Genomic DNA, 144179 nt, shown 5'->3' on the forward strand with positions numbered 1-144179 from the left:
AATAATGCGGTCTAAATGGGTTAAAACGCCTGTGGTTCTCAGGTTAGGATTCAAACCCAAATCCCTTTCACTCCCTTTTGCACAAAACGGCAACTGACGCCGTTAATGCTTTGACATCCAATTTAAAGGACCACTTCACTTTAAACCGTATCTTCAAAATTGGTTCTCACTCGCGACCATTTCTGTCCACTCACCCTGTGTCTCAGAGGAAAGATGTGGACAGTCCAGAAACCTGCCCATCATCGGAAAGGCATGATTGGTAATTTCAAACATTATTATCGTTTGGAATATATATATTTTTTGTAATAATAAAGCAAGAACAATGGCTTCTATTTCAGCACGCCAACGTTCCAGGAACATCAAGGTTGTAGTTTCTATTGGCTTAGAATCCCCATTGATGAGGTCACTGGTAGACAGGTTTCTGAGCTGTCCACAGCCACACCAATGAGACGCAGAGTGAGTAGACCGACCTGTCTTGTAAGTCATTACATGTTATACATTATTGAGAACCAACCATATGAGGATATGGTTTAAACTACAACTTTCGTTTTTTTTACAACAAGGGTTCTTATTTTAGATTGTAATTAGAGAAAAGAGAAGATGAGTGTTAAAATGTTTTCGTTTACTGCTTTCTATCGTTTGAGCCATTTTAGTATTTTGATTTCAGTGGTTGGGGGCATGCGTGGCTGTCTGACACAATAACTGCCAATTTCTTTGTTACTATTTACACCTGCCCCCATAAGTCACATCTGCCCATGAAAGATTGTGGTGCATCTTGAGAATGGGCTTATTGTGTCTAAAAATACATATTTATCCACTTGCAATGCATGCCCCCAACCTGGGGGCACGATAGAAAGAAGTAAATGAAAACATTTTAACACTCATCTTGTCTTTTCTCTAATGGCTATCTAAAATATGAACCCTTTAAAAAACTGGGTGAAGTGCTCCTTCAACGTACAACGATCAATCAAAGTCCTATCCGCCACCCGAACTCCCTCCACCAACCCATCACCAAACCAAACCAATCAATTGCTCAGATCGATGATGAGGTGCTCGTAGATCTGCGTCTTCCCCTTGAAGCTGGAGGCGAGCAGGAACTGCCGGTTGTCTATGGAGACCGGGGAGAAGGCCCGCGGCGCCTGGATGTTGAGCTCCTGGAAGTGGACGAACTGGCCCTTCTTGGCGTCCCAGCGGTACACCTGCGTGAAGGAGTAGTCGCTGCCCAGGATGGCGTACTGCCAGCTGCCCACCGTGAAGGGCTGGAAGACCATGGAGCCCCGCGACGGCATGGTCTGCAGCTCGCGGAAGAGCGCGCCGTCCCAGCGCATCACCTTGGAGTCGCCGATGAAGCGCGTCATGCAGATGTAGAGCTCGCCCTTGGCCTGGAAGTGCTTGACGGCGTACACGTCCTCCATCTCGGGGATGTCGGTGCGCCGGTCGAACAGCTTGGTGCCTGGGGGAATGACCCGTAAGTACTGTAGTTAGGGTGACACGCCGATATATATTGTAGGGCATTCACCAAATATTTGAATATTCGAATGTCAAAGTCACTATTCGACGTTGTTCACCGAAGTCGAATGTATATATTTTTTTATTGTTTTCTCTTTAAAAAATATATAGTTTATAAAGCTTGGCTAGATAGGAAGTCATAAGAATGAGTTGTCAATGCCCCTAATGGATGAATTTGTTAATGCTCTATACCAGGGGTTCTCAAACCTTTTTAGGCTGTGACCCCCAAAATAAACATATTTTAACTGGGGACCCCCACCCTGACAAGCACTTGGAATTGTAGGTATTACATTTAATGTGACTCGTTTCCGCAGATAAATATTGTGAAAATAGCAGATCTACATGCTCACAACGCCTCGCAACGCGAGGCGTTGTGAGCATGTAGATCGGCTATTTTCAAATGTTCGACTCTTGCTTACTTAATATTTCACAGTTTGGCCAGTCCTGTCGAATATTCGAATACTTTGAGGTCGAATAATTCGAATACTAAAAATCACTATTCGTGAATGCCCTAATATATTGCGGCCCCATGTCGGTATCGGACGATAATTTGCCAGTATGGGTAAATATTAGGGGTGTAACGAAACATTTTAACAGCGATGCGATACACATCACGATACATGGTTAACGATACGATACTGGTTCATTCATGGCGATACGATATGATTCGATTCAATGATTTAAAATCGATACAGTAACTATTTAGCAAAGAAATTAAATCTGTGTGAAACGTGTAAAAAATCTATTATTATGGAAGTAAACGCTGTGATTATCTAGCAAATACATGGACATTATATTTCAACACATATGGACAAACTCGCACCTTGACATGAACACAGAGATTACACACATGTATCGATAGACCAAGAGTTGCTATATGGAATGGAAAGGTAATTAGACCCCTCGTTTTCATTTTCCATCTTAAAATTGCCAAATACAAGGCACAAATACTTAGTGTAGTTTCCATACAATCAATTATTTGCATTGCAAAACGATTCAATACCGATTAACGCATTTTAAAAACGATATGATACAAAGCCAAAACGGTACGTTATTTTGCTTTTGCAAACGATATACTGTAGAACTGTAGATCATTGCAAATTAAAAATCGATTTTTCGATTCAGTTATTATATCGTTAAACCCCTAGTAAATATATCGGTATCGGCAAATAAAGTTGGCAATCACCAATGGCGGTAGCCGATATGTATCTGTTGTTGTTGGTATGTATACATTTTGGTGTGTTGGTTATCTGCAGCCTACCAACTGCAGATTCTGAGCAGTTATCCTTTTAGAATGAAGATTTATTTGTTTCCCTGTCACAAAAGTGGGAAATAATAACAACAAAGAAGCCGATATCTGTATCGATATCGGCTAAATTGATCAGTATCGGCCAAGTGTATCCATATCAGTGCATCCCTTATCGATGATCGATTTGAGCGAAAGCAATCGACTTTGGGGGAAATAATATGATTTCTTGCTTTCAAAGATTTCTTGAATACCGAAAATAAGCTGATCTACTAGCTCACGATGCGTTGTGAGCTTGTAGATCTGCTATTTACGTGTGGAAAAAAGAAACCTTCTCCAAACTAATAATAAAAAAGAAATAAAAGTGCTTCTCGATTAATCCAAAACGTAATGGATAGAATAGACCGTGGGTCTTCAACTGGGGGTCCAGGACCCCTAGGGGGTCCTCAGAGTTACTACAGGGGGTCCTTCAAATATTTGTGTGATAGAAACCTTTTTTCTCCTTTTTTTTTTAATTAACCACTTGAACCCTAACGTCCATATTCTGAGAACTTTAGCCAAAAATAGCAGATCTACAAGCTCACAACGCCTCGCAGAAAAGAGCTTTGGTGTAGAGGGGGAAAAAGAGCAGACTAAGTACAGAGTGAAAGGTCGACTTTATTAAGTGTTGACGGTTCAATAAGTGGTTAAATATCTGAAAACACAAATTGACATGAATCCAAAACACTCTGATGATTGTGCTGTCAAACGATGAAACTATATGGAATCTATGAAAAGTTTGTGGGGGCCCCTGCTGAGGGACAGCGAATACAATTCCCGGCACCGGCGGGTGCCGCGACGCTGCCGCGCCAGGTACCGGCCGTTACCTAACCCTAACCCTATCCCTAACCCTAATCCTAACCTTAACCTCAGTAAAACTATGCGCCGACGGTCCTACCTGCCGGTCTGTGCGGCAGCCGCCGATCCTATCCGCCGGTCCTACCTGCCGGTGCGTACATTCGAAATGCCGGTCCTGTTCTGTGCCTGTCGCGGCAATTCCGCGGCAGACGCCGGTGCCGGGAAGTGTATTCGCTCTTTCTGCCCCTGCTTCATCTCTCTCTCAACTAAGGGGTCCTTGGCCTGAAAACGTTGAAGACCCCTGGAACAGACTGAATGGTTGCAGCAGCCCTACCTTTGTTCCACTGGTAGATGACGGGCCGCTGGGAGCTGCTGGACAGGATGAGGTGAGGTTTGGAGGAGATCTCCATGTACTCCACGTCCGTGTCTCGGTACCACGGGTGCAGAGACTGGTGGGAGTAGAAACCGTTGCCGTTCCACTTGTAGATGGTGGACGAGCCGGCCTGGCAAGCAGGAATCAGAATCGGAATCAATTTTATTGTCACAGACATCACAGGTTTTACAGGTGTAAAGAAGTGTTTGTTTATATTTTCATTTTGTATTAAGAAAGTAAAGATGTTAGGTTTGTACCTCTCATATTTTATGATCAATGCAACATAATACTGTTGTTTAAGGAGACAGAGGGAATAAGGGGAGAGGGCACGATGTGTGCTGGGAGGGTATGAGGGCAAGTCTGTTCTTTTTCTTTATTTTATTTTTTACAGTTTTGCTGTTATATATTTTTATTTGAACTCATCCGGAACATTTACAAGTGATCTGTTATTGTATTTTCTTGTTTTATATTTCATAGTTTGTTATACTCTGATTGTCTTATTACAAAAAATCCAATAAAAAAAAGCTCCGTCTGCAATGCCCTTCGCTACAAAATAATAGTATTTTCAGGTCTTATACTATTATACTGAGGCCAATCTGAGTTCCCAGAGGTTCTTTTTTTCGCCACTAGGGGGGCGAGAAGAACCTCTGGGCCAAAACTATGATATTCCTGGGCAGGAAGTTGTCCCAGGCTCAGAATCTGAGCTGGGACAATACAGGAAGTAGAGCCCTGTGCAAACCTTCAAAACATTCAGAAACGAAACCAACCAAAAACACTACAACAATATGCAGCCCATGTTTCAAGGTGAATCCTACCAGACTATACTGAGGCTAACTAATTAATTGTGCCTGTTTAAATCATGGTTAGCAGTGAAACCGGTTCATAGTCCCATCCAGGGACGTGCAGAGATTGTTAGAGAGGGGGGGGGGGATGAGTTACTGGGGCCCAAGGTGGAGGGGCCTTCGTTATTTTATACTTTAGCTATGGAAAAATAGCAGATATACAAGCTCACAGCGCGGCACTCGGTGCCGCGCTGCAAGCTTGTAGATCTGCCATTTTTTTAAAGTCATGAAAATGTGTGCAAATCTTTTAATATATGTATTTTTGAAGCAAACATTGGTAACTCAAATTTTGCTTCTGGGGGGTCCCTGGAACTAAATATTTTGAGATGGGGGTCCGTAGCCAAATACATATTTAATTTTGGGGGTCCTTCACATGAAAAGGTTTGAGCACCACTAACATAGAAACATTATCAAAAAACCTTAGAAGGATTTTAAATTTTCAAGATTTTTCAAAAATAGCAGATCTACAAGCTCGCAGCTCGGCACTCGGTGCCACGCTGTGAGCTTGTAGATCTGCTATTTTTCAATAGTTAAAGCACAAAATAGCCTGGTCCCATCCCTACCTTTGAGCTGTCGGCGATGACGAAGAAGGTCTCTCCGTCGATGCGGAAGGTCTCCACGTCGTTGGGCTTGCGTATCTTGAGCACATCAATGTCCTGGATCTTGATGAACTTGTTGGCGGAGACGTCGCGCTTGTAGATGTGCGAGCCTCCGAACAGCTGCGCCACGATGACGAACAGCAGGTTGTCAATGACCAGCGGCTTGCACACCACCGTGGACGTGCCTAGAGAGAGAGAGAGAGGAGAGAGAGAGAGAGAGAGAGAGAGAGAGAGAGAGAGAGAGAGAGAGAGAGACGCGATCAGTCACAATTATTACATCTCTGCTGTCGGGCCGAAACTCCAAAATGTTCATTTTCGGGAAAACAACTGACAATTTTCACTGTATTTTGGGGTCCGTTTTTAGCCCAAGGAATGTTTTTCAATGTTTTTGCAATGGATTCAGAATACCGTATTTTCCGGACCATAAGGCGCACCGGACTATAAGGCACAATGTCAATGAATGGTCTATTTTCGAACTGTTTTCATATACGTATAAGGCGCACCAGACTATAAGGCGCACATAATAGACGCTACCGTTGAGTTATGCATCCAACAGATAGAGCTGTGCTAAAGCGAATGTCAATGTCAATGAATGATCCATATATAAGGTGCACTGGACTATAAGGCACACTGTAGTTTTTATCTGGTGTAAACCAGATCTTTAAAGAGATCATTTTCTGGCGAGACATTCAGGCGACCTATTTGCCGATTGGCTGTCCAATGTCACATGGTAACCAAGCTAGTTTCATGATTGGGAGCGGCCCTCCAAACGATGGGATGGGGGGTACTGCATTAGGGCCAATAGCAGGGGACTTTACTGCTCCTCCAGGCTATGGAATCCTAGACTGGTGTAATGAAATATTTTGTCCAGCAGGGAGCACCATTCCTTCACACTTCACAGGTCAGGCCCTATAACTCTATGGTCAGGCCCTGTGGTCACACATTTCTGGACACCAATATCTGTGTAACATCCATGCATTTATACAACTGCGAGTCTGCCGCTGCGTGCTTGATTTGGCTGTACACGCTGACTTGTTCATCAGGAAACATGCTCCCTCGTCGATTGGATTTTACAAAACAGACCCGCGTCGTCACATTGAATCCTGTTTAAGAAGAGCTTAAAACACAACTTTCTAATGTTACATTGATGACGTGAGGAACGCTAAAGTCGTGTTGGTTACATAGTAGGCTATGCGAAAATAACAAAGCTCAGAGTCGCAAATTCAATGATCGCTGCATCAGCACACACAAAACACGGGCGTGAGAGAAGTAAATGAATGAAATGGACATCACGTTTAGCCGATTCAACGATTCCAAAAGTCATACGATTGGAAGTTATTGCTACATGCGGCTACATGCGTCTCATGCTGGTTTTGTTAGGCAATAGCCAGGGTCCAGGGAGTGCACAGAATTTTAGAGAGGCATGGGCTGACATTTCTAAAAGGGCCTTTTCATACGGATAAAAGTTAAGGGCTCAAGCCCCTTTTGCTGTATGTGCGCACGTGCCTGGCGACCAGCGCGTCACATTACAGACTTATCATTTCAATCCGTTTCTTTGCAAAAACACATTTCTTTTAGAAAACATTTGTATTCTTGTTTCTCCCAGTGTTATGGTTTTTAATGTGTAAATATAGCACTTTATTATGGGGAAGGCCTATTTTCCTTTTTTAAATTGCTAAAATAGCGCATTTTTGAACACATTTCCTTAACGGTTAACGGTTAATTAACTGATAAGGCCTGACGGTTATCGGTTAAGACAAAATCTCCATTTGGCCATCCCTAGACATATAGCCTACAGTAAGTTAGAATATTATGAAATATACATGAGAAAGAACACCAACACTAACTTCAACACACCAATCCACCAGATTTTAAATTGACTGTGTGTCGATTCTTGTTTGAGAAAATTAAAGGCTTTTAAGTGCGCCTTATAGTCCGGAAAATACGGGTAATTAAAAACCCCTAGTTTGACCCCTCACATGCTACTTAAAGCAGATTTTTTGGGAGTCGTTTTTTCCTTTATAGTGTAGTGTATAGTAAGTGAATGGGACTGAACATTACCCTAGCTGTCAAACATTTTGCCCGCCATTTTAAAAAATACACCCCGGCCAAATTTGTTTAATAACCCTCCTAGATGACAAAGAGAAAGAGAAACAGACCTTTGCTCTCGTGGTCACGGAAGTATCGGATTCGCCCCAACTAGTTTGCAACGCTGTGAAGGTGTGTGCTTACTGTCGATTTCATCGTAGCTTCTGAAGACCATCTCCACGTGATCCCACTCCAGGAAACTGCACTTCCCGATGAAGGGCTGAGCAAACACCACGTACTGGTCGTTGCCGAAGGCGAAGGACTCCACCGAGATGGACTTGAAGATCAGAGACTGGTATGACGCAAACTCTGATGGAAAGACACATACTCCTGGGTTACTTTAGGAAAACAAAGATGAAGTCAGAAAAGACACCAAATCTCTCGCCAAAAGCAACCGATCTACAAGCTGCACGACGTGTCGCAACATGACGTGTTGTGAGCGTGTAGATCGGCTATTTTTGCCAATAGTCAGGAACCCACAAGCCCAAAAGCTGTGATGTCATGCCGTACTTTTTATTTCAGTTGTATCTATTAGTTTGGTCATTAAGGTCCACAGAATGCGAGGCCTGCTCTGCTGGAAACATCGCAAAAAAAGTTATGGCCATTTTGTATATTCACTGTCCCATCGACTTCACTATACAGGAAAAGAAAAATATTAAAAAAAGAAAGAAATCTGCTTTAAGTAGTATGCGAGGGGTCAAACTAGGGGTTCTTCATGATTTTGAATTCATTGCAAGCATTTGTTTTGCATGAAAACATTCCTTGGGCTAAATTTCGGCATCACAAAACTGTGAAAAGTGATGAGTTATCACTTTTTTTGATGACTCATCACTTTTCACAGTTTTGTGAAACTAATAGATATAAAGAAATAAAAAGTACGGCATGACATCATAGGTCATCTCACATTCTGGGTGGCTGGGTCCCTGGCTACAGACGTTCGCCCCCAGAATAGGGACATTGGGTTTCAAGTGTGACACTGTCGTTGAGTGTGGATTAAGATATAAATGTGTGAGTGTGGTTTATAAATTAAACCCGTGCCAGGTTAAGCCCCTAACTTAGTTATGACAAAGAAAAAATACTGGTTGGTATTCTTTTTTCCTTCATCGCAGCCGAGAGTGATCTACAAGCTCACAGCGGTTGCATCTGCGACGCGACGTGAGCTTGTATGTCTGCTGCTCTCCGGATGTGTCCACACATAATTCTACAGTAAATTCTCGCGGAAACAGGTGGATAGAAAGCAGTTAATGAAAAGATTAAAAAGCTGTCCTTTAAGTAAAAGAATTGTAGTACTTGTTTCCACCACTGGGGGTCACCTGTAGTGATGCAGTCGAAGGACTGAGGCAGCAGGTCGTTGATCTTCTTGTCCAGGTGGGAGGCGGGGCCCTTGCAGTAGATCTGGTCCACGGTGGCGTTGGTCAGGTACATCCACTCCACCAGCCACTTCAGCTTACAGTCACACGTCAGCTGGTTCCCCCGCAAGTCTCTGGAGAGGAACACAAGCTTTATTCACCGTGAGCCAGGGGCACTTCCTTCAACAGGGGGTCCGGGACCCCTAGGCAGGGGCTTCACAAGGGGTAGGAAAGTGGGACTGAGTTACTGGGGCCCAAGGTGGAGGGGCCCTAATAACTTTATCTATTGAAAAATAGCAGATATACAAGCTCACAGCGCGGCACCGAGTGCCGCGCTGTGAGCTTGTAGATCTGCTATTTTTGAAAAGTTGAAAATGTGTGAAAATCTTTGAATATATGTATTTTTTAAGCGAACATTTCTAACTCAAATTTTGCTTCTGGGGGTCCCTGGAACTAAATATTTTGAGATCGGGGTCCGTGGCCAAATACATATCATCTTGGGGGTCCTTGACATAGGTTTCTTGCACACATTTTCACGATTTTTCAAAAATAGCAGATCTACAAGCTCACAGCGCGGCACTCGGTGCCACGCTGTGAGCTTGTATATCTGCTATTTTTCAATAGTTAACATTCATGGGGGGCCCGCAGTGAATCCTTGTACCCAGGGCCCAGAATTTGGTGTGACGCCCCTGCCCCTAGGGCAGTGGTTCTCAAACGCTGGTTTCGGGATCCATTTGTGGGTCGCGGACACATTTTTGTGGGTCCCTTAAAGTTTTCATTTCCTACCATTTGTTTTTAGTTATTATTATTTAAAAAAAAATCACGAATAAAAAATACAATTCTATGAGTTTTTTTTATTATAATTTTTTTCAATAATTTCATGAAGAAATCAAAGAAAAATCGAAGAAATTCCATAAAACAGAACACAAACGTTCAAAGAATTGGTGAAAATAGACGATCAAGCTTGTAGATCTGCTGTTTTCACTAGTTTGGGTTGTCTAATCTCTCTTTTCTGGAAACAACACATTTAACATGAATCCAATATGTAGTGGGTGGGTCCCTGCTTTATCTCTCTCTCTCACGTCTCACCTAAGGGGTCCTTGGACTGAAAAACGTTTATGACCCCTGATTTATGCATTGAGACAAAGCCTCTTTCATAAGTATGCACTGGCCAAGAGGCAGAATATTACACAGGTTCACATGTATCGATGCAGGACACGTACTGACTGCCCACAGACTTTACTACAGTGAGTGAATGAAGTTTAAAAGTCTTAAGAAGCTAACAAAATAAATGCAATAAAAACGACAATAAAACAGGAACAGCTTCTAGCAAGGACTTCCACCATAATCCTTTTAGAAACTCCTTAGCGAAATTAAAGAAGGCAATTTTGCGTCTGGTCTGAAGGTCATTCCAAGCTCAGGGGCCAAAATAAAAATGGAATAATACAAATAAAAGTAAATATAAATTCTGAGAAGGAAGATCACAGCCATTATGTAAATCCTGCACTGTATACTGTAGACCAGTGGTTCTCAAAGTGGAGTCCGCGGTCCCCCAGGAGTCCATGAGGGGATCCAGGGGTCCCCAGATAAATTGATTCTTAGGAACCATATGGACCCTTACCGGTCTGTAACAGAACTTATGGGTCCATTTGATTTAAACATAAAAAGCATGCATGCTCTCATCTCCTCCTACTCACGTATAGCAGTATTTAGCCCATCCTACTGTTCCACCTGCTTCTTTAACATGTTTTCTGTTACTAACCAGAACCAAACTCACACCCATAACCAACACTGCTGCCAGGATAACAGGCCTCCCCATATGTAGGCTATAATTATGCATGGGTTTGTGATCAGTCTCAGAGGACAATTTCACAGCTTTCGTTGTTAAAACAGGGTAAAAATAATGCATTGCAAAAAAAAAAAGCATTGCGGAACCCAAAGCATAGATATAAAAAGCTAGACGCCTCATTGGCTGCTGCAGTCTATTGGAGCAACGAGCAACAACTGGAGAGCAGACGTCCGCTATTGCCGGAGACCACGCTACCAGTCATGTGACTCCTGGCCAATCACAACGTGTCTTTTCCGTGACTTTCAATCCATCCATTTCCTGATGTTGCACGGCTACGCGGCTCAGCCGTTCTTACGGGAGTGCTTCGCTGTTTCTACATGTCATCTTTTCGACACCCAACTCTAACCCTTACCCTAACCCTAACCTCCGTGGGGGGAGTCGCTAACCCTCCGGTCGAAATGTTGGTAGTTCGAAAGAGCGAGATATTTTACCTGTTCTTACAGGCTGTGTACGTTAAGGGCAGCCCCCACCTGCCTCTGACTGGCCTAGCAACTTCCGGTTTCTGTAACGCACATGGAAGTGGGAACGACCGGAAACAACTGGTCGCCGAGTCCCGCGATCTCACGCCTCAGAGCCGAAGGAGGCGTCTACCTTTAAGGCATTCCTTCATATTCGGACGAGTAACTGTACATGATTGGTTTCAAGCAGTGGCCGTTGGTTTGTTAATGGCTATTCTTGCCGCTGTTCTAGCAGCTACTGTACTGCAGTGAACCTTGCATTTACAGTAGAAGTCGACTTACAGATTGGAAAGCAGAGATCTCGCAATCGTCTTGCAACGCAACACCGACCCGGCCGTATCCAACCTCACTCACTGCACTGAACAATAAAGCTATTGTATGCAGAACAGGACGTTCTCCCATGCACCCACTCAATCAGCACCTTACCCTATACTGCCCCCATGGGTGCAGGTACGCAACACTGAGGTGTAAAAGTGCTTGTTTTGGGAAAAAGCTGATACCTTCATCATCCATACTGTGTCGTAACCAACCCTACTGACCCCCCCCCCCCCAGTGGTCTATACTTTTATAATCACCCTACACCAAATGTCTTTGCCAAAAAATAGCCGATCTACAACTTCACAGCTTGTACTGTACATTGACTATTTTCAGTGTTTTTCACAAATATTCCCCTCTTATCTTACATGCCCAGAACAGGGACACTATGGTTCATCTGGTTAAAGACAGGGCAAACGGATAATGTTCAATCCTGGACATTCAAATGATGATTATAATTTGTCATTATCATGTCAACTTTGAAAATCTGACTTACGGCTAATATTAGCATGGGATTCAGTGTGCTATACGCTACGTTCAGTGGATTTTCTTTTTCTCACTTCGCTTTTTAAGTGAGAAAAATCCAACGAACGCAGCGTAGCACACTGGATCCCCGGCTAGCTAAATCTGCCCCACCCCCGGCCCCATCTTTTCCTATGGAAGAGGGTTGCAGAGCATAGCTTTGAAATACCCAATAGAGGGTATGTGCATGCATAAAATGAACGGCATATCGAGTGGAAAATCTAGTGGCAAAGTGAGTTTAACGTTGTTTTACGTTGTTTGATGCAATCAGATAGGACTTTTCTTTTTGGATGTATGGGCTGAAAGTAGTTTTCTGCCACTCAGTAGGCGTTCCCACATAACTTCTGGATATGATGATGATGTCACATGCATACACTCTATTTATAGGCCCATATTGTTCAAAGCACAGTCAGTACAGTACTACTGTATACATGCACTGTACAACTAGCCACTTCCTCCAATCGCCACGTCATGATTACGTCACCTTTTCAGAACTTTTCATCTCACTTACACTTATATACACTGTACAAAAAAGCAACTGATATTGCTGTCTAGATAATGGTGTAGTATTTAACACTAACAGTCGTGTAAAGTAACTAAGTACATTTACTTAACTACTGTACTTAATTACAATTTTGAAGTATTTGTACTTTACTTGAGTATTTCCAATTTCCAATACTTTTACTTCTACTCCACTACATCTCGGATCCAAATATTGTACTTTTACTCCACTACATTTATTTGAAAACATTAGTTATTAGTTAGTTTGCAGATATAAATTATAGTATCACCTAGGCTGTTTTAAAATAGTCGATCTACAAGCTCTCAACGTGCCGCATGGCGACACATTGAGATCTTGTAGATCTGCCATTTTCAAACATTTTGTACTTTTGGTACTTTAAATATTTTGAATTCCAGACTTTTACTTGCAACGGAGTATTTCTACATTGCAGTATTGATACTTTTACCCAAGTAATAAATGTGGGTACTCTTTCGACCGCTGGTCTGACGTTAGCTGCATGGTGCCCTACTTCTAAACAACAGTCCTCGCTGAACAGACCTCAGTGTCTACAGTTGTCTTGTCTGTCATCATGGTGGTGTGTTGGTATTGTGTGGCGGCGTACAGTATGTGCTGTTTTCTCATCATGTACAGTACAGTGCTGTCCAGAGGAATTTCCCCCCCGGGGGGAAAGTAGCGTCGCTCTGACGTCGGTCTGTCAGCAGGGGTGTCGCACCAAATTCTGGGCCCTGGGTGCTTCAACTATTGAAAAATAGCAGATATACAAGCTCACAGCGCGGCACCGAGTGCCGCGCTGCGAGCTTGTAGATCTGCTATTTTTGAAAAATCTTGAAAATTGGTGTTTTTTTTTTATCTTTGTGTGTTTTTTTGAAGTCTTTGAATATTTCAAATCCTTCTAAGGTTTTTTTTGAAAAACATATGTTTCTATGTCAGTGGTGGTCAAATATTTTTATGTGAAGGACCCCAAAAATAGTATGTATTTGGCCACAGACCCCCACCTCAAAATATTTAGTTCCAGGGACCCCCCAGAAGCAAAATTGGAGTTCAAGTGTTCACTTAAAAAACACATATATTCAAAGATTTGCACACATTAAAAATAGCAGATCTACAAGCTCACAACGCGGCACCGAGTGCCGCGCTGCGAGCTTGTAGATCTGCTATTTTTGAAAAATCGTGAACGTTTGTCTTTGAATATTTCAAATCCTTCTAAGGTTTTTTTTGAAAAACCTATGTTTCTATGTCAGTGGTGCTCAAACTTTTTCATGTGAAGGACACCCAAAATTATATGTAATTGGCCACGGACCCCCATCTCAAAATATTTCGTTCCAGGGACCCCCCAGAAGCAACATGTGAGTTACAAATGTTCGCTTAAAAAAGATAGATATATTCAAAGATTTGCACACATTTTCACGACTTTTCAAAAAATAGCAGATCTACAAGCTCGCAGCGCGGCACTCGGTGCCGCGCTGTGAGCTTGTATATCTGCTATTTTTCAATAGCTAAAGTATAAAATAATTAAGGCCTCTCTCTAAGGCTGAGTTACCAGGCCCCTCCACCTTGGGCCCTGGTAACTCAGCCCCACTCCCCCCCAACCCCGTGTGACGCCCCTGCTCTGACGTCTTTCAGGCCTCAGTGTGGTTATTATGATAGCGTCCGGATATGCACTCATTCAGCAGGACTGCTTCTATTGATTTCTGCCTCTCTCTCAGTTTCCAGTATGAATAGAAAAGCACCATGATGCTCTCCGTACATTTAGCATACTGTCGCTGTCTCACGGAACTTTTCATGATTTCTCTTTTCTTTTTAGGGGGGTAAATTTGTGCCCTGGTCCGTTGTACAGGAGTGTCATGCAAAAGTAGATTTAGATTTACTTTTTCTTTAAGTAGACAAATCTTTTTTTTCCCTACCAATTTAGTCTCGCAATGCAAGTGACCTTGTAGATCAGCTGTTTTTGCTATTTTTAAAACTCTCAATCAATCAATCAATCAATCAATCAATCAAGTTTGATTTATATAGCACAAAGCAGACAACTGGTGTAGTTCAATGTGCTTCACAGGAAGAAAGATCTTTGGGAAGTGAAAGTGATGATTAATGGTGCTGTGTGTGTGTGTGTGTGTGTGTGTGTGTGTGTGTGTGTGTGTGTGTGGGCGTGGGCGCGGGCGCGGGCGTGGGCGTGTGACGTGTGTGCGTGTGTACGTGCGTGCTGGGGCACATATCGTCGCTGTCGGGCAGAAACCTATCTCCGAAGTTTCAAATGTGTGTCTGTTTTTTCGTAAAGCCCTGCTTCAACATACAAGACTGTCGCACACTGTGTGCTTGTAGCTCGGCTATTTCCACTATTTCAAATCATTTTTAAAAATGATGAATACGAAACGGTTTTGGACATACAAGGTTTCCACCCAACAATGACAGCATATTCTCGTCCACACTACTTCAATATCACGTCTAATAGTAATGCTTTTAAATGCATGAGCAGCTCAGCCACACATCATTCACCATGGAGCTGCAGTGGTGCTATAATGACTAGCTGCTCCATATATAGAACACACTGCTCTGCCCCATGCATTATGCAACGCCGTCATGCACTTCATCACCATCACAGAGTAGTTCCAGGAACTACCGGAGCATGGCTGTTAGTGCAGTGGGTCTCATAAAAGTCAAGAGAAGGCCGCGCGGGCACTCGTAGCGGCGACGGAGGATTTATTTCAATGGAAACACCAACATACTTTCGTCCCGGAAAGGTCTTCTTCAGGCAACAAACCATTCCCTGAACAGGCCTGAGGAAGACGTCTCCAGGTCGAAACGTTGGTTTCCTTTTAAATAAATCCTGTATCGTGGCTACGAGTGCAACCGTAGGTCGCAGTTTACTACTCAGCAGGGAATGCTTAACCCATTTAGGCTTAGAATTATTGAATACTTAAGCTATTGAAAAATAGCAGATATACAAGCTCACAGCGCGGCACGCCGGCACCGAGTGCCACGCTGCAATCTTGTAGATCTGCTATTTTTTAAAAGCGAGCATTTGTAACTAGAATTTTGCTTTTGGGGGGGTCCCTGAAACAAAATATTTTGAGATGGGGGTCAGTGGCCAAATACATATCATGTTGGGGATCCTTCACATGAAAAGGTTTGAGCACCACTGACATAGAAACAGGTTTAAAAAAAAAAAAAAGAAGACTTTTCAAGATTTTTCAAAAATAGCAGATCTACAAGCTCACATGAGCTTGTATATCTGCTATTTTTTAATAGTTAAAGCATTAAATAATTCTAGGCCTAAATGGATAACGGGAGGAGTAGAACGGAGGTGCTACATCCTCCTGATGGGGGCTCCTCACTGCCAGGTGAGCCAGTAGGGTGCATCAGCATGTGGCATGCAGTGGGAGGAATTAATTGGTATAAAAATATATATATATATACTGTCTATATATTATTCCAAATGTTTCACAATGCTGCAAGATCTTGAAGAAAATGTGTAAGAAAATAGCTGATCTCCAATCTCTCACAGACCCCTGGGAGTCCCCGGGCCCCACTTTGAGAACCACTGTGGCAGTGGTCAGGTAGAAGAGGATACAAAACTCATACTCACACTTTGGTCAAAGCCTCAAGTCCCTTGAACACATCTCTGGGCAGAGTCTCCAGATTGTTGTAGGCCAGACTCCTGCCAATGACGAGGAACAGAAATGATAAGGATACTGTAACACAACTCATAAGTCATAACACAAGCAGGGACTGAAGAACTGCAGTTATTGAGACTAGATATCTTATTGTGATATAGCATAAGTGTTGGATTGTCCTGTTTTTAAAGGCTACATTCCAGTAAAGACATGAAGGGATGTCATTTTCTGGACGTACCTAATCTAGCTGTCCAGGCATTAGTGACTCAGACATATTTGGTAAAAGAAAAAATATAAATAAAACAGGGGCTCCGGTGCTGGAGCATACTGGAATTCTGCCACATTTTCCCCCAAGTTAGGAAGCAGAATATTGGTAGTTACGGTTGGAATTCATATATTTTTTAAGCACTTGAGTGATCAATAATCACTAAGGTATTATGTCATGAAAGGGAGCCCAAAAGAAATTAAATAAAAAGAAATGTCAAAGTCATATTGCCATTTAAGTTGTGCTGATTCATCCATGGTGTCAACATGCAAGAACATTTCCCACCTTAAAAGTTAGCTGCTGGTAGCCTTTAAGCCTCTATCATAGTCCAAGGTGAAGAGCTATCACCTCACCGCGGTGTAGTTTTCTAGCTATCACCAAAAAATGTATAACAAAGCCTAGGTGATAGCTAGAAAACTACACTGTGGTGAGGTAAATAGCTCTTCACCTTGGACTATGATAGAGGCTTAACTTGGAATCAGGCTTTGTCAAGGTGCACAGTTACCGATCGTGTTTGAATGTGTCAGTGTGTTCATATTGTCACTGTTCACTGTCACCAGTAATATTTATTTGTCAAGGTGTGCTGTCCCCCAAAAATGTTTTCATCTTTATCACATTCATGAAACCATTCACAAAGTCAGTCTAGCATTTCATGGTGTGATCCGTTATAGTCAATGGCAAAACAGTTGACTTTGTACACTGTAGCACCCTTCTATCACTTTAGTGTGGCATCCTAACAAAGTGATGTTTCGAGCACACTGCTCTTCTTAAGGAAAAGAAGCAAGAGCAGTGTGCTTGAAATGTCACTTTGTTTGGAAGCCACAAGAAGGGAGCTAACGGTGTGCCAACTGTTTAACTTGTGAATCAGTTATACATGTAGTAGTAGAATAATGTACTGGACCAGGCACGTGCACACATACTGTAGACATCAAAGGGGGCTTGAGCCCCTGCCCTTTTATCCTTCTGTAAAAAGGTGCCCTCTCCAGACCATGAATGCAAATTTTTACTATGGTGAAAGAAATGCAAATGCCCTCTTTCCATGCCATACCTGAAGGCAGCATTACCTTGTCCAAACTCTCCTGAACTTAATGCAGCTTCTTATGTTGAAAGAATTATTGAAAATAGCCGACCTCCAAGCTCGGAGGTCTGCTATTTTCAACATTTTCACCAAAAGGCCCTTTTAGAAATGTCAGCCCCTGCCTCTCTAACATTCTCTGCATATCCTGTCCCTGTACATAAACATGCCACCACTAGAACAGTACTTAACCTTTAACATGAGCTATAACATGTCTCAAGCATCTTAGTTGCGCTCCAATACTCCGACAAATTGTGTGCATGTCACCCAGCAATACACTTGCCTACCCTCAATGACCATACATGTAATTTAGATATTTTTTTTATATTTGTTGATATTTATATAGTTGTTACTGAATAGGTGCTTGGTCTGCTTGAGTTTTTCTTAGATTACCAGTAAGACACCCACGGGCGAAAAGCACGAGGTCGCGCCATCTGTCTTGGCCATCTGTCATACATACACTCCCTTTTATGCCCATACAGTATGGAGATCCCTTTTATGCCCATATATGGAGATCCCTGCTCTGAGGATCTGACATCACTGTGAAGTCACGTGTGATGTCACAGTGATGTGTCAGGGGAACCACAGTGTCAGGCGTTATAGACAGAGATACGGTCAAGCTCTGACCGTTCGTATACTAAACTGCGACCTATATGGTCGCAACTATTTCTATGCATTTGATGTATTAATGTTGATGTATTTAACTTGCTTATTGTAAATCGCTCTGGATTAAGCTGCTAAATGCCTAAATTGTAAACTGTACAATCTTCATTGTTATTTGTATCAGCACTGCTATTCACACGTACATTAATTGCACAGTTTGTCATTTAAACGCACTGCTGCAAACACGTCAGCTATTAAACCAGAGGAATTGAATGTGACGTTTTAAATCTTTGCACAGTTTACTTTGAAACGTGGAATTGTCAAACTGCAGAGTCCCTGTAGTACAGTCAATAACAGCAGTGTGTTTGTGGAGCCTGGAGCTCATATTGTTGTCACCCTGGAGATTGGAGGCCGGGAAATTGCTTTATTGCGAGTTTGAGGAAACGGCGTGGTTTATTCTTAGCTCTTGTCTACCTCAGCCATGCTACAGCTTGCTCTGCCACAGTACAGGGTACACAGCAGAGTTTATGCCTGGAAAGAAAGCCAACACATGCTCTGGAATACGTTTCGGATGAGAGCATTATCGTCACTGTCGGGCAGAAACCTTGTATCCCCAAGTTTCAAATGTGTATGTCAGGGGTCTTCAGAGTTACTACAGGGGGTCCTCCAAATCTTTGTGTGATAGAAGCTTTTTTTTCTCCTTTTCTATATTGACCACTTGAGCCTTAGCCTCCATATTCTGAGAACTTTAGCCAAAAATAGCAGTTCTACAAGCTCACAATGCCTCGCAGAAAGAGGTTTGGTGTAGAGGGGGAAAGGAGCAGACTAAGAACAGAGTGAAAGGTATTGACGGTTCAAGTAGTTAAATATCTGGAAATACAAATTTAGATGAACCCAAAATACTCTGATGATTGTGCTGTCAAACGATGACTATATGGTATCTATGGGTTGTGGGGGTCCCTGCTTCATCTCTCTCTCGACCAAGGGGTCCTTGGCCTGAAAACGCTGAAGACCCCTGGTGTATGTTGTTTCGTTAAGTAAAGCCCTGCTTCATCATACAAGAGCTGTCGCACAAAACTAGTGACAATAGCAGATCTACAAGCACACAACGCCTCACGGTGCAAGGCGTTGTGTGCGTTGTACTGTAGATCAACTATTTTCACTGTTTTAAATCATTTTTTAAATGATAAATAGAAAACGAACGGTTTTGGACCTACAAGGTTTCCACCCGACAGCGGCGATATACGAACAATCCTTTGCGTTAATTAAACTCTGAGAGTACTTAATGGAGCCATGAAGGCATGCGTGAGAGTAGGCTTCCTCATGCATTATGTAATTTGAACATGAAATGTATGTTCCCTTGAAATATTCATACCGTAAAGTCGCCAGTGGACCCAGGGTTTGCTCTGACAGGTCATTTGTTAATGTAACTTTTATAGAACATGTCTAGAACTTTTCAGTGGGATTGTGCCTCAAGGTGTGCCTGCACACGAAGACTCTTCAGTGTCATTTGACTCTGGAGAGTGAATAATTGTTCATTCACGATTTCAGTGTGGAGGGCCCGTTTGCAAACAAAGAAAACTCAATTAATATTATGAAGTAAATTCACTGTGAATTCAATTTCTGCCCCTGATTATGAAGGAAAATACAGATTTGATGCATGCAAGTGTACGTATAATCGTATATCTTTACATCTATCCATTACCACATTTCTACTGTTCCCAAATACAGTATCAGGCCTGTCATTTTGTAGTTAACAGATACTTACAGGTGTACTAATGTTTTCAGTCCCCGGAAAGCATGTGGTGATATCGACGTGATTTGGTTGTTTTCAATGAAGCTGAAAATGACACAAAGACACAACGTATAGTGTACAAATCAATAAGGGATTATTTCAAACTTTTGCCTCGATTATGATTAATCAATGATTATTCAAGAGAGAGAGAGAGCGAGAGAGAGAGAGAGAGAGAGAGAGAGAGAGAGAGAGAATATTTTTTGCACGCCACCATTATTATACAGTGCTTAAGTGTCATTTTTGTGCTGATTAGTTGTTGTATAAGACATTGAAATATGATTAAAAAAATACTTCTCGATATTCTCTTAACCTACATGAACAATAGAGGTTCTAAATGTGGGTTTAGATAACAGTAGCCTAGGCCTACAGTGTTTATTGCCCAGCCCTATAACGACATACAGAGATTTTACTCACAGATATTCCAGGTGCGGCAGACCCAGGAACGCATCCTCACTGATGGACTCAAAGGTGTTGGCTGTGAAAAGACTGACAGAGAAAGACTGCAGGTCAGCCATTCATAAGGATTATGTGCATTATTCAACACCTACACTTGTATCACCACTAATCACATACCAATCACATCCATGTCATGCTACATACCAACAGATGCACATCTCCGAAATCAGGAACAGCCTTAGATTAATAGCCAATTAACCTCAATTAACCACAATATAGCATCCCTATTTTGGCATTGTGAGCTTGGCTTGCTTTGGAGTGGCTTGGAGGAGTGAAAATAGCAGATCTACAAGCTCACAACGCATCAGCTATTTTCACTTCTTCTTAAACATTTGTTTTCTTATCTATGACATTTCTTTGATTTTTCTTTAATTCATTAATTAAATTAATCAACTCATTGCATTTTTTCTATTGGTGAAAATCTTAGCTTTTTGGGGAGTGATGTTTTTTATGTTTTGAAATGACCATAATTAAAAACTAAATGTAGGAAATAAAATAATTAAGGGATCCACAAAGATGTCTCCACAAACCCAGTGTTTGGGAACCAGTGCTAATAGTAGACCCCTGCATGGGCAGGCACGTGCACACATAGACATCAAAGGGGGCTTGAGCCCCTGTCCTTTTATCCGTCAGTAAAAAGTGCCCTCTCCAGACCATGAATGCATTTTTACTATGGTGAAAGGAATGCAAATGCCCCCTTTCTATGTTATACCTGAAGGCAAGGCAGCATTCAAGAGAATTACCTTGTCCAAACTCTCCGAAAATAGCCGACCTCCGTTGTGAGCTTGGAGGTCTGCTATTTTCGATATATTCACCAAAAGGCCCTTTTAGAAATGTCAGCCCCTGCCTCTCTAACATTCTCTGCACGTCCCTGCCCCTGGGGATCCCGGTCAACAGAGTATAAAATAGGGTTCAAGTGGTTATATATTTAGAAAACAGATGTTCTTGCTTGCAGCTGTGATTTGTATATATAACTAAGTGTGGATTGTACCATGTTCCAGTGAGATTGATGTCAGTAAATGAGTGTGTGCGTGCATGGTGTGTTTGTTGTTGAACTGAAGGACACAGTGTGACTCAGTCAATACTCCTCCACCCCCATGAGAGAGATGTTCATGGAGGGAATCCCCTCTGAGGGATTCCCCACAACAACATCAACCCATACACAAACAGGCTTTTCAAGAACACCACATACACTGACCCTGGGGTATAGATTGTTATCCATGATATCAAATGTGCAAAAAAAAGTATTATTTTTTAAATGTATTGAATATAAGCTATTTTAAGTACCCCAACACAATTAACCCATGTTAGATTGCATTATGATATCAAATTATAGGATCTATGATATTCTGCAGGTTAAGACGTGACTCGGTGATCTTTTCAAGCATCAATGGGAGCAGTCCAATTAAACATGGCGTTGATGACCAGGGGTGTCACAAGGGGGGGAAAGTGGGACTGAGTTACTAGGGCCCAATGTGGAGGGGCCTTAATTGTTTTATACTTTAGCTATTGAAGAAATAGCAGATATACAAGCTCACAGCGCATCTGCTATTTTTTGAAAAGTCACGAAAATGTGTGCAAATCTTTGAATAAGCCTATGTATTTTTAAAGCGAACATTTTGAACCTCAAATTTTGCTTCTGGGGGGGTCCTAGCTCTGGTCCATCGCGTCTCCGGGATGGACCAGAGCTAGGGGGGTCCCTGGAACTAAATATTTTGAGATCGGGGTCCGTGGCCAAATACATATCATTTTGGGGGTCCTTCTTCACATGAAAAGGTTTGAGCACCACTGACATAGAAACATAGTTTTTTTTTTGTTTTTTTTTTGTTTTTTCAAAAAACCTTAGATGGATTTGAAATATTCAAGGACTTGCACACATTTTCAAGATTTAAAAAAATAGCAGATCTACACTGCGCTGTGAGCTTGTATATCTGCTATTTTTCAATAGTTAAAGTAGGCCTACCCAGGGCCCAGAATTTGTTACGACACCCCTGTTAATGACCATCATCATCATCATCATCATCATCACCTCACAGACAGCAGGTCTGACACAACAACAAAGCATGAAGGAGGAGGAAGATGAGAGAGGGGAGAAAAAAAGCTCACAGGAGATGCAAAGCAGGCGTGTGGATGAAACTCTCTTTGGGGATTTCACTGAATCCAGACTTCACGAATGATCTGTGGAGAAAGAAACACACAGAAGGCAGTTAAGCACTATAACTGTCAACCATTCCATTTTATTATGACGATCAGGCTATTTACTGTTATATCATCAGCTAGACATTAGAAACATAATGCTTCTGCCTAATAGGGCTACATTTTGTGATTGTTATTCCAAAACCTACATGCAGACAGACTCTCACACATGGGCTCTATAAGCACAGATGGCCACCACGACATATCGAAACCAAGCTTATTATTATTATTATCATCATAACTTACAGCGATATGACATCGGGAGGGAAGCTTCGGGGAATCAGCCCCGCGCTCTCGCACAGTGCGTTGTCTTTGGTGCACGTACACGACGAGGGGCAGCGCGGCGGTCGCGGTCTCTTGCCTCCGTCCGTGACATGGAGGAGAGCGAGCGAAACGCAGATTATGAAGCCTCCTCTGGCGGCGATGGGGCTGGGAAGCATCTTGGATGGATGGATGGATATGGGATCGCGAACCGCAGTGGTCACGACCTGCCTGCGCGTCGAGTGATATGCGGTCCGGTCCTTCGATCCTGCACATGAACCACTGAACCAACCAACCGGCCCAGGGTCCCTGCCTGGTCTTCTGTGGCCGCCGGTCCCCGCTGTCAGCTTGTCCCCGATGTCCCCCTGTCCTCCTGTCCCTGTCCTGGAGGCCAGCAGAGCTTCTTTATTATGGTTCTCCTGTGTGCCGTCACCGTGTGGGTGACTATAGCTACCACTGCTTGTTCTGCCCTGGGGGATGTTTGATTGGTGCGAGAGGAGAGGAACCGTTACTCACTCTCTCACTGCATTCAGCCCCGAACGGACGGTCATCCGTGATGTTGTTATATTACTGGCCTATAGCTGTGATGCAAAGACGCATGTTCAAAAGATGATCTGGAAGAAGGGGCGAAAAAAAGGAAAGAAAAGAAAACAGGCGCTGTAATGAAACGTCAGGAGGAAAGGAAAGCAGCCTGGCAGGATGAAGGCAGGTGGAGATGATGGGGATCCCAGCTGGGGGGCGGAGGAGAGGAGAGTAGAGGAGCACCTCCATCCAAGACCACGCCTATATTATGAGGTCCTGGAGGATTCCTTCATGTTGTTCTGAATCAGCTGTATCATAATAGCTGTGTGTTGTTGTTGTGATGCCGTATGGAGGAGCATTATGAGACAGCGGATGATGGTGACTACGCGCAGATGCTTATTGTCCTTCTATGCGGGTACAGTTGGAGGGAAATCCAGTCATAGTAAATAAATTAAATTCGTAGGAAAGGAGTAGTAATTACTACTCCCATATAGGCTGACACTATACTCTTTAAAGGAAGAGTATAGTGTCAGCCTATCTGGGCCTATATCGACTATTTAGGCCTTCTGGTAATTATTATCACATTATTGAGACCGAAGGTCGCAGTTTACCATGAGACATGTCACAGCTTGTCCTCGTGTAGACGTGTGTGTATTTTAACAGTCTGTGGGTTGGTTCCCTTGACACATCACTGTGACATCACAGGTGAAATCACAAAATGTAAAAGTCCATATGGTATTACCCAGAATCCCTTTTATGCCAAGATCCCTGATGTCATCGATAGGCCCTATATATCACTGGCCAGATGGCCAAGACATGGCCCATCTCTGTGTGGCTGGTTCAGATAGGGATCTCATGTATGGGCATAAAATATATTGTATGTCGTGATGTCATGGGAACCACTCTAACAGAATCCCTTTTATGCCCATATATGGAGATCCCTGATGTCATCAATATTAAGCCTATAACAGGAATTCATATGGGAATGCCCATATACAGTGGTGTGATATGGATTTTAGAAGTGTGGGTCCTCTAAATTCATGACGTCATGCGTGCACGCTGTTTTTATTGTTAATTAGTGTGTGCATATGAGGCGCGCGTGCGTGCAGCAAAATAAGTGTGGGCTCGCTGAGCCCACGCGAGCCCATGGCATCTCACCCCTGCCCATATATGGAGGAAGACAGCGGCTGGTTCAGACAGGGATCTCCATGTATGGGCATAAAAGGGATGTACTATATACAGTACCTGGATCTCCATTTTTGTATATATACTTTATTGCGTTAGGCCCGCTATATCTTACAAGTTTTCTTCACTTGAAGAGAAACTCAAATTGAGGTGTTGTGTTACACAAGGTTGTTTTTTATTGCTACACACAGCATTGCACAGTAATGTCCAGTTGCCATGGTGACGGGAGGATGCAAATGCGATCTCACCATGGTCTATGATGGGGGGTGGAGGGGGGGGGGGGGGGGGGGTTGGGGGGGGTTGGAGGTCATTATAACTGACAGCTGCGCTCTCCAAAATGAAATGGTTTCTCTAAAGGGACAAAGGAGCCATCAGCATATCGGAGGAGAGCATCTTTGGCACCTTTCCTCCGCAATCCGACACACACACACACACACACACACACACACACACACACACACACACACACACACACACACACACACACACACACACACACACACAAACACACACATACACAGGGGCGTCACAAGGGGGGGAAAAGTGGGACTGAGCTACTAGGGCCCAAGGTGGAGGGGCCTTAATTATTTTATACTTTAGTGCCGCGCTGTGAGCTTGTATATCTGCTATATAATATAATATATATTATAATATGTATTTTTTAAGCGAACATTTGTAACTATTTAAATGTTGCTTCTGGGGAGTCCCTGGAAGTAAATATTTTGAGATAGGGGTCTGCGGGCCAAATATCCCTTCACATGAAAAGGTTTGAGCGCCACTGACATAGAAACATAGTTTTTTTCAAAAAACCTTAGAAGGATTTGAAATATTCTAAGACTTGCACACATTTTCACGATTTTTCAAAAATAGCAGATCTACAAGCTCACAGTTATAGCTTGCAGGCCTGGCTATATCTGCTATTTTTCAATAGTTAAAGCACAAAATAATTGAAGTGGATCCTTGTACACAGGGCCCAGAATTTGGTGCGACACCCCTGCGCACACGCACACGCACACACACACACACACACACACACACACACACACACACGCACACGCACACGCACGCACACATTCACACACTATCACTGGTGATTTCACAACATAGCCCACATAGCCCACAACATTGCCATGGTAACGACAAAAATAGAGGCTGGTTCTCTCTCGGCTGTTTTTTTTTTTTTATGGGAATGTTGTCGCTTGCTGTGCTGATGTGTGTCTGCAGCTGAGCTCACCCCAGATCCTCCTGGGACCACTAAAGGCAGGCAGCGGCGCATTTACATTTACTCAAGTACTGTACTTAGGTACAATTTTAAGGTAGTTTTCATTTAGCCTCTCAATTTGTCTATACTTAGGCCTAGTAGGCCTACTTGTACTGCATTCACCACATCTCAGATAAAAATATAATGCTTTTTACTCCACTTAGTCCGCTGAAATTATTTGTAAACTTTATTTACTACTATGTACTTTTACATGTAGATTATTATTACAAAACATAGGCTACGTTAACCACTTAAGACATCTTTTATATTTTGGCTATCCAAAAAATGGTTTTGGAAAATGTCTGATGATGATAGCTGAAAATAGCTTAAGCTCAACCCAACGCTTTGTGAGCTTACATATCAGCTATTTTCTAAAATGTTATGACTCATATTTGAACAAATTTGAGTACTTGTATATATTCTTTGAGGCAAACGCTTTTGTACTTTTACTATTTGAATTCAGGACTTTTTTTTAACTTGTATCTGAGTAGGCTATTATTTTCTTTTTATTGTTGAGTAGCCTAAATAATCAGAGTGCTTCCTCCATGCATCACTGGCTGTGCTCTGCTCTGAAACAGCCCAGTCAGATTCCTCTGGGAGCACTAAAAGGCCTCCACCATCTAATTTCTGGAGCCTCTCGGGCATTGAGATTAATATGTTTGCACACAGGGCTTGGCAGGCCTGCTGCAGTGCTTCCGACCATTCTGGGAAGAGAGGGGACGCAAAAACAAGGGCCTTTTTAAAAGCCCTCTGGGTACAGAAAACACAGTGCAGCGCTGGCTCTTCCAGACCCCCGCCTCCCTCTCTCTTGCTCCTAATGTGATTACACACTTGATATCCAGTGTCTGCTCGTGTATAGCCTTCATGATGCAATTTATGAAATGGATAAGGCCACAATGTTCATGTTAGGACTGTGCATCAGGGGCTCTCAAACACCTCTGTAAATAACTGTCTCATTGAAGGCACCCCTAACTGTACAGTAGCCTACCTTACATTATGTAAACTGTACAGTTAGGGGTGCCTTCGATGAGACATAAATGTAAGTTACATTTATATCAAATATGTTGATGTTATTGTTTTCATCCTAAGATACAATATGTCACGGGGAAAGCTTGAGAGAATATCTGTTTCCATTAATTTAGAAAATAACTTTCACTTTCATTGGTGTTTAAACACCTAAATTCACCAAAAAAGCTTGTAGATCGTTTATTTTTGCTTAAGAGACTTGGTGTAGTGATAGTGATGTGAAGTGATATATTGATAAATTCCAAATATTATCAAAGTATACTGAGGCACCCCTACTTAAAGGAGGACTTTGCCACTTTTCAACCTGTCTTCATATAATAGGTCCTCCTCACTAATGTTCATGATAAAATAGCAAAAAAAAAATCTACACAGTCTGGGTCTCATAGGAGAGCTGTGGGCGGGTCAAATCCATCCACCAGTGACATCATCGTTTGACAGATTCTTTTTAAACAATATTTTTGAAAAAATATATTTTGATTTTTATTATCGCAAGAACAATGGCTTTGGGTCTCCTATGAGACCCAGACTGAGTAGAAAAAGATTTTTTGCTATTTTATCATGAACATTAGTGAGGACCTATTACATGAAGACAGGTTGAAAAGTGGTGAAATCCTCCTTTAAATCCACCAAAAAAACTTAGATTGTCTATTTTGCTTAAGAGACTTGGGGCCATATTATGATCCAGGTCTTATGCCTTATTAACTTCTTTGCCTTTTTTTTACTATTTTGTTTTTGTTTTTGCAAGTTCACCACGTGCAGATGTAGATCAGCATTTGAAGTATTTAAAAATGCTTTTCAAAATAGTGAAAAAAAAAAGGTAAAGAAGTTAAGGCATAAGGCATAAGACCTGGTTCATAATAGGGCCCTTGGTGTACAGTACTGCTGTAGGCTGAAAAAGATCTCACCAAGTACAATGCATCTCAGGTTAAAGTGGTTAACCTGAAGTGATATATTGATAAATCTCAAAGTATATTGAGTCACCCCTATAATATGTCACGGCACCCGCTTTGAGAAACCCTGCTGTAGGCTACAGTGTGAGATGGTCCAAAGTCATGCTGTTGGCTCTAGGAAGTGAGGAATGTGAAGGATGGCTAAATCTATTATTAGCTCATACCTTTCAGCCTGGCTGGACATGCCATAAATGTTAACCTAAAAATAGTGAGAAGAACAGATTTAAGACTCACAATGTGAGCCTGTGGTATCAGATGTTTTGGTGTGACACCATCGAGGAAGTCTAAAACATGGCTTAAGTGGTTAAAAGCATCCACTATGAGGAGGTTACTTACTTTATTTACAAAGATAAGTCACAGAGAGGAAGAGTTGAAATGGAAAAGAAGACATTTAGCCAGACATTAATAACATATTATTCTATATTCTACTGCACAAAAAAATGGAAAAACACAGCAGGCAACTTGTCCAGAAGATCGATGGCTCTCATAAAATGCCACCATTCATCATTAGAATAGAACACAGACACACTCTCCCCTGACTTCCTAGTCTTCTTAGCATGCTAGTTCATTTCAGTGGCTCTCAAATCATTGTCAAGGAGCCCCATAAGAGAACATGTGTGTAAATGTTTGTAAAAATGATTCAACATTTTCCAAAGATAGCAGGTCTACAAGCTCACGACGCGTTCACAATTTTTGAATAGCCAAAATATAAAGCAGGGTTAAAGTGGTTAAACTGATTTTTTTAAAGGGATATTTCACTTTAAAAAAACGTTTGGTCATTTTATCATCTAATCAGGCTTTTATGAACACCCTTTATATTTGATTTAAATGTTATCAGGCCCTCCAGGCCCAGGGCCTCTCCCCATACACACCCATTGTAACTTCAAACTCCATTTTTTTAACCATGATAGATTCATTAAAAACACCCATTATCTTTTTGTGGTGACTCATACAGACCGTGTTTTTTCAATTACTTTTTTCATTTATTTTTAATAATTCTTTGGGAAAATGGAAACAAATGTAATACAATAAAACATTTTTATGATAAAATGACCAAACCTTTTTTTGAAAGTGAAATATCCCTTTAACTATGATATTGCTGGGGACCCCCTGGAACTGCCTCAAGGACCCCTTGGGGTCCCCCGGACACCACTTTGAGAACCACCGGTTTTGTGTGGATCATGTGATTTAAAAAGGCCTTGAAACCGTCCCTGGCTATAGCGTTACTATTTTGTGGCAAAAATTGTAGATTTACAAGCTCAAAAACATAATGGCAACGTGGTCCATTGTGAGCTTATGCATTGTGAAGTTATTTTCAGCGAAGATATTTAGTGTGTCGAGTGGAAGAAAACAGGCAGGCACCTGGTATAGAGCCCTGAGGGGCCCCGGTCAACTAAGTCATTTGTCACTCTTGTTTTGTTCATAACATTATATTAGGTGAGCATGAGAAGAAACAACACATCCAAACCCAAAGAGGCAGTCGCAGGTGCTACACAAAGAAAGAAAACAGTTCACACATTAAATAGGGACAGGATTCCTGGTTGTGTCAAGTTTGAGCTTTTTTGGACAACAGTGTGCGAGCTGTTTTCTTTCTTTTGCAGCTCATAACATTATTAGGAACATGAGACATTTGGTCTTGTGGGAGTGGTCAGAAAAAACATTATTCAGCAGTAGCCCATGTTGCCTTCAGCTGCGGAACCTGGCTTCCCCACTAGAGGGCAGTGTAGATCCAAGGTTTAGACAAACTGAGTCCGAGTTGGTCTGTGTTTTGCTGTAGTATTTCTTCTTCAAGAGAATGTAATATTCCTCTTTCCTCAAAGTGGTCGTACAGGCAGTATTCTAACATACATCCTCTGGTCACTAAAGACATAATTAGGCCTCAAAGAAAATCCTTATTTGATATTATATTGATCTAATAGCTAGTGTTAGATTTATGTTGGGGTAAGAACAACACATTTCTAATCACACCCAGACACAGTATATTCTTTAAATGCAAGATATTGGGTTATGCCATATCCAATGTCTCATCTAAAAGCTAAAAGAAAAAAAGAAAAAGAAATGTTACCACTGCGCTCTGACTCAGACTCCTCTCCTCTGGTGTGATCTCCTCTTAGACCAATAACATTTAAATAGGTGATGGGTCACAAGTTCACTTCTTTTATTTCTTCTCCATGTTTTTACAGTGAGGGAGGTTTTGGCTATCCAGCCCTCGTCAGTCAGACTGACGGAATACTGACCATGAAACTGACATGATTCTGACATGATACTGACATGATACTGACCATGATACTGACCATGATACAGACCATGATACTGACATGATTCTGACATGATACTGACCATGATACTGACATTATTCTGACATGATACTGACATGATACTGACCATTATACTGACCATGATACAGACCATGAGACTGACATGATTCTGACATGATACTGACCATGATACTGACATGATTCTGATATGATACTGACCATGATACTGACATGATACTGACATGACACTGACCATTATTACTGACCATGATTCTGACATGATTCTGACATGATACTGACCATGATTCTGACATGATACTGACCATGATACTGACATGATACTGAGTCTGACCATGATACTATCATACTAACATGATAGGCCTACTAACCATACTAACCATGATACTGACATGATACTGACCATGATACTGACATGATTCTGACATGATACTGACATAATACCGACCATGATACTGACCATGATACTGACATGATTCTGACATGATACTGACCATGATTCTGACATGATACTGACCATGATACTGACATGATTCTGACATTATACTGACCATGATACTGACCATGATACTGACATGATTCTGACATGATACTGACCATGATACTGACATGATTCTGACATGATACTGACCATGATACTGACATGATACTGACATGATAATAACATGATTCTGACATGATTCTGACATGATACTGACCATGATACTGACCATGATACTAACATGATACTGACCATGATGCTGAAATGATACTGACCTCATCTCTTGTGTACACTATCACTGTCACAGTGCTGAGGACATAACCTCGTGTTGTGTACACTACACTGTTTAGGCCACTGCTCTCACAGCCGACTAATCAGCTCTTGAGGTCAAAGCAAGCAGTGACCAGTGACCACACGTCAACATATAATCAGGAGGTTAATTAGATTACTGGACACTTACTTAGGCTACCGTAACTGCATGCTTTCCCACTTTCATTCAGCTTGCTGATATTTGCCATTATGCAAGTTTGTAAATCATTTTCAGGTCATGTATATTTATTCTCGCCTTTCCTCTGCAGCATTCAATACCTGAGCTCTCCTACGACGCCGCACAACGCATGAGCCTTTATGAACCTTAACCCTAACCATCCTGTCTGGCATTCATATTTTAACTTCTCTATATTAACTACTGCTCTGCAGGCCTACATGTACGTACAGTGTAAAATCAAAGTAGTATGAGTGACATGAGTGATCTGGGCAGCTTGCCCCAGGGAATGTGCCAAGCTCAATAGGCAACAATGGTAGTTTGAGAACTTGAAATGGGACTGCATAATGATCTACTTTCACTTTTAAGTAAACGTTTCTATACCAATACTTTTTTGTCCTTTTACTCATGAATAACATTTTTAATTCCAGACTTTTACTTGTAACAGAGTAGGTTTCCCACCTCTGGTCATGTGCTTGTAAGTTGTTTACGGTGCACATGCATACAACACATACATGTGCATGCCATGCGTTTGTATGACCCTCTCATGACGATGACGTGTCATAATCCTCTATGCTGCAGGCAGATATGTGACGGTGTGTGTGTGTGTGTGCGTCATATGAGAAGATCCCCAGAAGATCTGCAGCAGATCCCGTTCTGCCTCCTCCTGCTCACATGGAGCAGCATTTTAAAAAAAAGAAAGAAAAAAAAAAGACAAAGAAGAATGAAAACTTAGGCCTACTGCATGCCACTTCCATGAGGGCAGGAAAAGCTATTGAAGGTCATTTTCTGTGGGATGTTTCAAAGTTTGCTGGTAACAGCATTGTTGGCAGTGAATCTCTGGTACTTCAAGCTTCCTCAACAAACATAATAATGAAACAATTACAAAGAAAAAGAGAGAGAAACAATGAAGAAGTTTCAGCTGTTGACATGATGGGTATTTGTGCGTTTACTTTTAGATATATAGTTAGGCAACAGACACCAGAGCAACTGAGCCGGCAGCAAGACACCAAGGTGTTAACATAGTATAGTATAGGCCTATTCCTTGCTAAAGAATATGTTTGCTTTGCCATCATGCTATACAAGCTGCAAATTGGATATGAATTCTTGCAGTGCAGTGAAATACCCACAGTTGTCAGAGAATATCCAGTTAATAATAATATGTATGTGTGTGTTTGTGTGTGGTGGGGGGTCCCCCCCAGTTAAGCTATGACTGAGCCAGGCAGGGGATTAGTGTTGACAGGTGGCATGTTGAACTTCATACAGTAGTTCATAGTTTCAGTTACAAAAGACTGGCAGACGCGTCACAGAGGCTTAGCTCAGCTTTGTGGACTAAACAAACAGCACTGAGATACTGACGGCACTGGAACGGCACCTCCCTCCACAGACCAGCTAGGACGCACCTCGTCTCTGCTCTACTTCCACTTAACAACAGATCATAGTTGTTTGTGGAAAAAAAAGTGTATTTCACAAATTCCATTCAACGATGCAATGCATAAATCACAGTGTTTTTAATAGTTTTACCAGTGCAATGTAGTTTTATTTAAGTATCATGGTCAGTATCATGTCAGTATCAAGTCAGTATGATGGTCAGTATCATGTCCAATATCATAGTCAGTATGATGGTCAGTATCATGTCCAGTATCATAGTCAGTATGATGGTCAGTATCATGTCCAGTATCATAGTCAATATGATGGTCAGTATCATGTCCAGTATCATAGTCAGTATGATGGTCAGTATCATGTCAGTATCATAGTCAGTATGATGGTCAGTATCATGTCCAGTATCATAGTCAGTATCATGGTCAGTATCATGTCAATATCAAGGTCAGTATCATGTCAGTATCATAGTCAGTATCATGGTTAGTATCATGGTCAGTATCATGTCAGTATCAAGTCAGTATCATGGTCAGTATGATGGTCAGTATCATGTCAGTATCATGGTCAATATCAGGGTTAGTATATCACAGACAGTATCATGTTAGTATCATGGTCAGTATCATGGTCAGTATCACATTAGTATCATGGTCAGTATCATGTTAATATCATTGCCAATATCATGTCAGTATCATGTTAATAGCATTGCCAATATCATGTCAGTATCATGGTCAGTATCATGTTAATATCATTGCCAGTATCATGTCAGTATCATGTGAATATCATTGCCAATATCATGTCAGTATCATGGTCAGTATCATGTTAATATCATTGCCAGTATCATGTCAGTATCATGTGAATATCATTGCCAATATCATGTCAGTATCATGTTAATATCATTGCCAGTATCATGTGAATATCATTGCCAATATCATGTCAGTATCATGGTCAGTATCATGTTAATATCATTGCCAGTATCATGTCAGTATCATGGTCAGTATCATGTTAATATCATTGCCAGTATCATGTCAGTATCATGTGAATATCATTGCCAATATCATGTCAGTATCATGTTAATATCATTGCCAGTATCATGTCAGTATCATGTGAATATCATTGCCAGTATCATGTCAGCATCATGGTCATTATCATGTACAGTATGGTGCTTCCCTGTCTTCTATGCCTCTTTCTGTGATACTTCCCTGTCATCTACGGTGCTTCCCTGTCTTCTATGGTGTTCCCCGTCAGGGTCGTGCAGAGAATGTTAAAGGGGCACTTTTGGCGGAAATGCCGTAATAGTTGATCTACAAGCTCACAGCGCCTCGCGCTGCAACATGTTGTGAGCATGTAGATCAACTATTTTCGGTGCGAGGCACTGCACTTAACTAAGTATAATCAAGTCTTTCCTGGAGATGTGGCGTACATGTCATGGATTTCTACACAGAGAGGGGCGATTCTTTCAACCCAAAAAAAATGTGCATTGAAGTTACTCAGAGTTTGGAAAAGGCTATTTTCTTGAATGCTGCTGTCGGGTAATGGAAAGGGGGCATTCGCATTTATTTCACCATAGTAAAAAGCTGCATTCATGCGTTTTACAGACGGGTAAAAGGCAGCCCCTGTGGTGCTTCCCTTTCTTCTATGGCAGTCCCTGTCTTCTATGGTGCCTCCAGCAAGTCTGTATCATATACAGCAGGGGTCTTCAACGTTTTCAGGCCGAGGACCCCTTAGTTGAGAGAGAGATGAAGCAGGGACCCCCACAACCTGTTAATAGATTCCATATAGTTTCATTGTTTGACAGCACAATCATCAGTGTATTTTGGATTCATGTCAATTTCTGTTTTCAGATATTTAACCACTTGAACTGTCAATACTTAATAAACTTGACCTTTTACTCTGTACTTGGTCTGCTCTTTTTCCCCTCTACACCAAACCTCTTGCCAAAAATAGCCGATCTACAAGCTCACAACGCCTCGCAGCGCGAGGCGTTGTGAGCTTGTAGATCTGCTATTTTTGGCTAGAGTTCTCAGAATATGGACGCTAGGATTAAAGTGGTTAATATAAAAAAAGGAGAAAAAGGTTTCTACCACACAAAGATTTGGAGGACCCCCTGTAGTAACTCTGAGGACCCCCTAGCGGTCCCGGACCCCCTGTTGAAGACCCCTGATATACAGTATACTGCTTCCTATGGTGCTTCCACCTCCTATGGTGCTCCTGCGGTGATTCTGTGTCATGGTGCCTCTGTTAGTATCATGTCACTATTATGTCAGTGTCATGGTAAAATAAAATGCCTGGGTTTCCGAGGCTAGTGTCATGGTAGAATAGCACTCAAGGCTATAACACACTTCATTCAAAAGGCTCAATACACCAAGCACTGAAAATGTATTCTTTATTTCTTAATTCCTTGTTCCTTACATTCACCCATATGATGCTAGTGCATAAATCAACTGAGATTATACATTCAGTATGTGATGTGTCATAGTTCTTTTTTTGTATGCTTGCATACCAAACTGTTTGCATGATAAAATACTATACAACATTGTCATTTGCTACACATCTCCCAAGTCACAACATAAACAATCTTCTGCAGTGAGAAACTTTGAACAAATAAATAAAACGCCATGTGTTTCAAGATTAAGAAAATAAAATGTGATTATATATTTTTTGCTTCACACCTAAGCAACAACAAACCCGTCACACAGCCAGCCTTCCCACAGGAAGTGCTGTCCAATAAGTCCTGCATGTATTTAGGACACGCAGCGAGCAGTATTTTTACTGTATGTAAGCGGGGTCTTAAAAAGAAAAGCCCCGTGGCTCCAACTGGCTTATAACCAAATCCAATTGTCAAATCTTCTTACATCTCTTGACCATTTGCTAACGGAGGCGTGCATACATACTGCAGGCTTGAAATATTGAAAGGGTAACTTTACTGTCATGAGAAGGTAAAAGAAAGCACAGTCATATTCCGAAGACTGCGTGCATTAGAAAATAAAAGCGTATACACAGTACCACCAATCGCATCGATCTTTTGATCTGATACAGTACATTTTACTGCAAATGTTTCAATCTCATGATACCCAAAGTGAATCCCAGTCTAGCAAATCCAACTATCCATAACAGTGTATTATATAAAATATATATATATTTCTACTTTATATATTTCTATATAAAGTTCCATTCAGTGCAGTTTGTTTTAATTACAAGGTCTATATACAGTACAAGAGTAACGCTAGATTGCCATTATGAATGAATATATACAGTACAAACCAGACTTTCATTCCATTACAATTAACATTCTGTGTCCGGCGTTCGCTGTCCACACCAAGCAATACAAACTATATTGTTCACGGTTGTCGTCCTTGTATTTGTGACATGGATGGCCCTTTGACCCTTTTGATTACAGCTTAAGAAAAAGAGGATTTCTTTGCGCCACAGCCTCTCTGCCATGATGTGGAGAGAGGCTGCAATCAACTTCCACACTCCCAGGCATTGGGGACTCAGTCTTATGTGTTCAGTCTTTGGTCTCTCACATTCACATACAGGCAGGAGCGTCACAAGGGTGGGGAAAGTGGGGACTGAGTTACTAGGGCCCCAAGATGGAGGGGCCTTAATTATTTTATACTTTAGCTATTGAAAAATAGCAGATATACCCAGGGGTGAGATGCCATGGTCTCGCGTGGGCTCAGCGAGCCCACACTTATTTTGCTGCACGCACGCGCGCCTCATATGCACACACTAATTAACAATAAAAACAGCGTGCGTGCATGACGTCATGAATTTAGAGGACCCACACTTCTAAAATCCATATCACGCCACTGGATATAACTGTACAAGCGCAAACTTGTAGATCTGCTATTTTTGAAAAGTTGTGAAAATGTATGCAAATCTTTGAATAATACTGTATGTATTTTTTAAGCGAACATTTGTAACTCAAATTCCGTCCGTGGAACAAATTATTTTGAGATTTTGAGATAAAAAAAAACCTTAGAAGGATATTCAAAGACTTGCACAAATGTTTACATTTTTTTCAAAAATAGCAGATCTAGAAGCTTGTATATCTGCCGTTTTTCAATAGTTAAAGCACAAAATAACGTGTAATAATGCGTTCCCAGTCTAAGCCGGGGCCCGCAGTGAATCCTTGTACTCATGGCCCAGAATTTGGTGCACCGCCCCTGCATACAGGTACACATCATCACGCACATTCTGCCTCTCTGCAAACATTCGTTAAGTGCCACCGGGCGGGGGTGGGGGTGGAGGGGACGGGGGCTCTAGCAGATGACGCACGTCTTGGACTTCCCTCCCTCTTCTGTAAAAGAAAAGAAAGAGAGATTTAGGGAGATGTACGTCGGGACCCTTCTGTTCATGAAACACAGGAGCAACGTTACAAAGTTGTTTGCGCTGGCGCTAGTTTTCCCGCGTAGCCAGACAATCACGGGATCTCATGCCTGCTAGTAGGGCTGTTGACATTCCTCATACATTACATTTGAATATTGGTCTTAAAAATTGGCCCGAATATCAAATATTATAATTATTAATAGTATTATTACACATTTTTGTCCAGATAGAAAATGACTCGTCATTGTTAAAACATATATGTTTATTTGTCTTGTCAAATAAACACACACACACGCACGCACGCACGCACGCACGCATAAGAATAAGATTAAAATAAACTAAAACAAGCAACTAACACAAGTTAGAAAAAAACAAAGACAAAAACTAGGAAAAAAAAGCAAAGCAAATCAATTTGGGTTTTCTTTACACGAAAATGTTTGAGAACTACTGATTTAGAAGGCCTTTGTTCAATCTCAACGTACCTGCTTCTCCGCCGCCTTCCAGTTTTTTCTTCTCGTCTTCGATGGCCTTCATCTTGGCCTCGTGAACATCCGCCAGCGCTCTCCACTCTTTTCTGTTGTTAGTCAACCCGTCAAACATGGGCTGGATCTCCTTGTGGAACCTCGCAAACTCCTGAACGCACACACACACCCAACCAGGGAAGGAAGAGAGGTGGGGGAGAGAGAAGGCGAGCGATTGCATCAGATATTTCACAGGGAAACTGAACACAAAGCACAGAGAGAGAGAGCTCAGTGGCCTTGTGGTTAGAGTGTCCGCCCTGGGACTGGGAGGTCGGGGTTCGATCTCGGCCGGGTCATGCCAAAGACTATAGGCCTAGGATTATTGACTGCTTTAACTATTGAAAAATAGCAGAGCGTGGCACCGAGTGCCGCGCTGTGAGCTTGTAGATCTGCTATTTTTGAAAAATCGTGAAAATTAGAATTTTGACCCCATTCTATAAGTGTCTTTTGAATCCTTCTAAGGTTTTTTGAAATAACCTGTGTTTATATGTCAGCAATCTGGCCAGCCATCGTCAAAGAAAAGGTCCTTCAGTTAAATGGAGCTCAGTTGGTCTGATCTTGAGAGACTACCATGTCAGTGGTTCTCAAACCTTTTCATGTGAAGGACCCCCAAAATGATATTTATTTGGCCACGGACCCGCATCTCAAAATATTTAGTTCCAGGGACCACCCAGAAGCAAAATTTGAGTTACAAACGTTCGCTTTGAAAATACATATTCAAAGATTTGCACAATTTTTCGCGACTTTTTTCAAAAATAGCAGATCTACAAGCTCGCAGCGCGGCACTCGGTGCCGCGCTGTGAGCTTGTATATCTGCTATTTTTCACTGGTTAAAGCATTCAATAATTCTAGGTGAGAATGGGTTAAAATGGGACCCAGTGCCTCCCTGCTTGGCACTCAGCATCAAGGGTTAGATTGGGGGCAAGTCCCTGTGACATACTAGTGTTCTCGGGAAACTCGTGGCTTGAGTAGAGAATAAAGTTCACACACTGGATCTCAGCTCTCCTTTGTTTTTATTGCCGTTCAACACTTCAATCAAACGATCGTCATTAGGAATGGATTGATGAAGATCGTTTGATCAAACGTATATGTCGAACAGTAATAAAAACTAGAAACTAAATTTCGAAGAAATTGTTAAGTGTGCCTGCAACTCGCCATGTCTGTGCAACTTTGTGTAACGGTTAGCGGTTAGCATTATTGGTTAGCAGTTAAAGGATAGCATTTAGAGGATAGCATTAGCGGCAGCGCGTAGCGTTAGCATTGGCCATAGACATAGAAAGATAGTCGCCTAGCTCCTTTAGCTCTGGGGCATATGAATCGCAGGACTCTGCGACCGGTTGTTTCCGGTCGTTTCCCACTTCCATGTGCGTCACAGAAACGGAACTTGGTAGGCCAATCAGAGGCAGGTGGGGGCGGGGTTTTTCATACGCAGCCTCTAAGAACAGCTGAGCCGCGCAACTTCGGACCTGGATGGAGACGTGCCAATAAAGCTCTGAATAATTGTGTGTGTGTGTGTGTGTCCTCGCGAGTGCGTGTACGTGTGCGTATGCGCATGCATGTGTGCAAATGAAAGACCCGTTGCCTGGGACCCCCTAGGGGCCCCGGGCTGCACTTAACTCATACAGTGCCGCCGGCCACAAGGGGCGCTAGAGTGCCCGAAATTTCTCCATAGACCTTCTTTATAGCTTTCGTCGACCCTCTCCCAACTGGCTTGTGTTTTCACTCCAGTCAATGCTATGGGTGACGAGAGGAGGAAGCTAGCTGACACGTAGCCAAAATGCTAACCCATTTAGAAGCCCGATCTAAAGCTATTTCAGCCGCAAAAAACTTTCTCTTTGGGTCTGGGAACACAATCCGGAGAAAATCCTGTCTAAAGATGTGATTTATTATTGGAGTGGGCGGCACGATGCGGCCGTTAGCGCGAATACGGCCCGTGGATGGCCGAGTCTAAGTCCCAGCATTGAAGGACGTCTAGACCGGGGCTTCGTTGAGGCCTCCGATTAAATAATTCATTTTATTAAATATCCCGGACATGTTCGGGATAGGCACCCTGGAATACGTCCCGGTACCGGTACCGGTACCGAGGTTTTTTTTGGGGGGCTCTAAACTTTATTTTAAACCATTTTCAATGGAATAAATCGTCGGAGCATCTAGCGTCTCTCGTTGGTGAGCGCTGGGCGAGCCGGGACCACCCACGTTGCTCCAAGCAGCTCGGGGTAAGTAAAATAGCAAATAAAAAATAGTTTTTGATCCCGAATATCCCGAACATGTTCGGGATAGGCACAAGAAGGGTTAAGAGTATCACTGACTGGAATAAATAAAGAACTGGCACTAAGTATGGTGCTTTACAAGAAGTGTTTTGCCATTACATGGCAGGCACACTTAATAAAAAAGTGGTACTGAGAGCCAGCATGCTGGAAAACTTTGTCCTCTTTTTGTTAAAGTTAAACGAAAGGACCTCTCTTAAAAGGTCCAAGTATTGTAGCTCCTTAGTACCTTGTACACAAAGGCGCAGACGAAGTCAATGAAACCGCACTGCATCTTGGGTAGCTCCGCGGAGCAGTTTCTGTCCATCATTGGCTGAGAGAGTGAGAGAGAGAGAGAACAGGATGAAATTGTTGGTTTGAAAAGAGTAAATTGACAACACCTGTATGCAAACATCTCTAGATCAAATTGAAAGAAATGCTACTTACAATGGGCTGCTGTTCCAGAACCGTCCTCTCCAGATCTCCCTGCTCCCAGAACTCTGCTGCCACCATCAGAGCCACCTAGGAAGAGTCAGTTTTGACAGCAAATCTTGATTTAGTTTTTATCATAATATTTTGAATAAAATGGCATCTTAAAAGTTTTCGTTTTTGTCGACTAAATATCATAAGATTGTAGTCGGCTAAATCTACAGTTGATTTTGCAGAAAGTTTTTTATTTCATTTTGGCGGGTCTTGATGGCATCGTAATGGCTGATTTTACACTTGGTTACATGCTGAAAATAGCCGATCTACAAGCTCACAAGTCACAAGGCGTCGCAGTGTGAGCTTGTAGATCTGCTATTTTCAGAGCGCGAAACCCGAGGGCAACCAAACATAAATAAAATAACGTGTCTTTTAGTTCTACTGGATTTCTTCTCCACTAGTCCCTCTCTAACATTTTTGGTTTACTGACTAATCTTTATTTGTTTGACGTAATTGTCAGTATATTTGTTATACAGTAGTTATAGTCAGGGTTCCCACACATTTTTACCAATTCATTTCCAAAACTTTTCCAAAACTTTTCCAGAATATTTAACCCAATTTCCAGGACTATATAACAATAATTCAGCTCAATAACAGGTCGCTTACTCCTATGTGCAATGCCCAAAGACAGGTAGTGTATGCCAGTGGTTCTCAACCTTTTCAGGCCGTGACCCCCAAAATAATCATGTTTTAACTGGGGACGAGCACTAAGAGTAGAGGAATTCTGTATAACGTTTTTATTGTGAAAATAGCTATTGTGAAAACAACGCCTCGCGTTGCGAGGCGTTGTGAGCATGTAGATCGGCTATTTTCACAATTTCTACCTCTAATATTTGACAATTTCGTCAATGTTTAATTTGTCATTTCAGAGGTTAACAAAATCATTAACCAAAGACAATGCATAGCTATTTTTTTCCAGGATCTTCCAGCACCCTTGATAAATTCCAAAACTTTTCCAGAACTGGAAAAAAAAAATGTCTAATTTCAAAATATTTCCAGGAATGTCATGACCGTGGGAACCCTGTATAGTTAAGTTATAGTTATGAGTAATTTTCCGTCATATAGTTTTAGTCGACGATAACAACACATGGTGGTGAACACACCTGGCTCTGGACCTCCCATGGCTTACAGATGGCTGACAAGTCACACGCCGTCATCATCATGGCCCTGTTGGAGCACACAACCAAAGGTCAACATACAATGGGTGACACCAAAGATCTTTAACCCATTTAGGCCTACGATTATTGACTGCTTTAACTACCGAAAAATAGCAGATATACAAGCTCACAGCGCGGCACCGAGTGCTGCGCTGCGAGCTTGTAGATCTGCTATTTTTGAAAAATCGTGATTTTTCTTTGCAAGTCTTTGAATATATCTATTTAAAAGCGAACATTTGTAAATCAAATATTTGCTTCTGGGGGGTCCCTGGAACAACATATTTTGAGATGGGGGTCCGTGGCCAAATACCTGTAATTTTGGGGGTCCTTGACATGAAAAAGTTTGAGAACCACTGATTTAGAGGAAGGATTTAGAAGTCGGCTCAATGATCGGGTCAAAGATATTCATAGACTTGCACACATTTTCACGATTTTTCAAAAATAGCAGATCTACAAGCTCGCAGCGCAGCACTCGGTGCCGCGCTGTGAGCTTAGTTGTATATCTGCTATTTTTCTAAAGTTAAAGCATAAAATAACAGTTAAAGTGGTTAAAATCGAATGCGACTCGGGCGCGTTCCAGGTATTTGAGAGTTAACCCATTTTTGTCAAGTATTCGGAAAAATCAATCAAACATTATTCAAAAATTACAAAAACAAACATGTTGCCACATACTGTACATGTACTGTACTACACAAAAATGTGTTCCCCGCCTGATAATACAGCAAGATACGGTACACGCCACTAGAGGCGACACATGGTACACAATTCCTACAAATGGTCTCCTATGTCGATGTCGGCGTCTGACAGAAAACTCGTGCACGTCAAATGTTTATTGGGGCCAGATCCTGTGAGAGTATGTTGCATGGACAGAGAAAGGTTGATGATAAAGTTGATTTTCTCTTAATGTGTCTCTCTGAAATGAAAAAGTAAAGAAAAAAGATTTGGGGAATTGTGTGTGGCTTGTGACGATTGGGTCCAATATTTATTTCAGTGACCATGGAGCTAAAGACGGGTTCCGAAGCCGTGTTCACGTTCACTCTCCCATTGGAATTAATAGACTCTAAACCGCTTCCCGTCTCCTAAAAAGGCATCCACCATAGTCTTGTGGGGCCGTTTTTTAGGCCAATGAATGTTTTTTGTGCAAAACAGATGCTTGCAATGGATTCAGAATAATGGAAAACCCCCTAGTTTGACCCCTCATATATGCTACTTAAAGCAGATTATTTTTTTGCTTTCCTGTAATGTAAAGTTAACTCATTAAAAGCCTCAGAAATTAACGGATTAAAATATCCAGAGTGCCCCCCCCCCCCGGCCTCATTCACTCCCGTTGTCTTATTTTGAAGGCCAGAAGTCTACAGCGCAAACACTTCCGGTCTGACGTCATCGCGTCCTGCGCCGGAAACCGATCGTTGTTTACGTGGTGCCATGCTGGATTGCATCGGAGCTTTTATACATGTGTTATATAAGCGAGCATCTGCCTCCATCTTCGCTTCTAAAGTGTAGTTTTGAGATAATGGGACATTAAAGATGAGATCCCCCGTCCACCTCAATGTTATGGGATGACTATTTTGTGCTCGTGGAGCCGTGATGATGACAAATCAGCGACGGATTTCGTCTCCGGAGCTTCCGCCATTGTACTCGGTATTGTACTCGCCGTTACAGTAATATATTACTTTTCACGAGATATCTTGTGATCGGCACTACTAATACTCGAGTACTTTTCACCAGATATCGCGGGAATGGCACTAAATCGGTTAATGGGACACCAACTCTAGCGGCTGATAACACCAATTTAGCTGTGTCTCAGAAAGGGTTATCATACCAAAATATAATCTACAGATATAGAGATTTCAAAAATGCATGATAACCTTTGCCACCTTTCCGATACCGACATCTCGTATGGCCCATGGACTAAATGGAGTGTTCAGCTACTGAGACCAGGTTATCCCAAAAGGCTCTAACTTCAATAACTTCAACAGCCGTTAATACAACAACGGCTGTTGAGACTTTCCCACCGCAGCAGTGACAACACAGAAATGTGTGTGGCATATTGGCATAACGACTACATTGGGGAAACAAAGGGGGGTAAAATCCTAATTGGCAACTCTAAACAGTAGACAAAATGTATTTACATGATAATTTCCTTCCTGGTTGCATTGTTAGCAACGTAGTCTGTTCTGGCCTTCTCGTCAGTCATCGGCTCCGTCTGGTCCACGATCTTCTGGAACATGGTTCTCTTCCTGAAAGACGCGGCAAAGCAGAATAGCGCATCGCAGCGCAACGCTTTGTGAGCTTGTAGATGCAACCGAGTGTAAAATCAGGCATTACGAGTCTTTACGATGCCACCAATGCTCGCCAAAATACAAACAAAATCAACGACTAAAACATTTCAGGTGACTAAAAATCTTTCTTCAAAAGACTAAAAATAAACCAAACATTGCTGTCAAAATCAACACAGCTTACAATAAGTAGGAAAACAGAAATTGTTTCTTACTTGAAGTAGAGTGCCAGATCGGTGGCAATAATGCACACTTCAAACAGATGCTGCACCGTCTCAAACTGGCGCTTCTGAAGGTTCTGGAAGATGTTCAGATTCTGTGGAGCAATGATAGACACGTGTTAGTGCCGTGATCCACTTAAATGCCGTCTAAATACAACCAAAATAAAAAAGATTTATGATTATTATTATTTTTTTTAAATTATGACAAAATGGTTGAGAAAATCCATGAAAAAATCCACCCAAAATGAGCAATGCAGAAAATTAAGATCCTTTATTTCAAGCAAGGTAAAGCTCTCGATATACAGAGCAATATAATTATCGTCATTGTCTGGCTAAAAACTCAATTTTTTGTCATAAATCAGGGCTATTGAACACCCTTTACATCTGAGTGTTGGTTAAAATAATATTGAACCAATGGAAAGTAGTAAAAAGTGCTTTGGACAAAACCTCCTAACTCCACTTGACAAATGAACATTTTGGAGTTAGGAGGTTTCAGCCCGACAGCAGAGATATGGTCATTAAGTATTATATGGAGTCATGACTGAAAGAATAAGAATGCGGATACTAGTGGCCGAAATGAGTTTTCTCAGACGGGTTGGCTGGAAACTCCCTTAGAGGTGAGAAGTTCAGTCATCAGTGAGAGACTCTGACAATCGGTCCTCTGTTGTGAGTCTAAATGGAACCCACCTCGTCAGACATGAGGGTCTTGCTGTACTCCAGGTGGTGTCTCTCCATGATAGAAGAGCTGTGTAGTTTGGCCAGTGGGGACATACTCCTGCAAGAGAACAACCATCAACAGTGTACTTTAAAAGGCAGTCCGGGACGCCTGGGGCAAGGGTCTTCAACAGGGGGTCCTCCGAATCTTTGTGTGACTTTTTTTCTTTTATATTAACCACTTGATATTCTGAGAACTTTAGCCAAAAGCAGAAAAATAGCAGATCTACAAGCGCTGCGAGGCTTTGTGAGCTTGTAGATCTGCTATTTTTCTGCTATTTTTGGCAAAGAGGTTTGGTGTAGAGGATGAAGAAGCAGACTATGTACAGAGTGAAAGGTCAAGTTTATCAAGTATTGATGGTTCATGTGGTTAAATATCAGCAAACACAAATTGACATTTATCCAAAATACACTGATTGTGCTGTCAAACGATGAAATTGTATGGAACCTATGAAAAGGTTGTGGGGGTCCCTGCTTCATCTCTCTCCAAACTAAGGGGTCCTTGGCCTGAAAACATTGAAGACCCCTGGTCTAGGGGGTCCTCAGAGATACTGCAGGGGGGGCCGCCAAATCTTTTTGTCATAGTAATTTATTATTATTATCTTTTTCCATTAACCACTTAGCCTCACGTAGCCAGGCTTACTCTTCGTCGAAGAGAAAAGCCTGGTGACAATATCAGGCAGAGACCGTTCAACTTCCGCCGTGAGAATTTCACCGGAAGACTACAAGGCATGATGTAACTTCCGTTAAACACAGCACTTCCGCCACTTCCGCTAGAACCAACCGGAAGGCATATTGTCCACAGGGTGTTAACCACTTGAACTTTCGCATTCCTATTCTGGGGGGGGGGGGGGGGGGGGGGACATTAGCAGAGAATAGCAGATCTACAAGCTCACGCCTGACTGAACTGAGCTTGTAGATCAGCTATTTCCGGCGAAGAGGTTTGGTGTGGAGGGCGAAAAAAAGAGCAGACCGAGGCAAAGGTGGAGTCGAGTTTACACAGTATGGAGGGCTTAAGTGGATAAATGTCTGAAAACACACGTTTAACATGAATCCAATATGTACTTGTAGTGGGGGTCCCTGCTTCCTCTGTCTCAGCTAAGAGGCCCATGGCCTGAAAACGTTGAAGACCCCTGATGTACTTTACAACTTCATTTTTACACAACAGCAAACGCCCCCCAAAATATTTTCAAGTATTTCATTGCTTTGTGTCAGTTAACCACATGAACCCTAGCGTCCCTTCCCCATCAGATATAACTAGTAAGACGCCCTAAGGGCGAGAAGCGACCTCGCCCTTTAGGGAACACATGGGCACACGTGCAAGCATCCATGCCTGGGTGACGGCAGACTGCTGGACGAGTCGCCTAAAATCTTATGATATTTAGTCGACTAAAATTAGACTAAAACTAATACTTTTCAGGTGACTAAATTATGACTAAAACTAAATTACATTTTATTCAAAAGACTATGACTAAAACTAAATCAAAATTTGCTGTCAAAAACAACACTGCTTTGCAAGCACAGAGGGTAATACGTGTCTGCCTGAAGATGATCAAAATGTGGGCTCGTACTTTGTCTGGTAGAGATTGTTGGTTCCTCTGTGGTCGATGTCGTGGCAGAATCCTGCAGAGACCATGGCGAATGCCTCCAGGTCAGAGTAGTACTTCTTCAGTTTACCTGTCTGCATAGGAGGACAGAGAGACAGGCAGTTTACCTGTCTGTATTGGAGGACAGAGTAGGTTGACCATATTTTCAGGCGCTGAAACCGGGACGCAAACCACTGTTGCCTAAAACCGGGACCCTCAAAGCAATGCGCACGTTACCGCGCACGCGCGCGCCCATTCTAACGTTCGTGTACGCGCACATACACACTTTTCACTAGTTTGGGGTCTCCCTTAATCTCTCCTAGGGTTGATACCCTCACAAAAACATGCAGTAATCCTGGTCTCAATAATGCCTCCCCCTGGCCAGCCGGGGCGCCTGATGGAGGGGAAAGGAACTGGTTGGAATAACGTGTTCCTTCCACGCGCTACGTCCAAACCAGGGAAATCCCCCCTGTCAGGTGAAAAGAAACAACTTGGACTACTCATGCATTGAAGGAAGCATGAGGTCAGTCCGTTGTCTCCCCAGGCGCGGCAGAGGGAGAGCAGAGCCCAGGATTACAAAGGCAATTGGCACTGGGTGAAAAATGGGTTGCAAAATCGTGGGATAAAAATGATATAATAAAAATACAAATAAATCTCTCTTTTGGGTCTCGACCTGAACAGTTTGGGAACTGCTGGTTTACCTGACAGAGAGAGAAATGTAAAAGAGAAAGGCGATGCGAGACGTGACCCACCATCAGCAGGGTGAACATGGTCTGGCCCACGTTGAAGCCGTGCCTCCAGTTGTGGTAGGTGATGTCGCGATAGCCCCGCCGCACCGTGTACATCCACCTGGTCAGGATCTGCGGGACGGGAGCAGAAAACCTCGTTGGCATAACCCTTAATCCATTTAGGCCTAGAATTATTGACTGCTTTAACTGTTGAAAAATTGCAGATATACAAGCTCACAGCGCGGCACCGAGTGCCGCGATGCGAGCTTGTAGATCTGCTATTTTTTGGGGAAAAAGTCGTGAAAATGTGTGCAAATCTTTGAATATATGTATTTTCAAAGTGAACGTTTGTAACTCAAATTTTGCTTCTGGGTGGTCCCTGGAACTAGATATTTGGAGATGGGGGTCCGTGGCCAAATCAATATCATTTTGGGGGTCCTTCACGTGAAAAAAATGTGAGAACCGCTGACATAGTCGTCTCTCAAGAACAGACTAACTGAGCTCCAGTTCAGTGAAAAGGACCTTTTCTTTGACGATGGCTGGCCAGATTGCTGACATATAAACATAGTTTTTTCAAAAAATCTTAGAAGGATTCAAAAGACACTTATAGAATCGGGTCAAAATTCTAATTTTCACGACTTTTCAAAAATAGCAGATCTACAAGCTATTTTTCAATAGTTAAAGCATAAAATAATGATACACAATATGTGTACCCGTTCTAAATGGGTTAAAGCAGGGGTCTTCAACAGGGGGTCCCCTAGGGGGTCCTCCAAATCTTTGTGTGATATTAACCATAGTGTCCAAATTCGGAGAACTTTAGCCAAAAATAGCAGATCTACAAGCTCACAACGCCTCGCAGCGCGAGGCGTTGTGAGCTTGTAGAACGGCTATTTTCGGCAAAGAGCTTTGGTGTAGAGGGGAAAAAGAGCAGACTAAGTACAGAGTGAAAGGTTAAGTTTATAATGTATTGACGTGGTTAAACACAAAAAAAAAACACAAATTGACATGAATCCAAAATACACTGACGATCGTGCTGTCAAACAATGAAACTATATGGAATCTTTGAAAAGGTTGTGGGGGTCCCTGCTTCATCTCTCTCTCAACCAAGGGGTCCTTGGCCTGGAAACGTTGAAGACCTCTGCCTTAAAGGTCTCACTACATCAAATGTATTTTTTCCTAGATTTCCTGAACTCAATTACACCGCAATTACACTTTGAACATCCAGTAGATTTTCTGTGTTCTGGGGTTTTTCTAGTTATTGGGGTCAGAAAATTTAAATGATTGACCCCCCCCCCCCCGGACCTTGATGTCACAGTCCCTTAAAGGACAACTTTAGTTTTTTATAACAAAAGGGTTCATATTTTAGATTGTAATTAAAGAATATAAAAGATGAGTGTTAAAATTATTTCATTTACTTCTTTCTATTGTTTTAGAGATTCTTATTTCAGTGGTTGGGGGCATGCGTACAAGTGGCTAAATATGTCATTTTACACAGAATAAGCCCATTCCCAAGATACAACGCAACCTTTCATGGTTGGATGTGACTTATGAGGGCTAGAAGTGTTACTGTAAATAGCAATAAAGAAACTGCTGGCTTATTGTGTCTAAAAATACATATTTAGCCACTTGTATGCATGCCCCCATGCGTACGCATGCCCCACATTTTAGCACGGTAAACGCGATAGAACGAAGCAAATGAAAACATTTTAACACTCACTTTTTCTTTTCCCTAATTACAATCTAAAATATGAACCCTTGTTGTAAAAAAACAAAGTTCCTTTAATCCCATCTAGAGAATCCAGTTTCTGATGCATCATTACTGTACATTCAGCAACTGAAAATCAGATTTTTTGGGGAGGTCTGGCATGTTGACTGTCAAAACTATACATTCAAGTCCTTATTTAAGCTGTGTATGCTGTGCTGGGTATAATACATTAAAATATAATGTCAACACATCAGAGTAAAACCGTCGTCATAAATTTAAGAGTGTACAGCACTGGGTGTGTGTCTGTATACTGTATGTATGTATGTATGTACGTAAATGAATGAATGAATGAAGTTAATTTGCGCTGGCTGGATCTCCATATGGGCAACCCTGGGTCTCACACACACGCACACTGACTGACTGTAGGAATACTGTACCTCCGCTGGAACTTTGAACTTCTCCACCACTCCCATCTCAAAGTAGCAGCGGATGCCCATCTGGATGAGGTCAAACTCTTTCAAGGGCAGGTCGCTGAAGTGGAACTCCAGCAGGTCACACTTCTTGGCTTCAGGGACCTTGGTCCTCTGGAGAGAGAGAGACGGTCCACACAGTTAGTTATATGCTGTACGCCAGTGTTTCTCAAACTTTCAAACGCCAAGGTCTCCCCTCAACTCTGACAGTGTACAAAATGACACGTACCAAATGGACCAATCTCTTCACTGAAAATAGCTGAACTACAAGCTCATAACGTGCCATGTTTGTTGCGACGCGTGGTTGGATATTGTAGATGAGATTTCTTATTGATGTCAGGGTTCAGATGGTTAACTGGCTAAACGTTTTTAAATATTTTGGACAAAACTCCCTCTCAAACCTTTATGCGAGTGCGCCACTGCGCCAGTGATCACCCTCCCCTCCATCAATGTTGGCACCCGTGCCTAAGGTTGTGCTCTACACCAGGGGGTCCCAAACATTTTTGGCTCGGGGCACCCCAGAAATATATATTTTTTTTTCCTCCGAGGCACCCCTACATTATATTAATACTTTTCACTCCCAGCTTTGTGTTTAATTGAGTAAATCAGAATTGTGTTCAAATTAATTCACCTCCATATAAGTGGAATCATAAGGGCATTTTTTTTCCATTATTCTTCTCGAGATTATGTTGCGAGGAGAATGTTGAGATAATAGCCATTTTGGTTAGAACTGAAAATAACTTTGTACTTCAAGTTTAAAATGATTTTTAAGTGTCCAAATAAATTCAAAATATTATCAAATTATCTCGTGGCACCCCTGGATTGCCGTCACAGCACCCCAGGGTGCCCCGTCGTCACCCACTTTGAACTGCTATACACCCATCACCCTTAACAGTATACAGTCGGTCGTGATGTTATTCTATCAGGATTATGGCTTCACTCATTTCTTACCAACAGTTTGTACATTTCCTTTTGGTCACAGTCCTCTGGTGCGCTGCCCATCTTCTCTTGAGTTTGCTGTACAAAAAAGAAGAATAGGAAGAATCTTAATTACACATTATCATATAGTTTTCGAATTGATCTCTATAGTACAGTATATTTGCTGTAGTTCTACAAGTCCATACGACTGAGCACACTTCAGGGTCTCTGCAACATGGGAATTTGGAGGAAAACACGGAAGGTGGAACTAGTGGTTCTCAAACTAAGGGTCTCGGTGCCCCACTATTTTTGAAAATGTTTGAAAATATATGAAAATTTTTCAGCATGGGAACGATTATATGACGATTATGACAAAATAGCCACAATTGCGATTGAGCAGGGGTCTTCAACGGGGGGTCTGGGACCCCTAGGGGGTCATCAGAGTTACTACAGGGGGGCCGCCAAATCCTTGTGTGATAGGATAATTATTTTAAATTAACAACTTGAACCCTCGCATCCCTATTCCAATGAGAACATTAGCCAAACATAGCAGATCTATAAGCTCAACGCCTCGAAGCGCGAGGTGATGAGAGCTTGTGGATCATCTATTTTCGGCAAATAGGTTGGGTGTAGAGGTAAAAAAGAGCCGACCAAGTATCTAGTGAAAGGTCAAGTTTACAAAATATCGATGATTTAAGTGGTTTAATGTCTGAAAAATACACATGAATCCAACATAGACAGATGACAGCGCTGTCAAACAAGTCTATGAATCTATCTATGAAATCGATGAAAATCTGCATCACACATTTATACAATATGTAGAGGGGGTCCCTGCTTCATGTCTCTCTCAGCAAAGGGGTCCTTGGCCTGAAAACGTTGGTGGCAGCAGGACTCACCAGGATCTCCTGGACCATTTCCGGGGTGGCTTTGTTCTGGTAGTTGAGCTGCTCCTGCGTTATCTCTTTGCTCCATTCGGTCCTGTTCAGCTTGTCATAGGTGTCACAGTTCAGCGTGGACCAGCCCAGGAACTGGGTGAGGGCCTAGACAGTGCCAGGACACAATCCATCAGTGTTGATTTGGACAGGAGGCTTTGATTTAGTTTTAGTCATAGTCACCTGAAAAGTTAGTCATACTGTAGTCTGTTGAATCAAATGTAATTTAGTTTTAGTCTTAGTCATCTGAAATAAAGATATATATATATATATATATATATATATATATATATATATATATATATATATATGATTTTACACTAATTACAATAGTCAGTCACTCATAATTTCGATACAGTCTGTTTCTGGAGAAAATGTTGCTAATTCGGCTGCAGTATAGCGTTTTCAAAACCACCGGGATCATTTGTTTACTTTCGGAAAACACAGTTCTCATTTGATGCAGTATATAAACTTTGGTGCTCTATACCAGTGTTTCTCAAAGTGGATTCCAGGGACTCTGTGGGTTCCATTAGGGGGGTCTAAATTGTCCCATACAAGTCTGTAACTCTGACAGTGTACAAATGGAACCAAATGAACCCGGTAGGGTTCATTTGGTTCCATGTGTACACTGTCAGAGTTAAGGGGAGACCTTGACATTTGAGAGTTTGAGAAACACTGCTCTATACAATACTACTACTACTTTAAAACAATAGCGTTTAACATTGCTTCATTCCTACTTCTGTAACTTGCTCATCGTGCTCGTCGAAAGGCTTGCCATCTTTCCTGTTGAAGAAAGTAGCAATGCCCACTATTTCTTCTTTCTTGTTGACAATGGGCAGAGAGAGGACGTTCTTTATCTTCCAGCCTGTCTCGTCCACAGCTTCTTTCTGAGAGGCACATTAAATTAAACATTAAGACATTATCACATCATCAAAAGTGCCACGATAAGAATCTGAGAATCAAATATCCACTTAACCAATTAAAACCGGGAAAGTATCTATGTAGTTTTAGATTTTAGCTATTCAAAAATAGCAGATATACAAGCTCATATAGCATCACTTTGTGCCGTGTCATGAGCTTGTAGATCTGCTATTTTTTTGAAAAATCTTGAAAATGTTTGCAAATCTTTAAATATATATATTTGTTATAGCGAACATTTTTAACTCAAATCTTTGCTTCTGGGGGGTCCCGGAACAAAATATTTTGAGATGGGGTTGGCGGCCAATTTTATACAATTTTTGGGGGGTCCTTGACATGAAAAGGTTTGACCACCACTGATGGCTGTAGCAACATATGTTTTTTAGAGAACTGTTAGGATATTAGGAGACATAAGTTCAAGTCAGGCATCATCGCCATGCTGGCTAGTGGTGGGCATTTTTGTCAAAATATTTTTTTTGCCGACTGTAACTCTGAGAGTTTACAATTTGGTTCCATTCCTACACTCTCAGAGTTATGGGGGTCCTTGCAAATAAAACATTTGAGAACCACTAGTAGTAGTGGAGACTGGGGCATTCACGAATAGTGATTTTTAGTATTCAAATTATTCAACCTCAAAGTATTCGAATAGTCGAATATTCGACAGGACTGGCCAAACTGTCAAATATTAAGTAAGCAAGAGGCGAACATTGTGAAAATAGCAGATCTACATGCTCACAACGTTGCGAGGCGTTGTGAGCATGTAGATCTGCTATTTTCACAATATTTATCTGCGGAACCGAGTCACATTAAATGTAATACCTACAATAACAAGTGCTTGTCAGGGTGGGGGTCCCCAGTTCAAATATGTTTATTTTGGGGGTCACGCCCTAAAAAGGTTTGAGAACCCCTGGTATAGAGCATTAACAAAATTCATCCACCAGGGGCATTGACAACTCATTCTTATGACTTCCTATCCTAAACTATATATATTTTTATCAAGAAAAAAAAAAAAGCGAATATTCGACGTTGGTGAACAACGTTGAATAGTGACTTTGATATTCGAATATTTGGTGAATGCCCTAGTGGAGACGTAGTAAATCAGAGTCATACATATTCTGGGGGAAACCTGGAGACTTGACATTCACTAGTTGGGTCTTAGCGTCAAAACGAGAACATTATAATGATATGTAAAGAAGAAAATCTCAAATTTGTCTCGAACGAGGCCAAGTCTTTGCTACGTGTACGGACATATTGATGACCCCCTGGTTCGAGTAGAGTAAATCAGTGTTATGTCGAGTGACCTCACCTGAAATGTGAAGTAGTCGTCTGCGGGAGCGTTCATCATGTTGCAGATCTGGAGAGGGAGACACCAGGTAGTTGTACATAGGTTAAAGCAGTGGTTTTACTTAAAGTTATACCATGTAACTTTTTTTATAAAACAAATCTTAAAATTGTCCTAACTGTAAAATCGCTAAAGTTTTACAACACCCACGCCGTTATTTTCAGCTTCTAAAGCCTTCTCTTTATATGTTTTCTATGATCCTCGCCGGGGCCCGGTTTTCGCGGAAAAATAGCGTCATCTGCATCATGTGTATACGTTGGCCAATCACATCGCAGATCATACACACATGATACACTACCGGCCAATCACAGCTTATCTGCTCTGGTCTTCAGGAAGCGCCTCCGCTCAGCTACAGTGTTTACCATGGTGAAGGATTTTAACCTTTGTAAGCCCCGCCAGAAACCCCTGAACACAGGTACTGCCGAACACATCTCCTATTTATTTATAAACATGTTTTAAAAAAGTAAAGCACGAAATCATAACAACACGCTCGGATCACTCCGTGCAAGCCAGCAAACCGTGCATAAAGGAGTTTTTTTGGTCGCCCAACCTTTTTTGATGGTCCTGAAGGCAGTTCTCCTCCGGTCATTAACATGGAGCGATACGGGGAAAACAGCGATAATAAACAGCACCCGAAAATACAATCCGTCTTCTGTGCACGCACAGCGATGTAATCCATTCATTGTGAAGCCTTGAATCCGCCTCTCGTCTGATCGAAATAGCCCCGGAATATCGCTGTTCCAACTGAGACTGCTTGCACACAGGGAGATGCAGTGGGAGGTCTGTATTCTCCAGGCACAGAGTAGAACAGGACGAAATCACGTCACTGACACGTTAACCCCTCACATCCCTTTTTAAAGAGACAGAGCACGACCGGCGACTGTTTTAAAAAAATATATATTATTAATTTCATTTTTATGATATAAGTACGGGAAAGTTCGAGCGGCTAATTGGGTGGTCGGGACAAGTACGGGCAAGTACGGCGGGGCTTACAAAGTCCCAAATCCTGGCCAGAAAATTACGTTCTACCATGCGTTCTACCCCTCCACGGATTACTATCGGTCGCGGTGGTTTGCGGCGCCGCTCCGGTGGTCCGCGGCGGTGGTCCGCGACGACTCCGGACGAAAAACGGCCGAAAAAAGCAATACCGCTACTGACCACTAGTTTAGCAACTTACACAGTATAACTTTAAGTAAAAGTATCAATACTACAATATAGAAATATTCTGTTACAATTAAAAGTCTGGAATTAAAAGATTTACTTGAGTGAATGTACACAAGTATTGGCATCAAAATGTATTTAAAATGTACTTAAAGTAGATGGTACTCATAATGCAAAATGTCCCATTTCAAGTTTTTAAATGTGAAAAAAAAACAAAAAAAAACACTTTTGAAAATAGCAGATCTACAAGCTCACAATGTGTCGCGGTGCGACACATTGTGAGCTTGTAGATCGTCTATTTTCAAATGGTAGACTTGTATATAGACCTGAAGTGGTTAATGTATATTTTTGTAATAATAATAACCGAAGTGACGCCTAATGGCAAAAAGCCATCTGGCCAGTGATATATATATATATATCGGACCAGTTACCCATGTATGGAGACCCCTGGTACCCATAGATATTCAGAGATATTGGCTTAATATTGATGACATTGGGGATCTCCATATATGGACAAAAAAGGGATTTGGTTCCCCTGACATCACAGTGAATGAAATGGTCAAAACAAGAGTAAAAACTTACGAATCCTTGCTCAGCCACATATGTTGGTAGACCACTGACCAGGGCCCAGTGGTCAACAGGAGGCCCACTGGGGACAGGTGACATCATAAAGACACATAATTAGGGATGGAGCTCAAAACCCGAGCCTGTTTACAAACTCCATAACAAAATATTCAGTACCTGGTAAGGCTGGTATCAATAAGCAGGGGCGTCACAAGAGGAGGAGGGGGGGGGGGGGGGGGGGGGAGTGGGACTGAGTTACCAGGGCCCAAGGTAGAGGGTCCTTAATCTTTTTATACTTTAGCTATTGAAAAATAGCAGATATACAAGCTTGCAGTGTGCAAATCTTCCCCTTCGAATACATGTATTTTTTAAGCGAAAATTTGCAACTCAATTTTTGCTTCTGGGGGGTCCCTGGAACCAAATATTTTGAGATGGGAGTCCGTGGCCAAATACATATCATTTTGGGGGTCCTTCACATGAAAAAGTTTGAGCACCACTGACTTAGAAACATAGGTTTTTAAAAAAAAACTTGAAACTTGAAATATTCAAAGACTTGCACAAATTTTCACGATTTAAAAAAAATAGCAGATCTACAAGCTCGCGTGCCGCGCTGCGAGCTTGTATATCTGCTATTTTCCAATAGTTAAAGCACAAAATGTGAGTGAATCCCTGTACCCAGGGCCCAGAATTTGGTGCGACACCCCTGTCAATAAGCTTTGGGCTTATCAAGCCTGTTATCGAGCATAGCGGCGGCCCATGACGTCATGTTTAAACAATCAAGACAAGAGGCGATCAAGACATTATTACAATACCATTCATGATATAAAGCCATGTAACACTTATTGCACATTAATCAATTGTTGTTTTAATGATATTTAATGACAAAATGTTTTACTTCTGTCATCTTCATAGATGGTTGTCAGCCACATACTTTACTCGCAACAACTGACCAATAAAAAAAAGATACCAGTTCTGTTCAGAATTTGTTGTTTCACGTCTTTCCACAAAATATTAGAAAATGCTCAATAGTGTGCTCGATAAAAGCCCGGCTCAATAAGCATGCAACTTATTGACTCCTTTTATGACTCCTTTTCGGATCCGCACAGCATTGTACACCAAATGTGCAAAGCCCTTTACAGGGGTGACCTGAGCCAAACATGTTTGAGGGGGGTTATGCTACAGTGTCGTATACAGTACGTTATGCTACTCACGGGATGACCTTGATCTCCTCTTTTTCAGTCTCCAGGAGGTAATCGATGATTTTGTAGAAGACGACTTCCTAAAAAGATAGAAAATAATCCTCATTACTGTAATTGTTTTAATCATCAGAATGTCTGTTGGTGAATTCATTCTTCACTAGTCTCTCCACCATGGAAGTCCTAAATGTGTGATTTGTGAATCCTTGTGAAATGAGCCCCCCACACTAGCACTGTTTCCTAACAATTAACACAATATGTAAAACCATGATTATGTTTTAGTAACAGAATTGTTTGCTGCTGTTCTACATACTGTAGCAGTTGTTGTTTCCTACATAAAAAATAAATCAATACATTTTAAACAAAAAAGTGTTTTCATCAATTGAAAATAATATTTTTCAAAAGTATTTCATAAATAAATAAATATTAAAACATCTAATTATTTCCATCTGGCTTTGTCCGTTTGTCCCGTATTTGCCCGGGCGCCCAGGGTCATATTGGCCATACTTTGCGGAACGCTTAATGAAATTCTCATAATAAATAGCATTGCTCACTTCACACTGGGTGTTCTTTTTTCTTTTCTTTTTTCATTAAAAGTCCTTGAATTGTCACTTCACTGTCATCTGGGGATCCCCAAAAATGGTTGAGAACCTCTGATTATGTCATGGTGTAGTGATGTCATTGCAACAGACTATGATGTCACATAGTGTAGTGATGTCATTGTAACAGACTCTGGTGTCACACAGTGTTCTTACTCTGCCATCAGGCGTCTTGGGTCCCTTATAGGGTTCCTGTTCTCCTAGTTTGATCGCCCATTCGTCATAGAATTCCTGTCAAACAAAAGCAGATTTCCATGGACAATGCAATATTATTAACCACTTAAAATACTCTACGGCAAAAATAGCCGACCTGCAAGCTCACAAGGCATTGAGTATATCGTCACTGTCAGGCAGAAACCTTGTAGGTTTCAAATTTGTACGTTTTTTGGTAAAGTAAAGCCCTGCTTCACCATACAAGACAGTCGCACAAAACTAGTGGAAACAGCAGATCTACAAGCATTGTAGATCGGCTATTTTCACTACTTTAACTTAAAATAATTATAAAAAAAGGAACGGTTTTGGACATACCAAAGCCGACAGCGACGATATACAGTATGATCTGTACTAGACGGAAGTAAACCTTTTCTTTGGTCATGTCCAGGAGTCCCACGGAGTATCGTTCACACTTCAGGTATATCCTCACGGTGTACAGGGCTTTGTGAAACTGTCTCTCGATGTCCGTCAACTCCTCAAACACCTTGCTGGCCGACCACAGCATCACCTACGACAGGGAGGACAAAACACTTTGTTTTTTGTTGGCCAAAAAGCGAATAGTTAAAGGGGTATTTGACTTCAAAACACTTCTGGGGAAAATGTTATAAGTATGTATGTATGTATTTATTTATTCATTCACTCATTTTTTAAAGTTTATTCAAAGAGTACATATGACATCATATTCAAGTTGCAAAACTCTTTGTTTTTATATTTTCTCCCCAAAACTCCCTTCCACCCCTCCCCTTTCCTCCCCCTGACCTTAAAAAAAGAAAGTAAAAAGAAAAGAACAAGAAAATAAAAAACTGTTGAACAATTACGGTCCCCTCACGCATTAGAATGACAGTCACTGGAAGCAGAGACGTGTGTTTTCAATGAGTCTAACACGGTTAACATAGTTAACACCATAGTTCGAAGTTGAATGGGCTTATATAGGACGGGGTATGTGTCTGATCAAAAGAATATGAATGCGAAATATTGAATCAAGCATCTTAAAAACTGTCTGGGGTGCACACCAAAGTCTAGATGTGAAAATGAACCCAGGAGTGTTTTAAACTGAAATATCCCTTTAAATCAGAAGGGAGAAAACAAAAAAACACAAAGAGTTTAAATATGGAGACATAAAAGGTTTCTGTCTGGCAGACAGCGACCATAATATAATGTAGTTTTTAGTTGCTTTACCTGGCTTCTCCGAGACTCCACGTCCCACATGTATGCAGTGTGGGCCTGCAGGATGAGCACGGAGGCAAAGTTCATGTATTTGTTGAAGAGCTGCAGAGATTCAGGAGAGAAAGAAAATCATGTTGGTTTAAAGTAGCAAAGAATAACAAGATCTACTTAAGTACCGAGGCATGTTTTACAAAAAAATGAAACTCAAAGTGTAACAAATTAACAATGGAGCTAAAAAGCTGCAATCCAGAACGCAGGGTACAAGGATTCACTGCGTTATTTTGTGATTTAACTATTGAATAAAAGCATATATACAAGCTCACAGCATGGCAACGAGTGCCGCGCTGCGAGCTTGTAGATCTGCTATTTGGCCACGGACCTCCATCTCAAAATATTTAGTTCCAGGGACCCCCCAGGAGCAAAATTTGAGTTACAAATGTTCGCTTAGGGTAGCGGTCCGGGCACCTAGCCTGACGGCGAGTCGCAGGTTCGACTCCCGATCCCGGCGACCTTTGCTGCAAGTCAACCCCCTTCTTTCACCCCTTCTTTTCTGTCAGTCTACTGATGTCTATGTAGGCAGTGATAGAATAAAGATAATTGTGTTCTGTGCAAACATCGAGGCAATGTACAGTACAAGCTCACCGTGTGTACATTTTTCTGTGTAGTGTTGATATTTCAGTGATTACTGAAGCAATTGATATAGTTCAGCGTTTCCCAAAGTCCTGGGGTCCTTGATGGGTACTCCTCAAGGACCTATTGCTACATTATTGATAGCTAAATAGAACCAAATGGACTGCTTACACATGATCTGTAACTCTTGAGAGTGTACAAATGGAACCGAATGGACCTATACGGGTAGGGGTGTAACGATATAGTAACTGAATCGAAAACGCGATTTTAATTTGCAGTGATCTACTATATCGTTTTCAAAAGCAAAATATTGTACCGTTTTGGCTTTGTATCGTATAGTTTTAAAATGCGGTAATCGGTATCGGACCGTTTTGCAATGCAAATAATTGATTGTATGGAAACTATTTGTGCCTTGGATTTGGCAATTTTAGGAGGGAAAATGAAAAAGACTCCATTCCATATAGCTACTCTTGGTCTATCGAATGTACCATGTACAGTGATACGTATCGTATCTCTGTTAAAATGTGGTGCACTTGGTTCCATTTGTACACTCTCAAAATCAAATCAAATCAAACTTTATTTATACAGCACATTTTAAACGACCAAAATCGAAACCAAAGTGCCGAACAAGAGTTATTTTAAGTTTGAGAACCACAGATATAGTTATTAAGTTGACCCTTTAGTGGCCTCTATGGCCTTAAGGAAGTTACAGGATTATGAATGGAGCTGTCATAACCATGACCCCAATCACTGAGTAAATCATATGGGTCAGAGGCAGGAAGCTGCTGGTTTAAAATAGCGTGCAGGTCGTGCAGGGTCCTGCTTATATTTATTACATATCGTCGTTGTCGGTTGGAAACCTTGTATGTGTCCAAAACCGTTCGTTTTGCATTCATAATTTTAAACATGATCGAAACTAGTGAAAACAGCCGATCTACAAGCACACAACGCCTCGCGGTGCGAGGCGTTGTGTGCTTGTAGATCGGCTGTTTTCACTACTTCTGTGCGACGGCCTTGTATGATGAAGCAGGGCTTTACTTCGCGAAAAAACATACAAATCTGAAACTTGGAGATACGATGTTTCTGCCCGACAGTGACGATATAATATATTGTGATGTAGTGAAGCATGACCAGCTATCCGGCCTTACAACCTGGATAACATCAGTCAAAAAAGTTAACAAAAAGCAGGTTCACTTTGCTGGCAAAGAATGATCGGACCGAGAACAATAGTGCGTTGCCTATAGCAACTGACTCGACATGCCCCTGTTCTAGGGTTCAACATTAATGGACACTGCTCCTACAGATCTTGCCTAAAAAAAATCGCACAAAGTGGTACACACTATCTCGCAACTCTCAGCAACATGCATCTGTACCATTTCCCATATCCCCTCCTGATAGGCAACGATTGCCTTCTAAAAGTTTGCTGGATTTCTCCCTTTTCAAATAAATTTCGCAAATCGTGAACGCCACATGCCTTTCCTTTGCAATTAGCCACGCACATTCCCTCAACACACACATAGGCCAACATACATGCCACTTAAAGGAGTAGTTCACCCCCAAAATGACTTTTTTCTAGTCATGCCATGGAGACTTGAGTTTGAGACTTTGTATTTTTCGCATTCCTAAGACAAAAAAATAGATTTTCGTAAATGTACCCCCATCCAGAATGCATTTGGGTCCCCACCCCGAATCAATGGGGTACATTTATTATGATGAAATGATTAGGAATGCGACAAAAAGATTAAATAAAAAATAAATAAATAAATAAATATGATTGAACTCAAGTCTCCATGGCATGAGTAATCAATAGAAAAAAAGTCATTTTGGGGGTGAACTACTCCTTTAAAATCTTCACATCTACCTGCACATGGGCCTCTTCTAGCGCCACCATGTGGCCGATTCTTGCAAAACACAGAACCAATGCCACTTACAGGCCAATTTGTGCATAGAGTAATTTCCCAATTGGGGGAGTCTTACTGGTATTAGATATTGTGTGTTGTCACGTGAAGCTTGACCAATATGGGGTTAGGGTAACTGTGTTTTTAGGGGAGAGCCTTCCATTTGCCATTGTCTTCAATTCAATTCCATCTAAAGGGGGGTTTGCCCCCTGGGTGGAACCAACTCTCTCACCTCCTGGTCGCTCTTTGAGAACTCGCTGGCACCCTGCTTGTTGAGCGCCATCACCACACCGATGGGGTCCTTGCCGCTCAGGACGGGGGAGGTGAGCATGCATTTCGTCGTGTTCTTGGTCTGCTTGTCCACAAAGTCACTGAAGTGGGAGTCCTGGAATTGTCAGCGCAAAAGACACACACACGCCACACACGCACGCGCACACACACACACACACACACACACACACACACACACACACACACACACACACACACACACACACACACACACACACACACACACACACACACACACACACACACACACACACACACACACACACACACACACACACACACTCAAAAAAGACCCTTAATAACTTCAACCCCATCTGGTGTTTGGGCAGCAGTTAATTAATTACTTACTAACAGATAAAATACTTTTTAAAATACTCCTGCACAATGTTTATGTACAGATCATAGAACAGATCAACAGCAGTATTCACGTTTGTTATCATTTAACCAGCATGATCAAATATGCAACAAAGCAGCTCCAGATCAAATGCTGTAACTTATGAAGACATTTAAATATCGTCTCTATGGAACCACAGTTACACACTGCAGACTTTTTACTCTTCACTGTTGGACCATAATGTAATATTGTGCCATAAACCAGGTATGAAACCTGGAAATCTTAAACCTTCAGTGGGGCATGCATGTTCTCCCAGAGAACATCTGAAGAGTTTTAATGAGATAGAAAGTGATGGATTGATGATGCCATCTTGACTCTTGGCAATAATGTTGAACTTGGCATCCTTCTACATTTGTAACCTTAGTAATAAAACAATTTACGACTGGAACCCCCAAATTATTATTAGCTATATTAGCTACATTATATACTGTATATTGTTTTAGGTCAGGATTTAGAAGGCATTTTTAGAATCTATGAAGAAAGTATTGCATCATGCACATCCGCAGCCCAGGTGCTGGACAAGCAGAATCATCAAGAGACATATAGAGTCTGCACACTGGTTAAGCTCCATACGTTTATTGCTGGTCAACGTTTCGATCTCAATAGATCTTCATCAGGACATAAAGGACCGGGCATACACACCTGCATTTAAATAGATTGTCACCTATGCACTGATGGGCTAAGAGTAGAATTGGTCACAGCAGTCATTAATTGGCTGGCTTGGTGTGACAAGTCACTTAAAGGTGTGAACTGTGAACCCATCCAAAGATGCAAATAGCAATACATGTTAACATTAAAAATATCCCAAGAGACATACAAAGGCCATACAAAATACCCATATCAATATACAGATCTTAATACACATACTGTATCTCAATACATATCAGGTACTAAAAGGGATTTTTTGAATCTGCCTCAGGTCTAAATGGGTTAACTTTTGGCACAGTACTGAGAAGTGCATCAGCTCACCTTCTTGACGTCGGCGATGTTCTGGGGCTTCTTGGAGTGCGCCGTCCACCCGACGATCCCCATGTCGGTGGGGAAGACGATCTCCACGTTGGGGCTCACCAGACACTTCTCGTACGCGGAGGTGGGCGTCACGTCGATGAGGATGGTGGACAGCTCCGGGCAGCCGTTGCGGGAGCGCAACGCCCAGTAGCTGCAGCGGTCCGCCCCGATGAGCAGGGCGATCCTCTGGAGGACCTTGTGCAGGCCCTTCTCGAAGGGTTGGCCGGTGGCCTGCAGCTCCTTGACCAGCTCGAACATGAACTCGGCCTCCTGGATGCTGGTGGCATCCTTGTAGGAGGCCGCGTCCTTCACCTGGACCTGGTTGTTGAAGGCGGCGGTGATCACGTCTGCCTTCACCTTCTTCTCGTAGTATTCCTTGGCGAACTGCGGGTTGTTGTCCAGGAACTTTTCGCAGCTGTCCTTGTCTGCCATCTCTGCCGCCGGGTCAAGGTGTCAAGGATGCGAATGAACGATAACGTATATATCCCGTGCCACCCCTGTGTCAAGAGGGTACAGTTTAGGAGGAAAGAACGCGCAGAGCGGCCGAGGGTCTGATAATCCACAAGATGTTTTGCGAGAGGAGACTATTATCGAGGCATCCCTCCCCTCCGTATCCTTCTTCTGAGCGACGCAAAGCTTGCAGCTGCAGCTCCTTTCACTCGCTAACAGACGGCACAGTGAGTGGCTTACAGAGTAAGGGGATCCCCCTGCGTTCTAATGACTCTTGACGCAAGCGTCATAAACCTCCCTTGAGCTTTCTTAACTTGCAAATCCATCCAGCCCATCATTTCAGCGACAATCCCATCACCGCTAACGATGACATGCATGAGTTATGGCACCTCTGACCTATGTAGAGGTCGCAGGCTTAAAGTGTCAAAGAGTCCGCTGAAGACCTTTGAAGGGGGTGGGGGAGGGGGTCTCCTGAAGCAGTGCATTATGAAATATATAATAAATAAATAGACATACTTTCATGTACTTGTTTGCTGTCCGACACAGTGTCGGTACCACTATAACGGTGACGATTCGTGTGGTTTAGTGGAGTGGTGTATTCGGTGTACCATACATTTAACTAACTGTATGAATGAGGGAGGATAAGCATAATGCCATAAAAATAAATCCCCTCAAAGAGAGAGGGTCAGAGGAGGTGCGGCCCGCATGATAAATGCTGCGTTTAACTGCCTTATTGCGCCTGAGAGGCTTTGTATGAAGATGGGAAATGTGATCTGCATGGGACAGAAGAGTAAAGGGACCCTCGCGCGACTAAAGCGAAAGTTGCGCTCGGGCGCGGGCGTCATTTCTGCGAGGAGACCACAGTAAAAGCCTATGTGGTCATTTATCTGAGTGTGTAAGAATGGAACCAAAACATTTTTTAAATAAATTAACGCTGAGGATTTTCTTACTGCTATATACAGTACATTCAGCTTTACTGCTGAATACTATGATATCTCTGCTGTCTGGCCGAAACCTCCCGACTCCAAAATGTTCATTTTTGGAGAAAATGAGCTCAAGTGGAGTTAGGAGGTTTTGACCGAAGGGCTTTTTACTACTTTTCATTGGTTCAATATTATTTTAACCAACACACAGACGTAAAGGGTGTTCAATAGCACATATTTATGAAAAATAGAGAGAGCCATTCGGGTGGAGTTAGCTGGTTTGGCAGAAGGTGTGGAGTTGGGAGGTTTTGTCCCAAGCACTTTTTACTACTTTCCATTGGTTCAATATTGTTTTAACCAACATTCAGATGTAAAGGGTGTTCAATAGCCCTGATTTATGCCAAAAAAATCTAAAACCTAAAACATTTAGTTAAGAGGTTTTGGCCATACAGTGATGATATATAGATTATTAGGATAGATACCGATTTCTTGGTGATAGATTGTTCAATGATGCAACTGATGTGTGACTAATACATCATGCAAATCTCCTTTTCGGTATTTTATTTCTACTTCATGTCTATTACTCCCCATTTGCTTCTTTCTTATTACTTTGTGCTCTTGAGGCTGCATAATTGCATATTATCTCTCTACTCCTATCTGTATCCGTCCCGTGATCCCTACTGTGCTGCTGCTATGACGACTGAATCTATAGCAGGGTCAACAAAGGTCCGTCTATCTAGGCAGGTGTTTGCCGGCTGTCGGCCTACTGTCTACAGTGAGAGGTCAAGAGAACAAATGGTCAGCAGAGTGTCAAGACCTGGAATTATTTTATACTTTAACTATTGAAAAATAGCAGATCTACAAGCTCGAGCTTGTAGATCTGCCATTTTTGAAAAATCTGTGAATGTATATTTTTCAACGCAAACTTTTGTAACTCAAATCTCTGCTTCTGGGGGTCCCTGGAACAACATATTTTGAGATGGGGGTCCGCGGCCAACACATGAGATTTTGGGGAGTCCACTGAGTTTAAGAACCACTGATTTAGAATTTTGGCCCACTTGTCATGATCTGAAATGGCAACTCTTTTTCCCGGGCTGAATCAGGGGCCCAGCATGTCCCTGGCGGGGTCTAAGTTTAGAACCGGACAAAAGTCACTGATCCAAAAGGAGATTGTTTGTTTTCCTTTATAGCCAGGAGCTTGGCTTTGCTGCCTGGGCCACTCACTGTCTATTCTAATTTGGTCGAATGGTGGCTGCCATTCATCCATGGACGAGACTAATTAGGATCGGGTAATCTCTGCTCTAGGTTTAATTCTCTCCGTGGGCAAACCACACCACTTGTTGTTGCCAAACAAATCAGATTATCCCAACGGGTTCCCTCCGTATCACGAGATAAGCCGAGGCTGATGACTGGACAGGTTGTACAGTACTCGATTATTTGACTAACAGATTGGTTGTTTTTAGTTGGTTTAGAGCAGGGGTCTTCAACGTTTTCAGGCTAAGGACCCCTTAGTTGAGAGAGAGATGAAGCAGGGACCCCCACACACCTTTCCTAGATTCCATTCCATATAGTTTCATTGTTTGACAGCACAATCATCATTGTGTATTTTGGATTCATGTCAATTTGTTTTCAGATATTTAACCACTTGAACCGTTAATACGTAATAAACTTGACCTTTCACTCTTGATCTGCTCCTTTTCCCCTCTACAAAACCTCTTGGCCGAAAATAGCCGATCTACAAGCTCACAACGCCTTGCAGCAGTTGTGAGCTTGTAGATCTGCTATTTTTGGCTAAAGTTCTCAGAATATGGACGCTAGGGTTCAAGTGGTTAATATAAAAAAAGATTTTTTTTCTTCTATCACACAAAGATTTGGAAGATCCCCTGTAGTAACTCCGAGGACCCCCTTGGACCCCCTGTTGAAGACCCCTGGTTAAGAGCCAAATTATATTCAAATTTCACATGTCATGACAACTCTACCAAAAATAAACGCATAAGCAAAAGAGCGCGCCACTCGGGTCTACAATAGGGTTCAATGGACGTCGAGTGACGTTTGTGACGTAATTACTTCTCGACACAAGTAAAATTGGCAAACTTTTGTTTGCCAAGTTCCCCCACAATGCACCTGGATTCTGCTTCTTCCGGGTGCTTCAAAACGCCACTGAACAACTTGCATTGAAATGAATAGCTGGGGGCGGGGCTATCCGCTCTCTATTCTCCACATTGTTTATTTAACGCAAAATACAACCTGATGTTCAGCTTTAAGTACCGCGGGTGCTACGGCGGAGCCAGAGCAGAGCCTGCGCCAGCCATTCTTGAACTGGAAGACGGCGTAGAGGATGGGGTTGAGGGCCGAGTTGGTCAGCGTGAAGGTCAACACCCAGAAGAACAGGCTGGACGAGACGTGCAGGCGGCCGCCATGGATGTTCCTGGCCAGCAGGAGCAGGTCGACCACGAAGATGGGACTCCACAGGAGGAGGAAGGAGAGCACGAGGACGGCCAGCGTGCGGAAGAGCTTCATGTCCTGGCGGGAGACCAGGTGTCGCCCCCTAGAGGACGGGGGGACTCTGGACCAGAGCCGCCGCCTGGAACATTTGGTAATCTGCGATAGACCACATCAGATTACAATGGTTGTTAACTCATTTAGTGCCACCCTATCACCACTAGAGGGCGCCCAGTGGCCATAGAATAATAGAGATATGCTGGTAATGCATGCCCAAGCCCTGGAGCCATGACTTGCCAGAACACTTTCCTTTGTGCATGTACAGGAAGAGAATGAAGTTAGCTTGAAGTTAGCTATTGCCTACCAAGCATTTTAGAAGATCTATTTTCGGCAATTTAGCCACGATTAAACCTTGCACACCTCATGCATGGGAAAAAAACAGAGAAGAATGAGCTCTAAAAAATCCAATGCAATCCTGGATTGCATTGGAGTGGATTTGTGCAGTTTGTTCACAGCTTTCAAACAAAAAAATCCGATTGGAAATCCGTTCAGGCATTCTTGAGATAATAGCCATTATGTTTTACATGTTATGTAAACAAAAATGGCTGCCCTGTATGTTAGATGGGGTTGTATGGGGGTGGAACATGCAAAATCGCGATTGAAATCATGTTCACTAGATTTTATGGGATCCAAAAAAAAAATTTAAAATTTTTTTTTTTCAATTTTTTTTTTTTTTTTTTTTTAATATCCCGAACTAGTTCGGGATAGGCACTCTGGGATGCGATAATAATCCCGAACTAGTTCGGGATAGGCACTTAATGAGTTAAGTGTTACATTTTTCAAAAACACAGAAAAAGAAGTTGCAGATACATCACCCAGATATCTCCATATATATGGGCTGTCTCCATATATGGAGCTATAAGTCATATTTCGTGCCCAAATATGGGCTGGTGAGGTCAGATTTAGTGAGATGCGTCGGCTATCTCCATATATGGAGATTCAACTTCAATGCGTAACCATGGCAATCTGTCAACTGCCCGTATGACGTGAGAGCAATTGAGAGCCTTCGTTACAGTCAGTGGTGTAAAGTAACCAAGTACATATACTTAAGTACTAAGTACACTTTTGAAGTATTTGTACTTTACTTGAGTATTTCCAATTTCCAATACTTTTACTTCTACTCCACTACATCTCGGCTCCAAATATTGTACTTTTACTCCACTACTTTTATTTGAAAACTTTAGCCACTAGTTACTTTGCAGATATAAATTATAATATTATGAAACATACATAAACCACTTTAGCCCTATTTCATACCTATAGGCTATTTGAAAATAGCCGATCTACAAGCTCACAACGTGTCGCATTGCGACGCGTTGTGAGCTTGTAGATCGGCTATTTTCAAACATTTTGTACTTTTACTTTTGGTACTTTAAGTACATTTTGATGCCAATACTTTCATAAGTACATTGTGGATTCCAGACTTTTACTTGTAACGGAGTATTTCTATATTGCAGTATTGATACTTTTACTTAAGTAAAGAATGTGAGTACTTTTTCCAGCTCTGGTTACAGTAGATCTATAAGCTCTATCTGCTTTTTTAATGCTTTTTTTTTTAAACTGTTTTGGGTTCCCAGATTGAAGGATTGCAAGCAAACATGTGGAACAACCCATACCAATATATAATAAATGTATATATTTCTAATAGTTGATAACCATGATCATAAAGTGTCATGTTCTTCCACAAATAAGGTTAATGAATGATACTGCTCCAATGTGACGTTGCCAGTGTTATTTATCCAGAGATATATATTCTGTGATGATCTCATGAACATGTGGTCTTACAAATATCAGGCAGTGATGGCGTCAATCATTAACTTAATGTTCTGAATAAATGTTAGCACATCCAGCACTATCGCTCTCTTTTATGCGATAACAAAAACTAAGTACACAACACAGGCAGTTAACATGGTGACAGTATTTGATTTATTTGACCTGCTGCTTCGGCAATCGATTGTGTGCAAACCGAACAGGGGCGTCAATTGGGTATGGCAGGGGTATGCAGCTGCCATACCCTGGGTCCAGGGGGGAAAATAAAAGTTACTTTAAATATAAATCCATGAATATCTCTTTGTCTATCTGAGCTGGTTATTATGTTGTTAAATTACAGCAAAATAACTACAAATGCAAAATGTAACAAAATGGTCACTTTAACAAGGCATTATAATTGTATTCTCCACATCTTGACAAGATGGTATATATTATTGTTAATTGTGGCACGTTTATTAATAGGCCTAACCTATAGAATAGGGCTAAATCAGAAATTAGCCTACAAAACAAATATGTTGCTACATACTGTACATGTACTGTAAGCCCCTCCCAAACAGCAAAATGTGTTCCCGGCCTGAATGGGTTAACATGCCAAGTTTAGCTGCACTTGAACAACCGTTCCAGGTCTGCCATATCCAGCCAAAGAAACCGTAGAAACCTGTGTAAAAAACTGTCAAAACTTTTTTCAGACATTGTGAAAATAGCCGAGCTGCTATTTTCACAAGAGAACCGTGTTATACAAAATGTAAAGCCTCTTTTCCATGAGGACTCCCATCTTTGACATACCCTAGCCTTTCCTGAACTGACGCCACTGAAACAGAAGCTTTTCTGTTCTCACAACCCCACAAAATCTGCGTCAATAAGCATCAGGTGCCCCTACATGATCTCCACCTGCCCTCTGTACTGACCACCTGTCCCCTGTACAGGCCACCTTCAGAGGCCAGCCTCTTCCAAGTGGGACCAGAGACAAAACCATCCTATCGACAGGGCAGGTTGTCGGGGGAAGAAAAAGAAAAAAAGGTTGGACATTTGAGGATGATACGCAAAAGAATTAAAAGACGGTGAACCCTGCAAGTGCTATGCAAATGATTAGGGGTGTAACGATATAGTAACTGTATCGAAATATCGCTTTTAACTAAAAAAATCGAAGTATATCGAAATGAAAACAGCTAAAATCGAATCGTATCGTTTTATTTTGTATCGTATCGAATCGGCAGTGCAAAGAATCGATTGTATCGATACTACCTACTTGTGCATTGTATTTAGCATTTTTAAGAAGAAAACGTTTAAAGGAGGGGTTTAATTACTTTTCCTTTCCATATAGCTACACTGGTCTACCGATAAATGTGTGTAATCTCTGGGTTCATGTCAAGGTGCAGGTTTGTCAATATACATTGTCTATTTGGCAGATAATCACTGTCTACTTATTTATATCCATAATAATACATGTTTCCCTTAAAAACCTGCACTATCCACACCTTTCACACAGATTTTATTTCTTTGCTAAATAGTTACTATATCGATTTTAAATCATTGAATCGAATCAAATCGTATCGTATCGCCATGAATGAACCAATATCGTCCATGTATCGTATCGTCAACCATGTATCGTGATATGTATCGAATCGCTATTAAAATGTATCGTTACACCCCTACAAATGATACAAGATGAAAAGTAGAGTAGGTAACGTGACTGTGAGATGTACACTAGACGTAAGGGACACAGATTGTCCTACCTGTAGAATTCTGCTGTAACTGACCACGATGATGAGGCCTGGCAGCAGGAAGCACAGTGTGGTGAAGGACACGTTCCACACAACCATTGCAGTCACGTCCGGCCACTTGATCGTACAAATGTAGAAATGTTCCTGACGTGTAAAAGTCATGAAACACAGGTTAAGGGCTTTGCACACAGGACCGTTGCGTTTCTTTTCGTTTGCTGCATGATTAAGACGCATTGGATTTGGTGTGCAAGGCTGTGCGGAATCCTCACTGCGGAGCCGAAGAGGAGTCATAAAAGGAGTAGATGAGTTTTTACCGCATGCGACAAGACGCACGAATTGAACTGGGTTCGATCGGGAAAAAGCCACCTGCCGCATGGCAAATTCGGGGCCGGTGTGCATGAGGTCATAGAGAATCATTGTTTTCTTATAAAAAATGGAATCGTCCGTTTTTTTCCGTGCGTGAAAAACGCGTCTGTGTGCAAAGGGCTTTAGGCTGCCTGTTCAGACCCGGCAGTCTCAAATCCAGCCCACGTTTGATGTGTGGCCTTTCTAGATTTTTCCCTGAGGAGCAAATAAAACATGGAATTAGATTTTTGCTAATCTGATTGTTCAGACTGCATAAAACCAATGCGACTCCTATTTTAGATTTGGGTTGGATTTGGGCTGCCACTCTGGACAAGGCCTAAAAAAAACACACCAATGCAACTAGTCGAAATCTCAACAAAACTGTTTTAAGGCCATGCCACACCAACGGAACTCCTTTCAACTGCCACTGGGGATAATGGTTGCGAGTAGCTGCAAGTAGTTGCATGTTGCAAGGAGTTGCATCGGTGCAGTTTGGTCATTCAATCCATTTACATGGTGGTATCCATCCACTCACCCCATCCACCCACCCTCACCCATCCATCCATCCATCCACCCACCCACCCACTACGGTGACCCACCCCCCTCCCTCCATACCTGGTGTGGGAATTCCTCCTCCATCACGTTGAAGAACAGGCTGATGGGAACGGACGCGAGGGCAGAAAAGCCCCAGACGAAGGCTAGCACGGCAGACACCGCCCTGACGTCGAGAGCGGGGCCCGTCCGCAGCCGCAGCACGGCCCAGACCCTCTCGGCGCTGATGGAGGCCAGCGTGGAGATGGTGACGCTGGCGCTCACGCAGAGGACGTACTGCATGACGTGACACACGGCGTAGCCCAGCCTCCAGGACATGGTCCAGCGCACCGCCGCGATCAGCGGCGCCATGCTGACGAACAGCAGGTCGGCCGCGAACAGGTTGAGGACGAGCAGCGTCCTGTTGGCGACGAGGCCGCGGCGTTCCCGGACCACCAGGAGCGCCGCTCCCACGTTGGCCGCCACCGAGACCAGCATGACGGCCGAGATGGCCAGGGTCTCCACCACGGTCCGGGCCACGTGACTCGGCGAGCGGTCGCTGATCTCCGAGAAGTAGGAGAAGTAGGAGACGTTCGTGGAGTGCAGAAAACGGGCGTGAAGAGAAACCATTGTTCGCTTAAAAGTCCCTCCCAGTGGGGGTGAGTGGCGCCTTAGGCTGCGCAACGGCGCCACTTGAAGGCAGGTCACCCAGCGGTATTGCGGCTGTTAAGGCCGTACTCATACGGACAGACAGACATACACACTGGGGTTAAATGTTGGAGTGGTAGGCACCACTCAAAAAATGTAGGCATTTGGCAGTGTAGATGCAAGATCAGAGTGAATGCATGAACCCTTACAGTCAACAAACGACACGTAGCCTGAAGGTCTTCTGGTCCAAGTTGAACTGGACACTGAGGTTTCCTCAGGGGAAGAACCAGCTGAGGGAAGCATGGTGGTTTTAAAGGTGTGTGGGTGAAAGGGGTTGGGTGGCTGTCTGTCACCGACCTTTGTGATGCCGTTTGCTCAGGCTGCCCCGTGCCACTGTCACAGGACAAAGGCTTAAAGCAAACAGCATCATTGCTCCATCTGTGGTCCCAAGGGACACAATGAATCGATTTTTCTCCTCAGTGATAACATGTTCTTATCTGTTGTTTGCAATAGTAGTAATAAAAATAAATTAAAAAATATCATATTTCTATGCACCCATCAGCCATTCTATTTTCATATGTAAAAAAATGATATCCTTGCTTTTGAAGGACAAATCTGGTATGCATCTATATTGAAGTTGGGTGCAATAGATTAAAGGTTTTGGGTACAATAGATTAAAAGTGTGTGAGTTTTAGTTTTTTCTCTCTCTTTTTTGAGCGGTGGTCACAACGCTCCTATACGTGGCCGTGTGTGTGGGTCTGTCTGTCTGTCTGTATGCGTGTCTGTCTGTATGTAGCCTGTAGCCTGTATGTAGTACCTTTTGTGGCCACACATGTTAAGGGAGGGGCGCTGTTGTTCAGGCCAGGCCAGGCCAGACACCCACCCACCCACACACACACACACACACACACACAATATATATATATATTTGTTTTGCTGTTGCGCAGCCTCCACGACCACCGCTCGGTTCACACGGGTGTGATTTTTAATATAATTACAATATTATTATTATTTTATACATTTGAAAACCGCTGAAATTGAACAGTCTGCACAATGAGTAATTTCTACTTTTGGCACTTTAAGTACTTTTGATACCAATACTTTAGTACTTTTACTCAAGACATTTTGAATTCCGGACTTTTGCTTGTAATGCTGCATTCAAGTTCAGGAGAGTTTTGACAAGGCAATTCTCTTGAATGCAGCCTTCAGGTATGGCATGGAAAGATGGCATTTGCATTTCTTTCACCATAGTAAAAACTGCATTCATGGCCTGGAGAGGGCACTTTTTACAGGCTGATAAAAAGGCAGGGGCTCAAGCCCACCTTTGATGTCTATGTGTGCCCATGCCTGATTTCTACCTTGCAGCATTGATACTTTTACAACCCCCTAGAGCAGGGGTGGGCAACTTTGATGATGGAGAGGGCCACTACATTTTCACACTCACTACAGAGGGCCACAATGCATATACATAGCAAAAATAGCCGATCTACAAGCTCAAAACGCGTCGCAGGGCGGCGCGTTTTGAGCTTGTAGATCTGCTATTTTTGAATTGGAATCCCGAAAAGTAACTTTTTCTTCTTCTTTTGTTTTAAAATTTCAAATGCATTTATATGTTCTTATGTTAACTTTATGGACTTAAATACAAATACATAGGACATAAAAATGAAATAACATTTTAATACCAGTCATTAAGCTACTAATATAGACTGAAGTAATGAAAGCAGGTAACCTTTCCATGTTTGGAATTGTTAACAGCTGAAATCAATAATATATCAGTAGTACTCCAATATTAAACTGCGGGCCGCATAAAGTGAAGGTGGGGGCCGCATGTGGCCCCCGGGCCGCCAGTTGCCCATGTATGCCCTAGAGTGAAGATGCATCTTCACATGAATGAGGGCTTCCTGAGGTGTCTAAAGGCCTAATGCAGAGCTGTGTGGAAGTACAGTCTTCCACACACAGTCTTCCGTCTGCTGCATATTCTCAGCCAGCAGCAATACTAATCCCCCGCCTTTAAATAGTATGGCAAGGGGATTAAAGTTACACAATCTGTTTCGAGCTTATTGATCTGGTTTGAACCGTGTCAAACAAGCACGTAGCATTTGAAAAAATATATAATCTGACGGTGGCACACAAAAGTATGTAACTTTTATTTCACAAAAAAGAAAAGAAAAAAATCCATATAGGACTTTTTTATTATTGTGAAATAAAAAAAGAGAGGAAAAAACAAACATACATAACATTTCCTTAACCGTAATCTATATCAACACTTTGTGGCTGTGTGCAATGAGCAATACTGAACAAACAAATATGAAGATAAGATACAATATAATATTATCATGGTCATTAGTGAGGACTCAGCAGCAACTTAATAACCATATAACAACAATAATCCTTTAAGAGGGTATGACTGAATGAACAAAATGTTTTTCCCGTTTTCGTTTATTGTTCTGTAGGCCAGTCCAAGGTGTAGAGACTGCAGATGTATAATAAGAAAGCTATGTAGTTTTCTGAAAGCCTTTTGCACAATCTTTTATTTGAACAATAAACTAAATAGTAGAATGCTGGAGGCGTAAAATGAACAAACCCATCAGAACAGTTAACAGTTAAAGTAACTCTTATGTTTTGAAAACATATTGTATTGAAAATACTCGGTCATGTGGACCATTAGGAGTTACGTCAACAGAAACTCAGGTGCAGAGGGTAAAGTAAGATTTGTTTCACATGGAACAAAATATGTTTTAAACCAGTTAACAGCTTTCCTGTTTACTCAATAACAAAAGTAAAACAACTGCACTTAAGACTAAATCCTTACAAACAGGAACAAGGAGAGATCCATAAGGGACCATATCCACAAAAAAATGGATATCAAGCACCAGAACACTGGCACGCTGTGTTTATGATGCCTGCAACATTAGCATCTAGCAACCGCTGTTGAGCTTGAACGTTGTGTCGTCTGCGCTATTAGCACAAATAATGTAGCTGAAACGTAAAATAAAATATGACCGTCAAATGGTTGTTAATGATTCAATATCAAGAGGATTAGAAGAGTGGCACTCCTCGCCAAAAGTTGAAGTATTGTCTGCTGCCCAAAAAATGATGGGCACAGAGTGCGCGATGCACGAGTGCCGGGAAGAGGAGCGCGCCACCAGCGCGCTTTTACAATAGAAATGCAGGAGCTGCCAGCTAAAAAAACAAACAAAAACTAAACAAAACAGGGGTACTGGAGGGAGTTTCAGGGGGTACCCAGCTAAAAGATAGTTAGGAACCATACGAACCCTTACGGGTATGTAACTCAAGAGTGTACAAATGGTTGTACACTCTTGAGTTAAATTAACATTAACAATTGGGGTCTCAGTGATAGAAATGCCATTAAATGGGGGTCTGAAATGGTTGTACACTCTTGAGTTAAATTAACATTAACAATTGCGGTCTCAGAGATGCCATTAAATGGGGGTCTGTAGCCTAATGCATGTCAAACTGGGGGTCCTTGAAATTAAAATGGTTGGGAACCTGCTAGAGCTGTAAAAAATGTATGAGGGGGTCCCTGGCATGTCTTTTCAAATGGGGGTCTGCAGACTAGTAATGAAAATGAAAAGGTCTGGGAACCACTGCTTAAAAAGGAGTGAGTTGCGGCCCGGCTCCTCTCAGTCCAGACAGCGCTCCAGGTGGGCCAGCAGCTCTGCGTGCTGGCTGGTGGGGTACAGGGCCTGGCAGCCGGGGCACTCCAGGAGGGTCTCGTTCAGAAGGTCGGGGGTGCGAGGGGAGGACGGCGCTGACGCACTCTGCTGCCTGGGGGAGGGTTTGGGCCTGTTGTTGTTGTGAAGCCTGCCGGCCTCATAGTCTGAACCGGCGGCGGTGGCACCCTGCCGCTCCTTCCGAAACCACCGCAGACAACAATTTGAAATAAAAGAAATTATACTTTTAAGCGATTTAGGCCTGGGATTATTGAATGCTTTAACTATTGAAAAATTACACATCTACAAGCCGTGAGCTTGTAGATCTGCTATTTTAGAAAAAGTCGTGAAAATGTGTGCAAATCTTTGAATATATGTATTTTTAAAGCGAACGTTTGTAACAAAAAATGTTGCTTCTGGGTGGTCCCTGGAACTAAATATTTTGTGATGGGGGTCCGTGGCCAAATACATACAATTTTGGGAGTCCTTCACATGAAAAAGTTTGAGAACCACTGACATAGTAGTCTCTCAAGAACAGACTAACTGAGCTCCAGTTAAGTGAAAAGGACCTTTTCTTTGATGATGGCTAGCCAGATTGCTGACTTAGAAAGGATAGAAGGATTAAAAAAATACTTATAGAATCGGGTAACGATTTTTCAAAAATAGCAGATCTACAAGCTCGCAGCGCGGCACCTATATCTGCTATTTTTTAATAGTTAAAGCATGAAATAATAATACGCAATAATGCGTACACATTCTGAATGGGTTAATTCAAGTTAACCACACAAAGTTGTAGACTCCGGTCATCAAAGTATATTGTCGCTGTCGAGCGGAAACCTCATACTGTATGTCCACAGCTGTTACTTTTCAGGATTTACTTTTCAGGATTCAAATTCCAAAATATCAAAAGTAGCTGCTCTACATGCTTGAAATGGCGTTTCGAGTTTGTGGATCTGCTACTTGTGATGTTTTTGCGTGACGCTGTAGTATGATCATGTAGGGTGTTAACACATGGGATGCCCAAGACGTCCTCAGGCGTCTTATGACTAAAACGGACTAAATATATTGACAGTTTCATCAACAAATAAAAACTAGACCAAAATGTTAGGGAGAGACTAGTGGAGAAGAGATCCAGTAGAACTAAAAGACAGCTAATTCTATGTTTGTTTGCACTTGGGTGTTGGGATCTGCAGATGGCAGATCTACAAGCTCACAACTTGCCACAGCGTGACACGTTATGAGCTTGTAGATCGGCTATTTTCAGCATGCAACCAAGTGTAAAAGCAGCGATTGTGATGCCATCAGGTCTGCCAAAATACATCTTTGTCGACAAAATCAACTGTAGATGTACTCGACTAAATGATATTTAGCCGCCTAAATCATTTCCAATGACAAAAATATGACTAAAACCAAACAAAGTTTAATTCAAAAGACAGACTAAAACTAAATCAAGATTTGCTGTCACAATGAACACATAATGCTTCAATCAGACCGACCTGTGAGCGGTGTGCTCCATGGGGCTTGGTCCTGTGCAGGTTCTTCAGAACCCTGTGCAGCTGCTTCTGTAAGTCCAGGCATTCTCGCCGCTCGTCCTCCAGGGTTTTCGCAGACATCTCCACCTGTTTCAGAAACGCTCCAAACATTTTGAATTTGCACGCAGTTTTCATGTAGGGGACAGCCGGGTCCTTCCTCCAATCATGATCAAGTGGGGGCGGGCCACGGTGTGTATTAGGCCCGCCCCCACTCTACCATGATTGGAGGAAGGCCCCCACTCCACTCTATCCTGACCTGCCTCCTCAACTAAAATTGAAACTGCTTTTTTCTCCTCACAGGGGATATGGCTGAAGTCCAAATACGGATCAAACACTTCGGATCAAATACTGTAACTAGTACTATCAGAACATAGACCCATTTTGTTATCCCATCCCAACTACTAATTGAAGCCGGGATGTCGATGTTGTCATCTGCCCATTTGTCAATTTGGTCAGAAGGAATTGGTTGAACAGAACTCATATTTTGGGACCATCGCTCCATTGTTTACAATGGTTTGTAATGCAGGCTGCCACCCCATGTGGTCATGTGATCCAAGATGGCCGCAGTGTGAATAAGGTCTATGGGCATGGACTTGGTCCTACTAATGCCGCCAGGGTTCTCCATATAAATGGATCTCCATATATGGGTATCAGGGATCTCCAAATATGGATATAAAAGGGACAAGGACAGAATTCCTTTGACAATGTGACTATTGATGACATCAGGTATCTCCATATATGGGATTGTATGATGTCAGATGTCATAGACGTTGATCGAATCTACTACCATATGAACATCACGAGCACATTAGCTTCAAGAGTTTCTACAGTATGTCCCCGTTTCTATGCAATGCCTTTGTATGGAAAGAGGAGAGAAAGGATTGACCTTACATATGACCCCGAAAATCACAAACCAGGCTCAATCCCACCAAAGCCTCCACAAGCTATTATGGACCTTTTCCAGTCGATACTTGTCAATGGCAAGTATCGATTTACGAGAGATAGCTATACCTTGAAACAGGACTACATCTAACATCACGTACGCCATATGAGTCAGCTGACTCATGGACACAAAAGGGACACAGTCAGAGGCACAGACAGATACAGAGATCTCTGTATCTGTCTGTCTGTCTGGAAGGACACAGACAGACAGATACAGAGATCTCCATAATGGGAAGGACGCAGACAGACAGATACAGAGATCTTTATATACGGACATAAAAGGGACACAGACAGTTGACACTTTTAAAAGGGGACTTAAGACCTTTCTTTTTAACAAGGCATTTGCCTAGAAGGTCCTTTTAGATGCCCTTTGTGTTTTTTACCCTTCTTTTTTTATTGTTGAACAAATGTGCTTTTAAATCTTCCATGAGATGTGTTTTATAGGTGCACTGTTCTTAAGTTACGGATTCAACAGTTTTTACCTTGTTAGTCCTGTTTCTTAATCTTTTGTTGGCCGTGTTTTGCTTCTGCTTCGCTATTTTTATTATTGAGCGGTGGTGACGCCGCTCCTTAGAATGGCCGTGTGTGTATGTCTGTAGCCTGAGGTGTATGCAGGAGTGTGTATCCGTGTATGTGTCTGTAGCCTGATGTTGAATCTAGCCTGAGCATCAATTGCAACAAACACGCACGCACACGCACGCACAGGTACGCACGCACGCACGGCCATGTGTGTATCAGTGTATATATGAATGTATGTATGTATGTATGTATGTATGTATGTCTGTCTGTCTGTAGCCTAGTACCACTGGTTGACCAAAGAGGGTGCTGTTGCTTCTAGCCTGAAAATCAACTGCAACACACACACACACACACACACACACACACACACACACACACACACACACACACACACACACACACACACACACACACACACACACACACACACACACACACACACACACACACACACACGGGGAGGGGGGGGGGGGGGGGGGTCACACACACAAGCACCCCCCCCCCCCCCCCATATTATTATTATTATTTTTTTTAATATTTGTTTTTAATCTTTTTTAAATCTTTTTTATTATTATTTTTATTATTATATTTATATTTGTTTTGCTGTTGCGCAGCCTCTACAACCACCGCTCAGTTCACACGGGTGTGATTTTTTTTATTAATGTAGCACTTTGAGATTTGTTTCAAATATAAAGTGCGTTATAAATAAAATGTATTATTATTATTACAGACAGACAGATACAGAGATCTCCATATATGGGCATAAAATGGACACAGACAGACAGATACAGATATACTGTATGAGCATAAATGCACACAGGCAAACAGATGGTCAAAACAGGTCCTATGACAACAGGTATAATGGGGTTTGCATTAAAGGGTGGGGCATTCATTCCCTATTTTCATCGTTCCCGAATTGGCCAGTCCCCGACTAGACGCTCGGCCCCCCATTGTTTTTGGTTACTTTTGATGTAGTAATGGTCTTAATATTATTAGCACTTTATTTTTCATTTTAGAGGTATTACAAAAGGTCTTAAAAGTCCTTAAATTGTCACTTTATAAATGTGCCAAGTATAATACCCTGATTTTCTGTTGTCTTACTGTACGTGTGTTGTTCTGGTTGATATTATGTTTTTTTTTGCTAAATGTTTTGTATTGTGTTTAATACAGTATATTGTACTGCTGTCTTTTAGGACAACCTCGAAAATGAGATGCTGCACTCAAGGGGTTATTTATAACTAGAAAATACTGTTCCTGATGAAACAGTGTGGGCCCCCTAAGAATGTTGTTATTATTAAGTATGATAAGGTCATACTGTAGGTCTTAAAGGTATTAATTAAAGTATTAATAGCGTTATAGGTGTTAAATGTGTTAAAGTATAGTAGTGTTTTTAAAATAGTTAAAGGTACACTAGATAACTTTTTTTTATATATATGTACTGTATATATATTTGTATATATATTTGTATATATATATATATATATATATATATATACTTTTATCAGCCACTGTATTATTGTGTTATATTGTGCTACCTAGTGTACCTTTAACCGTTATTCCTTTGCTCAGAAAAAAAGCTCTCTTATTGGGTTTACGACCCAAGAAGTTCTCCAGCATCTCTTCGCCGTCCTTAGAGGCACCAGGCTTCAGGATGCAGTTCCTGTAGTCCAAACCCACCTTGGGGTTCATGATTCCTTCCTGTTTGAAACGGCTGTAGAACATGTCCATGGAGAACACCTCGCTCCACAGGTAGCGATAAAATGTGCCATTGTCGTCTAAGACACGTGCCACATAGTCACAGAGAGATGATAAGTAGGCCCCTTGAAAAGCAGGGACACCCAGAATGGCCTTGCTGAGCCTCATGTATTCCTTAGCCGGGTCCAAACCAGTCTTGGCGTTAAGAGCCTGGTTCATTTTAGAGTGGACTATCCTCTCTAGGCAGTCCATACCGATGTTGGCGAGGCGAGACTTGACCAGTTTGTCCAGCAGGTCGTCAGGAATGGGAGCTCCCGTCTTGTAGTGTTTAGAGATTCTCTGCAGCGGTTCCTTCTCCCAAACCCAGTTCTCCAACATCTGGGACGGAGCCTCCACAAAGTCCAGCCCCACGTTGAACGCACTGAACACAGCGTAGTCGACCTGAGCACAGAGGAAGTGCATGGCATGACCAAACTCATGGAATAAGGTCTTCACATCGCTGTGTTTCAGCAGGCAGGGGGCGTCTGGCTTTTCTCCCCATTCTTTTCTTGCAGTGGGGTTGCTAAACTTAGTCATTACGGCAGCGACAGCCATCTGTCTTCTCCCATCTGGCAGCAGACAGCCGGGCTGCAGCGGGAAGCAATATCCACCATGTTTCAATTCCTTTCCCTCTCTGGAGAACAGGTCAAGGTAGACCTGTCCGACTGTCTCTCCAGAGGAGCGGTCGGTGACAAGGTACAGAGTGACGTCTGGATGCCACACGGGGGCGCCGTGCACCAGGCTGAAGGACAGACCCAGCAGGTCCTGGCAGATGTCCATCATACCCTGGGTCACAACCTCCACAGGAAAATACTCCTTCAACTGGTCGTGATCCACTCCATACTGGTTCTTCACCACCTGGACCTTGTAGTATAGGTCGTCCATAGACAGCTCTCCATTGGATGGCAGACCACTCTTCTGACATGCATCCTGCTTTAGTTTGAGGAGGTTTTTTCTCTCTTTGTCTCTCAGTGGTTTCAGTTCATGGGCCAGCTCCTCCAGGAAGTTGGAGACATTCATGGCAGACTTTCCCTTGCTTCTCTCTTTTAAATCAATGCATTGAGTTACTAATTCTATGTATTTATTGACTTGTTTCTTCCTTCTGCCCCGGTGTTCCCCCTTATATTTCTTAGCCTTTGTATAATGTCTATGAAGATTAAAACTTGAATTCTCAGATTTTAACCTCTTGATACTTCTCCCAAGCCATCTCTCCATGTATCTCTTATCCTCCGCAGTAAGACTGTCTTCGTCCACCTTCAATCCCAGGGCAACAATCCTCTGGTAGACGTCCTTTCTCACGCTCATGACCTTGTTAAACTTAGACAGCTTCCACCATGCCTCCCTGCTGGCGGCCCTCACCTTCTCACTGGGAGGCAAATAATAGTAAAAGACCAACATGTACTCCCAGACAGTGCACTCAGCTTCCATGTTAGCCAGGGCCTTCAGGGTGTTGCTGAAGGTAACACAGTCCAGGTCCAGGGAACCCACGGCATCGTACACCTTCTTTGTGTTGGCGATGAGCTCGTCAGACATCTGCCGGATCTGTTTGGGGCTCAAATCCCAGCGCAGGCCATTTTCGGTGCAAACCAGAGTAGTACTGCTAAAATCCACCTCTCCTGTAGCTTCCATGTTTGTGAAAACCAACCCAGTTCTTTGGGTGGGACAGTTAAATTGCAACAGGAGAAGGGGTTTCATTTACTTCATCGACAAGCGTTCTTATACACCCATAGTCTTAAAGTGACGTCAAACGTCAAACAACAGAAACCGTTGACCAACTACGGCCATTCAAACATCTGGCCCCTAGGATGGCATCGACGGGCAGTGGTGAACAATAACAGAGAAAATCTCATTACTTGCGCCAGCATAGCGCGCAAGTACTGCGTCCGGCTGCGTATGTAGGTACTAGGTAGGTAGGTAGCTGTGTGTGTTTAAGCCCGTAGCCCAATCAGGGACCAGCCTTTCTGGCAACGTCATCAATAACAGCCAATGAGGGACAAGCATTCATGGTGATGCCAGTGGTGAGTGCACCTCATGGCACACTCTGCTGGCGCACAAGTAGGCCATACATGGCCTACTTGTGCACAAGGCTCAGGTTGGCACCTCGACAGAGTGCAGTTCTAGTTGAGAACTGTATTGACCCTGAGGATCTGTACTTTAACTGAGTATTAAATTGTTTTAATACTTATTACTCTTACTTGAGTACATTTCCAAGATGAAATATTTTACTTTTATTCAAGTACATTTCTTGGAAGGCTGCAATAAAAGTACTGAGTACTTCTAGGTTGTCTGTTTTTTGTTTTTCCCCAAAATTCAATTGGCCACATATCTGCTCTCACAGCCGTGTCTGTGGCTTCCCCCTCCGCCCGCCAGCGGCAGTAGGGCTCTCTGTCTGTCAGGTGACAAGAGGTTATCGAAGCAGAATCGAACATGGCTTTTGCCATCTCAAGAACGTCAGTAATATATTATCAAACATCTAAACAACAATATGAACTACGGTGTGCTTATACCAGAGTGACAACGACATATCACATGAGTCATTGTGAAATGTGTAAGTATAATACCCTGATTTTGTGTCTTCTTACTGTATGTGTGTTTTTCTGGATGATATTTAGTTTAAGTTTTTTTGCTAAATGTTTTGTATTGTTTACAGTATATTGTACTGCTGTCTTTAGAACAACCTCGAAAATGAGATGCTGCACTCAAGGGGTTATTTATAACTAGAAGATACTGTTCCTGAAGAAACAGTGTGAGCCCCCTAAGAATGTTATTAAGAAGGATAAGGTCCTACTGTAGGTCTTAAAAGTATTAAAGTATTAATAGCGTTATAGGTGTTAAATGTGTTAAAGTAGTAGTGTTTTAAAATAGTTAAAGGTACACTAGATAACTTTTTTATATATGTATGACTATATACATTTGTTGCAGTCATTTACTGTACCTTTTATCAGCCACTGTATTATTGTGTTATATTGTGCTACCTAGTGTACCTTTAACCGTTATTCCTTTGCTCAGAAAAAAGGCTTTCTTATTGGGTTTACGACCCAAGAAGTTCTCCAGCATCTCTTCGCCGTCCTTAGAGGCACCAGGCTTCAGGATGCAGTTCCTGTAGTCCAAACCCACCTTGGGGTTCATGATTCCTTCCTGTTTGAAACGGCTGTAGAACATGTCCATGGAGAACACCTCGCTCCACAGGTAGCGATAAAATGTGCCATTGTCGTCTAAGAAACGTGCCGAATAGTCACAGAGAGATGATAAGTAGGCCCCTTGAAAAGCAGGGACACCCAGAATGGCCTTGCTGAGCCTCATGTATTCGTTAGCCGGGTCCAAACCAGTCTTGGCGTTAAGAGCCTGGTTCACTTTAGAGTGGACTATCCTCTCTAGGCAGTTCATACTGATGTTGGCGAGGCGAGACTTGACCAGTTTGTCCAGCAGGTCGTCAGGAATGGGAGCTCCCGTCTTGTAGTGTTTAGAGATTCTCTGCAGCGGTTCCTTCTCCCAAACCCAGTTCTCCAACATCTGGGACGGAGCCTCCACAAAGTCCAGCCCCACGTTGAACGCATTGAACACAGCGTAGTCAACCTGAGCACAGAGGAAGTGCATGGCATGACCAAACTCATGGAATAAGATCTTCACATTAATGTGTTCCAGCAGGCAGGGGGCGTCTGGCTTTTTTCCCCCTTCTTTTTTTGCATAGGCAGTGGGTTTGCTAAACTTGGTCACTATGGCAGCGACAGCCATCTGTCTTCTCCCATCTGGCAGCAGACAGCCGGGCTGCAGCGGGAAGCAATATCCACAATGTTTCAATTCCTTTCCCTCTCTGGAGAACAGGTCAAGGTAGACCTGTCCGACTGTCTCTCCAGAGGAGCGGTCGGTGACGAGGTACAGAGTGACGTCTGGATGCCACACGGGGGCGCCGTGCACCAGGCTGAAGGACAGACCCAGCAGGTCCTGGAAGATGTCCATCATACCCTGGGTCACAACCTCCGAGGGAAAATATTCCTTCAACCGGTCGTGATCCACTCCATACTGGTTCTTCACCACCTGGACCTTGTAGTATAGGTCCTCCATACAGAGCTCTCCATTGGATGGCAGACCACTCTTCTGACACGCATCCTGCTTTAGTTTGAGGAGGTTTTTTCTCTCTTTGTCTCCCAGTGGTTTAAGTTCATGGGCCAGCTCCCCCAGGAAGTTGGAGACATTCTTGGCAGACTTTCCCTTGCTTCTCTCTTTTAAATCAATACATTGAGTTACTAATTCTATGTATTTAATCTTCCTTAATTGTTGCACATATAAGGGAACTGTTTTGCCCCGGTGTACCCCCTTATATTCCTTAGCCTTTGTATAATGTCTATTAAGATTAAAAATTGAATTCTCAGATTTTAACTTCTTGATACTTCTCCTAAGCCATCTCTCCATGTATCTCTTATCCTCCGCAGTAAGACTGTCTTCGTCCACCTTCAATCCCAGGGCAAATATCCTCTGGTAGACGTCCTTTCTCACGCTCATGACCTTGTTAAACTTAGACAGCTTCCACCATGCCTCCCTGCTGGCGGCCCTCACCTTCTCACTGGGAGGCAAATAATCAGAAAAGACCAACATGCACTCCCAGACAGTGCACTCAGCTTCCATGTTAGCCAGGGCTTTCAGGGTGTTGCTGAAGGTAACACAGTCCAGGTCCAGGGAACCCACGGCATCATACACCTTCTTGGTGTTGGCGATGAGCTCGTCAGACATCTGCCGGATCTGTTTGGGGCTCAAATCCCAGCGCAGGCCATTTTCGGTGCAAACCAGAGTAGTACTGCTGAAATCCACCTCTGCTGTAGCCCCCATGTTTGTGAAAACCAACCCAGTTCTTTGGGTGGGACAGTTAAATTGCAGGGGTTTCATTTACTTCATCGACAAGCGTTCTTATACACCCATAGTCTTAAAGTGACGTCAAACGTCAAACAACAGAAACCGTTGCCCAACTACGGCCATTCAAACATGTGGCCCCTAGGATGGCATTGACGGGCAGTGGTGAACAATAACAGAGAAAATCTCATTACTTGCGCCAGCATAGCGCACAAGTACTGCGTCCGGCTGAGTATGTAGGTACTAGGTAGGTAGGTAGCTGTGTGTGTTTAAGCCCGTAGCCCAGTCAGGGACCAGCCTTTCTGGCAACGTCATCAATAACAGCCAATGAGGGACAAGCATTCATGGTGATGCCAGTGGTGAGTGCACCTCATGGCACTCTCTGCTGGCGCACAAGTAGGCCATACATGGCCTACTTGTGCGCAAGACTCAGGTTGGCACCTCGACAGAGTGCAGTTCTAGTTGAGAACTGTATTTTCCCTGAGGATCTGTACTTCCCCCTCCGCTCGCCAGCGGCAGTAGGGCTCTCGGTCCGTCAGGTGACAAGAGGTTATCGAAGTAGAATTGAATATGGCTTTTGCCATCTCAAGAACGTCAGTAATATATTATCAAACATCTAAACAACAATATGAACTACGGTGTGCTTATACCAGAGTGACAACGACATATCACATGAGTCATTGTGAAACAATTATGATTCTTGGTCACACACGGGAGATAAGCGACCGTCAGGTCGCAGCATGATTTGAGAGCAAAATCTGTAGGAGCAGTGTCCAAAAATGTGTTTGAAAAAATCGTCCTGATGGTGGCGCTATGTGGGACATATCCATGTTGAAGACATGAGTGTAGACATACTGACATACTGTACTGATTTCCATGATTTTAGGTGAACATTTGTAGGAGCAGTGTCCAAAAATGTGTTTTGCAAGAATCGGCCTCATGGTGGCGCTAGAAGAGGGTCATGTGAGAATTGGAGTGTGTGTGCAAAATTTGGCATGGATCGGGGCAACGGTTGCGGAGATATGAGCAGGGCAAAAGTGTGACGTGTGACAGACAGACTGACAGACAGCTGGTCGAGGTTTTGATAGTAACTGCGACCTGAAGGTCGCAATTAAATTGATTATCTTATTGAATTTGTATTTTATTTTAATGCAGGGTAGTTAAAATGTGTCCATATACAAACATAGGTGTTGAATTTACGTGGAAAAAGTCATTTGTTTATGACTGGAGGCATTGGATTAACAGTCAGCCCATTTCACAAAACTTGAAGAAGAAAGGCACTAGAATAACTCTTTCCATGCCACAGACGAGAATTGACGAGAATCATCGCAAAACGCCAATGACGGCTTTTGACGAGAATAATAAAAATTGATTATTTTTTTTATTCTTTTTTTTCTTTTTTTTTTAAAGATGTCAAAATGACCTGAGATCAGAGAGATGCTTTTCTCTGTTTGTGTGTTGGCTCCCTCGTTTAGCTGATTGAGAAAATGTGTGTCCATTCTAGTGGATGGACACTTTTTTTTATTCATTCAGCTCTATCTCTGGAACCATTTGTCTGATTGACAAAATTAAAAAACCCTAACCCTAACCCTAACCCTTCATTGCATAGTAAAGAAAAACATACAAAATCCTGGCACAGGGACCTTGGGCCATTTGGCCCTGGCATGGAAAGTGTTTAATAAAGATTGGCTGTTAGCCCGGTCCGGAGGAAATTTCCATGCATGGTAACTAATGTGGAACTGGTTTCATGAAACCGAGTCAAGGCTAAACAACATATCCAGGTTAACTGGTTTGGCTAATCTGCCGAGATAATTCAACTTTCGTGAAACCCATTCATGGCTGATCCTGGCTAAATTAAGCCAGGATAGCTGCTAAATTCTCACTTAATCCCCAATCTAGGTTTCGTGAAATGGTTGTTTACAAAGCCTAAACGCAAAACAGAAAGTTTCACATTTATTTAACCCTCAAAGACCTGGAACGTGCCCGAGTCGCGTTGGATTTTAACCACTTTAACCATTATTTCATTAACTAATGATAAATAGCAGATATACAAGCTCACAGCGCGGCACCGAGTGCTGTGCATAGACTGTAAAAAATATATGGACAAAGCGAAGCCATTTTTTTCTATGCAGTGCAAATGACACATTTTGGGTCCTTGGCATGGGTGTCGCCATCATAGATTGTAAAAGCACCAGAGGATGCTATTGGCTGCCAACGGTCACATGCAACCGCAAGGATACTTGGGAGAATGTGGTCGGAGCCTCCCGAAATACAGCACACGAAGAACAACACAGCCGGCTGGTATCAGCCTTAGTTGGCCACGCCCCCCGCAACTTTATCATCAATTTTAACATAAATGGGACTGTATTTTCACGAAACACATATCATGGTGATTGAAAGGCAATGTTTAACTAGCGATAGGAACCATAAAGTATTTATGAAAATGTTAAGTAAGGTTAGAAAACGAAAGTGGAAAATGAATGGGGTCCAATGGAGAACAATTCTTTTTGCGATCGGCCGGGGGGGAAAACAGCGCAACTAGCGGCCAACCATAGGAAGTTTTAGTTCCGTATTGGACTCATTTTAAATCAGCGGAACTATGCCCCTGGTGCCGTGCTGTGAGCTTGTAGATCTGCTATTTTTGAAAAATCGTGAAAATGTGTGCAAGTCTTTGAATATCTTTGACCCAACTACTAAATTCTTCCTCCAAATCAGCTGTTCTCAAACTTTTTCATGTCAAGGACCCCCAAAATGATATGTATTTGGCCACGGACCCCCGTTTCAAAATATTTTGTATCAGGGACCCCCCAGAAGCAAATATTTGAGTTGCAAATGTTCGCTTTTAAAAAGATATATTCAAAGACTTGAAATCACGATTTTTCAAAAATAGCAGATCTACAAGCTTTTTTATCTGCTATTGTTCAATAGTTAAAGCATTCAATGATTATGGGCCTAAATGGCTTTAAAATATTCCAACGTTCAAAAAAAAAAGGAAAGAAAAATAGAGGCCTACTCCTACTCTGCTGTTGATTTACCACACATTTACTCAGATCTCACCTACAGACGTAAATCTGGATGAAGAAAGCGAGTTCCAGGAATCCCTTTGACTGAGCAAAGCTCAGCCATGCTGTAACGGACGGTGTCACACACTCCCTGGCACGGGTGGAACCTGATCCTCATTAAAGAGGAATTAATGGCTGTGGTATCGTTTAAAAGTTCAAGTGGATTAACGGCAGAAGACCTGGGCTCCTCTTTAATACCAACTGTTGATTCAATTACCATTTAATCGGGAATCCAGGCACAACACTGACAGAGGCGGCGCATTGTGGGTATACTGCACACCAGTGGTTCCCAAACTGTGTAGCATGAGACCTAAATGAGACATGTTAAAGTCTCCCCAGGACCCAACCCAAAGTAGTGAGAATAGCAGATGTACAAGCTCCCAACGTGTCACATCCGCTTGTAGATCTAACGCAGGGGGTTTTCAAACCTTTTTAGGCCGTGACCCCCAAAATAAACATATTTGCACTGGGGACCCCCACCCTGACAAGCACTTGGAATTGTAGGTATTACATTTAATGTGACTCGGTTCCACAGATAGATATTGTGAAAATAGCAGATCTACATGCTCACGCCTCGCACTGCGAGGCGTTGTGAGCATGTAGATCGGCTATTTTCACAATGTTCGCCTCTTGCTTACTTAATATTTGACAGTTTGGCCAGTTTGGTATTAAAACGGTCTTGAAAGTCCTTAAAATTGTCACTTTATAATGTGCAGAAACCCTGTATACACTTATACTGTGTGTCGGTTTGTTTACCGTTGAGTGAGGGAAAAAAATACATTAAGATAATCATCTGGGGACCCCACAAAATAATTTGGGGACCCCACTTGGGGTCCCGACCCCAAGTTTGAGAACCTCTGATCTAACGCCATATTCACTACTTCTCGTGTGTGTGTGTGTGTGTGTGTGTGTGTGTGTGTGTGTGTGTGTGTGTGTGTGTGTGTGTGTGTTTTTTTTTTATGTATGAAAATCTCCTGAGAAATGTTTTAAATTCCTTTCAAATGTTTAGTTTTTGAAAATCCTTTCAAAGGAGTTCCGACCCAGTGCGGTACGATACCTGCTGCTCCAAGACTGTGATCCTTCTCTGGTCTTCCTCATAGGACCTCTGCAGGACATTCACCTGAAGACAAATGAGTTGACATGTCACTATTTTGTATTTACTGTAGATTAGATTCACCAGAGAAATTAGTTTGCAGAATCCATCTAAAAAAAATGAATATTGTGTAAAAAAGATTCCATAACACCCCGAATCATAACTGACTGTAGAAACTTCCCACTGGACTTCAAGCAACTCTGATTTCAGAGGGTTGACATTTCTCTATTATAAATCCTGGTTTTGAGTGGTCTTGTGTAATATTGTAATATTTTGAAATATGGACTTTGGACAAATAAGGTTTGGAATAATTCACTGCAGGTGCAATGTATCTAGATAATATGAAAGTTTCAAGACAATTCACTCTTACACAATATTCAAAAACTGTTAGGCTTTTAACGTCTTAATCCCCAGACCTTATGTCTGCAGTATGAATCAAAAACCCTACTGATGTTAAAAAGGGCATTGGTAAGTTGGTGTTGGAAAACAGTGGGAGACAAAAGTCATTAGGGTGTATGGAGGATGCTTCTGAAGATGTATTCTATTGTCAGTTTACGCTTTAACCTTAAAAAAAATAACTAATGACCGAAAATAGTCGATCTACAAGGTCACAACATGTTGCAGCCATAATTAAAGTTATTCCCTGTGGCCTGACCTCGATTAGTCAACTAAACGATCGATTAGACCACCACCAATCTTTTTTTTCAAGGTTCGACTGAAAAATTGTCCTAATTAACACATTAACATTAATTGTGGGCTTGCCTGGAAGGCGAGCACACGTATGTTATCTTCATTATTGTGGGCTCGCCTGGAAGGCGAGCACACGTATGTTATCTTCATTATTTATATACTATACTAGTCAGTATCTCCTCAAAACTTTGGCGCGCTTCATCTCTTAAACGCTTACACCTTTCAACACCATTCAAATTTTTATGTGTTCAGCTTACTGAGGACACGTGTGCTTGTATTCTTGGTTTTGAAATGTTTTGTAGTATAAATATAAAAAAATAAAAATGTTTAACTTTAAGCACCCAATGCATTTCCAATGGGTTTAGTGAGTGGGGACAGAGTGGAGAGAAGGATAATAGACCCATGTTTATGTTAAGGCGCTGTGGCTGCAGTGTTCACACTTCAGATATGCTATCTATATCATTGCGTTCACACAGGTCTGCTCTCTGATTTGATCCAAATATCTAAGCTTTGTGATGTATATATTCTGAGTTAAAACTACAAATATCTATAAATGTCCCTCTCCACTCTACTGATTGAGACAGCTGTGATTAAAGGCCTGTCTGTCATTGGCTGTTCTGTGGTGCTGCAAAGTAACCAAGTACATTTACTCAAGTATATACAAGTACTTGTACCTACAGTACAATTTTGAGGTACTTTTACTCTACTTTCCATTTTTGTTACATATACTCTACTATAAATACAGCATTTGACAGCCTCAGTTACTTGTTACTTTGCAGATTTTATTATTAATAAAAAACATAGATGGACCACTTAATACTACTATGAAGTTGATCTACAATGTGCGCACGCACGCACGCACGCACACACGCGCGCGCACACACACACACACACACACACACACACACACACACACACACACACACACACACACACACACACACACACACACACACACACACAAACAACTGTTACTGTGTTACTGTGGAGACGTTTGCTTGTATTTGTCTTTGAGACATGTTTTGTAGTGTTTTAGAAATTTTACTTAAAAAGAATAAGGTTTTAGGATCCCGGGCAATGGGATTTACAGTATATATCCTAGAACCCGCAGGGACAATCAGCCGTATTAGTGGTTGTTGTTGGTTTTCAGGGAGATATCACAACCAATGCATTTTCAAATCAGATCCACAAACACAATAAAAGTCATGCTCCACTCCTCAGTCTGGAGTGGCCACAAAGAAGAACGCCTTGGTTATAGACATAGTGGAGGACAGATGTGATCTGGGATTGTTAACCTACAGTATATGCACTCAATATACACCTCTAGAACACATAGAATATGTACAGTAAGGTTCAGTAGAGTACAGTAAAGTACAGTAAGGTACAGTAAAGTACAATAAAGTACAGTAAAGTACAATAAAGTACAGTAAGGTACAGTGGAGTACAGTAAAGTACAGTAGAGTACAGTAAAGTACAGTATAGTAAGGTACAGTAGAGTACAGTACAGTAAGGTACAGTACGGTACAGTAGAGTACAGTATAGTATAGTACAGTAAGGTACAGTACAGTAAGGTACAGTAGAGTACAGTAAAGTACAGTACAGTAAGGTACAGTAGAGTACAGTAAAGTACAGTAAGGTACAGTACAGTAGAGTACAGTAAAGTACAGTAAGTTACAGTAGAGTACAGTAAAGTACAGTAAGGTACAGTAAAGTACAAAACAATACAGTAAGGTACAGTAGAGTACAGTAAAGTACAGTAGAGTACAGTAAAGTAAAATAAAGTACAGTAAAGTAGAATAAAGTACAGTAAGGTACAGTGGAGTACAGTAAAGTACAGTAGAGTACAGTAAAGTACAGTATAGTAAGGTACAGTAGAGTACAGTACAGTAAGGTACAGTACGGTACAGTAGAGTACAGTATAGTATAGTACAGTAAGGTACAGTACAGTACAGTAAGGTACAGTAGAGTACAGTAAAGTACAGTACAGTAAGGTACAGTAGAGTACAGTAAAGTACAGTAAGTTACAGTAGAGTACAGTAAAGTACAGTAAGGTACAGTACAGTACAGTAGAGTACAGTAAAGTACAGTAAGTTACAGTACAGTACAGTACAGTACAGTACAGTACAGTACAGTACAGTAAGGTGCAGTACAGTATAGTAAGGTACAGTACAATACTGTAAGGTACTGTACCTTACAGTACCTTAAAGTATCCTATTTGTTGGGTTGGAAGCGAGCCCACACTGTTTCGAAGGAACAGTATTTCTAGTTTATTTATCTATCAGTCAGTCAGTCAGTCAGTCAGTATCTCCTCAAAACTTTGGCGCGATTCATCTCTTAAACGCTTACACCTTTCAACACCATTCAAATTTTTATGTGTTCAGCTTACTGAGGACACGTGTGCTTGTATTTTTGGTTTTGAAATGTTTTGTAGTATAAATATAAAAAAATAAAAATGTTTAACTTTAAGCACCCAATGCATTTCCAATGGGTTTAGTGAGTGGGGACAGAGTGGAGAGAAGGATAATAGACCCATGTTTATGTTAAGGCGCTGTGGCTGCAGTGTTCACACTTCAGATATGCTATCTATATCATTGCGTTCACACAGGTCTGCTCTCTGATTTGATCCAAATATCTAAGCTGTGTGATGTATATATTCTGAGTTAAAACTACAAATATCTATAAATGTCCCTCTCCACTCTACTGATTGAGACAGCTGTGATTAAAGGCCTGTCTGTCATTGGCTGTTCTGTGGTGCTGCAAAGTAACCAAGTACATTTACTCAAGTATATACAAGTACTTGTACCTACAGTACAATTTTGAGGTACTTTTACTCTACTTTCCATTTTTGTTACATATACTCTACTATAAATACAGCATTTGACAGCCTCAGTTACTTGTTACTTTGCAGATTTTATTATTAATAAAAAACATAGATGGACCACTTAATACTGAAGTTGATCTACAATGTGCACACGCACGCACGCACGCAGCACGCACGCACGCACGCACACACACACACACACACACACACACACACAACTGTTACTGTGTTTGTGTTACTGTGGAGACGTTTGCTTGTATTTGTCTTTGAGACATGTTTTGTAGTGTTTTAGAAATTTTACTTAAAAAGAATAAGGTTTTAGGATCCCGGGCAATGGGATTTACAGTATATATCCTAGAACCCGCAGGGACAATCAGCCGTATTAGTGGTTGTTGTTGGTTTTCAGAGAGATATCACAACCAATGCATTTTCAAATCAGATCCACAAACACAATAAAAGTCATGCTCCACTCCTCAGTCTGGAGTGGCCACATAGAAGAACGCCTTGGTTATAGACATAGTGGAGGACAGATGTGATCTGGGATTGTTAACCTACAGTATATGCACTCAATATACACCTCTAGAACACATAGAATATGTACAGTAAGGTTCAGTAGAGTACAGTAAAAGTACAGTAAGGTTCAGTAGAGTACAGTAAAGTAAAGTAAGGTACAGTAAAGTACAATAAAGTACAGTAAGGTACAGTGGAGTACAGTAAGGTACAGTAGAGTACAGTAAAGTACAGTAGAGTACAGTAAAGTACAGTATAGTAAGGTACAGTAGAGTACAGTACAGTACAGTAAGGTACAGTACGGTACAGTAGAGTACAGTATAGTATAGTACAGTAAGGTACAGTACAGTACAGTAAGGTACAGTAGAGTACAGTAAAGTACAGTACAGTAAGGTACAGTACAGTAAGGTACAGTAGAGTACAGTAAAGTACAGTAAGGTACAGTACAGTACAGTAGAGTACAGTAAAGTACAGTAAGTTACAGTAGAGTACAGTAAAGTACAGTAAAGTACAAAACAATACAGTAAGGTACAGTAGAGTACAGTAAAGTACAGTAGAGTACAGTAAAGTACAATAAAGTACAGTAAAGTACAATAAAGTACAGTAAGGTACAGTGGAGTACAGTAAAGTACAGTAGAGTACAGTAAAGTACAGTAGAGTACAGTAAAGTACAGTATAGTAAGGTACAGTAGAGTACAGTACAGTAAGGTACAGTACGGTACAGTAGAGTACAGTATAGTATAGTACAGTAAGGTACAGCAGAGTACAGTAAAGTACAGTACAGTAAGGTACAGTACAGTAAGGTACAGTAGAGTACAGTAAAGTACAGTAAGTTACAGTAGAGTACAGTAAAGTACAGTAAGGTACAGTACAGTAGAATACAGTAAAGTACAGTAAGTTACAGTACAATACAGTACAGTACAGTACAGTACAGTACAGTACAGTACAGTAAGGTGCAGTACAGTATAGTAAGGTACAGTACAATACTGTAAGGTACTGTACCTTACAGTACCTTAAAGTATCCTATTTGTTGGGTTGGAAGCGAGCCCACACTGTTTCGGAGGAACAGTATTTCTAGTTAATTAATAGTTTCCCCCAAATCTGTGCGATCTGTTAACGATCGTGCACAGATCTTGCACGACGCGCAAGCACGACAATAAGTGAATGCCATGTTCACTAATTGGCGATGGTTTTTTTGGATTGTTTTATAACTACACTTATAAAAATACGTTTTTGGCAGCCAATGAGTAAGTCCCTATCAGGGACTTATAACGGCTCTGAGTCGGCTCAAGCAACCTTCACAACGTTCGGCGCGGCGCCTCCGTCACGCAGTCAACAACTATACTTTATGGACCAAAACGGTGAGGGAGGCATTTGCGCGTTGGCCTTAGCCCCACAGTGTTTTGTACCTGCAGTGTGAGCTGGGCAGAGCTGCGTGCCTCCAGCTGGGCGGCGCGCTGCAGCTCCTGGGCCTCGGCCCTCAGATGCTCCTCTTTGAGGCCCCAGCGACGCCTCTCCTCCTGGAGGCTCTGCCTGTGCTGCAGCCTCTCCTGCTCCACGCGCTGCCCCAGCTCCTCCAGCTCGCTCTGCTTCGCCTCGCACCTGCAGTGCATACACCACGCAGGGGAGCGGTGGTGATGTTCTAGTGCAGGGGTTCCCACACTTTTTTGTCTCAGGGCACCCCATGAATATTTTTTTTATCCGAGGCACCCCTACATTATAATTTCCACTCCCAGCACCTTATATTTATAGCATATCGACGTTGGCGGGCGGAAACCTTGTATGTCCAAAACCGTTCGTTTTGTATTTATCATCTATAAAATGTACTAAACTAGTGAAAACAGCCGATTTACAAGCACACAAGGCCTCGCATCACGAGGCGCTGTGTGTTTGTAGATCGGCTGTTTTCACTAGTTTTGTGCAACAGTCTTGTATAATGAAGCAGGGCTTTGCTTTACCAAAAGACCTACACATTTGAAACATGGAGATACGAGGTTTCTACCCGACAGTGATGATATTTTAGTGATTATGTTGCGAGGAAAACGTTGAGATAATAGCCAATTTGGTTAGAACTGACTGAAAATAACTTTGTACTTCAAGTTTAAAATGATACTAAATATTTTTTCAAGTGTCCAAATAAATTCCAAATATTATCAAATTATCTTGCGGCACCCCTGGACTGCCGTCGGGGCACCCTGTCACACACTTTGAAAACCCCTGTTCTAGTGCAGTGTTTATCAAACTTTCAAATGTCATGGTCTCCCCTTAACCCACAGTCACTTGGAACCAAATGAACCCGTTTGTACACTGTCAGAGTAACAGACTTGTATGGGTCAATTTAGACCCCTCCTAAAGGAACCCACAGAGTCCATGGAATCCACTTTGAGAACCACTGTTCTAGTGTAGTTTTAGTCGTCCAAATATCATACGATTTCAGTCGACTAAATCTACAGTTGATTTTGTCAACAAAAATCACATGCTTTCCGTGCCACAATGTGTCACGAATCTCGCAATGTGACGCATTGGGAGCTTGTAGATTGGTTATTTTTAAATGGCGAAAATGTAGGGTTGAAGTGGTTGAATTTAATGTACTGTATGTTTTGTAATAATAATCAAAATCTACAAAGTAACTAGTAACTAAAGTGTTAAAATAAATGTATTGGAGTAAAAGTACAACATTTTGGATCCGAGATGTATTGGAGTAAAAGCAATGGAAATTGGAAAATATTCAAGTAAAGTACAAATACCTCAAAAGTGTACTTAACTCATACCCTGCCAAAAAAGACTTTTTCTATGATAAAAACATCTTTTTAACTATGGACCTCCCTGCCAGACGTCTTCTGGACGTCTTTTTAAAAAAAAAAATGTAAAAAAATTTGGACCTCCAACAGTGTACTAGCCATGATCGCGATCGCAAAATTGCATGTTTAACCCCCATACCAACCCCATCTTTCAAACATGGCAGCCATGTTTGTTTACATTTGAAGAAAACATAAGGGCTGCCTTCTCCTGAATGCCTGAACGGATTTCCAAGCGGATTTTTTTGTTTGAAAGCTGTGAAAAGCATGCACATGCATAGTGCATGATCTGTGCACGAATGTGTGCACCAGCGTGCACACTCATTTTTTAACCCTTTGTTGGCGAACCGGCAATATAAGAGGTCCCACTTTAAATATGGCACTGAAGAAGTTAAAACCTGCGTCATCAGCACCCACACCCAAGGTGGGGTTGGCGATAGGGCCTTTCTGTGGTGAGTTTGCATGTTTTCCCCGTATCTCCTTGGGCATAGGCCCTCACACAAAAACATGCAGTAGTCCTGGTTTCTATACTATCTCCCCCTAGCCAGCCGGGTGCTCCCCAATGTCCCCTGGCGCGGCAGGGGGAGAGCGGAAACCAGGACTACAGGTTAGGTAGTCACCGGGTGAGAAAAATGGGTTACAAAAACCGTGGGATAAAAAATATTATATAAAAAAAAGTGTACTTAAATACAGTACTTAAGTAAAAGTACTTAGTCACTTTACACCACTGTAGTGTGACCCACCTCCACTGCATGTCCGTCATGTGCTGCTGTGCTGAGCTGACTTGCTCCCTGAGCTGGTCTCGCTGCATGCTGCTGCTGTGCAGCAGTTTATCATAGTGCTCCTGCATCTCCTGCACTCTGCTCCGCATCTCTGCCGTGACAGGGCAGGGGGGAATAAAACAACAACACGTTTAACAACAAGGAAATGGACACTAAAAAACGCTCACAATAATCGTATCGCAGAGATTTTGATATATCGTTTACAATTGGTAAAACACACCTGTAAACATACTTTGATACGGTCTTCTTTTCACTCTACCAAATCTCTTTGCCAAAAACATAGCCGATCTACAAGCTCACAACGCGTCGGAGATTGTAGATCTGCAATTTTTTGGTGTTCTGCCCCAAAATATGGATGCAGGGGTTATATTTTGATTATCGCGATAATATTGTAAATTGCGATTATTTTGGTCACAATAACTGTGACATGACATTTTCATATTGTCCCACCCCTAATGAACATAAACGTTTTTGTCCATGTACAGTATCAGTCCAACAAACCTAAATCAACACTCATGATGATAAATCAAACTTCATGACTAGAAAGTAAAGTGGTTGTTGTTTCTCTCTCTCTTATTTAAAGAAAGAAATAAACAAAACATTTCTTTGGTTAAGTGGCCATGATATAAACATGATAATAAACTCTGAGGTGTGTCAATACTGGAAAATACTGGACTTCGTTCAGTCATGGTCTTTTGAATAATATTTCATTTAGTTTTAGTCTGGCTGAACTTGTTCAACGCCACAAACCAGTTAAGAGCTTTAAAGGTGATACACCATGCATTTAAAAAGTATTTATGTCATATTGTTTATGTCCCAAAAACGTTTTTCAAAAGGTTTGAGGCTAAATTACCACTCCTGAATAGAGAACCTCTCTCATTTTTGAATGGCTCTCAGAGCATTTCAGCTGCAGTACCACCTTTGGCCTGAACTGCGCCACCCCCCCCCCCCAAAAAAATCTTTTTGAAAAACATTTTTTTTTTTTTGGATGACGTCACAATCGGCAGATGACGTCACAATCGGCAGCAAATCTGGATAGCCTGTTTTGAGAACCCGTGGGATACTTTGAACCTTCGCCTTCTCAAAACCAGAGAAAGACACAACGGTCAGAAATGGGACTTTGTGAGGATAGAAGGTGCTAGTGGGACCCCAAAAAAAGGTTTTAAAATAGCAAAAGTGAAATTTCATGGTGTATCACCTTTAAGGTCAGCTGAACTCTCATTACTGACCCCCACGTTTTGTAGTGGGGGTTTTGAGCTGGACCAGTTATTGCCAATGGTCCAGGCCGCCATGGGACGAGTTTGACTAGTTCCTTATTTTGACGCTGGATGCCGCTGTTCGCTAGCTTATGGGTCACCAATTATTTCCGGGGTACCCGGGACGTCACTTGACACGACGATGACATAACCGGAACAAAAACAGCTTTCCCTTTTTTGGGGGAAAGAACAGGAAGAAGCCACACAGCATTTGTCTATGGGACGAGTCTATGTTGAGTAGTGGCCACTTCCCACTGTCTCCCCGTGCATGGCTCACCATGTGAATGGGCCTCTTTGTGCCGTGAGAGGTCCTCGTTGGCCCGGTTCAGCTGCTCCTCCAGCCATGACAGCCTGGCCAGCAGCCTCTTCACGTGGGATTCTCTCTGGCCCTCGTACGCCTGCCACTGCTGGTTCCTCTCCAAGGCCTCGGTGCGGGGAAGAATGAGAAAGGACAGTCGTCACTAGAGGTGGGACGTTCGCGAACGAATCGAATCTTTTGAACGGCTCTTTGAAATGAACGACAGGATTCGGTTCACAGTAGGGAGCCGTTCCTTTCTAATGAACAGTGGTGGGACAAGTACTCAATTTCTTTACTTAAGTAAAAATATCAATACTGCAATCAAGTAGAAGTTTGGAATGTTGTCTTGAGTAAAACAAGTAAAACAGTATTGGTATCAAAATGTACTTAAAGTACCAATATTAGAACGTACTCATTATGCAGAAATGTTTCACAGGTTTTCCAATGAGTAAAATGTAGAAAAATCATTTGAAAATAGCCAATCTACAAGCTCACAATGCGTTGCGTTGCGACACATTGTGAGCTTGTAGATTGGCTATTTTCAAATGGCAGGTTTGTACCTATATATGTCCGAAATAAATGTATATAGGTTTGAAGTTATTTGTAATTATAATAAAAATCAACAGAATAACTATAATAACTAAAATGAGCCAGTCTTTTGAACGGCTCTTTGAAAGGAACAGATCCCAGAGATCCGGCTCACTTCAAAGAGCCATAAATCCCATCTCTAGTCGTCACTGTTCGCGGGCAGAAACCTCGTATGTCCAAAAATTTCTTGTATGTCCAGAAATGGGGGAAGGGGGTTATTACCTGTATTTCAATGTATCCAATATAGAAATTATTTTGTCACACAAGCTCTTGGTAACACGTAACACCCTTCATTGGTTCAATATTTCTAAAACCCACTGACACGCATAAATAAAGTGCCACGTTCAATTTGACTTTACTTTTCTTTCAGAAATAGCATTGTGAGCATGTGTGACGAAGTTATATGGTGAAAGTAGTTGAAATGTGGACATAGAAGGTTTCTGTCGATGACATAATAGTGTCAGACAGACAGACAAACCAAACCCAGTCTGTCTCCCTCACAAACATAGTAAATAGCATGGTTTGAGGCAAAATCATCTATATTCACAATTTATATGTTATACTGCATTTTTTTCCTCTGTTGGAATTTTATGTTCTATTGATCTGTTCTTGTTTTAATTGTGCACCCTCTACTGTGACAAAAACTATGAACCTCTATGAACAGGACAAAAACAACGATTCAAAAAAAATAGCCGATCTACAAGCTCACAAGGCAGGCACTTCAACACTTTTTGATTAATTTTTTTTGCTATAGGGTTTAAGTGTTGTTTTTTCCACCTGTAATGGACGCAAGGTTGAAAGAGGTTGAATAATCAACCAACCTGACAGGACAGCAATGGACAGTTGTGTTGTTAATACTTACATCTCTGAGCTGATGGTAGAGCGATGCTTCGACCCTGGACTGTTCCTGGTGCTGTGATGACACAATATAAATATAACTATAACGATAATACAGATTATTTGTCCTTGGAAATTAATATTGCAGCCAAGCAAGCAGCCAACAGGACACATACATAACCAAAACAAACACAATAAATTGACAGTACTACACATTTACACAACACCTCTCTTACAGAGGAAAAAAGGAGAATATCCGTCGTAGTTTGGGAGAGGCAGCGTCACATATCACATGCGCAGAAATGAGGTACAGTAGGGCCTATTTGTTCAAAAGTCCTATACTTCTGGGGACAAATGATCTAAGCCCTAGCTTGAATAATCACGGTACCCCTGAATTACATTGTTACTTTACAGCACCTTACATTTATGTCAAATATGTAAACCTTTCCGCCTAAGATACAGTATGTATCTTATCTATCTATCCTTAAGGAACTTATCTATCAATCCGTTTCCATTAGGACAGATTGAAAATAACTTTTATACTTGCCGTTTAACCACTTGAACCCCAGCATCCATATTCTGGGGGAAGCATTCACCAAAAATAGCAGATATACAAGCTCACATCGTGACAGCTTGTGAGCTTGTACTTGACTTCCGAGCCCTCCAGACCTTTTCTATTCTATGTTTCTGAACATTGAGTTGTGTGAGGATAACTAGATCAGAAGCTGCTGTAGCGTGGCCACCAAGGCTCAGTCATAGCTCTGTCATACTGTACAGACTACAGAGCCTTCTGTATGAGAAACAATGTTTGCTTTTTAGCGGTGACACTTCCTTTAAGTTCCTTATCTAGACTAGCCCTTACCCGTTCAAAGATATGAGCTCCAAAATGATGTGCAGTGTGTGGGTTATGGGATGTGCACTGTGCACACAGTATATGAGGGATGGAAAGTAACTTTAACTGGTGCTTGCATGATGTAGGAGCATCAATGTAAGAAACCCGTTTCTTTTAATGGCTACAGAGATACTGTCCCCCCCCCCCCCCCCCCCCCCCCCCCCCCAGCCCGCCCGCCTGCACACACACCCGCCTGCCTGCACACACACACACACACACACACACACACACACACACACACACACACACACACACACACACACACACACACACACACACACACACACACACACACACACAGAGAATAGATGTGCCTCATGCTAGATGCAGAATAGATAGTAGATACACCAGAAAAATGCTAATATACAGCATACGATTTGTGAAAGTGACAAACGGGCTTCACAGTTATGTCAGGTGTGTTCATATGCTTATGGTGATGCGATTTCAGATCAATTGCTCCAGCCACCGAGGAGAAACGCTGGGACAGACAGACAGACAGACAGACAGACATTTGCAAAATTATAGTATAGATGGCTTGTGACCAGTTCAACTGACTGTAATGGAGTGTGCCTATACTGCCATCTAGTGGCTTACACGCTGAAGCTTTTTGCCAAACCCCAAAGAAAGAAAGAAAGAAATAATTAATTAGGGGTGCAACAGTTAATCAAACTAATCCAAATAAGAGATTATAAAATAATCATTCAACATTTTGAATATATCAGATCGAGCTCTAGGTCTCTCTACAGCCTGACACTCACAATGCGTTGTGTGGATACAATTTTTGATCAGTAAGTCTACATGTCTCTCCAGCTCTTTACTAAACAGAAAATAAATGTTTGGGTCAGGATACCAATTTTATCGAATCAGGATAGAGAACTCAGTCAGGACACAGATTAAACAAGTGAAATGCCACAAATAAAGGAGAAAAAAATGGAACTGGAAGACAAAAAATGAAGCTGATAAATGGGCACTCTATCCTGAAATGTTTTCACCTACCAGATCATGTTTACAGGTATGTTTTTTTTTATCCCTACTTACTGTACCTACCCTGACTAAAAATAATCGCTAAGAAAATAATCGGTGTGTGTGTGTGTGTCACCTAGGGCATTCAAGAATAGTGATTTTCAGTATTCGAATTATTCGACCTCAAAGTATTCGAAGCAAGGACGCGAACATTGTGAAAATAGCCGATCTACATGCTCATGCATGTAGATCTGCTATTTTCACAATATTTATCTGTGGAACCGAGTCACATTAAATGTAATACCTACAATTCTAAGTGCTTGTCAGGGTGGGGGTCCCCAGTTCAAATATGTTTATTTTGGGGGTCACGGCCTAAAAAGGTTTGAGAAGCCCTGGTATAGATCATTAACAAATTCATCCACCAGGGGTATTGACAACTCATTCTTATGACTTCCTATCTAGCCAAGCTTTATAAACTATATCTTTTTTAAAGAGAAAACAATAAAAAAACAAAGTTGTTCACTTTGGTGAACAACGTCGAATAGTGACTTTGATATTCAAATATTCGAATAGTCGAATATTCAGTGAATGCCCTAGTGTGTGTGTGTGTGTGTGTGTGTGTGTGTGTGTGTGTGTGTGTGTGTCTGTGTGTGTGTGTGTGTGTGTCACCTGCTGTGTTCTTCTGTCCAGATCTTGGGCTCCCTTGCAGACAGTCTCCAGGTCCTTCAGGATGTCCTCGGTCTCGTCCTCCAGTGAATGGAAGCTCCTCAGATCCTCCCTCAGTGCGGTGATCTCCTCGTCCTGAGCCACCAGTGCATCAGAGGCTGCTCTGATGGTCTGGTGAGAGTGGACGTTCTGCCAACGAATGTTATGTGGCCAGATTTAGGAGCTGAACAACAAATTGTTGCGCTTTCAACAATAACACATATTGGTTCCTTGAGGGGGTTCTAAATGGACCCTAGGGCCGTCACGATTATGACATTTTACGTGACGATTAATTGCCACTCAAATAATTGCGAAAAAATAAACGATTTAATTGTGTTTCTGTGGTTGACAATTACGTTTCTGTTTGGCTTGTAGTTGCACATGAGAGATATGACACATAACCTAAATATACAAAGATATTACTGACATATTTGACAACTTTATACTTAAAAAATAACATTGATAGTGGAATTAGCCGATCTATAAGCTCGAGCTTGTAGACCTGCTATTTCCACTACTTTTTGAAACTATATTAACATGGAAACAATTATGACGATTATGCAAAATAATTGCAATTACCTCAAATAACTGCGATTAGACGATTATGTAATAATTGTGACAGCCCTAATGGACCTTCACAAGTCTGTGACTCCGTCTTGAGAGTGTACAAATGTACACTCTCTGAATTATGGGGGTCACTGAAAGAGACCCACTGCATTATACATGCATTGATTAACTGATTGAATATTTTATTGGCATTTTTTAAATGGGTTAAAACACCAAATGGACGGGACACACAAAAGCCAAACGCTCGTTTCTATTGTTGACAGCCTACCGCGGCGTCCATTGAAGTAGGCAGTGGTGTGAAGTAACCAAGTACTGTACATTACTCAAGTGCTGTACTGTAAGTACACTTTTGAGGAATTCTTACTTTACTGTAGTGTTTCCAAATCCAATTATTTACTATTTTCAAATCAATACTTTTACCACTACCACTATTTTCCTCCACTACATCTCAGAGGCCACAATTTTACATTCTACTCCACTACAATTATTTGAAACTTTAGTTACTAGATTACAAAACATACATTAACCACTTCCGCCCTATATACATTTCTACTAGATCACAATTGCGAGCTAGTAGATCTGCTATTTTCAAAGGTTTTGTACAAATTTCATACATTTGAAATGGGACATTCAGCATAATGAGTAAATTCAACCTTTGGTACTTTTAAGTGCATTTTGTTACCAATACTTTTGCACTTTTACGCAAGTATATTTTGTGTTACGGACTTTTGCTTCTAAATTGTAACAGAGTACTTCTACATAGCAGTATTGATACTTTTACTTAACTCATTTTGTGCCCGCGATTTTCGGTCGCAATGATGTCCAGAGTGCCTCACGCAGGCTCCATCCGCTTGCACTCTCTTATTTTGAAAGCCAGAAGTGCCACAGCGTGATCACTTCCGGTCTGACGTCATCGGGTCGTGCGCCGGAACCGATCATTGTTTACGTGGTGCCATGCTGGATTGCAATGGAGCGTTTATACATGTGTTATATAAGCGAGCATCTGCCTCCATCTTCGCTTCTAAAGTGTTGTTTTGAGATAATGGACATTAAAGATGAGATCGGCCGTCCACCTCAATGTTATGGGATGACTATTGTGTGCTCGTGGAGCCGTGATGATGACAAATCAGCGCGGATTTTCGTCTCCGGACATCCGGCCATTCTACTCGGTAATGTACTCAACGTTACAGTAATTTATTACTTTTTGCGCGACATCACGCATTCGGCACTGTAAGTACTCTAGTACTTATTGCGTGACATCACGCAAACGGCACTAGATGAGTTAAGTTAAAAAAAATGTGAATACTTTTCCCACCACAGCACACTTCCCATCCCGTTTCCTGGGTCTGTCCATCTCCATGTCAGACTGAGCCGTCTGTCTCGGGCAGCAGGCTGTGATGAAGGTTGTCCTTTAGCTTGTTTTTAGAAGAGGTTATCCAAACCTGTTCCAAAAAAACCACACATAAAAGAGAACTATTACTCAACAAGGCCAACCAGACAAGCAGGGGACATCGTCATGCTGGCTTGTGGTGGAATTTTTTGGGTCAATATTTTTTGGCCATGGATATTAAAATGCACGCACAATAATGTTACCAGAAACACAAAAAAGAGCCAGCCCTAAATGACCAGTACAGGTCTGTAACTCTTGAGTGTGTACAAATGACACTGACTGACGCACTGACAGTCAATGGAGAGTGTACACAAATGTACACTCTGAGTTACAGACTTGACAGGGTCCATTTGATTGGGGACCCCCTGGAACTCCCTCAATGACCCCTGGTGGTCCTCAGACCCCACTTTGAGAACCACAGTCTTAATTTATTTCAAGGACCCCCAATTGGTGTGCATTTAGGCCACAGAACCCCATAACTCACGGGGCAGTGACTCATGTCTGACTCTTACATGATAAAAATGAGTGGACAATAATAATACCAGAAACACATAAAGAGACAGCCCTAAATGACCAGTACACTGACTGACGCACGGACACAAAGGACCACCATGAAGCGTGATTCCCAACGGGCACGATAAAGATAAAAGATATCGTTGTAAAAATCGTTCTCAACTCAAGTGGATGGTGATAACGCTGACATAATTGATGTGAACGCCGACACTGTTGCAGTTGTCTTTATCAATCCCGGTGGGAAACCTGTGAATGACGCTTAACTCTGAGTGTGTACAAATGGAACCAAATGTATGTATGGGAGTTATGGTGGTCCTTGAAAATAAAAAGTTTGGGAAGCACTATTACTAGTGGACTCCTAATGTGCCAAACCTCCACCGGCTGTCAGTCTGTCTGTCACACGTCACACTTTTGCCCTACTCATATCTCCACCAGCGTTGCCCCTATCCATGCAAAACCTTGCACACACACTCCTTGGCTGCCAAACCACAACCTCCACCCCTAATTTCTAACACGGCTCTCTTCTACAATGCTCCTACAGATTTTGGCCTAAAATCACGCAAAGCGGTACACTAAAGTCATGTCATCAACATGGATCTGTCCCATTTCCCATGTTCCCTCCAGATTGGCTACCATTGCCTTCTAAAGTTTGTGTATGCGAACTGACGGTCGCTTATCTCACGATTAGGGAGTCTTACTGGTATAGACATTCAGTAAAATTGGGTCTTATTATGATCAAAATAAGAACATTATAATGCTGTGTCAAACTGAAAATCTCAGCTTTGCCACGGACGAAGCTAGGTTTTTGCCATGGACACATCTGTCGGACAGACACATTGACGACCCCTGAAGACAAGGCAAAGTGTGTTAATCAATGTATCATAATTGATGTAGCTGATAGCGGTTAGGCCTACCATTTTTTATGTGTTTGTTGATGTTCTTTTGTATGATACTGAAATTTCGACCCCAAAATGTACCTTGCTCTTGCTGTGTGTCCCCAGCTAAATTAGTCTTGATTTTTTAATATTTGTTTAAAACATTTTGTTCACACAAATCTTGTATGGGGGTCCCCCTCTCTCTACGTCGTCCTCAGAGACCCCGATACAAGAACAGTTTTAAAAAGACAATGGCTGATCTACAAGTTGTTGTAGATAGACTCTTTTTGTCCCCGGATCCCACTTTGAGAAACAGTGCTCTAATCATGTGTAGTGTAGATCAAACTGTAACAGGAAGAGTGGGCACCTCTATGTTCAACTGCCCAACAGAATGTTAAAAAGTTTAATATTTGGGAAATGAATTAATGTAAATAAGTAGTCCTATGCATGCTTAGATACATACACATTTAAGGCCTAATATTTCTACAATTGCTACATATTGCTGGGGATACTGGTCAGGTGGGCAGTGGGCACCACACCAGGGACATTTGGGTACCTCGATGTAAAATTGGTTATTTTGTCAGATTAAAATAAATGTTCATCAACGAAGTGTTGGAGTTTGGCAGTGGTGTAAAGTAGCCTAACTACATGTACTCAAGTACTGTAGCCTATACCTAAGTACATTTTTGGGGTATTTGGGGCCATTTGAAAATAGACGATTGGATCTACAAGCTCACAATGCCTCAGGCATTGTTGTGAGCTTGTAGATCTGCAAGGATTTTAGAAGAGATTTGAAAACTTGTGAAATGGGACATTCTGCATACTGACTACTTTCTACTTTTGGTACATTTGATGCCAAATAATACTTTTGTACTTTTACTCAAGTACATTTTGAATACCGGACTTTTACTTGTAACGGAGTATTTCTACATTTGAGTACTTTCCCCACCACTGTTGAGTTGTTTACCGGTATTTTAGCTACACAAAGCATCGCATGCACCTGTCCTATAATGAGGAGGACAACTAACTTTGGGGGAATTAACGAGCATCGTTCCGAGTGTTCTTTTCGCCCATGTTTTGTCGGACGACCAGAGGCACAATCATTTACAATCTTTTGGGTAGTTATTTAACTGTTTCGGGTTATATAAGTAAGTTATTGTCAGTCACTGTACATACCTTGAGAAGAACCACATGAATGTTCATTGAGTTCACATCATCTTCAAGGCAGCTGCTCATCTTCTTCCTTTGAGTTTCCGGACTGGAATGCTGAGTAGAGATGGGACGTTCGTGAACGAATCGAATCTTTTGGAACGGCTCTTTGAAATTAACGATAGGATTCGGTTCACAGTAGGGAGCCGTTCCTTTCTAATAAACAGTGGTGGGAAAAGTACTCAATTTCTTTACTTAAGTAAAAATATCAATACTGCAATCAAGTAGAAGTTTGGAATGTTGTCTTGAGTTAAAAGTAAAACAGTATTGGTATAAAAATGTACTTAAAGTACCAATATTAGAAAGTATTCATTATGCAGAAATGTTTCACAGGTTTTCCAATGAGTAAAATGTAGAAAAATCATTTGAAAATAGCCAAGCTCACAATGCAACGCATTGTGCTTGTAGATTGGGCTTGGCTATTTATAAATGGCAGGTTTGTACCTATATATGTCCGAAATAAATGTATATAGGGTTGAAGTCATTTGTAATTATAATAAAAATCGACAGAGTAACTATAATAACTAAAATGAGCCAGTCTTTTGAACGGCTCTTTGAAAGGAACGGATCGCAGAGATCCGTCTCACTTCAAAGAGCCATAAATCCCATCTCTAGAATACTGAGACTAGACGCCCGTCGGCGTATTGCTGCCCCCCACTGTTGGTGTTAGGTACTGCCCTATTGTTTACACTCATTAGCCCGTGGACCCCCATATTAGAAAAGATATGCCAAGGACCCCAGTAAAAGGTATTTACGGCTTTAGCAGTGATTTTCAACTTTTTAATTATTTCAATTTCCAGTTTGATATGCATTAGGCCGCAGACACCCATTAATGCCATTTCTATCTCTGGGACCGCAATTTATGTTGTAAAATCTATTTTTAATTTAACTCAGAGTGTGAGTGTACACAAAATGTAGACCCAATTATTTTTTTATTTCATTGTTATAATTATTATTTTAGTCACAATGAATTTACACACAAGTACAGTAGACACATTTAAAAAAAATGCACAGCACCGGTACGGCTAAAAACATTCTGCCCAACAGGAACATCCCAATAAGTACTTTTACAGTCTTGGTTCCTTTGGAAGTACTTGGCACTCACTCCAAGTTACAGACTTGACGGGGTCCATTTGATGGAGACCCCCTGGAACTCCCTAAAGGACCCCTGGGGGTCCTCAGACCACACTTTGAGAACCGCCGTCTTAATTTATTTCAAGGACCCCCAGTTTGGTGTGCATTTAGGCCACAGACCCCCATAACTCTGACAGTAGCCTCGGAAACCCAGGCTTCATTAGGCGCTCGGTGCTCTGACAGTGACTCATGCATGTCTTACATGATACAAACTATGAGATTTTGTTCCCCTGTCAGAATCAGATCCAGTAGAGACCTATGCACCTAAAAATAATTAAAGCCACTACAGTTACCATAGATATCTCTGGAAACTTGAGTGAATACAGTACAAAATATGGTTATGATACAGTGCAGCACAAGAACAAAAATACAGATACAGTCTGTCCAAGATATTACAAAAATAAATAAAAATAAATTAAAGTAGGAACCCTTTCACATCTTCATATAAGATTCATATGCATTAGAAAACTATCCCATATCGCTTAAAAAATTCTCATAGCATTAACTCTTCCCAGCATATACATATGATGTAATTTTGATAATTTCCTCATTCCACTCTTTGAACCCAGGTGATCCGCAGCAGAATTCTGGCTGCTGTGACAAGTCCAACCTTTTCTATTGTGAATTCTTACCCATTAATTATACACCTACCCGTCCCGGAGTAGCCATAAATTATAAAGCTAACGATTCTATTACTGCTCCACAACATGTACAAATGCAAAATATAAGGTGCTTACTGTTAAGTTTCCCGAGCGGCCGAGGCTCCAAGAAGAGGCCAAGATAGTCTTTTAAGGGGTTTTGTTTTGCCTAAACCTTCTCCATCAAACTTCAGTGCAATTTACAGTGACTTCGAGCAGCAGTGTATTGTGTATTGGGTGTGGATTAGGGTGTATTGGGTGTGTGTACATTGTCCTCAATCATTGTGTCATCATTACCTTCTTGCCCCAAGTGTAATCTATCGATTTGGATCCTCTTCGGAATGTGTCAGTCCATATTTTTCAATAAAGAAGTGTTTTACTCAGCTTGTCTCGGAATCTCATTTGCTTTTCTTGTTTCCCGAAATGAGTGCAACTGCACAACAGCGATTTTTAAAAGGCTCGGTCATGGTGAAAACTAAATATCCTAAAACATCTTAAAAGTAAATTCCGTGCCACAAAACATATGTTGGAGAGTGTTAAAGAAAGTTTAAAATACAGCTGTGAAACATAGTAATGGCTGCCGCTAGGCTTCGCTCGTTTCCACTTGGAAGCACAGTGCTGTCCTTTTCCACAGGCAAAACGTGTGCTTTATGTAAACTCCACAGGGCAGTCAGCACCCTACCACCCTGACAATCATCACTACCGAATATGGCCCTGTGGAACATGTGGGGAACTCCATATTTGGACGCCAGTATCACATCAGAGTGACATTGTGAACTGCCACCACGCAATTGCAGTGATGTCACTCATGAGATCATCGAGCTAGAACATTCTAGCGTCATCATAATGATTCATACAGTATGTACTGGTTAGCAGTGTTTAGCTTCTTGGACTTTGTGGAATTATTAGGCCAGAAAACCTTGAAACTGCACACTGGGAAAGAGCGATGGAAGAGGGCAGACGACATCTCTGTGGTCTCCAGGGGGTCCTGCAGATGTCATTAGAGGCAGTGTCTGCTGCCCATGACATCTCTGCTGCCCCCGTTGAGCCCATGCCAAAGGACAGAGAGGAGTGGCTGAGAGGAGTTCTCGCAGAGGTGAGTCGAGGGCAGATGGACGATGTGGAGCGCATGAAGCAGTGCTTAATCGTCCTGCGCAAAGACGACATGAGCACCGCCGCCAAAGAGATTGAGGGAGGAGAGGAGGAGAGAGAGGGAGGAGAGGAGGAGAGAAAGCCAGTAGAGAGAGAGGACGGTGAAGAGGATGAGCGAGAAATGGCCCTGGACCTTCTGTCCGACTTGTGCGAGGACCTGGACAACGCCAGAGACCTGATGGCTCTGGGTGGAATGGAGCTGTGCGTCGCCCAGTGCCTGCGTCACGCTCGAGGCGGGGTGAGGTGGCGCGCCGCCCAGCTCGTCGCCTCCAGTGCCCAGAACATGCCGGAGGTGCAACGCCACCTGCTCCACATGCGCGCGCTGCCAGCGCTACTGCGGCTGACCGACTCTGACCCCCATCCCGCGGTCAGGGTCAAAGCCCTGTACGCCGTGTCATGTCTGGTCGGGGAGCAGCAGGCGGGACTCCAGGCGTTCCTCGCTCATGACGGTTTCTCGATGTTGATGCGAGGGATGCAGTCTGACGACGAGAAGCTGAGGACCAAGTGGGCCTTTCTGCTGCTCAAGATCCTCACGGCGCACCCGGAGCAGAAAGACACGGTTCTGTCCATGGGCGCGGTGCAACTGCTGGTCTCTGTTCTTCGCTCGCCGCACTCGGCCGTTCACGAACACGCCCTTGGTGCGCTGTGCTGCTTGGTGGAGGAATGCCCCCAGGGAGTGCTGGTCTGCAGGAGACCGTCTCTGAACCTGGAGGAACTGCTCCAACTGCGGATCAGAGACCTGCAGGAGAAAGAGGAGTGTGAGGATGAGTTGGACTTTTGCCAGCGTTTGAGGTCTGTGTGCTTCAGTAGACGTCGAATGGGGCTGGTGGATCACAACACAATGTGTCTCTGAGCTCCAGGGGTCAGGGTCAATTACAGTTCTGAATTTTAATTAGTGTGATTGCTATAGGCAACACACAATTATATTTTGTCCAGAGGATGTTTTGAGCACCGCTAGTAAGTTCACACTAGGTGTGATCTTTTGCCAGGAAAGTGAACCTGCTTTTTGTAAACTTTGAAGTGACGGTTTCGGTGTGTGTGTGTGTGTGTGCTTGCATACAGGGTGTGTGTGATGCATCAGTGCAGTAGTACTGTGTAGAAATGCTTGTAGTTAGTGCATGTTGCATGCTGCTCCTGCTAGCTACTCTCTGCTTTCAGCTATTGCCACCGGCTAGTGAAAAGAGGAGCCGAGTGCGTAAGCCTCCTCCTGCCGGTACACAGCCTCTCCACCGCCAAGACTCCTGCAGTGCCTCCTCGTGGCCACACACGGATACGTGTCCTTGCGGGCACTAAACCAAACTGCAGGGGATCGGGGAGCAGCAGTGGGCCCCATAGGTGAGGTGCGCAGGCCCACCGGTGTGTGGACACGCCCTGGCGCCTTACAACCACTGTCCCAGCTATGGGTAAATAGCAGGGGGGCGGGAGGGGCTCATAGCCATGGTAACACTGAAACACACAAAAAGGATTGTCGCTTCTTATAATCTAGAATTCCAGATTCTTCTGTGGAGACCCATCTCAAGAGTCCCGGAATTCCATAGGTCACCCGTATCGGTGTATCCTCGTCCTCTCTGGTGTTTGGGGACACAGATATAAAAAGCTAGATACCTCCTCCGCCGCTGCAGTTCATTAGCGCGACTCAAACACCTCTGGCGGAAGTGCATAACTGTGGAACTGCGGAAGGCACTCTGCCCCCTCCAATGGGAAAGAGGGAGTCCTGCCAGTCCTGCATCTGATTGGACTACCGAGCTTCCCATTCTGTGACGCACAAGGAAGCGTCCTTCAGAATTCCCAAGAGCCCCAAGAGTGTATGGCTGCAGGCCTGGAGGCTTGCGTAGAGTTATTGGGAGGCTTGCCAGGAGTCTTGGACCAGCACCCCCCAGCCGGAAGAGGCGTCTACCTTTCTATGTCTGAGTTTGGGGATTGGTGAACTCTGGACACAGAGTTTACTGGGTCACCGATTTCAGTTGATCATCGTCAGCAGAAAGAGAAGATACAGCAATTAAGACATTACACAAAAATGATGGCGGACAGCCTATTCCCAACTGGTAAAAAATTAACCTAGCCCAACCCTACCCTCCCCTGCCCCTTCTTTGTATATAGGCTACTGTTTGTTTAGACTTACTGTCTTCTTTTTTGTTTTTCTTTACATATCTACTGCATAGTACTGTGTTCTATTTGTCTGTCATTCAATGTTATATGAGATACTTCAATGGTTTCCAGTGGAAATAAGCTTAGTCTTTTCATGGATCTCCTTTTAGTAGACCTTGTACCAGTGAACTGTACCGTCATGAAACTGTACCTTTTCCTATGCAAACTTCTAATAAAGTCTTCAATCAATCAATCAAACAAACATATATGTCCATGATTCCCAAGTAAATAAGTCCTTGTAAGTTGTAACATTCGTTACCTCCCCTTTTCCACTGTAAATATCGATTATTCATTTTTCTTCTTTAAGACAATTTTTTTCTTCTCTTGCTATTAATGTTATGCTCGTACTGAGTTCTATCCGTCTGTCATTCAACTAAGGTTAGAAAAATGGAAAAAAGGTTAGAAGTAATGGTTACCAAAGGCTGATGGTTACCACTGTAAATAAGCTGAAGAGTTTACTAGGATCCACTTTTAGTTGACCTTGTACCATGACCTGTACCGTCATGAAACTGTACCTTTCCTATGCAAACTTCTAATCAAGTCTTCAATGAATCAATCAAGTCTTTAGTAATGATAATGAGACCAAACTGAATGATAGTAAAGTGCCCCATCTTGTGACAGAAAACAGTTACTACACATACAGTACATGGGGGGTCCTTGGTATTAGAATGGTTGAGAAGAAACACTGCCATAGTTGTACAAATCTTCTCTTATGGGGAGTCCCTGGTGTATCTTTTCAAATGGGGGTCCTTGACATGAAAAGGTTACACACAGCCATGATCAAATGAACAGCCACCTCTCCAAAGGTTTTATACTGTACCGTGCAAAACCCCAAAGTATGCAAATATACTGCTCAATGAATGGAACAAAATGTTCCCTTAATTCTTTGAGCATTCTTTGAGCAGTATACTATACTCAAATAAATTAAGGGAACGTTTTGTTCCCTTCATTTCTTTGAGCAATATACTTGCATGCCCATATATGGACATATACTGTTGACAAAGACAGATACAGAGATCTTGCCGTTACTATATTCTGCAGCAAGTTAACTGTCATGTGAAGCAATCAGTGCTGGTCCCCTTTATGCCCATATATGGAGATCTCTGAAGTCATCAGTATAAGTCCATACTGTATATGGGCCCGTGGAGATCTATCTATCAGTGCTGGTCCCCTTTATGCCCATATATGGAGATCCCTGATGTCCTCAGTATATGTCCATATATGGGCATACTGATATGCCTATATATGGAGATCTCAGGTCTTGCCCAAATATGGATGTCCATGATGTCCAACCCAGCCTAGTGGTCACAATATCTATCTCGTGGCTCAAGTCTGTGTGAGTGTTGAGAGCCCGCACATGTCCATGCCCGGGGTCAGAGGAATGGCCGCTCGCCAGGTGGAGGGTTAGGACAGGGGGAAATGAGGGTTATGATTTAGTAATATATCTGATTAAATAGGTAGTGATAGGTGTTGCTTAACAGTACACATCTGAGAAACACAATGATAATAAGGTTCACTGTTGTAACTTAGTTATCAGAGCATTGCATGCAGGTACACTGTTAGGTTGGAAATAACTAATTGACTTTGTGCATGAACAGACAACGGAGTAGTATGTGATATTGTGGGGCTTTTGCACCTCTTGTAACTTCCTGTATGTTCTGTCTGTCTTCTTTGAAGAATGTTCCACACAGCCCGTGACGCAAGTGATTGCTAGAGAAGCGTTTAACCACAAGCCACCTGGGGTTATAGTGGGGGCAGATAGAAGACAGGCATTACTGTAGTGTATGAACTTTGACCAAAGAGTTTGTCTGGTGGAAAATGTATCTTTGTCTTCGTCCTGCAGATCTTGCAGGATGGCTAACTGTCACGTACACTCTGAACGGATGGGTGGGGGGGCTGTGCCGCCCCCCCATGCATCTCTGGGGTATAAAAAAGGAAAGCGCCTAAAATACGGTCTCTCTTCTTTTTGGATCGGACAGACAAGGAATCTATACTTTTGCTGTGCTTGTTCTATTTTTTACTTTCTGTATTTTCTCTCTAATAAAACAATAAAAGCCCTTTTTACTTGGGAACCAAATAGTGTGTTGCGCCTCTGCTCCATCCTCGGTAAAAGGTCATCTGCCATTTCCATCTCTTTGTAGGATTATTCCTGAGTTTGGGTGAGTTCAGATATACTGTATTATCTAGAATTTCATAGCCAAACGGTTTAGTCTGTTGTCATTTTAACGGTCTTGCATCGTCCTGTCCCTCTGGGAGCTCGGGACCGCTGCTGGTCAGCAGGCGTTCGGAGGGGGCTTTGCTCTCAGGAGAGCGAGGTTTACCCGGCCTGGTGATCACCGGTGGGAGCTCTAAATACAAACAGAGGGATTTGGATTGCGAGACCAGCGTGGCTGAAACAAAGCCTGCACTCTGCTTATCACAGGTGGTAATCTTTAGTGCGGTGATATTGAGAAGGGAGACACGGAGAAGAAAGTGTGTCAGGATACACTCTCTCGCAGGTGCATGAAAAAATCCTTCATTCATTGAGTGTCAGAAATAGCTCTGTTCTCATCCATGTTGTAAAGTCACTTTGCTCGGAGATAGCTCAGTCTATAAAGAGTGCGCCAGGAGTAGATTATAAGACGTTGATGCAGTGGTGTTTTTATGTGGTTTATTTTACAACGCTAGAATATCCATCTAATTACATCAGACGAATTCAGCCGAAACACAGATATAAGTGAACTGTGGTGTGTGTGTCCCCATAGTTGTAATTTTGTAGAAAATCCCCTCAGCCGATTGTAGTAGCGCACAGTCGTGGTCTGAGGGTGGGGTAAGCCGCCAGTGAACCCCTGAAGCCACCGCTCAGCAGCGTAACAGTATTGTAAACCCGACCGTGAGGTGCTGGTGTGCTGGGAGCTGGGGCGTGTGCCTCTCGGGGGGTCATTTGGTCAGCCTATTCTCAACATGGCGTCCCTGGGTCTTGACCCTCTCTTTAATGGTGTGAATAATTGACAGGTTGATTATTTTAGCAATCATTCAGAGGGGGTATTTAGTAGCCACCGGCCACAACATATAATCTACTCCGCATGGTGGTAGGATTGTTATTGACGGGGACTTCTTATTATATGTACGGGTAGTGGTACATATAATACTCTAGTTCTAACAGTGTGCTGTATCCGGGCGAGTATCCACATGACCAGAGTGAAAACAGAGGCTCGGAAAGCGCGCCGAGCAGGCTCCGGTGGGAGACACAAGTATCTCTGTCAGGGACTCATAGAATAGAGAGAAGTCAGGACTCGCCAATTTACAATGGCTACCACCCACTTGAATCCAGGCGAGTGTATGCCTGATTCAAGGCCACCTTTGGTGGTGTCGACCGTCTCTGGTGCATGCCTAGACGGTCACAATGAGTACCTAGAACTAGGACGGTTACTAGGTTTCCCCGACCGGGGAGAAGAGCTGTTTGCCGAACAAGGCGGACACGGCCATGCGAAGTGGCTTCCCGCCGGGGAGGAAACGAAACAAGAATGTCAAGGCCCAAGAGGCCTTGAGAGTTGGGCAGGGGACCAGATATGGGTCCCCGGGGAGTGGGAGCAACGGAGAGAGGAGTTTTCACTAGAAACACCCCTTCTGCTTGAACGCCCCCAGCCATCGAATGGTCAAAGTGCGGAATTGGTTCCGCGAGTATTACAAATACCTCCCCGTGACTACCCAGCCACGAACAGAGCCATGTCAAGGCTGATTGTCCGGGGAGAGAGAATAGAGGAGATTCGGCCTATTACAAGGCCCGCGTGGGTAGTGAATCCCACAAATGAGCGATTAAGCGGTGGAGGGGGAATGGCCCAGTCAGTTGAGAACCTGGCAGGGTCGACCCTCAAACAGGAATGCCGGAGGTATGTACACCCGGTGACTGGTCCACCGCTGGCTGACGAGCACATAGTGCTCACGGACGCCCATGCGATGAGAGACATGGGTTATACACAAATTATACATGTGGCGTTGACTAAATGCAAGCATGGAATGACAGTACGCGAGCAGCAGCTAAAGTTAGACAGGTACTATGCTAAACTGTTTAGATTTGCTAATGCGCGCTTTGTTGCACGGTTGGTGATGACTCTATTTGGATGCGACGCCTACGGATATGACCAGGGAGCGTCCATCTGGGCATTCTTAAATGCCCTGGAAAGAGATGTAGGTAACCTCCGGATTGAGCTACTGGTGCCTCATACCACGCTGGCAGAGGTTATTCGTAAAATTCAGCATACCGCGACGCCTGACCTGCCCCCTTATCGCAACATCTGCGGGGCCTGTGTGAACGTCCTACTCGCCCGACATTTCATGCAGTATCAAAGGAGACCATTGCCGGCTCTGGAGAGAAGTACTGCTGAGGGGGTGAGTGGGCCCTGTTCACCGAACATGCCAGATCTAGGGCACTAAAAATGATAGTAATAAATAATGTATAATGTAAAATAATGTAAATAGATGTTAATATTAGGTCATGATTCCCACTGGAATTTGAAATGGGCTGGCGAAATGTTCGCCATGAAGGCCCCTAAGGGGGCGGGAGAAGCATAGTGCATAGACCACTTTGGAACAGTCCAGCCCAGATCCAGTGGTCTCAGTATCCCTTCGCAGAGCCGGCGAAGGGGAGCTACCAGGTATTAATATACCGCAGAACATAAGTTCAAATAGGCCGGCGAAGGCACCGGTCTGCTTCATGAAAATTGATGAAGCTGCAGGAGGGCTCACGGGACCTACCGGGCCCTCTCAAGATGCAGGTAACCTAGAAAGGGAGAGAAAGAGAAATCCACCGGTTAATGGGTCTTTCTCTTTCCCTGATCCCCAGGTGAAGTCTTGGGGGTGCACAGGGAATTGCGCGCCAGGAATCCGGCGCCGAGGTACGAAGCCAAGGACGAGATCATGGATCATAGCCCTATTCTTGAATAGAGCAGTCCTTGGCCCTAACCGACAGCAGTGGAAGATTTTGGTATAAGTCCACGTAGATCAGGTTGGGAAGACTGAGTGAGTAGCATGGCTGCTGCCGAGGATCTTAAGTGCGGCCTAGCCCGAGGCCCTGACGCTGACCTGTCGGGGTGTAGCAGTGCTATGCCGGGTCAGTGCCTTGGTCTCCTGTCGGGCGGGGATGGTCTGCCTTTCGCTCTGAGGTGCGCAGGGATGAAGGTTTTTATTGCACTGTCTCCTGGTATAGATGGTAAAAACGTTTGGCTTGCGATTGAGGATGGAGTGGCGAAATCAACAAAATTGGGGTATCTCCCCAGAGAGGAATATCGCAAACGCCCACTGAGGTGGGCGTTGATGATGTTAGGTGATTGTGTTTTGTGTTCCCTGCCAGTGGGCGTGACCCGGTGGAGTGGACCACAGATGGCCAAACCGAGGGAGGTCCCCCCAGGCGGGGCGACCAAGCTGGGGGCCGGTGGTTTAGAGCTCATCGGGGCACGTGAAGGCCCTAGAGGGTGCCGCGTGCTGCTGTGCAGGGATTGTTATCTTGCGTGGGGTGGCCGGACGGCCATCTCCAGTTATCCTCCCATGCCCAGCAGCCGAGTCAAAGAGTGTAAGTGTTGCTGGGATGGGACACATCTGTTCCCTTGCCCTCTCCATGAGGGGGTCAGAGTTTTCTCTGGAATACATATAAATCGGGGTGAAGGCTTCTTGCACCCTGGAAAAGCCCTGGCACGGGAAACTTTGCTAGGAAAAGACAAAATATGGTTCCGCGGGAGCACGGAGGACCTTGACTTCCTCCTGCTCTCGGAAATCGAGAGGATGGTGAACGGGCATTTTCCCCCGTGGAATCCATCCCGGAAGAGCCAGGTTAACACGATGAAGGGGTCGGAAATGCTGTTAATTGCAGACACACCTCCTCGTGCATTGGTGCTGGGCAGGACTCCTGATGGTCTAGAGAACGAGGCCATTAGGGGAAGAGCCATTTGTATGTCGGTCCCTGTTCTGATCAAGAGCATGTTAGCTGCTCGGCACCAGTTAAAGATACAGTGTGAGCCCAACGAATTCGCTACCGGACGTAGTGGGGCGGGCGGAGAATGGGATTGGCTGACTGAACATTCCCGATACAAGCACCAGAGGTTGCGGAGGGAATGTTTGGTATGGCACCTTAAGGTGAAGGAGGCCCCGTTTGGGAAGAAGGGCACCGCAAGTGAACTTATGACCAACGGAGGTGTCAGCCTGGATAACCACAAGGGTTTTGTCTGGGCGAAATGTGTGATCGTGCTCGACACCACAAGTGATGGGAGCGTAGTGTCGATGTCCACCAGCTTTTCGCCGGAAGTGCCCGAGAAGGGCACCAAGGCGGAGACGCAGAAGAAGCTGGAGAAGAGGAAGGCTAGGATTATGCAACCCAGTGGTAGGGGCGGTTGCTGGAGGAGGTTTCGGTCCAAAGGGAAGGGGATGTCAGGGTAGGGACTGATCCTGTCTTTCCCTGTATTCCATCCTCCCTGCAGGAGGACGGAAGAGGGGGCGGAGGACACAGGGTCAGCCCGAAATGGAGTTTAGGCTACTAGAACCTGACTCCCCCCAGCCAGAACCTGCATCTCCTCCAGGGATATCACCGGAAGCAGATAGAAAGAAAGAAAGAAAGAAAGAAAGAAAAGTGTCACAGTACAGATATTTTAATTGTCATGTAAAGTAGCGGGGATCGCTATTGCTCTGGTGATAGCCTTTGGGCTGTCTAAAGCGATGGTTAATCCCCAAACGCGAATGCAATGGCACAACACCCCACCCGTGCTTAGTACTCGCATGGGGGGGGGGGAGGTTGCCGATGGTCGTTGAGACAATGAAAAGGTTAGCACATACACTGTTGCATGTGCGAGAATGGAAATTCTCTCCTCGCCAGAGAGGTGAGGGGGGGAGAGGAGGCAGAGATAAGCTTTAAGTAGGTCATGACCTATGGCAGGTGCAGAGTGAGCACGCGTCATGGATCTCACTGATCTCACTGAGCATTTCTCTCTTTCATTTTACTTTGAAGAGTGGTGTGGCAATAAGAGCAGATTGTCACAGAGGCAGGAGGAGAGCTGTGAAACATTGCAGCCACTGCCGAAGAACAGTAAATGGCGTCTGTCGAAGGGGCCGAGAGACCGCTTTCCCCTCGCGCGAATTTCGACGAGTTTGGTCGGGAGTTGGAGCTTCTTATGTCCAGCCTCCCGGAAGCTCAGAGGGAGCGGGTGATAGGAGTTATCCAGAGGAGCCTGAGGCGATCCTCTCCGCGACCTCCGGACCCGGGGCTGCAGGACCCGACGGTCTCGTCAACGGAGAGTAATGGTCCGATAGGGACGCCTCAGCGAGCTGCCTGGACCCCAGGCAGGGGCCCGAGAAGTCACATCCTCCCTTTGAGGGGGAGGAGTGAGTGGAGACAGCCTATAAGTAGGTCACCACAGATGCCAGAATAGAGTGAGTGAGCACAGAACCGCAGTGCTTGCTGAAAGTAGGTGACAGTAGCTCGGGGAAGACAATGCTACAAGTGTCGAATACTGGGGAGGCGGAGGTCATCCACCTCCACGCTGAGGAGGAGAGCGGCCTTCTGAGTGCCGAACCACAGGAGCCTGAGAGCCCTGAACCGAGTGAGACGCGGACAGGCTCGGGGAGTCCACTGCAGATTGTGAGTGGACCCATTCCGGCGCCGTCCTCCGCGTCCGAAGTGATACTGGTGGACCCCCCACCCTCCGGAGGAAGAAATGCAGCGCCCAAGGGGGCCTGGCTCCATCGGAAGGTGCAGACGGGGACCATGGGGAAGAAGCAGCGTTTGCAGCTCTGCACCCTGCAAGGTTTAAGATTGCAGGACAGTGCGCTGGCAAATCCGAGAGTCTGGGAAACCATTGCTGGAGTTATTCCCGGACGAAGGCCATACTGGGGCCCTTTCAACGAACTAGGGCCACGGGCTTTAGCCAACCTGGACACCCAGTCCGAGAGGAAAGGTGTCACGTTTGCGTTCCTTGAGGGGGAGGGCTGGGGTGACATCACCCCGGCCAGAGTGACCACCTATATGGTACTCGAAGGTGACATTAAGAAAGGCCAAATCTGGGCGAGCGTGGAAGCATTGCTACCTAAAGAGGGCGGCTTGTTCGAGACAGTCGCCATCTTGGGACCATGCCCACAGCCCTTGAATTTCGAGTTTGTTACCGGCTGCAGTTACATGCCTGGTAGAGGCCCGAGAGAGAAGCAATCGGGCGGAGGGGAGGTAGAAGTTCCAGCCGTCCCTAAGCCTGTACCGAAAGCAGTGGTGGCTCGCCAGACAGGAGATGGACCCCCACGGGGGTCGGGTGAGGGCCACACTGTTGGGACCTCAGAGCAGTCCACACCGGCTGGCTCAGGCCGACGCAAGAAGAAGAAAAAGAAGCGCCAGGGCGATCACCTCGAGCCGTCGAACCGAGAGGACAGTACTGGACAGGGGCCCTGCCCGCCCCGCCCGGAGTGGGGCGGAGACCAGGGAGGCTACCGGGCTCCCCGCCCAGAGTGGGGCGGCGACCAAGGAGGCTACCGCCCTTACCGCCAGGAGTGGGGTGGTGACCAGGGAGGCTACCGTCCTTCTCGCCAAGAGTGGGGTGGGGACCAGGGAGGCTACCGTCCGTCACGCCATGAGTGGAGCGGTGACCATGGTGACTACCGGGCCTCCAGACAGGACCGGAGCGGTTGGACCCACTCTCATCCTCCGGCTCACCAGCAGGTCATCCCACAACCACCTCCCCAGCAGGTCAACCCACAACCACCCGTCCAGCAGGTCAACCCGCAACCAGCTCAGCAGTTGGCCAACCTGCCACCAGCTCAGCAGCAGGTCAATCCGCCACCACCTTCAACGCAGGTCTACGGCACACCGGCATATGGCCCACCTGCAGCCAGCGGGGCGGCCCAGCCGATCTACTATGATCCTTATGGGGGTCAGGGATGGCCTTCATACGGGACTTCGTACCAGAATGGTGTGGGGTGTGAGGGTCGAAGCCCGAATCACATGTGATGTGTGGAAGTATAAAAAAAAAAAAAAGAAAAGAAAGAAAAATGGGAAAAGGATGATAATAATGATAATAATACCATTTATATTGTGATGTTTTCTTATATAGGCTATGACATAATACCATTGATATTGTGATGTTTTCTTATATAGGCTATGACATGTATAATGGAGATGTGCTGTATGCTTAGATTTAGAATGAAACATGACCTGATGTTCCCATCCAATACTTGTGCTGAATCCTATAGAATGAGTGTGTGTTGTCTTAGCTCAGGCCTGGGGGTGTACAAGGAGGATTCGTCGTGGAGAGGCAACCGGCCATGAGGGGGTGTTGAGAGCCCGCACATGTCCATGCCCGGGGTCAGAGGAATGGCCGCTCGCCAGGTGGAGGGTTAGGACAGGGGGAAATGAGGGTTATGATTTAGTAATATATCTGATTAAATAGGTAGTGATAGGTGTTGCTTAACAGTACACATCTGAGAAACACAATGATAATAAGGTTCACTGTTGTAACTTAGTTATCAGAGCATTGCATGCAGGTACACTGTTAGGTTGGAAATAACTAATTGACTTTGTGCATGAACAGACAACGGAGTAGTATGTGATATTGTGGGGCTTTTGCACCTCTTGTAACTTCCTGTATGTTCTGTCTGTCTTCTTTGAAGAATGTTCCACACAGCCCGTGACGCAAGTGATTGCTAGAGAAGCGTTTAACCACAAGCCACCTGGGGTTATAGTGGGGGCAGATAGAAGACAGGCATTACTGTAGTGTATGAACTTTGACCAAAGAGTTTGTCACCGAATGTTGCATCATGGTGGAAAATGTATCTTTGTCTTCGTCCTGCAGATCTTGCAGGATGGCTAACTGTCACGTACACTCTGAACGGATGGGTGGGGGGGCTGTGCCGCCCCCCCATGCATCTCTGGGGTATAAAAAAGGAAAGCGCCTAAAATACGGTCTCTCTTCTTTTTGGATCGGACAGACAAGGAATCTATACTTTTGCTGTGCTTGTTCTATTTTTTACTTTCTGTATTTTCTCTCTAATAAAACAATAAAAGCCCTTTTTACTTGGGAACCAAATAGTGTGTTGCGCCTCTGCTCCATCCTCGGTAAAAGGTCATCTGCCATTTCCATCTCTTTGTAGGATTATTCCTGAGTTTGGGTGAGTTCAGATATACTGTATTATCTAGAATTTCATAGCCAAACGGTTTAGTCTGTTGTCATTTTAACGGTCTTGCATCGTCCTGTCCCTCTGGGAGCTCGGGACCGCTGCTGGTCAGCAGGCGTTCGGAGGGGGCTTTGCTCTCAGGAGAGCGAGGTTTACCCGGCCTGGTGATCACCGGTGGGAGCTCTAAATACAAACAGAGGGATTTGGATTGCGAGACCAGCGTGGCTGAAACAAAGCCTGCACTCTGCTTATCACAGGTGGTAATCTTTAGTGCGGTGATATTGAGAAGGGAGACACGGAGAAGAAAGTGTGTCAGGATACACTCTCTCGCAGGTGCATGAAAAAATCCTTCATTCATTGAGTGTCAGAAATAGCTCTGTTCTCATCCATGTTGTAAAGTCACTTTGCTCGGAGATAGCTCAGTCTATAAAGAGTGCGCCAGGAGTAGATTATAAGACGTTGATGCAGTGGTGTTTTTATGTGGTTTATTTTACAACGCTAGAATATCCATCTAATTACATCAGACGAATTCAGCCGAAACACAGATATAAGTGAACTGTGGTGTGTGTGTCCCCATAGTTGTAATTTTGTAGAAAATCCCCTCAGCCGATTGTAGTAGCGCACAGTCGTGGTCTGAGGGTGGGGTAAGCCGCCAGTGAACCCCTGAAGCCACCGCTCAGCAGCGTAACAGTATTGTAAACCCGACCGTGAGGTGCTGGTGTGCTGGGAGCTGGGGCGTGTGCCTCTCGGGGGGTCATTTGGTCAGCCTATTCTCAACAGTGAGATATGAAAAAAATATAAGAAAAAGGTTTCCCCAGGACTACAGTGTGTTGCCCTGTCGAGCAACCAAACTAATAACTAGATAGATGAAATTCTAGGAAATTGCAAGTGTGGTTGCCTACTTATAGTCTTAATAGCCATCATGTCATGTGAAGCTTGACCAATCCTCAAGCTAGCACCACTCCTCCATTGAACTCAATGGACTTTTGGGGTGGAAAGTTTATCTAGAAAGAAACAATAAAGTCGCACTAGTACTATAGTGTGTTGCCCTGTTGGACAACCACACTAAACAGCGAATGCCCATATATGGTCGGATCAACAGTTGGGATCACAGACAGACAAACTGATGAAATGAACTCATAAAAGGCGCCGCTCACTTCACACTGGGTGTGATTATTTATACTCGTCTATCTGTGTTATTTTTACGTGTGTCTGGCTAACTGCCTCTGTCCCTTGTATGCCTTGTATGCTCATATACGGAGTTCCCTGTTATCAGTATATGGTCAAATGGGTGGTTCTGGAAAACCAGATCTCTATGTATGGGCATGGTGGTCGGAACAGCAGTTCTGGTCGCTATTAATGTTTCTGTAGGGGGCGAAGACTTGTTTTCGGCGGAGGCGACGGAAGCAGACTTGAGCCACGAGATAGATATTGTGACCACTAGGCTGGGTTGGACATCATGGATCCATATTTGGGCAAAACCTGAGATCTTCATATATAGGCATATCAGTATATGCCCATATATGGACATATAGGCTACTGATGACATCAGGCATCTGATAGATACAGAGATCTCCATGGGCCCATACTGTATACGGTATAGACCAGGGGTCTAAGAGCCAAGAAGTAAGTGGTGACATCAGACTGATGATGCGAGATAGTGGTGACATCAGAGTGACGTAACATGCTATAAAACCGAAACGCAGTCCCAGCTGCGATCGCACTGTCAGGAAGTTTGCGCCCTGCTCCAGCAGCAAAGGAGATCTCCACTTCACAAGCCTTCACAGCCAAAGAGAGGATTATATACCGCACAAGCCCCCCTAAGCACTACTCAGCAAGAAGCAGAGCAGAAGTACTAAAAACCCAAGAGATGGAAGGACTAGAGGCATTCTATACCACCGTCGCGGGCAGCTTCAGCTGCCCCCAGGACGCAGTGGTGAGTTTCATCCACTGGACCATCACCAAGAACGGATACAAGTGCGTGGGCTCCGGAGACGAGCCGGGCAGCGCCGACCGGAGCTCAGAGCTGCTCCCAGCGCGCTGGAACAGCAACAAGGAGGTGTACACCCTGCGCTACCACGGCAGAGGCGGCACCGGCTGCTACCTGCTCAAGGCCCTGGTCGACTCCGACGTTGTGATCGTCACCCTGTTCAACTCCGACACGGAGCGGGACTCGTCGCTGTCGGTGAACGTCGGTGACCACGCGGACGCCGCGTGGCTGCAGTCGTTCGACCACGTGTACAAGGACGCCGCCGGCCTGGCGGAAAAGGTGAGAGCGCAGCTCCTGGCGCCTCAGGAGGAGCCGGCCGCGAAGGCCACGACCGAGACGGGCACCATGACGGAGGGACGGCCGTACAAGGAGGATGATTACAGAGAGCCGCCGTTCAACCCGTACATCTGGATGTACGGGTTGACGGTGTTTTGACGGTGTTTTCTCGGAACACCAAGGGGGTTGTTTGGAACACCAGGAGGGACGGGGTCTACTCCGAACACTTTTGGAACACCAGGGGAGTTGTTTGGAACACCAGGAGGGACGGGGTCTACTCCGAACACTTTTGGAACACCAGGGGGGTTCCAGTTTGGAACACCAGGAGGGACGGGGTCTACTCCGAACGCTTTTGGAACACCAGGGGGGTTCCAGTTTGGAACACCAGTGGCGACGGTGTTTTCTCGGAACACTTTTGGAACACCAGGGGCGACGGTGTTTTCTCCGAACGCTTTTGGAACACCAGGGGCGACGGTGTTTTCTCCGAACGCTTTTGGAACACCAGGGGGGTTCCGGTTTTCTTGAGTCGGGTGCTCAACCCCCCCCCCCCCAGCTGCATTTCTAGAACCATTCCCACGCCTGCGTGTTTTCCTTTACCAAATAACCCCCTCCCCCGTTCATTTCTGACCACCTCTCCGGTCCACATGAAGTGCAATTTAGTCCCACGCCACATATAATAAATAGTAATCCTGTGATATTTGTTTTGAACTCCAGAGAAAAATAAAAATACAAAATGAGGAGAGAGTTCATTGTGGTGTATTGTTGTTTTTAACGGTGCTAACAGACAGATACAGATGTCTCCATATATGGGCATAAATGGACACAGGAATCACAAAGATCTCCATATATGAGCATGAAAGGGACACAGACAGACAGATAGAGAGATCTCCAGACTCCATATAAGGGCATAAAATGGACGCAGATAGACAGATATATCCATATATGGGCATATATGGGCATAAACTGGACGCAGAATCACAAAGATCTCCATATGCGGGTATAAAAAGGACACAGACAAACAGATACAGTGATCTCCATATACGGCCATAAAAGGGACACAGACAGACACCGGAGTGCAGTGCCCGGCCAATGGACACAGAGAGATACAGCTATCCTATGACAACAGATATAATGGGGTTTGCATTAAAGGGCGGCCCTGACTGGCCCAAGAGCCTGCTTTGCTCTGATTTACACCCTACCTTCCCCGAAAACGTTAATATTAAGTCCATTATGAATTATATATATATATATATATATATATATATATATATATATATATATATATATATATATATATATATATATATATATATATATATATTAACTAAAAACATGCAATTTGAAATTGCGAGTTTGGTTGCTGACGGTTGCTGACTATTCTACAGTAAGCCAACTGTCATGTGAAGCTCAACCAATTGATTCCCTATTGATTCCCACTCCCATTGATTCCCTATATTGATTCCCATTCCCATTGATTCCATCAATTTCCAATGGCAACGGAAAAGTTACCCAAGTAATCAGTAAAAGTTCTATTTGTCTGTCATTCAATAGCCGTTTTCCAATCCGAAGGGTTCGCACTTTGAAGTGCGCATATGAAGGGCTATGACGTCACTGGGCCGCGCCAAATAGCAATCTACAAGCTGAAGCTCACAATGCGTTGCGTTGCGACGCATTGTGAGCTTGTATATCTGTGACCAGTGACGTCATAGCCCTTCAAATGCGCACTTCAAAGTGCAAACCCTTCGGATTGGAAAACGGCTAATGTTATATGAGATACTTCAATGGTTTCCAGTGGAAATAAGCTTAGTCTTTTCATGGATCTCCTTTTAGTAGACCTTGTACCAGTGAACTGTACCGTCATGAAACTGTACCTTTTCCTATGCAAACTTCTAATAAAGTCTTCAATCAATCAATCAATCAAACAAACATATATGTCCATGATTCCCAAGTAAATAAGTCCTTGTAAGTTGTAACATTCGTTACCTCCCCTTTTCCACTGTAAATATCGATTATTAATTTTTCTTCTTTAAGACAATTTTTTTCTTCTCTTGCTATTAATGTTATGCTCGTACTGAGTTCTATCCGTCTGTCATTCAACTAAGGTTAGAAAAATGGCTAAGTAATGGTTACCAAAGGCTGATGGTTACCACTGTAAATAAGCTGAAGAGTTTACTAGGATCCACTTTTAGTTGACCTTGTACCATGACCTGTACCGTCATGAAACTGTACCTTTCCTATGCAAACTTCTAATCAAGTCTTCAATGAATCAATCAAGTCTTTAGTAATGATAATGAGACCAAACTGAATGATAGTAAAGTGCCCCATCTTGTGACAGAAAACAGTTACTACACATACAGTACATGGGGGGTCCTTGGTATTAGAATGGTTGAGAAGAAACACTGCCATAGTTGTACAAATCTTCTCTTATGGGGAGTCCCTGGTGTATCTTTTCAAATGGGGGTCCTTGACATGAAAAGGTTACACACAGCCATGATCAAATGAACAGCCACCTCTCCAAAGGTTTTATACTGTAGTGTACCGTGCAAAACCCCAAAGTATGCAAATATACTGCTCAATGAATGGAACAAAATGTTCCCTTAATTCTTTGAGCATTCTTTGAGCAGTATATTATACTCAAATAAATTAAGGGAACGTTTTGTTCCCTTCATTTCTTTGAGCAATATACTTGCATGCCCATATATGGACATATACTGTTGACAAAGACAGATACAGAGATCTTGCCGTTACTATATTCTGCAGCAAGTTAACTGTCATGTGAAGCAATCAGTGCTGGTCCCCTTTATGCCCATATATGGAGATCTCTGAAGTCATCAGTATAAGTCCATACTGTATATGGGCCCGTGGAGATCTATCTATCAGTGCTGGTCCCCTTTATGCCCATATATGGAGATCCCTGATGTCCTCAGTATATGTCCATATATGGGCATACTGATATGCCTATATATGGAGATCTCAGGTCTTGCCCAAATATGGATGTCCATGATGTCCAACCCAGCCTAGTGGTCACAATATCTATCTCGTGGCTCAAGTCTGTGTGAGATAAATAGAAAAATATAAGAAAAAGGTTTCCCCAGGACTACAGTGTGTTGCCCTGTCGAGCAACCAAACTAATAACTAGATAGATGAAATTCTAGGAAATTGCAAGTGTGGTTGCCTACTTATAGTCCATCATGTCATGTGAAGCTTGACCAATCCTCAAGCTAGCACCACTCCTCCATTGAACTCAATGGACTTTTGGGGTGGAAAGTTTATCTAGAAAGAAACAATAAAGTCGCACTAGTACTATAGTGTGTTGCCCTGTTGGACAACCACACTAAACAGCGAATGCCCATATATGGTCGGATCAACAGTTGGGATCACAGACAGACAGACAGACAGACAGACAGACAGACAGACAAACTGATGAAATGAACTCATAAAAGGCGCCGCTCACTTCACACTGGGTGTGATTATTTATACTCGTCTATCTGTGTTATTTTTACGTGTGTCTGGCTAACTGCCTCTGTCCCTTGTATGCCTTGTATGCTCATATACGGAGTTCCCTGTTATCAGTATATGGTCAAATGGGTGGTTCTGGAAAACCAGATCTCTAGGGCATGGTGGTCGGAACAGCAGTTCTGGTCGCTATTAATGTTTCTGTAGGGGGCGAAGACTTGTTTTCGGCGGAGGCGACGGAAGCAGACTTGAGCCACGAGATAGATATTGTGACCACTAGGCTGGGTTGGACATCATGGATCCATATTTGGGCAAAACCTGAGATCTTCATATATAGGCATATCAGTATGCCCATATATGGACATATAGGCTACTGATGACATCAGGGATCTCCATATATGGGCATAAAGGGGACCAGAACTGATAGATACAGAGATCTCCATGGGCCCATACTGTATACGGTATAGACCAGGGGTCTAAGAGCCAAGAAGTAAGTGGTGACATCAGACTGATGATGCGAGATAGTGGTGACATCAGAGTGACGTAACATGCTATAAAACCGAAACGCAGTCCCAGTTGCGATCACACTGTCAGGAAGTTTGCGCCCTGCTCCAGCAGCAAAGGAGATCTCCACTTCACAAGCCTTCACAGCCAAAGAGAGGATTATATACCGCACAAGCCCCCCTAAGCACTACTCAGCAAGAAGCAGAGCAGAAGTACTAAAAACCCAAGAGATGGAAGGACTAGAGGCATTCTATACCACCGTCGCGGGCAGCTTCAGCTGCCCCCAGGACGCAGTGGTGAGTTTCATCCACTGGGCCATCACCAAGAACGGATACAAGTGCGTGGGCTCCGGAGACGAGCCGGGCAGCGCCGACCGGAGCTCAGAGCTGCTCCCAGCGCGCTGGAACAGCAACAAGGAGGTGTACACCCTGCGCTACCACGGCAGAGGCGGCACCGGCTGCTACCTGCTCAAGGCCCTGGTCGACTCCGACGTTGTGATCGTCACCCTGATCAACTCCGACACGGAGCAGGACTCGTCGCTGTCGGTGAACGTCGGTGACCACGCGGACGCAGCGCGGCTGCAGTCCTTCGACCACGCGTACAAGGACGCCGCCGGCCTGGCGGAAAAGGTGAGAGCACAGCTCCTGGCACCTCAGGAGGGGCCGGCCGCGAGGGCCACGACCGAGACGGGCACCATGACGGAGGGACGGCCGTACGAGGAGGACGATTACAGAGATCAAAGAGATTACAGAGAGAGAGGTTACTACCCTCAGCCTCGGGGCGAGTGGCATCCCGCGCCGCCACAGTGGCCTCCGCGCGTAGGGGGCGCAGATCTGGATCCGCTGAATCCGCTGGGCGGAGGGAGTCTGATGGACCCGCGACACATGATGCCGCCGCGGTTCAACCCGCACGCCGGGATCCCGGGAGGGGGCAACCTGCCTCCGGGTGCTGTGCCCCCCGGGGCCCGCTTCGACCCCTTTGGACCGGAGCCGGAGCCCGACCACCTGGCCCCGCCGGGGTTCGAGGACCAGTACAGCAGGCCAATGCGACACAGGCCCAGGCCAGGACCACCAGGGGGACCCGGGTTTTCTTGAGTCGGATGCTCAAATCACACATTTCAAGAATTGGCGCAACCTCACCCTTTAGGGCGAGGTCACATGTCGCCCTGAGGCGTCTTACTAGTTATAGATAGGCTACACGTTTGGAGAACATATTTGTTTTGTGAGCGTAAACTGTCGCGAGCCCTCTGTGAGCGTAAACTGTCGCGAGCGTGTGACAATTTACAGGGTTTTCCTTTTTTTACCTATAGATTTACGCACCCAGTATAACACTAGAAAAATATTGTTCCTTCGAAACAATTGTGGGCTCGCTTCAAGCCAGAAAACAATGGCTATAAAAGCACAAAATGTCAAGATCGCAGGCAGTGCTCTCTTTGACGTTACTGACGTCAAAGATTGGTCCATTTTGTTCCAAAAATGTGTTGTGCAAAAGTTGACCCGCTGGTGGCGCTATAACAGGCCAATGTGAGAAGGTTGGTATCTGTTCCTTGACCTATTGGGAATGTGCTTGCAAGATTTCACGCACATCCCAGGCTGTGTTCATGATTTGAGGTGTTTTTGGCTTTGGACACTTTATCGCTGCTTGCAGCTATATTTATTATTATTATTTTATAATTTTTTTGTGTGCACTTCATAGGCATGTTAGATAAAGGTCCTTAGATTGTGTGTAGAATGTTTCATGCAAATTGCAAAAAAAATCCTAGAATAAAAACGGGTTTAAGCGTTTTACAAACTGCTCAAAATTATATAGCGCCCCCCTTTGGCCATTTGGGGTAAGATTGGTTTCAGTGATATTTGAACTAACCCTCTACACTATTTTGTCATGAAAATGTGACTTTGCTTGTATGTTTTAGAGACAGAAGAATAATTTGCATAAAAATGCAATATTGTTTGAATTATTTAAAAAAGCATGTTTCAATGTTAAAGAAATCCGATCTGACAGATCTTTAGATATCGGTCCAAAGTTCACGTAAAAAAAGTTTTGTGCACGTGACGCGAAAATTCCAGAATAAAAGCGAGTTTACACGTTTTACAAACTGCTCAAAATGGCGGAAAATCGAAGGGCGGAGCTTACTTAACAACGACACAGATGTCTTCCGCTTGAGTCAAAGCACGCGTGTAACAAGTTGCATGTCTTCAAACGAAACGAGTTATGACTTATGCCCGTTTGAAGTTTGAATTTTCAGACGCTTCGTATAGCGCCCCCCTTTGGCCGATTGGAATAAAATTGGTTTCAGTGATACTTTGACTAACCCTCCACATCTTGCTATGAACGTGTAACTTTGCATGTATGATTTAGAGGCAGAAGAATAATTTGCATAAAACCGCAATATTGATTGAATTATTAGAAAATTATATTTCACTTTAAAAAAAATCTGGTTGATCAATCTGACCGTATTGGTCCAAAGTTCATGTGAAAAAAATTTTGTACGCTTAACGCAAAAATTCCAGGAGGAGATAGATTTTTACTGTTTATCATATAATTCCAAATTGTGGGAGACCTAAAGGTCAGAGGTCAAAAGTTAGAGGGTAAAAGTTGTTCGGCATGAGGAGACGCATAAGTGTATACAGGTTTCATGGCTGTACGTATAACAGAGCATGAGCTCTACCTGTTCAAAGTTCGCACTTTCGAAGGCTTCCTACAGCGCCACCATTTGGCCGATTGCTATAGAAAATAATAGCACACTTCGCCACTGTAAACTGAACACATTGATGTTTTTATTTTCATTTTCTCACTAAGTATGTAGGAGTAGAAAGGAACCGAAGATCCCGTCTAATGATTGCCTGCCTGCCTGCCTGATAGATAAACTAGAAAAATATTGTTCCTTCGAAACAATAGTGGGCTCGCTTCAAGCCAGAAAACAATGGCTATAAAAGTACAAAATGTCAAGATCGCAGGCAGTGCTCTCTTTGACGTTACTGACGTCAAAGATTGGTCCATTTTGTTCCAAAAATGTGTTGTGCAAAAGTTGACGCTATAACAGGCCAATGTAAGAAGGGTGGTATCTGTTCCTTGACCTATTGGGAATGTGCTTGCAAGATTTCACGCACATTGCAGGCTGTGTTCATGATTTGAGGTGTTTTTGGCTTTGGCCACTTTATCGCTGCTTGCAGCTATATTCATTATTATTATTATTTTTGTGTGTGTGCACTTCATAGGCATATTAGATAAAGGTCCTTAGATTGTGTGTAGAATGTTTCATGCAAATTGCAAAAAAAAATCCTAACGGGTTTAAGCGTTTCACAAACTGCTCAAAATGATATAGCGCCCCCCTTTGGCCAATTGGGGTAAGATTGGTTTTAGTGATATTTGGACTAACACTCTACATCTTTGCCAAATGCCATGAACATGTTACTTTGCATGTATGATTTAGAGGCAGAAGAATAATTTGCATAAAACTGCAATATTCATTGAATTTATTTAAAAAAGCATGTTTCGATTTTAAAGAAATCCGATCTGACAGATCTTTAGATATCGGTCCAAAGTTCACGTAAAAAAAGTTTTGTGCACGTGGAGCGAAAATTCCAGAATAAAAGCGGGTTTACGCGTTTTACAAACTGCTCAAAATGGCGGAAAATCGAAGGGCGGAGCTTACTTAACAACGACACAGATGTCTTCCGCTTGAGTCAAAGCACGCGTGTAACAAGTTGCATGTCTTCAAACGAAACGAGTCATGACTTATGCCCGTTTGAAGTTTGGATTTTCAAACGCTTCGTATAGCGCCCCCCTTTGGCCGATTGGAATAAAATTGGTTTCAGTGATACTTTGACTAACCCTCCACATCTTTGCCAAATGCCATGAACGTGTAACTTTGCATGTATGATTTAGAGGCCGAAGAATAATTTGCATAAAACCGCAATATTGATTGAATTATTAAAAAATTATATTTCACTTTAAAAGAAATCCGCAGAGATTAGTTTGACCGTTTTGGTCCAAAGTTCATGTGAAAAAAGTTTCATGCGCGTATCGCGAAAATCCCAGGAGGAGATAGATTTTTACTGTTTTTCATATAATTCCGAATTGTGGGAGACCTAAAGGTCAGAGGTCAAAAGTTAGAGGGTAAAAGTTGTTCGGCATGAGGAGACGCATAAGTGTATACAGGTTTCATGGCTGTATGTATAACACAGCATGAGCTATACCTGTTCAAAGATCACACTTTCGAAGGCTTCCTACAGCGCCACCATTTGGCCGATTGCTATAATAAATAATAGCACATTTCGCCACTGTAAGCTGAACACATTGATGTTTTTATTTTCATTTTCTCACTAAGTATGTTGGAGTAGAAAGGAACCGAAGTTCCCGTCTACTGTATGACTGATAGATAAATAAACTAGAAAAATATTGTTCCTTCGAAACAATTGTGGGCTCGCTTCAAGCCAGAAAACAATGGCTATAAAAGTACAAAATGTCAAGATCGCAGGCAGTGCTCTCTTTGACGTTACTGACGTCAAAGATTGGTCCATTTTGTTCCAAAAATGTGTTGTGCAAAAGTTGACCCACTGGTGGCGCTATAACAGGCCAATGTAAGAAGGGTGGTATCTGTTCCTTGACCTATTGGGAATGTGCTAGCAAGATTTCACGCACATTGCAGGCTGTGTTCATGATTTGAGGTGTTTTTGGCTTTGGCCACTTTATCGCTGCTTGCAGCTATATTCATTATTATTTATTTTTTTGTGTGTGTGCACTTCATAGGCATATTAGATAAAGGTCCTTAGATTGTGTGTAGAATGTTTCATGCAAATTGCAAAAAGAAATGGTTTTAGTGATATTTGGACTAACACTCTACATCTTTGCCAAATGCCATGAACATGTTACTTTGCATGTATGATTTAGAGGCAGAAGAATAATTTGCATAAAACTGCAATATTCATTGAATTTATTTAAAAAAGCATGTTTCAATTTTAAAGAAATCTGATCTGACAGATCTTTAGATATCGGTCCAAAGTTCACGTAAAAAAAGTTTTGTGCACGTGGAGCGAAAATTCCAGAATAAAAGCGGGTTTACGCGTTTTACAAACTGCTCAAAATGGCGGAAAATCGAAGGGCGGAGCTTACTTAACAACGACACAGATGTCTTCCGCTTGAGTCAAAGCACGCGTGTAACAAGTTGCATGTCTTCAAACAAAACGAGTCATGACTTATGCCCGTTTGAAGTTTGGATTTTCAAACGCTTCGTATAGCGCCCCCCTTTGGCCGATTGGAATAAAATTGGTTTCAGTGATACTTTGACTAACCCTCCACATCTTTGCCAAATGCCATGAACGTGTAACTTTGCATGTATGATTTAGAGGCCGAAGAATAATTTGCATAAAACCGCAATATTGATTGAATTATTAAAAAATTATATTTCACTTTAAAAGAAATCCGCCGAGACTAGTTTGACCGTATTGGTCCAAAGTTCATGTGAAAAAGGTTTTGTGCACTTGACGCGAAAATCCCAGGAGGAGATAGATTTTTACTGTTTTTCATATAATTCCAAATTGTGGGAGACCTAAAGGTCAGAGGTCAAAAGTTAGAGGGTAAAAGTTGTTCGGCATGAGGAGACGCATAAGTGTATACAGGTTTCATGGCTGTACGTATAACACAGCATGAGCTATACCTGTTCAAAGATCGCACTTTCGAAGGCTTCCTACAGCGCCACCATTTGGCCGATTGCTGTAAAAAATAATAGCACACTTCGCCACTGTAAGCTGAACACATTGATGTTTTTATTTTCATTTTCTCACTAAGTATGTAGGAGTAGAAAGGAACCGAAGTTTTGAGGAGAACTGTTGATTGCCTGATAGATAAATAACTAGAATTGACAGAGTCAATTTTGACAAGTGTGCCTGCAGCTCGCTAAATGCGCGAGTTTGGACGGTGAGGCAATCCACCAAGTCGTCTGTGTTAAGTTTTGAGAGGGTCGTTCCACCTGAAAAACGCATTCTGGCGCGAAACGGTTACGTTTGGCGCGTTTGTGACGCCCCCTACAGGTCGAAGTGGAAATGCTTTTGGGTATCTGTTGAGTATGCCACCCGCGACCTGTGGTTGACATTCAGTGTTTGACTCGACCTTTTGTTTGTGATTTATGGCTATCGTTTGCAAAACGGGCCCCTCCCGCTAACTCTGGAAGCCCGTTACGAACGAACGGTATGGACTATCGACATATCCCTTGACTATGTTCATTGCATGGGTTAGTAGATCATGTGTACCCATTTTTGTGACATTTGAAGAAAATATGTAGGAAAAGGAGCAAAAAGTGTGTTTTGGAGAAAACTCGAAATGGTGAAAAATCTCGCCCTGTTCAAATTCGCGTGGCCTATATGGAGAGATGCGTCGTGACCCAAGGAATCCAGGGAAAAAAGAATTATCATTTTACGATCTACGGTTAAAGAGTTAGGGGGCAAAACGTAAAGTGGGCAGTTATAGCGCGACCATGAGGCCGAGTGATGTAATTATTTATCGATTCATTCTTAAAATTATTATGAATCTCCTCTCTGAGTTTTAAAACTGTAGCCCATATGGTTTGCAAGAGAAAAATACTTGAATGTGAATTTTTGCATTCGGCCATTTTAATGATAAGCCGTGATAGGCCTTACCCTGGTCTAGTATTAGAACCAGTTTTTCACGTTTTTGCCGACTAATAAATTAATATCAATTAAACTATAGAACCTTTCTCTTAGCAAGTTAATAGCACACGATTCCCGAGTAAGCCGGTCGATTTGACATATGGCCCGAGTGTGTGGTGCCAAAACTGTGGGAGGAGTAGGGTGCCAAACTTTGGGGAATAGCATGGACAGACTTAAGTAAATAAATATGAGCGATAACAATAAGTGTCCCCATGCTATGCATAGGCACACTTAACTAGAATTGACAGAGTCAAATTTGACAAGTGTGCCTGCAGCTCGCTAAATGCGCGAGTTTGGACGGTGAGGCAATCCACTAAGTCGTCTGTGTTAAGTTTTGAGAGGGTCGTTCCACCTGAAAAACGCATTCTGGTGCGAAACGGTTACGTTTGGCGCGTTTGTGACGCCCCCTACGGGTCGAAGTGGAAATGCTTTTGGGTATCTGTTGAGTATGCCACCCGCGACCTGTGGTTGAAATTCAGTGTTGACTTGACCTTTTGTTTGTGATTTATGGCTATCGTTTGCAAAACGGGCCCCTCCCGCTAACTCTGGAAGCCCGTTACGAACGAACGGTATGGACTATCGACATATCCCTTGACTATGTTCATTGCATGGGTTAGTAGATCATGTGTACCCATTTTTGTGACATTTGAAGAAAATATGTAGGAAAAGGAGCAAAAAGTGTGTTTTGGAGAAAACTCGAAATGGTGAAAAATCTCGCCCTGTTCAAATTCGTGTGGCCTATATGGAGAGATGCGTCGTGACCCAAGGAATCCAGGGAAAAAAGAATTATCATTTTAAGATATACGGTTAAAGAGTTAGGGGGCAAAACGTAAAGTGGGCAGTTATAGCGCCACCATGAGGCCGAGTGATGTAATTATTTATCGATTCATTCTTAAAATTATTATGAATCTCCTCTCTGAGTTTTAAAACTGTAGCACATATGGTTTGCAAGAGAAAAATACTTGAATTTGAATTTTTGCATTCGGCCATTTTAATGATAAGCCGTGATAAGCCTTACCCTGGTCTAGTATTAGAACCAGTTTTTCACGTTTTTGCCGACTAATAAATTAATATCAATTAAACTATAGAACCTTTCTCTTAGAAAAGTAATAGCACACGATTCCCGAGTAAGCCGGTCGATTTGACATATGGCGCGAGTGTGTGGTGCAAAAACTGTGGGAGGAGTAGCGTGCCAAACTTTGGGGAATAGTATGGACAGACTTAAGTAAATAAATATGAGCGATAACAATAAGTGTCCCCATGCTATGCATAGGCACACTTAATGACAATATCTAAAGTGTGCTCGCCTTAAAGGCGAGCCCACAACTAGAAAAATATTGTTCCTTCGAAACAATTGTGGGCTCGCTTCAAGCCGGAAAACAATGGCTATAAAAGTACAAAATGTCAAGATCGCAGGCAGTGCTCTCTTTGACGTTACTGACGTCAAAGATTGGTCCATTTTGTTCCAAAAATGTGTTGTGCAAAAGTTGACCCGCTGGTGGCGCTATAACAGGCCAATGTAAGAAGGGTGGTATCTGTTCCTTGACCTATTGGGAATGTGCTTGCAAGATTTCACGCACATTGCAGGCTGTGTTCATGATTTGAGGTGTTTTTGGCTTTGGCCACTTTATCGCTGCTTGCAGCTATATTCATTATTATTATTTTTTGTGTGTGTGTGTGCACTTCATAGGCATATTAGATAAAGGTCCTTAGATTGTGTGTAGAATGTTTCATGCAAATTGCAAAAAAAAATCCTAACGGGTTTAAGCGTTTCACAAACTGCTCAAAATGATATAGCGCCCCCCCTTTGGCCAATTGGGGTAAGATTGGTTTTAGTGATATTTGGACTAACACTCTACATCTTTGCCAAATGCCATGAACATGTTACTTTGCATGTATGATTTAGAGGCAGAAGAATAATTTGCATAAAACTGCAATATTCATTGAATTTATTTAAAAAAGCATGTTTCAATTTTAAAGAAATCCGATCTGACAGATCTTTAGATATCGGTCCAAAGTTCACGTAAGAAAAGTTTTGTGCACGTGGAGCGAAAATTCCAGAATAAAAGCGGGTTTACGCGTTTTACAAACTGCTCAAAATGGCGGAAAATCGAAGGGCGGAGCTTACTTAACAACGACACAGATGTCTTCCGCTTGAGTCAAAGCACGCGTGTAACAAGTTGCATGTCTTCAAACGAAACGAGTCATGACTTATGCCCGTTTGAAGTTTGAATTTTCAAACGCTTCGTATAGCGCCCCCCTTTGGCCGATTGGAATAAAATTGGTTTCAGTGATACTTTGACTAACCCTCCACATCTTTGCCAAATGCCATGAACGTGTAACTTTGCATGTATGATTTAGAGGCCGAAGAATAATTTGCATAAAACCGCAATATTGATTGAATTATTAAAAAATTATATTTCACTTAAAAAGAAATCCGCCGAGACTAGTTTGACCGTATTGGTCCAAAGTTCATGTGAAAAAAGTTGTGTGCACTTGACGCGAAAATCCCAGGAGGAGATAGATTTTTACTGTTTTTCATATAATTCCGAATTGTGGGAGACCTAAAGGTCAGAGGTCAAAAGTTAGAGGGTAAAAGTTGTTCGGCATGAGGAGACGCATAAGTGTATACAGGTTTCATGGCTGTACCTCAAACACAGCATGAGCTATACCTGTTCAAAGTTCGCACTTTCGAAGGCTTCTTACAGCGCCACCATTTGGCCGATTGCTGTAAAGAATAATAGCACACTTCGCCACTCTAAGCTGAACACATTGATGTTTTTATTTTCATTTTCTCACTAAGTATGTAGGAGTAGAAAGGAACCGAAGTTTTGAGGAGAACTTGATAGATAAACTAGAAAAATATTGTTCCTTCGAAACAATTGTGGGCTCGCTTCAAGCCGGAAAACAATGGCTTTAAAAGCACAAAATGTCAAGATCGCAGGCAGTGCTCTCTTTGACGTTACTGACGTCAAAGATTGGTCCATTTTGTTCCAAAAATGTGTTGTGCAAAAGTTGACCCGCTGGTGGCGCTATAACAGGCCAATGTGAGAAGGTTGGTATCTGTTCCTTGACCTATTGGGAATGTGCTTGCAAGATTTCACGCACATCCCAGGCTGTGTTCATGATTTGAGGTGTTTTTGGCTTTGGACACTTTATCGCTGCTTGCAGCTATATTTATTATTATTATTTTATATATTTTTTGTGTGCACTTCATAGGCATGTTAGATAAAGGTCCTTAGATTGTGTGTAGAATGTTTCATGCAAATTGCAAAAAAAATCCTAGAATAAAAACGGGTTTAAGCGTTTTACAAACTGCTCAAAATTATATAGCGCCCCCCTTTGGCCATTTGGGGTAAGATTGGTTTCAGTGATATTTGAACTAACCCTCTACACTATTTTGTCATGAAAATGTGACTTTGCATGTATGTTTTAGAGGCAGAAGAATAATTTGCATAAAAATGCAATATTGTTTGAATTATTCCATACAGAGCTCTCCATTGGATGGCAGACCACTCTTCTGACACGCATCCTGCTTTAGTTTGAGGAGGTTTTTTCTCTCTTTGTCTCCAAGTGGTTTCAGTTCATGGGCCAGCTCCTCCAGGAAGTTGGAGACATTCATGGCAGACTTTCCCTTGCTCTCTCTTTTAAATCAATACATTGAGTTACTAATTCTATGTATTTAATCTTTACTTGTTTCTTCCTTAATTGTTGCACATATGAGGGAACTGTTCTTTCCCGGTGTACCCCCTTATATTTCTTAGCCTTTGTATAATGTCTATGAAGATTAAAACTTGAATTCTCAGATTTTAACTCCTTGATACTTCTCCCAAGCCATCTCTCCATGTATCTCTTATCCTCCGCAGTAAGACTGTCTTCGTCCACCTTCAATCCCAGGGCAACAATCCTCTGGTGGACGTCCTTTCTCATGCTCATGACCTTGTTAAACTTAGACAGCTTCCACCATGCCTCCCTGCTGGCGGCCCTCACCTCCTCACTGGGAGGCAAATAATCAGAAAAAAACAACATGTACTCCCAGACAGTGCACTCAGCTTCCATGTTAGCCAGGGCCTTCAGGGTGTTGCTGAAGGTAACACAGTCCAGGTCCAGGGAACCCACGGCATCGTACACCTTCTTGGTGTTGGCGATGAGCTCGTTAGACATCTGCCGGATCTGTTTGGGGCTCAAAACCCTAGCGCAGGCCATTTTCGGTGCAAACTAGAGTAGTACTGCTAAAATCCACCTCTCCTGTAGCTTCCATGTTTGTGAAAACCAACCCAGTTCTTTGGGTTGGACAGTTAAATTGCAACAGGAGAAGGGGTTTAATTTACTTCATCGACAAGCGTTCTTATATACCCATAGTAATTTACCCTCTTGAGCCCCATTGCGGTGTTGACCTCTGAACAGCTGTCAATAAATGTCAATAAATCAATAGAGACCAAATCAAACTACAATTTCTTTGTTGATTATTGTTACAGTGGTCCTACAGCATAGTAATCAGCTGCCATTGTACTTTTCATCCATACATTACTCCTATTACAGTATTATTACTACTTATTGTTACTCGTTTTTATCATTTTTCACCCTATACTTTAACATTACTAATATTACAGCACTACTCTCACTAAAACATCTGTAGAGTTTACATAGTTTGCAATATATTCATACAATTTTGCCTATCAATTGGTGACACCTTGGTGAACAATTTTTCTATTCACTATATATGTTTTAAATGAGGTCTTGAGGCTCATTCACTATTCAGAAGGCAAAATTTCCATAGGCGGAGGTCTTTTTCAATCATCTTTTCCTTGGTAAATGATCACAGCAGGACAATTTGGTCAGAGAAATCTGATGTTTTACACTGCATTTGTGAATTTTCAGGGGTTAGCTGACATTTGGTGAGTCAAGAGTAGCCACAATCATGGTAGTTTTGTGTCCACAACTGTTCCAATTTGGGCATACATTTTAGGCGGATATTTCCCCTGGACCCCCCTGGGGCTTAAGTGACGTCAAACGTCAAACAACAGAAACCGTTGCCCAACTACGGCCATTCAAACATGTGACCCCTAGGATGGCATCGACGAGAAGTGGTGAACAATAACAGAGAAAATCTCATTACTTGCGCCAGCATAGCGCACAAGTACTGCGTCCGGCTGCGTATGTAGGTACTAGGTAGGTAGGTAGCTGTGTGTGTGTTTAAGCCCGTAGCCCAGTCAGGGACCAGCCTTTCTTGCAACGTCATCAATAACATTCAATGAGGGACAAGCATTCCTGGTGATAACAGTGGTGAGTGCACCTCATGGCACGCTCTGCTGGCTCACAAGTAGGCCATACATGGCCTACTTGTGCACAAGGCTCAGGTTGGCACCTTGACAGAGTGCAGTTCTAGTTGAGAACTGTATTGACCCTGAGGATCTGTACTTTACTTGAGTATTAAATTGTTTTAATACTTATTACTCTTACTTGAGTACATTTCCAAGATTAAATATTTAATTTTTATTCAAGTACATTTCTAGGACGGCTGTAATAAAAGTACTGAGTACTTCTAGGTTGTCTACTTTTTGTTTTTCCCCAAAACGCAATTGGCCACATATCTGCTCTCACAGCCGTGTCTGTGGCTTCCCCCTCCGCCCGCCAGCGGCAGTAGGGCTCTCGGTCTGTAAGGTGACTCGAAACCGGTAGGCTCGACCTTACTCGCCAAATCGGTGCAGACGAAACGAACTCCTGAGTGTAGTTAGTGTAAAAGTTGAAACTTGAATGTAATAATTCTTAAATGCTGAAGACTTCGTTGGAGCGAGTGAGTGAAACAAGCAATCCAGTTGAAGCAGAAGCGAAAAAGACGGGGAACATCCGGCGGATGGGGAATTTATAGGGGTCCGCCTCCAGGCGGGTACGTCATTTGACGGACATACCCTTCGGCCAATGTGATTGATTCTGTTATTCTTGGTTGCCGCTAGCGACACCCATAGGAGTGGAGTGCTGACTGGAGATTCGTAAACAAACACCTAATCAATAAAACGCTTTATATAAAACCTAAAAAGAAAAGTGCTACAGACTTCCTCTAGAACAGTGGTTCTCAAAGTGGATTCCAGGGACTCTGTGGGTTTTATGGGGGTCTAAATTGACCCATACGGGTCCATTTGGTTCCATTTGTATACTGTCAGAGATGTAAAGGTTGAAATGTAAAGGTTAACTGCTCTAGAAGGTCATTCATTAGTTCATATGGTGGATAGTTGTGATCTTGAATAAGTCACGTGTGAACAGAAATACGAAGACACATAATTTCTCTCTCTCTCTCTCTCTCTCCCTCCCCCCCCCCCCAGGTGAGGCCCTCCAGTGTGCCAACTGTGTCCGCGAGGCGCCCGACACGGCAGAATGTGTGGAGACGGTGGAGACCTGCTCCCCTGACATGGACGCCTGCGCCAAGATCACCTACCCTGCCCCTTATGGTGAGTCCATATAGATCACCTACCCTGCCCCTTATGGTGGGTCCATATAGATCCTACCCTGCCCCTTATGGTGAGTCCATAGATCACCTACCCTGCCCCTTATGGTGAGTCCCTGTGGGAGAGCGGCAGACCAGGTCCCCATCATGTGAACACTGACCCACAAATGACTTGGCCCGGTTCTGGGGCGAGCCCCACTCACACACGCCCAGGCCTCGGAAGACGTCTCCATGGCCCGGTTCTGGAACAAACGCTGGATGTAGAGAGGAGGAAAACGCGACCGTTTCCAGGATGTTGAGAAAGCCTGTAAACTCACCCAGGTGTCGTCGCGTTTCCTTGGATGTTGAGAGGAGGGAACTGCCATGGTTTCCTGGATGTTGAGAGGAGTGCACGCGTCATTGAGATTCCCAGGAAGTAGAGAGAAAATAATGCCAACGCAAGGAAATAAATCAAATGCAAAATAGATTAACAGTGTCGTCGAAGTTCCCTGGATGTTGAGAGGAGACGTGTGACTCCAGGAACACGTCTCCATGGCCCGGTTCTGGAGCGAGGCCCACTCCGACACGCCCAGGCCTTGGAACACATCTCCATGGCCCGGTTCTGGGGCGAGCCCCACTCACACACGCCCAGGCCTCGGAAGACGTCTCCATGGCCCGGTTCTGGAACAAACGCTGGATGTAGAGAGGAGGGAAACGCGACCGTTTCCAGGATGTTGAGAAAGCCTGTAAACTCACCCAGGTGTCGTCGCGTTTCCTTGGATGTTGAGAGGAGGGAACTGCCATGGTTTCCTGGATGTTCAGAGGAGTGCATGCGTTGTTGAGATTTCCAGGAAGTAGAGAGAAAACAATGCCAACGCAAGGAAATAAATCAAATGCAAAATAGATTAACAGTGTCGTCGAAGTTCCCTGGATGTTGAGAGGAGACGTGTCACTCCAGGAACACTCCGACACGCCCAGGCATGGAAAACGTCTCCATGGCCCGGTTCTGGAGCGAGGCCCACTCCGACACGCCCAGGCCTTGGAATATATCTCCATGGCCCGGTTCTGGAGCGAGCCCCACTCCGACACACCCAGGCCTCGGAACACTTCTCCATGGCCCGGTTCTGGAGCGGACGCTGGATGTCGAGAGGAGGGAAACGCGACAGTTTCCAGGATGTTTAGAAGGCCTGTCAACTCACCCAGGTGTCGTCGCGTTTCCTTGGATGTTGAGAGGAGGGAACTGCCAGAGGAGGGAACTGCCATGGTTTCCTGGATGTTGAGAGGAGTGTACGCGTCGTTGAGATTCCCAGGAAGAAGAGAGAGAACAATGCCAACGCAAGGAAATAAATCAAATGCAAAATAGATTAACAGTGTCGTCGAAGTTCCCTGGATATTGAGAGGAGACGTTTCACTCCAGGAACACGTCTCCATGGCCCGGTTCTGGGGCGAGCCCCACTCACACACGCCCAGGCCTCGGAAGACGTCTCCATGGCCCGGTTCTGGAACAAACGCTGGATGTAGAGAGGAGGAAAACGCGACCGTTTCCAGGATGTTGAGAAAGCCTGTAAACTCACCCAGGTGTCGTCGAGTTTCCTTGGATGTTGAGAGGAGGGAACTCTCATGGTTTCCTGGATGTTCAGAGGAGTGCACGCGTTGTTGAGATTCCCAGGAAGTAGAGAGAAAACAATGCCAACGCAAGGAAATAAATCAAATGCAAAATAGATTAACAGTGTCGTCGAAGTTCCCTGGATGTTGAGAGGAGACGTGTCACTCCAGGAACACTCCGACACGCCCAGGCATGGAAAACGTCTCCATGGCCCGGTTCTGGAGCGAGGCCCACTCCGACACGCCCAGGCCTTGGAATATATCTCCATGGCCCGGTTCTGGAGCGAGCCCCACTCCGACACACCCAGGCCTCGGAACACTTCTCCATGGCCCGGTTCTGGAGCGGACGCTGGATGTCGAGAGGAGGGAAACGCGACAGTTTCCAGGATGTTTAGAAGGCCTGTCAACTCACCCAGGTGTCGTCGCGTTTCCTTGGATGTTGAGAGGAGGGAACTGCCAGAGGAGGGAACTGCCATGGTTTCCTGGATGTTGAGAGGAGTGTACGCGTCGTTGAGATTCCCAGGAAGAAGAGAGAGAACAATGCCAACGCAAGGAAATAAATCAAATGCAAAATAGATTAACAGTGTCGTCGAAGTTCCCTGGATATTGAGAGGAGACGTTTCACTCCAGGAACACGTCTCCATGGCCCGGTTCTGGGGCGAGCCCCACTCACACACGCCCAGGCCTCGGAAGACGTCTCCATGGCCCGGTTCTAGAACAAACGCTGGATGTAGAGAGGAGGAAAACGCGACCGTTTCCAGGATGTTGAGAAAGCCTGTAAACTCACCCAGGTGTCGTCGAGTTTCCTTGGATGTTGAGAGGAGGGAACTCTCATGGTTTCCTGGATGTTCAGAGGAGTGCACGCGTTGTTGAGATTCCCAGGAAGTAGAGAGAAAACAATGCCAACGCAAGGAAATAAATCAAATGCAAAATAGATTAACAGTGTCGTCGAAGTTCCCTGGATGTTGAGGGGAGACGTGTCACTCCAGGAACACTCCGACACGCCCAGGCATGGAAAACGTCTCCATGGCCCGGTTCTGGAGCGAGGCCCACTCCGACACGCCCAGGCCTTGGAACACATCTCCATGGCCCGGTTCTGGAGCGAGCCCCACTCACACACGCCCAGAGCTCGAAACACGTCTCCATGGCCCGGTTCTGGAGCAAACGCTGGATGTAGAGAGGAGGAAAACGCGACCGTTTCCAGGATGTTGAGAAAGCCTGTAAACTCACCCAGGTGTCGTCGCGTTTCCTTGGATGTTGAGAGGAGGGAACTGCCATGGTTTCCTGGATGTTCAGAGGAGTGCACGCGTCGTTGAGATTCCCAGGAAGTAGAGAGAAAACAATGCCAACGCAAGGAAATATATCAAATGCAAAATAGATTAACAGTGTCGTCGAAGTTCCCTGGATGTTGAGAGGAGACGTGTCACTCCAGGAACACTCCGACACGCCCAGGCCTTGGAACATATCTCCATGGCCCGGTTCTGGAGCGATCCCCACTCCGACACACCCAGGCCTCAGAACACTTCTCCATGGCCCGGTTCTGGAGCGGACGCTGGATGTCGAGAGGAGGGAAACGCGACAGTTTCCAGGATGTTTAGAAGGCCTGTCAACTCACCCAGGTGTCGTCGCGTTTCCTTGGATGTTGAGAGGAGGGAACTGCCATGGTTTCCTGGATGTTGAGAGGAGTGCACGCGTCGTTGAGATTCCCAGGAAGTAGAGAGAGAACAATGCCAACGCAAGGAAATAAATCAAATGCAAAGTAGATTAACAGTGTCGTCGAAGTTCCCTGGATGTTGAGAGGAGACGTGTCACTCCAGGAACACGTCTCCATGGCCCGGTTCTGGAGCGAGGCCCACTCCGACACGCCCAGGCCTTGGAACACATCTCCATGGCCCGGTTCTGGAGCGAGCCCCACTCACACACGCCCAGGCCTAGGAAGAAGTCTCCATGGCCCGGTTCTGGAACAAACGCTGGATGTAGAGAGGAGGAAAACGCGACCGTTTCCAGGATGTTGAGAAAGCCTGTAAACTCACCCAGGTGTTGTCGCGTTTCCTTGGATGTTGA

General features: G+C 43.3%; 8 protein-coding genes across 8 annotated transcripts; 3 read left to right on the plus strand and 5 right to left on the minus strand.

The window, feature by feature from the left end:
* Positions 1 to 1025: 1025 nt before the first annotated feature.
* Positions 1026 to 22951, minus strand: LOC308297424 (leucine-rich glioma-inactivated protein 1-like; the record flags this gene model as incomplete). The annotated part of the gene is made up of 10 exons (XM_080740832.1): positions 1026 to 1453; positions 3927 to 4095; positions 5371 to 5591; positions 7639 to 7803; positions 8808 to 8977; positions 16094 to 16165; positions 19833 to 19904; positions 20274 to 20345; positions 22422 to 22493; positions 22758 to 22951. 10 exons carry the CDS (start codon positions 22949 to 22951, stop codon positions 1026 to 1028), a joined length of 1635 nt encoding a protein of 544 aa, XP_080596958.1.
* Positions 22952 to 34703: 11752 nt separating this feature from the next.
* On the minus strand, positions 34704 to 65170 carry LOC308296953 (cone cGMP-specific 3',5'-cyclic phosphodiesterase subunit alpha'-like). The gene is made up of 22 exons (XM_080740311.1): positions 61969 to 65170; positions 60547 to 60699; positions 57799 to 57888; positions 56987 to 57127; positions 56563 to 56637; positions 55823 to 55890; positions 54630 to 54696; positions 52851 to 52898; positions 51364 to 51513; positions 50591 to 50734; positions 49728 to 49793; positions 48744 to 48890; positions 46626 to 46733; positions 45859 to 45968; positions 44261 to 44348; positions 43568 to 43668; positions 43206 to 43313; positions 41020 to 41083; positions 39881 to 39955; positions 39684 to 39767; positions 37149 to 37299; positions 34704 to 36637 (listed from the first exon to the last, which is right to left on the minus strand). Exons 1-22 carry the CDS (start codon positions 62437 to 62439, stop codon positions 36600 to 36602), a joined length of 2547 nt encoding a protein of 848 aa, XP_080596437.1. The 5' UTR covers positions 62440 to 65170; the 3' UTR covers positions 34704 to 36599.
* A 171-nt stretch (positions 65171 to 65341) lies between these two features.
* Positions 65342 to 71163, minus strand: LOC308296954 (free fatty acid receptor 4-like). Its single transcript, XM_080740312.1, has 3 exons — positions 70337 to 71163; positions 69389 to 69520; positions 65342 to 65981 (listed from the first exon to the last, which is right to left on the minus strand). Exons 1-3 carry the CDS (start codon positions 70880 to 70882, stop codon positions 65607 to 65609), a joined length of 1053 nt encoding a protein of 350 aa, XP_080596438.1. The 5' UTR covers positions 70883 to 71163; the 3' UTR covers positions 65342 to 65606.
* A 7925-nt stretch (positions 71164 to 79088) lies between these two features.
* On the minus strand, positions 79089 to 80930 carry LOC308297425 (thimet oligopeptidase-like; the record flags this gene model as incomplete). Its single annotated transcript, XM_080740833.1, has 1 exon — positions 79089 to 80930. One exon carries the CDS (start codon positions 80928 to 80930, stop codon positions 79089 to 79091), a length of 1842 nt encoding a protein of 613 aa, XP_080596959.1.
* Positions 80931 to 82262: 1332 nt separating this feature from the next.
* On the minus strand, positions 82263 to 84128 carry LOC308297426 (thimet oligopeptidase-like; the record flags this gene model as incomplete). Its single annotated transcript, XM_080740834.1, has 2 exons — positions 82263 to 83524; positions 83693 to 84128. The coding sequence occupies 2 exons, from the start codon at positions 84126 to 84128 to the stop codon at positions 82263 to 82265; spliced, it is 1698 nt and encodes a 565-aa protein (XP_080596960.1).
* Positions 84129 to 108716: 24588 nt separating this feature from the next.
* Positions 108717 to 109775, plus strand: LOC308297427 (hsp70-binding protein 1-like; the record flags this gene model as incomplete). Its single annotated transcript, XM_080740835.1, has 1 exon — positions 108717 to 109775. The coding sequence occupies one exon, from the start codon at positions 108717 to 108719 to the stop codon at positions 109773 to 109775; it is 1059 nt and encodes a 352-aa protein (XP_080596961.1).
* A 13287-nt stretch (positions 109776 to 123062) lies between these two features.
* LOC308297429 (proteasome inhibitor PI31 subunit-like) lies at positions 123063 to 123617 on the plus strand (the record flags this gene model as incomplete). Its single annotated transcript, XM_080740837.1, has 1 exon — positions 123063 to 123617. One exon carries the CDS (start codon positions 123063 to 123065, stop codon positions 123615 to 123617), a length of 555 nt encoding a protein of 184 aa, XP_080596963.1.
* Positions 123618 to 127648: 4031 nt separating this feature from the next.
* On the plus strand, positions 127649 to 128512 carry LOC308297430 (proteasome inhibitor PI31 subunit-like; the record flags this gene model as incomplete). Its single annotated transcript, XM_080740838.1, has 1 exon — positions 127649 to 128512. The coding sequence occupies one exon, from the start codon at positions 127649 to 127651 to the stop codon at positions 128510 to 128512; it is 864 nt and encodes a 287-aa protein (XP_080596964.1).
* Between the last annotated feature and the right edge of the window lie 15667 nt (positions 128513 to 144179).

Source organism: Nannobrachium achirus (assembly GCF_963921795.1).
Source record: "Nannobrachium achirus genome assembly, chromosome: 13".
NCBI lineage: Eukaryota > Metazoa > Chordata > Actinopteri > Myctophiformes > Myctophidae > Nannobrachium > Nannobrachium achirus.

What these genes read in the sequence shown, in the direction of transcription:
- LOC308296953 (XM_080740311.1), bottom strand. Translation starts at nt 62,439, where the DNA reads ATGGCAGACAAGGACAGCTGCGAAAAGTTCCTGGACAACAACCCGCAG. An exon ending in ACGACTACTTCACATTTCAG is followed by an intron (nt 51,514 to 52,850) that starts GTGAGGTCACTC and finishes TGTGCCTCTCAG; the next exon opens with AAAGAAGCTGTGGACGAGAC. An exon ending in GGAAGGCGGCGGAGAAGCAG is followed by an intron (nt 36,638 to 37,148) that starts GTACGTTGAGAT and finishes TTTCTTTTACAG; the next exon opens with AAGAGGGAGGGAAGTCCAAG.
- LOC308296954 (XM_080740312.1), bottom strand. Translation starts at nt 70,882, where the DNA reads ATGGTTTCTCTTCACGCCCGTTTTCTGCACTCCACGAACGTCTCCTAC. An exon ending in AGGAGGAATTCCCACACCAG is followed by an intron (nt 69,521 to 70,336) that starts GTATGGAGGGAG and finishes TTTACACGTCAG; the next exon opens with GAACATTTCTACATTTGTAC. An exon ending in GTTACAGCAGAATTCTACAG is followed by an intron (nt 65,982 to 69,388) that starts GTAGGACAATCT and finishes GGTCTATCGCAG; the next exon opens with ATTACCAAATGTTCCAGGCG.